The sequence below is a fragment of the Acomys minous genome (assembly GCF_964271855.1).
Source record: "Acomys minous genome assembly, chromosome: 7".
Classification (NCBI taxonomy): Eukaryota; Metazoa; Chordata; class Mammalia; order Rodentia; family Muridae; genus Acomys; species Acomys minous.
In genome coordinates, this window is record NC_140488.1 from 15,544,402 (window position 1) to 15,688,580 (window position 144,179).

At 42.8% G+C, this 144,179-nt stretch overlaps 1 protein-coding gene across 7 annotated transcripts; it reads right to left on the reverse strand.

Annotated features, from left to right (window-relative positions):
• Positions 1 to 26,806: 26,806 nt before the first annotated feature.
• LOC311602435 (uncharacterized protein) lies at positions 26,807 to 81,210 on the reverse strand. Of its 7 annotated transcripts, XR_014780753.1 has the most exons (9): positions 81,094 to 81,210; positions 79,318 to 79,354; positions 78,289 to 78,371; positions 75,602 to 77,781; positions 68,966 to 69,077; positions 67,868 to 67,938; positions 63,196 to 63,266; positions 31,410 to 31,893; positions 26,807 to 29,440 (listed from the first exon to the last, which is right to left on the reverse strand). XR_014780753.1 is itself a non-coding variant. In XM_084790497.1 (7 exons), the coding sequence occupies exons 1-4, from the start codon at positions 81,117 to 81,119 to the stop codon at positions 77,316 to 77,318; spliced, it is 324 nt and encodes a 107-aa protein (XP_084646623.1). In that variant the 5' UTR covers positions 81,120 to 81,204; the 3' UTR covers positions 26,807 to 29,440; positions 31,410 to 31,893; positions 63,196 to 63,266; positions 75,606 to 77,315. The 7 variants fall into 7 exon arrangements, 1 of the variants encoding a protein (XP_084646623.1); XR_014780752.1 differs by lacking the exon at positions 67,868 to 67,938; XR_014780750.1 differs by lacking the exons at positions 67,868 to 67,938; positions 68,966 to 69,077 and having other exon boundaries at positions 75,606 to 77,781; positions 78,289 to 78,367.
• Positions 81,211 to 144,179: the final 62,969 nt, after the last annotated feature.

A 144,179-nucleotide genomic window follows, 5' to 3' on the forward strand; every position in this document is an offset into this window, starting at 1 on the left:
GGACTCCCCTGTCACATGCTGCCTGGCCTCAAGATCTCTCTGAAACCACAAAGGAAGAACCCACAACCCCTTCATTCTTGTATTCTTTGTGGCCCTAAAGTCAGCGCCACATGGATGACACTGCAAGCTGGTGATGGACTCTTGCCTCCTTCAGGCACATTAGCAGTAGCTTTTGTTTGCAATTGTCTAGGAGGAGAAAACTCCGTAGGCCATATTTTTCACAAGTGAAGAGCTTGGCTATCACATGAGGATAGAGACCATCACCAGCAATTCAGAGGTTCTACTTGAAAATAGCCTCTTAAATCAAAGTGTACGGATTAATATTGTACAGCTGTATTAGGTGTCACGGCTTCTGTAACAAAATCCTGTTGATGATATATCTGAAGCAATAACATTTTACTTTCCCACAGTTATAGAGGGTAGCCAATGCCTCATGTCAGAAGGTTTGGTTTCTTTTAAGATTTCTGTCCTTGGCTTCCCTGACCTCTTGCTTCTTTCTCTTTTTTAATGCAGGCTTTGCTGTAGCTTGAAACTCTCATTCATTTTGCCTCCTGCTTCATCTTCTTAATTTTCGAAATTACAGGTGTGCATCACTACACTTCAGTTTGAATGCCCCTTTTTGCTGTGTTCTCAGTGGTCTACTTTTGTACATGAATGCCCTCAAAGTCCCTCTCTGCATCCTTATTGCTTCTTTTAATGATGCTGGCCACACTGAGTATAGGCCCATCTAATGGCATCATTTGAACTTGATTACATCTTCAAAGCCCTATTTATCAAATAAAGCAACAGTCGGAAGCACTATAGTTAAGGCTTCAAAATATGAATTGGTGGGACACAATTTATCCCATAACAATATTCTCCCTAAATGATGATATGATGCCTATGGATAAAAGAAAGATAATTTGGGAATACTAAAACACCTCATCTTACACAATTCTCCCTACTATGAACAATGCTAATGGCAACTCTATTCCTACAATGGACTCTAAAGCCAATAGATGAATGTGTGACCCTTCTTAGATTGGCTACTTTTAGCCTACTGAGATTCTGTTGTCTTATATAAATTAATCATAACTGTTTGAATATACATAATCATGACTTGAATATGACCTTCAAAAGTTCATTTTGCTGGAAGCTTGGTTGTTTCCCTTGGTAGTGGTATTGAAGTGGTGCAGCCTTTATGCAGGGGAGCCTAATAGAAGATAATTAAGTCATTGGGGATCTCCTTTCATGAATACATTGATGTTGGGCTCTTGTAATGAAATGAATCTTTCAGGAGTGATTTAGTTTCCATGAGAATAGGTTATTATAAAGAAAATTAAGTCAAGTCCCTGTCTGGGTCCATGCTTCTTGTCCTACCATGTGATCTCTTTGTTTGCATGAACACCCACTACAACACCATGCATGATGTTACAATATGCCCAGAAAGCACTCACCAGAGCCAAGCCATATTGTCACCATGTCTTTGGACCTCTGCAATTGTGAGTTAAATATACCTCTTTTCTGTATAGTGTCGAGTTTTTGGTTATTTTGATACGCTGACAGAAAACAGATTAATTTGTATATAATCTTACTGTGTAGGCAGATGTACATGGGTGCATTGTATGTCTTTCCACCAATCCTCATACCTGATATTCTGAGTTGATATTAGAACTGGATCTGGACTACTGGAACATGCCATGACCAGTATCAGTTCTGGGGGGAATTTAGTAAAATTAAAGTATTATTGGTGATCTGAGATAAACTGTGTAGAAAACCAATAATCCATGGCATGAGACTGTTACATAATTCTGGAATTTTCTTCGAAGGGAGAGGCTATGTAATAATGAATTTAATTAACTGTTCCATTAACTGAAATCAGTTGGTTCCAAAATAATAAAGTGTACATAAGATTTGGTATAGAGAAAAGGTGAGAGTGTAGCAAAGAAATATTTTAATTGAAATGGAAAAATCATATTTGTGTTTTTAGAAGAAATGAGAGTGTTATGTTTCAGCATGTGAAACAGTTGTTTTTGAAGCAATAATCTGAAAAAGACCTATAGGAATGGAGTATAGCCATTTGTACAAATATATCATAACTGAATATTATGTTTTGTATTTAAAGATTTCAGAATAAGATGTTTTCTATGAAATAAAGATGATTTTATATACAAAAATAGCATATTGAAACAATTCAGATAAGTCATTAAATAGCCAACTACTGTGTCTCACACATGATTTCTTTTTTAAGAATCAGGCCACTGTGGTGGTTAACAGTTGTTTCTAATAAAAAAAGAGTTGGTAAGATGCCCAGAATTTTTTTTTCAGACTTTCACTTCATAGTCAGAAGTCTTTGGGGGGGGGGGATTGTTCCCTTTACTTTTGTGTCATGTTAAAATGCTGGCCTGAAGTATCGGCATCTGTGGCAACTTAAATATGCACAAAGTAGGTAGGTGGCAGGAACATGCTGAAAAGCATTCTGCCTTTATTTAAATAAAAATGCTTTTAAAGAAACCTAAATGTTAAAAATGGTTCTCTGATTTGGAAAAATTTCCCGACAGGTATTGTGAACTGGCTTTTATACAAAGGCACTTATAGGGAAAGGCAATCAAAAATAGAAGAGAAGGTGAGTTAATAGCAGGTGAATTGCACTCGAAGCTTCCTCTCTCGTGGGTATAATGGTGCACATAGAGAACATTTGGACTTAAACAAGAAACTTTGCAGGAAATCGAGTCTTGGAAAGACAGTTGCCAAGTAAAGCCACACTGGAAGGCAGATTGAGATTGAGGCCAAAACCTGACCTGCGCCAGGGGACTGGCGGCAGTGGAAAGGAGTCATTCTAAATGGAAAGCTAAGAGCAAATTACTGACCTTGTCCATGTCCTAGCACAAAGACCACAGCCTGACAAGCCCGTCTGAATTTTCAGTCAAATCATCCACAGTACTACTTATGAGTTTTCTTGATTGCCTTGCTGGCCCCTGTTAATGTACATGCCTTGAAACGTGACTTTGCAGGTCTTCATATTAGAAAGTGACGTTTGATTCTTTAACCTTGAATAAGAACTGGCCCTGTGAATTGTTTTGGTCACTTGTATGTGGACTAGTGGCAGTGTTTCAGCTCCATCTGTAGGCATAATGAGAACTTGCCCATTTCTATATCCTTTCTAGTCTGTCTTGAGGTAAGTCTAGGCCAGTAGAGAACATGTGGGACAAAACTTAGTTGTCCCAGATGAGACCAATGAGGTCAACTTGGAGCCAGCTAACCCAATCTCCACCCCTTCTCTCCCTATATACACATATAAACATATATACATATGTGTGTAATATCGATATACAGATATAGATATACAGAATATACAGCTAGGTTCTCCTGATTCACTGGGTAGAGGCCACAGTTTAGCTAGCTAGGATCACAAACTGTTCCCCACCAATCTCCATAACTGCAGGCAGCAATAAATGGCTATTTGACAGTAAGTTCTAGGATGACTATGTACTAATTGATAACTAATACATAGATTGGTAATTTATGTGGGGTGCGGCCAAACAAAAATCTGAATTGTGTCATAATCCACTGTTGCAGAGCAGTTTATTTATTTATTTTTTAAATTTTTTATTAATTTATTCTTGTTACATCTCAGTGGTTATCCCATCCCTTGTATCCTCCCATTCTTCCCTCCCTCCCATTTTCCCCTTATTCCCCTCCCTTATGACTGTTCCTGAGGGGGATTACCTCCCCCTGTATATGCTCATAGGGTATCAAGTCTCTTCTTGGTAACCTGCTGTCCTTCCTCTGAGTGCCACCAGGTCTCCCCCCCCCAGGGGACATGGTCAAATGTGAGGCACCAGAGTACGTGAGAAAGTCATATCCCACTCTCCACTCTACTGTGGATAGTGTTCTGACCATTGGCTAGATCTGGGTAGGGGTTTAAAGTTTACAGCCTGTATTGTCCTTGGCAGGTGCCTTAGTTTGAGCGGGACCCCTGGGCCCAAATCTGCCTATCATAATGTTCTACTAGTAGGTTTCTAGGACCCTCTGGATCCTTCTACTTTGCTTTTCTCCCCTGCTTCTCTCATCTAGAGTCCCAATAGGATGTCCTCCCCTCTGTCCCAGTTTCCTGGTAAGTGAAGGCTTTCGTGGGACATGCCCCTTGGGCTAGTATGCAGATATAAGTGAATATATACCATGTGAGTCTTTCTGCTTCTGGGTTAACTCACTCATGATCATTTCTAGCTCAACCCATTTATCCACAAAATTTGGGAATTCCTTGTTTTTAATAGCTGAATAGTATTCACATAGCAGTTTAAGTGAGCCCTTTAGGTAAAAATATTGTATGGATGATGTATTTACTTGCTATAAAGTTTCCCACTGTGCTGGGCAGTGGTGGCGCACGCCTTTAATCCCAGCACTCGGGAGGCAGAGGGAGGTGGACCTCTGTGAGTTCGAAGCCAGCCTGGTCTACAAAGTGAGTCCAGGACAGCCAGGACTGTTACACAGAGAAACCTTGTCTTGAAAAAAACTTTAAAAAAAGGTTTCCCACTGCTATTGTTCTAAATTCATGTCACCTTTTATCTCCAATATTTGTTTTATAAAGTTGGATATTGTAGTACTAAGTGCATTCAGCACATTTACAATTGCCATATCTTCCACTTGAATTTACCCATTGAAAATTATGTAACAACTTTGTTTCTTTTTCGGGGTTTTATCTCCAAATCTGCCTGATATAAAAATAGTTACTTCTGCCCAGTTTTAGTTCTGCTTGCATAAATATCACTTTATGCCCATTCCTCCTTCTGTCTCTATGTGTATCTTTACTGACAAAGTGCATTTTTGCAGGCCGTGAAGAAGAACTAGCCATTTCATCCACAGAAAGAAGGACTGAACCAACAGGAGAACATGATGCTTTGTGGACTAATCCACACAAAAATGCATCTATCACTATCCTCTCTTGTAGCTGAACAAGTCTTTCTCAGTACAGAAAGTGACAAGTAGAGTTTCAATAGCTGTTGGGGGTTAAATAAAAACTAGGTTATATTGGACACACTGCATGCGTGTGTTGAAATCTCATTAACATGTACATTCAATACATACTAATCAAAAGTAAAACTTAACTGTAAAGCATTATCTCTGAGGCAAGAGAGAAGTTAGTGAGTAGAAAACTAATACCAAAGTCTAGTCTTGTGGGACAATTGTTATTATGGGTGCTGCAACCTCTAGTTCAGTGTACTGAAATGACTAGAAGAGCCACTGTTTGCGGGGGGCACTTTAGAAGATGAATAGCTTTTCTAATGAAATGCTCACTTTGCCTCAGGAGATCACCATGCAGCACTTTGTAACTTTTACCTGTTGTATAAGATAAAGTACATCAGGTTAATATGAGCTGAAGAAACAACTGGCCAGTTCACAGGCAGAATTTAGAGATGATATAAAAGCTTGAAAAATAAGAGAATGGAGAGATGGAGTTAAGAGTACTGGCTGCTCTTACAGCATACTTAGGTTTGATCCTCAGAACTCACATGGTAGCTCACAACAGTCTGTAACTCCAGCTACAGAAGATCTGGCACCCTCTTCTGACATCCTTGGGTACCAGGCATGCATGTGGTGCACAGACATATGTGCAGACAATATAAAACATTTTGTTAATAACTCAAAAGACTCAGTCCACACCCTCCCCTCCTACCTCCTACCACCCACATACCTGATCTCTGCCCTCATTACCCTCCCTTCTACCTCTCTCATACAGCTTCCTCCCTCTATCTACTTCAGATGATTATTTTATTTCTTCTTCAGCATCGTCACTTGGTCCCTCCTTGGCTTCTTTGGGTCTGTGGGTTGTAGCATATTTATCCTGTACGTTATGACCGATGTCCAGATATTTTAAAAAATTAATTATTTATTTATTATGTATAAAGTGATCTGCCTGCATGTATGCCTGCACAACAGAAGAGGGCACCAGGTCTCATTATAGATGGTTGTGAGCCACCATGTGATTGCTTGGAATTGAACTCAGGACCTTTGAAAGAGCAGGCAGTGCTCTTAACCTCTGAGCCATCTTTGCAGCTCTAATTTCCACTTATAAGTGAATACATACCATGCATGTCTTTCTGGGTCTAGGTTACTGCACTCAGGATGATCTTTTCTAATTCCACCCATTTGCCTGCAAATTTCATGATGTCTTTGTTTTTAATAGTCGAGTGCTATTCAGCTAAATAATAGACCAAGCAACCAAACAATAGGTGGAGCTCGTGAAGTTTTGTGGGAGAGTGGGAGGAAGGATAGAGTGATTCAAAGGGGTTGAGGACACCACAAGAAGACATATAGAGTCAAGTAACCTGGGCACATGGGGACCCACAGAGACTGAACCACCAGCCAATACACTTGCATGGGCCAAACTTAGACCCCCTCTTACACATATGTAGCAGATGTGCTGCTTGGTCATCGTGTGGGTCCCCTAACAATGGGAGTAGGGACTGTCTCTGACTCTGTTGTCTGCCTTTGGATCCCTCTCCCCTTGCTTGGCTGCCTTGTCTGGCCTCAGTGGGAGAAGATGCACTTAGTCCTGTTGTGACTTGAGGTGCCAAGGTAGGTTAGCACCCCTTAGCGGCCTCTTCTTCTCTGAGGAGAGGATAGAATGGGGGAAGGAAGCATGAAGATGGGTCTGAGGAGAGGATGGAGGGGGCTCAGATCAGGCTGTAAAGTGATTAAGTAAATAAAATAAATACCTCAAAAGAAATTCACGTAGTAGCAGGTAGACAAAAGAATTTCTAAGAAACTTATAGTGCTGGCCTAAAGTCAACTGAAATCACCCTGCAAAACTTTAAAATAGTTGTAATTGAAACTTTTGCTCAGCAAAGATGCAGGTTCATAAAGCCCATAAAAATTTGAGTGATTATATTGGTAAAAGTGTTATCTAGATACTAGACTTAGATTAAGGAGGAATAAGGAATTCAAAATGCAAAAATAATCTGAGTTCTCAATTTTCTATGAGCAGAATACAGGCTGAGAAAGGCTCAACATCTGTCTTAGAAATGGGCAAACGCCTTTCTATCCTTACCTCACCATGCACACACATACTTCCACAAGACTCTCTGAGCTCCACCTAATGTTTGACTGTGGGTCTCAGCATCTGTTTCCCTCTGCTTCTGTGTGGAGCCTCCCAGAGGACAGTAGGTATGCTAGGCTCCTGCCTGCAAGCATAGCAGAGTTATTGTCAGGAGTCTGCTCTCTCCTGTGGGGTGGGTCTCAGGTTGGGCCAGTGACTGGTTGGACTGTTCCATCTTTATCCCTGTACTTCTTGTGGGCAGGGTAAATTTTGGGTCGAGGGTTTTGTGGGTGGGTTGGTGAATACAAGAACTCCATGAGAAGACCAGTAGAGTCAACTATCCTAGGCCCATGGGGTCTTACAGAGACTCAAGCACCAACAAATGTGCATGCATGGACTGCACCTAGGCCCCCTACACATATGTAACCAATGGGCAGCTTGATCTTCATGTGGGTCCCCTAGCAAGTGAAGCAGAGTCTGTCTCTGACATGGATATAGTTGCCAGGTTTTGGATCACTTCCCCTTAGCCACCTTGCTTGCCTTCAGTGTAAGAGGATGAACTCAGTCCTGATGCAACTTGATGTACTGGGGTGGGTTGATATGGGAGTGGGGAGGTGGCCCCCTTTTCTGAGAAAGGGAGGTGGAGAGGAGGGAGGGATCTGTGTTTGTATGTTAAAAAAATATATATGGACAGGTGCAATGGAAAAGAAAATATCCTATCTTTGAGAAGAGCAATGAGCAGTGGTGTTGGGGATGGGCTATATGGCCAATGTTCAGCCATCTTGTCAGAACCTAGGTTCCTATTTCTCCAGAAGTCTGCCATTCACCAGAAACTAGCTGACCTTGTCGTAGGTCGGCAGTTAAACACCTGTTGTGGTTTATTGTTGGGGCTGGTCATTCTAGACCCCCGAGCTACTCCTTTTCCAGTGGACTACTGATAAGATCAGATTAAGGGCCAGCTGCCTGCGAGCAGCAGTTCTGGGAGCTTTTTCCTGACTAACCAGATCCTTCATGACTTTCCTGGAATTTCTCTCCTGCAATTATAGCAGCTGTAAAGGTAAATACCTACCTGCTGGAGCATTCCAGAGTTAGGTATCCATAGCAACCCTTGCTAACCCAAATACCCTTGCCTCTGTGCCTATATAAACTCTGTAAAAATTCTCAATAAATGGGGTTTGATTAGAATGCAGACTTGACCCCTTCTTCATGTCTAGTGTTCTGTCTCCATACAGGAAAATTCTCCTCCCGAGCGTTAGTCAAACTCCAGCACAGTGGAGCCTCTTACAGTCATTAGAACTATATAGTAATCAAGGGACCTATTTGTCCCTATCTTTATTTTGAATTATTAATGCCAGTGACTGTTATCTTTTTTCTTTCTGAATGTTAAATGCTTCTTGTGGTTGTCTTTCCCATTCCGTTCCTGTATGTCCATCATATGAAAAACAGATGAGGTTCTTGGGAAAGGAACAGGGTACTCTACATATGGAAGAGACATACAAGGTCAACTGGAAAGGGAATGAGAACTTTGCTGAACTGATTGTGTTGTTGGCCACCCTTTATGGACTCCCTATGCTTATTCCTGTTGCATTGTGACTTTTCAGGCATTCCACTTCCATCCTATCGACCTCAAGATGTCATATACATGCCTTCTCTCCCTGTTAGAATTCTGCCAACCCATGAAAACAAACCCAGGCTAGCATAAGTGAGGAATAAAAGATCTTGATTACCATTCAAGCAAGATCCCAAACATGTGAAACATGGGACTAGGCCCTATCACGAGAGCTTCCCATCTTGTTCTTAGCTAAATTCAGATGTATGATGCTAGCCAAGAGAAGAAGTGCTCAAAATGACTCACGCCCTCATGAAAAATGAAAGGTTTATTTTAGCCATTGAAATGTGAGATGTTCACTATAGTATAATAATTAGAGGGCTGGAGAGATGGCTCAGAGGTTGGGAGCACTGTCTGTTCTTCCAAAGGCCCTGAGTTCAAGTCCCAGTAACCACATGGTGGCTCACAACCATCTACAATGAGATCTGGTGCCTTCTTCTGGTGGCCAGGCACACATGCAGGCAGAACATTATATAAATAACAAATAAATAAATCTTTTAAAAAATACAACTGTTTTTATTATTTTAGAGATTCGTTGACAATGAGACGGGCTAACTCCTGGCAACACCCAGCCTACCTCAAAGAGGATGATGAGCATCAAACAACCTCCTTATGGAGATGGCCTCAAATGTGGCAAACAAGTCACTGGATAAAATGTCCTCATTTCTGCCACAGACAGAATTCTGCCTAAAAATGGGCAAGCTTGGATGCAGGCAGAGTCGATGGCCAAACTCTGCCAAGGCAGGGTAAGCAAGCCCTCAATAGTTCCTGCCTCACAAATATGTCTGTCTTATATATTGGGCCAGAAGGCTGAAGATGATGCTCAAACGATAGAGTTTTGGGTGACTGCTCAGGTAGCAAACTGTCTCTGTCATCTTCACATTTGGGAAGCTGCTAATCTGCACCCCCTGTATACTCAGGTAATTAATTTTATTATTTCCCAAGTCTCTGATGGGGTGGAAGACCAGATAGTTTAGTTTTACAATTAAGCTTAGTTGTTTAGGGATTAAAGTGTTTTTTAGGTGTGTATAGATGTTTTAGGTTGATAATGACAAGATATGATAGATACTGACTTACATTCAGAATTTTAGACTCACCAAGATAGAAAAGATGTTTTCTTCAAGGCTGCCAAATACAAATAGCCAAAACACTAAGAACATAACTTTTATATAATTCCTGATTGTTTTAATGGTTCTTCTTACTGTAGATAGTTCATTGTATATATGTGCAATAATATAAAATGTATATGTAAAAAATAAAAAAGTAATAACAGAAGAAAAAATAAAAGAAATCATGTTTAAAAAAATCCACAACCTACATAGGTGTGAGACCACAATCTACATTGATAGGGGGTGTAGAAGAAAAACAAACAGCTACAAAATGAGTGCTTTTGTTCCTCACTCATACATAGACACCTAACCATCAATGTGATGATTAGGAAGTAGGACTTTTGCCACATAATTAAGTCATAAAAGCAGATCTTACAGATCTACCTTGCCCTTTCCATGGAATGAGTACACACAGCCCACTCACAATCAGACAGCAGACCATCACCATACACACACTCTATCTTGAGTTTTAATTTCTTGGCATGACCTTAGCCACTTATAAATAAGGAAGTTTATGTTGTTACAATAGACAATAGGAACTGAAACAGTAAGGATGCTTTCAACATAAAGCTCCTATTGCAATGTGATTAGCTAAATCTGATGTTTTAGGAGTTAGTGCTTATAGCAAACAAATGACAGTGAATCATACAAGTGTATGCAAGTCTGTCCATTCATTACAGTGTATACAAGTCTCAGGCTGGCCTTAAACTTGAAATCATCCAGCCACTACCTCTCAAGTGCTCATAGGCTTAGAGGTATAAACCACCACTCCTGGCCAAGAACATTCTTAATTTTCTGGGTAAAAAAATTATGTCTGATAACTACAGTACTGATTTGGCTACATTTTCTGATATTTTAATGACCAATTGCCAAAAATGAGGTGGTATGGCAATGAGATAAAGTATCTTCATTTTTGTAAATGAAGAAATTGGTGTTAACTTTTTATGCAAATAAAATAGTAGTAGCTCCCTTTCAATGAAATAAACAACTTTCAAAAATTATTTGTTCTTTTGAGGTACCTATGTCCTGTGATTTTTTAAAAAAGAGTTATTTTATGTGTATATGTATGTCTATTTGAATATATACCACACGTGAGGGTGCCCAGAAAGGACAGAAGAGAGCATCAGGCCTCCCAGAGTTGGAATTACAGGCAATTGTGAAATCCTCAACATGGGCATGCCTGGTGGAGCTCTTCAGCTAAGCTCTGTATCAGGCCCACTAGCAATTGGACATTAAAGCAAGTTATACCTTTTCATCAAATGGGAACCTGAAAGTCAGATATTGCAGAGAGGCCTGGGCATTGCTTCATCTTTCGTGATGCTGGTGAGGCCATGGCCTGGGCTGCTTCAAAATGGAGGGATGCACACTGAGTACATTCTTTTACAATGACAGCAAGTCCACACAGATAAAGGTGGTGGTGAAACAGTGAGTTGAGATGTATCTGAACCATATTCTGTCTACACACGTGGAGCTACATACCCTCAGGATCTTAGGTGCCCGGAGAAGCTTTGCTGAGACAGGAAACCCCAACCTTTATACCATTCTTTAGGGGGGAAACATATGTCTATTATCTACTAGAGGTCTGAAGACAATCAGAGGAAGGGGGAGCAGCCTATCCGCATGAGAACTGATAGGTCATATGGTGGGGGAAGAAGTCCCCTTCTGTCACCAGTCTAAGGGAGGAGAATGGGGTAAAAGAGGGAAAGAAGGGGGAACAGGAAGATACAAGTGAAGGGATAACAGGATGTAATCTGAATAATAAAATGTAATAAATGGAACACCTATTTTAGGGAAACAATGTAGTGGTAAGAGTGCTAACTAGGAAAACACATTGTGTAAATAATTTATTATAATGTGGCCACTAAGTTAAGAAAACTATCAAACAGAAGTCCTAAAATAGACAGAAAAGGCCTACTATAAATCATTTTAATACATAGAAAAGGAGAGTTCGACTTTGTTTAGGAAAAGGGTTATAGAAAACTTGGCAGTTGCTATTTTAATATGCTTGACATTACCCTTGTGGAGATTAGTCCGGTAGTAATAAACAGAATAGCAGAATAGACAGTAGTGCAGGATTGAGAAGCTGGTGGACAGATCTAAAATTTTCATAACAAGGGATGATGGGATGGCTCAGTGGGTAAAGGCACTTGTCTCCAAGCCTGATGACCCGAGTTCAAGCCTCAAAACTCACATGGTAGAAGGACAAAACAAATCCCCGAAGTTGTCCTCTAATCTCCACATGTGTTGTAGGGCATATGCACTGCCCTGTGCAATAAATAATTGTAAAAAATAAAATTTTGTGATGAGAGCCCAGAAAAGGAATTAAAAAGAACCAACACTAGGCACATTTTAAATACATATATTTTTATTATAAAAATCTTCAGCTTGAAAATTACAATAATGTGAAAGTATATAAATATATACATATATGAATATAATCATATTAGAATAAAAGTGATACTTCACACTTTTAAGTTTTAGACGAAAGAATTCCAGTGCCAAATGTTCAGCCCTAAAAAAAAACTCACATACAAGAAACATACAGACTGAAAATGTATTTAAGAATATATATGTATATATGCATATATGTGTACATATAGGCAGATAATAATGAAGAAAGAAGCCATAAATTTGAAAGGCAGTGGGGGCAGTATATGGGAGGGTTTGGAGAAAGAAAAAGGAAGGGAGAAATTTTGTAATTATACTGTAGCTTCAAAAGGAAAAGGAAAAAAATTTAAAGGAGTCATATACTTTGGCAAATGTATAAAGGAAAAAAAACTTTAAAACAAATGAGTAAACAGTACCAAGTATAATTAATGTGAACTTTCAAACTATCAATCAAAGATAAGTATTCTCAGATGAAATAAAATCTCAAATTTTCCTCCTCCACCCCAATAGCAACACCTTAAGGATAAGATTTTAAAATGTGGACAATCTAGTGACTCAGCAGATCAAAGACATATCTACTATTCATTGTGTCAGTTATCTATTAACAAAAGCATAACTTGCTATAAGTTTAAACATCCTCTATTATGAGCTATTTCAAAAGGAGACACTTAAAGCAGCAGAGAAAGCTGAAGCTATGAAAACAGAAAAGACCATGGTACCAAAGCAAAGCAGAAGTAAAAACATCAAGTAAGACTATGACAGAGCTTAATGCACCAAAACATCAATATGACAAACAAAATGGTTAAAAATAGTAAATTTTGATAAAATAATAAAACTGAAGAGTTTACATTTATGAGAAATTTTACATTTTAAATCAAGGAAACAAAAATAGAAAACTGAACAAATAATGTATTTGATTTACTTTAGAGCAATATAAAATATTACTTCAGCAAAAATAAAATACATTAATAGTCTATGAGATGTTTACTAACTGATTAAATATAAAATACATTGAAATTATCCCTATTATATAATATTGAGATATTTTCTCCATATGTGAAATATCATGAGTAGAAATTAAAGAAATAAAAAAGGACAGAAAACAAAACCCCAATTATTTTCTAAAATAATTGAGGGGAATGAGTATGTGACTCAGGTGGCGGAGAGTATATCCAGTGTGCAGGAAGCCCTGGGCTCTATCTGTTCCAGCACTGCATAGAACAAACATGGTGATATACACCTACAACCCCAACACCAAGGAATTGGAAGCAGAAGGATCAGACAATCAAGGTCATCCTTTGCTACGCAGTAAGAGACCAGCCTGGGATGCATGAGATCCTGTTTCAAAAGTTAAATAAACTCATAGGGTATCAAAGTCTCTCCTTGGTGACCTATTGTCCTTCCTCTGAGTGCCACCAGGCATCTCTATCCAATGGACATGTTCAAATATGGGGCACCAGAGTTTGTGTGAAAGTCAGATCTCCTTCTCCACTCAACAGTGGAGAATGTCCTGTCCATCGGCTAGTCTGGGTAGGGGTTCGAGGTTTACTGCCTATATTTTCCTTGGCTGTTGCCATAGTTTGCAGAGGACCTCACCAAGGAGAGACTTGATACCCTGTGAGCATATACAGGAGGAGGAGGTCTCCCTCAGTCACAGTCATAAGGGAGGGGGAGTAGGGGGGAAGTGGGAGGATACAAGGGATGGGCTTACAAATTAGATGTAATATGAATAAATTAATAAAAAAAATTTTAAAAAGTTAAATAAACTAAAACAACTCGTGGATTAAAGTTGTAAGAAAAACTTTACAGATGGTATGGCGAAAGACAAAATAGGAAACTACTACATATAGATGGGGCTGTATATATACCATGATCTTAACTCCAAAGGCATCAATACAATGCTTGGGAGAAGAGTTCTTTCATCCCTGAGCAATCCTCTCTCTCCCCAGTGTGTTATGTTATGGTTTAAATGTAAAGAGGCACTTTCTATAAGCAGCTGTTCATATAGTGTTTTATCTCATAAATGAAATAGAGGCAGTCCAAAACACCACTACCAAGTGAGTTTTAGTCCTGGAATGCCAAAGTAGCCCAGTTAATTACAGTAATTACATTAATTAATTAAAGAGAATAACTATACTTCATCTTGATAATCATTTTCAAAGACACCAGAAAAAATTTGATATCATCCTATATATATTCCGGATAAATCAAAAGAATGGAAGGATATTTACATAACCTGAAAATCAGGGAGAAAAGCCAAATGTTTCATTATTTAAAGTGGGCATGTCTGTGTACATCAGAACTTAAAACACTCAACTGAAGAAATAAAATATTAGAATTAGAAATAGCTAAATGTGATAAATGTTAAAAATTAGTAGCTTTTCTTTCTTTCTTTCTTTTTTCTTGTTTTTTTGAGACAGGATTTCCTCTGTGTAGTCATGGCTGTCCTAGACTAGCTTTGTAGATCAGGCAGGCCTTGAAGTCACAGTGATCCACCTGCCTCTGCCTCCCGAGTGCTGGGATTAAAAGCGTGTGCCACCACGCCCAGCTAAAAATCAGTAGCTCTTCTATTTACTATTGACAATAAATTTTCAAACACAATTGCGATACTACCAAGAACAGTTAGAACATGGACACCATCCGAATGCACCAAAATAAGCATACACAGAACAGAAGCCACATGCCTAGCACAAAGGAAGAGAGAACTACTTGAGGAGATGGAGATACTAGTTACCCTGACTTGATCATTACAAATAATATGCATGTATACGATTATCATATATACAGTAATGATGTACTATTGTTCATTAAAGTAACAGCTACATATAAAAATAAAGGCCTACAATTGTTTAGTGACTACAAAAAATTAAACGAACTGAAAAAGACAATATGTATCTGGATACAAAATTCATTCCTGTAAGTGTACCAATTTCTGTCATAACTCAGAACTTTTGAGGCATTTTAAAGGGATTCTTCAATGCAAGTTGATGCTAAAATTCATCTAAAAATCACAAGTGCACAGAAAAAGATAAAATTGGGGGAAAGTTGAAGAATGTAGGAAAAGCATGGCTGCCATATTTTAAAATATCAGCTTTCATGAGTAATGCAATAGTGCTAACCTCAGTAATAGTATAATCAAATATTATCCACAGAACAGAGGGGAAAACCTCACCTATATACTTTATGATAGAATTCCAGTTCAAAGTGGAAATAATGACATTTGGGAATCTGCTTATCTTTTCTGAAAAGCTTCTATATCTCAAAAAACACAGACATGCAAAAGAAAACAAATTCTAGTGAGTCTAAAGCATTACACGAGAAAAATAAACAAATATTAGAAGGAAACATAGGAGACTAATCTTATAATCCTGTGCTACAAAAGCCCACTGAAACATGAGACGAAATCAAGAAATCAGAATAGAGTGAAATATTTGTCCATTTTATATAATCAAATTTGCCTTTCTGGAAAGTAGCACCACAAATAAATATAGCAAATGACAGCCATTTGTCATTGCAATCTGTACCAAAGAAGAGGAAATCAGCTCTACTATCGAGAGCCCTCTTAAAAATTAAATTTTACAAAGACAAATGATACAACAAAAGCATAGGATGTGAATAATTGCTAACAAAAGAAAATTTAATAGCTATAAGAAAAGGTGGTTAACATTATTAATTATGGCATAAAAATTATTTCAGGTTATTATTATTTCCATCAAAAAATGTTCAAGGAAACTAAGTAGAATGGTAGCAGCCAGCATGCCAAACAGGCAATTCAATTAAAATACTTTAATGTAGAAGTTTTATTTCTAAGTTGCTAGCTTATAAAAAAATTTCGTAAAGTAGATAAGATAGATTCAACACACTCTTCATAGTATTATTTATAAACATCAAAATGCTATACGCTTAAATGGAAAGAATGGAATAGGAATACAGTATATACCATGAAATGTACTATAGCTGTTTACAAAAATGAATTTCAGGCTGGCGGGATGGCTCAGCAGGTAAAGGTTCCTACTGCCAAGTCTGACCATCCGAGCTCAATTCCCACATGGTCTACGGAGAAAACAGACTTCTTTAAGTGTTTTCTTCTGACCTCTCATACACACATGCACACACTAATAATAACTGATGCACTACAAAATGATTTTCTATTTATATAATAATCCTATTTTGTGAAACACTCAACAATAGGACATTAATAAAGAAAACATTAAGATGAGTCAAATAATCATAGCTACCTCCGTGCAGTGGTGTTAGAAACCAAATGTTTCCAATTTTTACTCTATGTATCACTATCTTTATTAACCATTTACCATAAGCATGTATTTGTGTGTGAGGGTATATATGTTTATGTAAGTATGTGTACATGTGCTTGCAGATACACATGCATGTATACACACTTGCATTTCCAGCATCTTCTATGATTAAGTTCCATGTTACTTTTAAAGACAGGTCTCTTAGTGAACTCAGAGAACCTGCTAGACTGACTGGCTGGGGAGCCCCAATGATCTGTCTATCTCTACCACCCTCCTTCAAAATTGGGCTTCAGATAGACACTGTCATTTTTATGTGGGTGCTGGGAATCTAAACTCATGGCATCGTGCGTGTGTGGTAGGTATTTTAATGACATCATTTCTTAAATACAAATAAGTATAAGCACATCCTGGCCTCCTTTTGGAACTATTCCTGCTAACATTGTAGGATGTATATTTGGGTTCATTTTCCAAACATACATATGCGGTTCCCCATCTAAAAGCTATGAATATTATATATATTTTACATGACTGCTCCTCTTATTGCTAACACCTTGTGAATGTAGTACAATCTCAGTAAATGTTCTTCCATATATAAACTGGCACTGCTGGAAAATATCGTACTTAAATTTTTTTTCTTAACCATCTTCAATTTTTGGCATCTAGATTACTTGTAATTTTTTATGTGATAAAGCACAATGCAACTAACAATATTTGGCTCAGTAACTTCTTATTTTAATTATTTATTTTAAATATATAAGCAAGTTGTCACATAAGTATATATTGAACCACAGTGTAATATGATACAGTTTGGGTACTACACAACTCAACTGTACATATGCTTATCACAACTTATTTTAATAATACTAAAATGTTACAAGGAACTTAATGTCTACTAAAAAGATATAAAATAAATATACAATATATTAAAATCATGACATAAATGCACTGTTTACAACTGTGGAAATTTATAATATATTAAGTGAAAATAGATTACATAGTGGAATCAGTACATTTTGGAAAAAAAGATAAATACTGAATATTCTGAAAGGACATACCCTAAAATCTTGATAATTATTCTCTGTGAGAATTTAGAGAATTTGAGAATATGTCATTTTACTTTGTTTCTTTATATTTTAAAGTATTGTAATAAAACTTAGTTACATGTACATTTTAAAAGATGAGTAAATAATAAACTTTGTATACAACTTTTTAAACATTTTTCTTCAACATAAGGTATATTTGCATGGTAAAAACATTTGGGTCAAACAGTAAAACATATAAAGAAAAAGCACACATATCCTTCTTACCCTATGATAATCAGTTCACATTCTCTAATGGCCATTTGTCTTTGATCATATATCTAAATAGAGCTACAGCCATTCTTTATACTATTAAGCTGATTTTTAAACTAGAATTGTACAATGCAGAGACCATAAGTATTTTAATGATAAATATTATATATAACACATTTACTTATTCATCCCCTTAAAGCTAGAACCAGTGGTTGAGGAGGTAACTCAGCCAGTAAACTACATGCCTTATAAATATGAGTTATATTTTTACAAGTCTAGATGTAGTGGTGTGACCTTAAAATTCCAGCACTGGGGAGGCAGAGACATATGGACACCTGGGGCCAATTACCCTAGTCTATTTGGAAAACTCTAGGCTAATGAGAGACCTTGGATCAAAACAAACAAAATTAAGGCAGACAGCTTCTGAAAAACATCACTCAAAGTCATCTCTGGTTTCCACATGCATACACATGTCCAGGCGTACTCACAAACACTAATGTGCACATATATGCATGAATGCACACATACACACAATCTAGTGAGTTCTCCTCATTGTTTGAGGAAGATCATTATATATGAATTATTTACCTATTTTTTAGTCCAATGCCTTAACTAAGAACCTGACCATCATGGCGATATAAAACTTATCTGCCTTTTTATAAAATAAGATCTTGTTAAGTAAGCCAACCTGGACTTGAACTCTCAATTTGCCTGCTTTACTCCATAGAATGCTGAGATTACAGGCATATGCCACCACACCAGCTTGCATTATCCACATTTAAAACAAGTTGGATAAAATGCTTTGAATGAAAGTTAAAAAGTACAAGTTTTCTATGCTCCTGATTAAGGCAGAATGAAACAGTGAAGGAAAAAAGAAGCTCAAACAACACTTTAAAGCCATAGCCATTACTTTAATTAGGTAAAACGGATATGAAACCACCCATGTTGTCTAAATCACAAACTTACTCTAACACCCAAGTATAGATGCTTCAGTATCAGCATGAATTTTATTACTGAGGATGTGCTCTTCTTTACTTTAAAAACTCTCACAGCATCCTATATTTACTTTTTCTACATGCCCTTATCCCAACTGATAATTACTTATCTGTATTTTATATGCAACTTCCAAATAATGTGAAGCTCCATTAAAATGCCTGGCACAAATTTGGCGCTCAATAAATATTTATTGAATGAATGGATGGATGAATAAATGAAGTGATAGCATCTTGCCAAGTCTAATTCAAATAGTATTGCTACTTCCATTATTGTTGTTGTTACTTTTTACTATCGCAGAGATGACTGTAAATCTTCAGATATTATTTGTCTGACTATAACGTCATTATATGGCTTTCATGTTTTTCATACCAGCCAGAGACTTAAGTAGGAGCATTGCTAGAAGTGCCTGAGGAGAGCTGAGAATTACAGAACCAAAAAAGATAGCTCTCTAGCTCAGCATCCTGGGATTTAAGTTGTAGTTACCATTAGGTGGATACAAGGCAGTGGTCAGGAACCCAGGAAGTCAATGATATTTGCAGTAGCAGGAAGAGCCTGGAGATCAAAAACAAACTAATAGTAAGTGATCTTGATAGTATGGTTGAGACTAGAGAATGATGAGTGAGGAGATATTAAAGTGGAAGGGGAAGTTAAATTTCCAAGCATTAAAATTCAGAGCATGAAGCTGTGACTGTGATTCTAAATTAAGGTGTCTATGAACTCAGTACTTCACAGTATCCTTCCTGTCAAACTTGGTAACAGGAAATAGTCACACCTACTTTCACATACATGAGCAAGGGGATAAAATAGCTTGATGAAGGGAGAATCTGTTAATACAAATAAGGTTCTGACAATGACAGGTGTACAGGATATTTTTCCACATTGTGTGTACAGGATATCTTTTAATATTATACACACAATGTGGGAAACAACAAGCTTTAGTTCCCCTCAGTGTATATTGATTTTCATTGTCAGATACAATAAAGAACAGAGTGGTAGGATCATGGATTCTAGGAATGGGCTAGCTGGGTTCAATTCTAGCTCTTTCAAATTAACTAGCTGTGTCCTCTGGACAAGGTATTTCACCCCTATATACCAGCTCCTTCATGTATAAAACAGAGATAATAAGAACTCCTATCTCAATGGGTTGTGACAATTAAATGAGTTGATGCATGTGAGGATCTTAGAACGGTGCCTGGACACAGCAAATGCTATGCATTATTGTTATTATTATTATTATTATTATTATTATTATTATTATTGTTGTTGTTGTTGTTGCTGCTGTTGTTGTTGTTGTCATTATTATTAATTGTTATTACCACATAAGAACAAATATTAAAAACAGGCAAAATGGACAAATATATACTGTTATTTTTTCTTATATTATAAAGATATAGTCTCTAAGTACAAAATTTGCTCATTGAAAGAAAAATTTCACTTGTGCTTAAGCATAGTTGACTATCAAAACTACAATCATAACCAAAACTGTAAAATTACTGTACCAATTTTATAAGTCCTTTTTCTTAACATAATCTTTGACAGTTATAAAAATATACATTTCTCAATATCAAAAAATCTCAAACAAATACTACTGTTCACCCACAAAACTTAGTCTGTAAGAGGTAATATGCTATTAAATATTTTGAAACTAATTTTATTAAAAGCCGGAATAATTAATTTGAGAGGTTAGTCTAAAAATATCTGTACTCAGAAAAGCTTAGATGAAAACAACCTGATTTGAAAATCTCCAAACTAGGATAATATTGGGGGGAAAATAAACTATGAAACAACTTTCAATACCTGGATATGGCAGACACCGGAAAACCTGAATGTCAGAAAACCGATACACTGGAGACACAGGAAGGCGCAGATGTTGAGCCTGTTGATGGAAGACTGGGTAGTTGTAGGAAGACCTGAAGATGCTGGAAGACATAAGATACTGGAAGATGTGGAGATGCTGGAAGACAGGCAGATGCTGGAAGCCCTGGAGATGCTGGAAGACCTGGAGGTTAGGAAGACGTGTACTCCTTGGAAGACATTGATTTTGGGGAAGACTGAGATTTTTGGGAAGACGTGGATTTGCAGGAAGACGTGGATTTTTCCGAAGACATTGATTTTTGGGAAGACGGAGATTTTTGGGAAGACGTGGATTTTCAGGAAGACTTGGATTTTTGGGAAGACGTGGATTTTCAGGAAGACTTGGATTTTCGGGAAGACGTGGATTTTTGGGAAGACGTGGATTTTCGGGAAGACTTGGATTTTCGGGAAGACATGGATTTTCAGGAAGACGTGGATTTTCGGGAAGACGTGGATTTTCGGGAAGACTTGGATTTCGGGAAGACGTGGATTTTCAGGAAGGCGTGGATTTTCGGGAAGACTTGGATTTTTGGGAAGACTTGGATTTTTGGGAAGACTTGGATTTTCGGGAAGACGTGGATTTTCAGGAAGACGTGGATTTCGGGAAGACGTAGATTTTCGGGAAGACGTGGATTTTCGGGAAGACGTGGATTTTCGGGAAGACTTGGATTTTCGGGAAGACGTGGATTTTCGGGAAGACGTGGATTTTCAGGAAGACGTGGATTTTCGGGAAGACGTGGATTTTCGGGAAGACGTGGATTTTCGGGAAGACGTGGATTTTCGGGAAGACGTGGATTTTCGGGAAGACGTGGATTTTCGGGAAGACGTGGACTTTCAGGAAGACTTGGATTTTCAGGAAGACGTGGATTTTCAGGAAGACTTGGATTTCGGGAAGACGTGGATTTTCGGGAAGACTTGGATTTTCGGGAAGACTTGGATTTTTGGGAAGACGTGGATTTTCGAGAAGACTTGGATTTTTGGGAAGACATGGATTTTTGGGAAGACTTGGATTTTTGGGAAGACGTGGATTTTCGGGAAGACTTGGATTTTTGGGAAGATGTGGATTTTCGGGAAGACTTGGATTTTTGGGAAGACGTGGATTTTCAGGAAGACTTGGATTTTTGGGAAGACGTAGATTTTTAGGAAGACTTGGATTTTTGGGAAGACATGGATTATGTGGAAGACATGGATTTCCTGGAAGCTATGGATTTGATGGAAGACAAAGATTTTCTGGAAGATGTGGATAGGATGGAAGACCAGGAGATCACTGGAAGACACTGGATTTTTTTCTGGAAGACTTGAATTTTCCAGAAGACCAGGATTGTTTGGAAGACATGGATATGTGGAAGACTTGGAAAGTTCCAGGAAGACATGAATTTTCTGGAAGACATCGATCTTCTGGAAGAAACAAATCTTCAGGAAGACATACGTCTTTAGGAAGACATATCTTGGCTGGAAGACCAGGAGGTTATTGGAAGACATGAATTTCCAGGAAGACGTGGATCTGTGGGAAGACCTGGAGTTTGTGGAAGACGTAAATTTCAGGAAGACTTGAACTGGTGGAAGACACAAATTACCTGGAAGACCTGAATTTTTTGGAAGACTTGGATTGACAGGAAGACGTAGATTCACTGGAAGACACTGACTTTTCTGGAAGACATGGATTAGCTGGAAGACCTGGATATTTTTCTGGAAGACTTGGATTTTGTGGAAGACACCATTTTTTTTCTGGAAGACGTGGATTGCACTGGAAGACATGGATTTTTCAGGAAGACATGGATTCTTCTGGAAGACATGAATTTTCTCTGGAAGACGTAGATTTTCCTGGAAGACATGGACTTTCCTGGAAGACGTGGACTTTCCTGGAAGACGTGGATTTTTCTGGAAGACTTGGATTTTCCTGGAAGACGTGGATTTTTCTGGAAGACAGAGATTTCACGGGAAGATCTAGATTCTGTGGAAGACTGGATTTACTGGAAGACCTGGAGGATGTTGGAAGACATGTGTTGTCTGGAAGACATGCATTTTCTGGAAGATCAGGATTGTCTGGAAGAGCTTGAAATTGTTGGAAGACTTGCAGTTTCTGGAAGACCTGGAGATGTCGGAAGACCTTGATACTAGCGCCACTGGAAACCCTAGATATTGGAAACATCATTAAGCACAAGAGTTTTGAAGACACTGGAAGGCTTGTATTTTGAAGACATTGGTTACTCTGGACATTAAAGACTTTTGGAGTACTGAATGTTGGAGTATTTGATACTAAAAACTGTACACTAGAAGTCTTTGGTATTAGAGACATTGCAATCTTATATTTTCAAACCCCTAAACAATAGTATCTATGGAGAACAAAGGACCTGGACATTTACAAATCACATATTCAAAAACCCCACCAATTGAAACACAATTAAAAAAAACTTTAATATTGCCATAGTCCTGTCAGAAAATGGAATAATTTATAAGAATTAAATTTAAATGATACTGGCAACCCTAGATATTAAGAGATCTAGATGTTAGAAGATCTAGTTAAGGTTAAGAATAATAGAACACTTGGATATTGGAAAAGGAGAGCTCTTGACGATGTTGAATGACTTGGGTCAGGGAAAAACTGGGCAATAAAAAGACATTACAGGACTTAAAATAATGTAAGAGCCTAGGACCACCATAAGGGAACACCTGCTTCTCTGAAGATAAAGAGGGAGGAGCAGGAGGTAGGGTTGTGAAAGGGATGACTGGGAGGAAATGGGGGTCTGCAATCAGGAGTGAAAGTGAATGAATGAATGAATAAATAAATAAATGGAGTTAAAAATACCAGAATACAGAAAAAAGAAATGCAAGAGCTGGGTGATAGGAAAAGGGCAAGGAAATGTTATATTCTGGGCATGACACAGTCATTGCTATTATGAACTCACAATAGATGAAGCTACCTTTACTGAGCCTGTTCCAAGACTGGGCTTGTCAGTTATAGATGAGGACCATGTCCATGGTCACATGGATGGCTCTGGCTAAACTCAGTGAGTCACAAAACAAAAAGTTACGATGAGAGAAAGGATTTATAGTGAGGATGAAGGTTGATGTGGAAAAAGAGATTGGAAAGGATAGGGATTAGAGCAATCATAATAGATTTTATATCTATCTATCTATCTATCTATCTATCTGTCTGTCTGTCTAATAACTGATTTTTTTAAAAAAAGATAATGTGAAAGCAAGATTTAGAAGACATTAATAGATAGGATAAATGAAAAATATAGTACAAGACACTGGAAAAGCTACATTTGGATGCTATGAAATAAATGGACTCTAGAAGCCTTGGAAATTGGAAATACTGCATGATTGGGACTACAGAAGATGTGAAATTTGTAACTCTGGACTGTGAAAGATAAGGCTTAACTTTAAGTAGGGATAAAACTATTAGAAAACTTAAGACTTTTAGTAACTCTAGCATACTGGACAGTTCAGAAAATACAAGCACTAGAGATGATTCAGGCCAGAGACTAGAAAGTAAGGATACTGTAATATGAGGGAAGTCCAGTCATTGAAGGTATTGTTTGTGGAACCTAGAAGACCTGTTATATATACTGAAAAACAGAAAGGCCTGATCTTAGAAATTAGAAGGCCACATTTAGAAATATAAGTAATATTGGAAGACTTGAATATTATGGTATTGATATTACACTCAAAGATAATCGAACCATCACACAGACTTAAATGACCCCAGCATCTCTTCTACTAAAACGGGGAAAAAGCACAAGGGCATTTTAAGTGAAAAACAAAATATACTCCTATAGTCTGAGCATGCACAGAGACAGGGAAAATGATGATTATAATTTGGTAGGGCCACCTCATGAATAAAAAAATATATGTAAAGTTCTGATCTCACTAACTAAAACTTAAGTAGTAGCCATAGGAGATAGTCTGAAATTCTTTATAACTAATATAAGGCCCAGGACAACAATATTGGCACACGTGTTGAACAGAAGATAATTCAAGCAGTCAAAACTAGTAAGGTATACTGGGAAGGGCTGATGACTTAAAAATCAAATAGCTGACAAGGAGACGATGGGCAGTCATTGTGGGTCTTCTGACAAGGAAATAAGTAAATCAGAACCTAGGATGATGATAGCCATGCAGAGAGGTTTTAAGTAGCCAAGTCTACTAAGCACATACAGCCAAACATATAGTGCCCGATATGATAAATATTTCAAGATAAAACAAAGGTTTTTTGATGGAAGGCCACTATAGTAATACCAGTAGGCAGTACGGTAAAATTTAATTGAGCCAATGAAAGATATGTAGCTTGAAAAACTTAGTATTAGAGTCTTATGAATACCCTACTTATTGAATACCACTACTTAAAAATTTCTGAATGCCATGATAAATGTAAGAATTACCAAAAAGTTCAGAAGTCAGTTAGAAAGACTCTTTCCTGCCTAGTAAGAACACTTTGACGTGCATAGTTCTTTGAAAGGAAACTTAGCATAAAATTTGGTGGTCAAGAATGTATTCTTTACTGATTTATTACCACTCCCTATACCAGAGTGCCTTAATTATCTTTAAGGTGAATTTAAGTAGCTAGATTATTTTCAGGACAACAGGAATACACTCATATAAAAAAGTTACTACCTCTAATTACCAGGTAAGTAAAGATCATACAATAATAATCATGTTATAAGCACAATGTGAAAAAAATTACTGCAGAAATAAAGGACTTATTTCAGGTGTCCCTTGTAAGCAAACAAGGAAAACTATTAAAGATATTAAAATATATTTCTTATTTCTTTAAAAAACCATCATGAATATCTTATTTCGAAAGAAATTCAATATTAAAAAATTCCAATATAAAGTATCATGTTCTAATACACAAAACTTATTTATATTATAATAATAATAATAGCAATGATTTATTGAGCGCTTACTATGTGCCAGGCACTGAACTAAGCATCTCCTGTAATCTCCATTTGCCATTTAATAATACAGGCATTATTCACCCCATTTTACAGATTAGAAAATAAAGTCCACAACAGCTAACAGGCATGCCCACAGTCACACAGCCAGTAAACTGGCAAGAAAATCATTGAAAAGAGGCATAATCCTAAGGCCTAGACTCTGTGCTGACTTATCACACACCCTAAAAGATCAAAGATTAATTTGCCAGAACTAAGCACCTCTAATCCAACGAAAGCATCCCTAAGTCAGAGCAGAAAAAGGGAAATGTCCAAACTCTTACTTGAAATCACTTGAATTTCTCATCTTGACACAAACACAGCATATCACTGCCAAGTAGCCAAGTACCAACTCTGGGTACTTGTGATAGTAGGGTAACTAAGAATGCAAGACAAAATCCACTGTCTCAGATACACTAGGTTTTTACTTAATTTTGACATATATGTTACTCATGCTTAAAATATTCTTTCATAGCTTTGCTTCATTATATATTTTACCAAAATATATTTTCTATTTATAACACAATATTTTACAATACTGACATCAGTGGTCAATGTATTTCATGTCAAAGGCATTGTTCATAGATTGTTAAAGGGTTTGTTTTTGGTTTTTGATTTTTTGAGACAGGATTTCTCTATGTTAGCTTTGGCTGTCCTGGACTCGCTTTGTAGACCAAGCTGGCCTTGAACTTACAGAGATCCGTCTGCCTCTGCCTCCCAAGTGCTGAGATTAAAGGTGTGCATGCCACCATGATTTTTACTGACTTTTAGGTGGTGGCAGACACATGACCTAAATGTATAAATTAAATAGCTTTCTCCATATTTTCAACTTTAAAAGATATTAAATGAAAGAATCTCTTAAAATCAGCTGCCAGCTTTCTCATCCATTCTATTTCAGGAGCAGAACTCCACCACCCGCCCCCTTTCCTCATCTTCCTTTTTCTTTTCTTTTTTTCCTTTTTCTCACAGTGATTAAATCTGCCTATCAAGAAGGAAATCTCTATCTGTGTGCTTCTTTATAGTGAGCTCAAGAACTTTCCCAAATTGTTTGATGATGGAAACTATACAAAACCTACTAAAGTAAATGGTAAGGTTGGGGGGGATGGCTCAGTGGGGAGGAATGCTTGCTCTACGACCACAAGAAGCTGAACTTGAATCACCAGAACCCACGGTTAACAAAATAAGCCAGACTGTAACCGCAGAGTTGAGAGATGAGATAGAAACAGGAAGGTTGGTGGTGCTGTCAGCACAGCCTTAGGTTCACTGAAAGATCCTGTCTCAGGGGAATAAGCTGGAGAGTGCTAGAGCAGGACACCCAATGTCCCGCTGTGGCCTCCATGTTCACATACCAGTGTTTAAACCCATACACACCTGTATATGACACACACAGACATACACACATACACACATACACACACACACACACACACACACACACACACACACACACACACACACACACCATACTGTGACACATATTCATTCACACAACCAAAAACAGAACTTAAGTAGACAGAAACTTTTTAATTTGGGGAGAATATTCATAATTTAAAGAAGAATAGGATATCTATTTACTTGACAGTATTATCACTAAATTCTCCTTCTATCACTTAGCTTATACCAATCTACTACATCTTCCTATAAATTTGACTTTTGAACTAAACCTGACTAAAGTGTTCTAACATAAAGCACACCATAATCTGTTATTTATCATCATCACCAGTGATACTTCTGATGTTTTAACTGGATGTTGCCTTAAACAAGAACTAGATTTATCTCAACATTTTAACTCAAATGATTAGAGTCCTAATCAATTTATTCTACCATCATCCTAATTATAGTGAGCCCTACACAATTAAAAAATATATTTGTCAAATTGTTACTTTATTATATTGACTTCCCAGTTGATGTGATTCAATTTAAAAATTGGTTTCTCTAAGTCTGATTAAATTAAGAAGTACAATAGCCAGGTGGTAATATCAATGCATGGGAAAGTTATCAGACAATTTCATTCTTCAAAGGCATATGTAACCACTGATTATACTAGCAAAGATAGTGGTTTACATCCAAATATCTGTGGACATGACTAAGAAGAAACTAGTTATTCATGGAAGCTTAAAACATTGACCATATAGATGTCTGCACTTATATTTATCAAAACAATATGAATAAATTGTTAAAATGGTAGGAAAGTGTTTTATAAAGTTATTTCCCCAAGTTCTATTATATAATAGAATATTATATAATATATATTTTATATATACACACACACACACATACACACACACACATACTCATGGAAGGTGTTTTCTCATTAAGAGGTTGACCTTATGTTTGCTTTTTCTTCTACGTTATCTATACCTAACTTTCTTTTCTAGGAGGGTCTAAAATACATAAAGTTTAGAGCACAGTCACATGTTTGCAATGCTGCAGAGTGAACCCAGGGCTTCTAACTTGCCAAGAAAGGGCTCTACCACTGAGCTATAGCCACAGGCTAAACAACCACAATTTTCAAATAACATGAATATAATCTAACACTACTCTTTACCTTGGCCTCTGTGTAAAGGCTAAGACACTCGTTGGCTCTACTGTTGGGAACACATTCCAGAAGTTCCTAGTTTTCAGAGCTCCCCTCCCTCACTCCAAAATACAGTCAATGCTAAGAACACCTGTGGGTTAGAGTAAAAATGAATGCTTGCCCAGAACTGTGACATTACTAGGTCCACAGTACCTGACAGTGGGCTTTCAACCCACAGATGCTTTGGCTGAGCTTGAGAATGTGGGCCATCTCATTTACAACTGTGTGAGCAAGGCCTTTTATTAATACTGTGGCTCAAAAGCAACACCTTACTACTCAGCACACGTGTTGCAGTCCACATTGTCTTTGTTCACTTTAGACTACATTAGTTCTCTTTTTGGCAACTTCATACCGAGATTTAATCTTCTTCCTTTCTCTCTTCAGGCATTTTTTCATCATTAGTCTATGAGATCAGGGTTTTCCTGCTATAATGTTGGCACATTAGCAGTCAGAGCAAAAGCTCAAGCAATGCTAGTCAGACTTCCTGTTTGCTCCCAGAAAAATTACCCAACCAAGTTCAAACTACATAGCATGTGAGAAAGTGTGTAAGTAGCTAAAAGACCAGGTAGGTTCATCATACGCCTATGACAAAATAATGTCTGAGTGTCCTAACCTCTGGCTTTGCTATTTTACCCCATTAAATCTGCATAGGAAATATCATTCAAAAATCACTTTAACAACACTTTACTCAAATAATGAGATTACAAAAGTGACTTAAACACTCAAACTCAAACTAGAAATGAATCCTGCAGTACCTTTTGGGAAAAGGAAGTGTCAGCATTCTTTTTCTAATACTATTCAGCGTCTCAAAACACTAGGGTGAGCCAAACGTTAGAGCAGGAAGGAACTATGGAAATCAACTGTACTAACTCTTCCTCCTTGATTAGGTACCAGTGAAAACCTAGGAATTCATGATAAATGCTCTGCCTCTCAGGACCAACCAATACTTAATATATAGAGCTGCCACACAACAAATGAACTTGTGCCAAACCAATCCCTCGGGCAAGATATCAAGCTAAATATAACCAGAATTAAAGTACATTTTAGGACGAAGAGGCTAAACCACAGATAGCAGGCCCCACCCACTTTGCTAGGTTCTAGAGTGTGTGCCAGAAACCCTCACACTGTGTATGTCAGAAGAATTAAGAACAATTGGTTCGTTCACAGAAATAAAACACCAAACTGCATCTCAACGGTATTTCCCAAACTTCTTATTAGCAGTTGTGAAAGTTGGAGTTTGCTGCAGAGAAGTAATCTCAGTCTTCTCCAGTTTCTTCCTCCAGTGCATGGATCATCAAGCATATTCTCAGAAGCACCAGAGGAGGATCTGATTCTCAGGCTTCACCCACTGGTGTGGGGCACTGTTTGGAGGAGGGTAGATGGTGTACATTCCTTCTCCCCTGTCAAGAGTAGAGAGAAAATACTTATTGACCTTGGTCAATTACAATTCTGAGGGCTGTGTGTTATCATATAAGCCTCTCTGAAGGTCAGCATGTACTCTACTGAAGAGTGTCTTCCTGCCCGATGATTTCATATGCAGAATGCACACCTTAATATTCTTTGAGATTTTGGGTGCTAACCTATGTTGACTTATTTTTTATCAACATTTGAGCTAACCCTATCTTTAAAAATATTTCTCAAGTATATACTGAGATTAAGAATCAACAGATTAACTCCATCTCTTCAAACCTGCCAAGACCCCAGTTTTGTGCCCAATGGTTCATTTTCAATTTCTAACATGACTGGAAGAAGACATACAGAACCAGTAACCACCTCAGGCTAAAATGTCTGCCAGATTTCACTAGGAGTGGAGATTTTTATTTTTATCACTTATTCGCCTACTATTTATTGTTAGGATAAATGAAGAAAATTCTCTGAGCTACTTTCACAGAGCTCAGTATAGTACATCATGGACACTATGAGCATGCCAAGGTCCAATGTGGGGGATGAAGGGGAAGGGCTGTTCTCAGGGAAATGGAGATAACTTGTACACAAGGATCAGCATTCACTATCACTTTTCCAGTTGTGGTACTGTCCCATATCAGCTGTACTTTCAAGCCAGTATCATTTTCATGTAAGTGTTGATTAACCTCAGTAGAAAACCTATACTCAATATCAGTTCACAGTTTCTCAGTTACCCGCAGTGCAGTTAACGTGTGTGGGGCTTTTTGTTTGTTTGTTTGTTTGTTTGTTTTGCTTTGTTTTGTTTTGTTTTGTTTGGGACAGAGTTTCTCTGTGTTAGCCTTGGCTGTTCTGGACTCACTTTGTAGACCAAGCTGGCCTTGAACTCACAGCGATTTGCCTGCCTCTATCTCCCAAGTGCTGGGATTAAAGGCGTGCACCACCGGGCCTGGCTAAAGTTGATGGTTTTCTTTCATGTGGATATAAAATATTGTCTGGTATTTTCTTTTAAAAGAGCAAGGATGCTGCAGTTTTGAAGTGGCCAGGTTGGCACGTACTTAGAACAGGATCACTTCACCTGTATTGTTCAGGCAAACTGCCAACTCTTACATCTTGTCCCTTTCAGGGTACTTGGCAACAGTTTCATGACTTGCTTCCGCTGCCTGCTGCTTTTCTTCATGCAGCCCAGAATGTTTAAGCTTCTCTAACTACCCGTTCCTTGCAGTAAGTGATCTAATATTTTACCAAGCTGCAAAGGCGCATTTGAATTTAGGGATGCTCATTGACAGCCTATGCCAATGGACAGAGGTCTGCTCAACCCCGGTTTTAGAAGTTACAAACACAAATCTATTCCCAGTCTCTCTATTTCAGCATTTCATGTTATGTGTGATCTTTCTAGTGATTCTAGTCTGTACCTCCTTGTAGCAGCCCTTAAAGTACTCATTCTTTTTATTTCAAAAGTTGGAGATTCAGAAACAACAAACATTAGCATACAGAGTTTTTGCTTTTACCATTATCAAACATTTCAAAAACACTAATGTTTGCTCTCAACATATCAGGGCCCAGGGGGGTCTGCTCAACCTATTGCACTAACCAAGGACAATACAAGTAGTAAACATTGAACCCCTGCTCTGATCTACCCAATGGACAGAACATTCTCCACAGTTATGTGGAGAGTGGGGACTGACTTTGACATGAACTCTGGTTTCCCTTATGTGACCACCTTTCCTTGGTGGGGAGGCCTGGTGGCACTCAAAGAAAGGATAAGCAGGCTACCAAGATGAGATTTGATAGATAGCCTTTGACCATATAGTGGGGGAGGAGGTCCCCCTCAGTCATAGACCTAGGGGAGGGGAATAGGGTGAAAGCGGGAGGGAGGGGGAATGGGAGGATACAAGGGATGGTATAACAATAAAATTAATAAATTAATAAATTAATAAAATTAAAATTAAATTAAAAAACCATTACCTTTCTTGCCCTATTCAATCTTCGTGCGTTTCCATCACCCATCTTTTTGGGATTTTGCTTGGAGGTTATTGTCACTCTAACTATGACAAATTTACAATGATTGAAAGTTTCATTGTCAATGAGTAATAAAGGATACTAATTTGTAATATCTAATAACCAAATGATAAAATTAACGAGACAAGTGAGGAGGGTTAAACCATTTTTATATACAACACAAAAGCACGAGCAATGGCTGCAGAGAGAGCAGGCCGAAGCACAGAGGGCTGAAGCAAGTAACTCAGATTTAGATATTTTCTTTTGCACATGCACAATCCGCCAGCAGGCATGACTTGAACTTGCATATTGTTCTAAAGAACACAAAGGTGCAGATGACAAGGTAAAGCAAAATGTCGCATGAGAATGACTTGCAGTTGTGTAGGGACTGCAGAATTCAGGAGTCACGGTCGGGCTACCAGTTTGAGGCGAGAAGCACAAATATCACCATCTAAGAGAAAGTAGACAGAAAAAGAAAAGGCATCAGGATGGGGGCAATCTGGATGACTAGATTACTAGGTAATGAGGATGACAGATATTTGGAAGAATAATGCATGCCACACCACCTTGGCAAAGGTTGTAACAACTGCATACTTACTGGCAGTGAATTTACATGCTGCCCAAGGTGACACATTACCAACCTTTGTGATTTGTACCAAACAGATGAATAAGACAATATTTCATTTTTTCTTTAATTTTTATGTATTTAATCATCTGTCCATATGCTGAGAACCTCCTGTTATATAGAGCACAGCCTAAGAGAGGTAGCTGTATTTTTACCCTACCCTAAGTTCAGGTAAATGACCAGAAATCCCTCTTCTGGTAGGCTAGCTGAAACTGGTGGGGTCTACGATGACTGCCCAGATGAACACTAGACAACTTTAAAGTCTGTTAATCATCACAAACGATTACTTGGAATGGGAATGTCATTCAAGTGGAGAAGAGAATGAGTGCCTGTCACTCAGAAAGCCCTGGGATCAATCTCCAGCACTGCATAAAAACCAGGCATGGTGTCTGTAACCTCAACACTCAAGAGAACAAAGCAGGATTGGAAGTTCAAGGTTATCCTAGGCTATACTACAAGTTCAAGGTCATCCTATGCTTCATGAGATCCAAGTGCTTTCAAAAGAAAGAAAGAGAAAGAAAGAAAGAAAGAGAAAGAAAGAAAGAAAGAAAGAAAGGGGGCAAGGATAGAGGAAGAGATAGTGGGAGAGAGGGATAGATGAAAGGATGAGGGAGGTATGGAAGGGTGGAGAGGAAAGAAAGAGAGGGGAAGAAAGAATAAAAGAAGGAACCAGATGGCTGTGAGAGAGAGGGAGTGGGAACAAAAGGGGAGGAATCCCAAATGCATGCTAAATGATTTCTACCATCGTGTCACGACTACTAACAACAGCTATGATGACAGCTTGAAAGAATCATAAAAGGCATAAAAAGAATTTTTAAGAAATATGTCATCTTCATAACAGATACCCATATTTCTCCCCTTTATATAATCCTTATTTCTCTATTTCTGTGTCAGGATTTTTTGTGAACACACATGAAGGCTAGAGGCTGACATCTTTTTAAAAAATATATTTTATAAAATTTATTCATATTACATCTCAATGGTTATCCCCTCCCTTGTATCCTCCCGTTTCTCTCTCCCTCTCATTTTCCCCTTACTCCCCTCCCCTATGACTGTGACTGAGGGGGACTTCCTCCCCCTGTATATGCTCATAGGGTATCAAGTCTCTTCTTGGTAGCCTGCTATCCTTCCTCTGAGTGCCACCATCTTCTGTCTCCTTCTACTATGTTCTACCTTATTTTTGAGATAGGATTTCTCACCCTCAATTGCTATTCATTGACCTTGTTTTTGAGACATGACCTTACACTGGCATCATTTTCTACCTATTTTTTGAGACAGAGTTTCCCGATGAACCTGGGATTCACTGATTTGAGTAGACTTGCCAGCAAGCCCCAGCATTCCTGCCTTTATCTCCTCAGTACTGGTGCTACAGGCACACAGTACCACACTTACCTTTGAGTTGAGTGCTGTGTATCCACACTCAGGTCCTCATCCTGTGCCTCCTACTCTAGCCTCAGACATCTCACCTAGTGGATTTCCTCCTCTGGACTCGCTTAGGAGGATGCCTATAGTCTTACAGTCAAGGCAGCCAGAATGGAGAATTAAGACAACCACAAGTTCACCCTTCATTTTCTCAAGGAGCTAGCAGGACTTAAGGAAAGAAGCATTTCCAAATGAACGGTTATCACACAAGGTGGTGGCTTAACTATTACTTCTTTGCCAGTCTACACTCCCAAGTCTCAACTGGTAACAATATCACATTCTCAGATCTCTATCTTTTGATGAAAGTGTTACTAAATGTTAATAAATAATAGTAATGGTTTGGGGAAAACTGGAGGCATCTGGACAAGAGTTGGAAGTTTGACATCATTAACCACTGCTCACTCTGTTTGGTATGAGAGTGAAAGTGTGGTAACATAGGCTAATAGCTACAGAAGAATACGGAAAAATATGTACATATTATCAATAATTTAGTTTACAATAAACTCTTCATTATGAAATTCAAGTGGTTAGTAGGCTGGTCGTTATTCACTGCCCTATTCCATTTCCTTGTAGGTTTGAAAATTCTCATTAAAATGTGTGTATAAAATAACAATTTCATGTTTCTTGGCTATTTTTTGGCAATACTACGTATCAGTGGTTTATCCGGTTCAATGCAAAATGAAACATTATAACTGAAAAACTAATCATTGGAGGAAAATCACTATGAAATCTTCACTCAACAATGAGATGGCTAAAGGAGTTAGAAAGCTAAAGAGATCAATAGCCTGACCTGAATAGTCTAGCTCAATAATAGAATGCTCACTCATTTAGATTATATAAGAACCTGGGTTTATCCCCAACACTACACACACACACACACACACACACACACACACACACACACACACAATCAAAGGTAAAAGACTCAATGCACAAGCCTTAACCCAAAACCAGATTATTTGAATATGGGAAGAGTTCAGCTTTATAACATGAATAACAACTATTTCATACACCGTACAGCAGAGACTTATAAGAGAACATAAGCAGGGTATGCACAAAACATTATTTTTACATGTTAAACTGGATAAGATTCCATTCAACCAGTTTTCAAATGATAGAATATACTTTTATACATCGAAAAGACCCACTTCGCATTGGTGTTTCATCTCTGTCTTTGCAAAGAAAATGTCAGTATTGTAAGAAGCTCGAGCTGTCAGCATGAAGACTAAGTGCTTTGAAATAAAGTTCACATGTTACTGTATTTCTGTACTAAAAGCTCCACTACAAAGAGCCTCAAAGTTTGTTAGGATGCTGAGAAATAATGGCGTAATCAAGTATACTTGTTCTCAAGGCATTTGCCCCATGCACATTTAAATCTACAAGGCTGAAAGCTTAAAGCCATTCTTTGTAAGAATAGGAATCCTGGCACGCTAAGGAAGGAGAAATCTTGACTGGTTGTTTTCCTCTGCCAGGAGTTAGATCTAAGAAGAGCAAGAGAATAACAGATTGATTTTTTCCTTCTTTCTCTAGATACTTCAAGAAAGAACAAGGGCTACTTTTTAAATGCCACACCCTGTGAGGAAGATTTGCATGGACAAAGAGAACCAAGTTAATTGCGGCCTCTGTACTGAAAGGACATTGGCTATTAAGGGATTTGCTTTTTTATAACTACTCAGTTCTCACTTCCCTTTTAAAAATCTTAAAACTCTATAAACATTTAATTCATGGATTTAAACACTATAGGCCCTCACAAGGGTGCCTGCGCAAACTGATGCACCAGTCAAGGACCATGCATGCAGAGGATCAAGAGCCCCTATTCAGATGTAGCCTATGGTCTGCCAATCCTCTGAGTGGCAGGAGGGGAGGGGAATTCTGCTGAACCTCTGACATGCACTCTGATTCCCATGATTTGGTCACTGCCCCTTACCAAGACAGCCTAGTGTGCACATAGTGGAAGGGGATACAGGCTACCCTGATGAGACTTAAGAGGCTGTTCCCAGAGGTCTAGGGTAGGGGAATAGGCAGAAGAGGGAGGGAGGGTGGAAATGGGAAGATAAGAGGGAGGGGATAACAGTTGGGAGGTAATGTGAATAAATAAAATATAAATTTACAACATCTGGGCAGAGGAGGGGGTTGCTACAGAGACTGATGCATCGACCAAGGACCATGCATGGTGAGGACCTAGACAATCAGCTCAGATGTAGTAGATAGGCAGCACAGTCTCCTGGTGGGTCCCACAATATGGGGAGTAGGGACTACTTCTGACATGGACTCTGCCCCCCAATCTTAGTCACTTCCTCCTGGCTTATGGCCTTAACAGACAACAGAGGAAGAGGACACAGGTTGTACAGATGAGATTTGATGGGATGAGATCAGATATTAGGGGAGGAGGGATCCCCTTTCTGAGGACTAGAAGAGAGAGGGAGAGAGGATGATGGAGGGAGGGTGGGATCCAGAGGTGATGAGGGAGGGGGCTACAATCAGAATGTAAAGAATGTAAAGTGCAGAATAAGCAGGAAACTTTTTTTCTTTTTTTTATTAATTTATTCTTGTTACGTCTCAATGGTTATCCCATCCCTTGTATCCTCCCATTCTTCCCTCCTTCCCATTTTCCCCTTACTCCCCTCTCCTATGACTGTTCCTGAGTGGGATTTCCTCCCCCTGTATATGCTCATAGGGTATCAAGTCTCTTCTTGGTAGCCTGCTGTCCTTCCTCTGAGTGCCATCAAGTCTCCCCCTCCAGGGGACATGGTCAAAGGTGAGGCACCAGAGTATGTGAGAAAGTCATATCCCACTCTCCACTCTACTGTGGAGAGTGTTCTGTCCATTGTCTAGATCTGGGTAGGGGTTTAAGGTTTACCGCCTGTATTGTCCTTGGCTGGTGCCTTAGTTTGAGCGGGGCCCCTGGGCCCAAATCTGCCTATCATAATGTTCTACTTGTTCTAGGACCCTCTGGATCCTTCTACTTTATAAGCAGGAAACTTATATTGCTAATCTTACTACATAGGAACAGCTCTGAGACTGGCTGAGATATGAATGTCTAGGCATAGACAATGCTTCTTGTTGGCTACAGAATCCCTGTGACTTATTATTAGATGCCATTCTTCATGTGGCATGAATGAAGATTTACAGATATATTTCTTCTGCTCATACAAAGAGCAGAGAATTAGCCTTAATTGTTATGTGCAACACGCACACCTTATACATTTATAATTTTAGGACTGTATAATGCTTGTGAGAAATTACATGTTTTCAGAACAAAAGAACCAGACACTGAAGCTGTACCAGACCTGACAGGGTTCATTCCTCTCAGTATGCTGGACACTGACATCCTGCAGCCTTCATGTTCCAGCACCAAGTGCTTCAGTTGCTGTTCCTCATCAGAACAGGACAGCTCCCAGGACACCTTCAAAGAAAGATTCTGATCCCAATTGGTCCAGCATTTCAGATTGTCCCACACAGGACTCTAATTAAGCCTCCAGTTTCTCAATATTTAGAAACTGGACCACAAATGCTATTCCTAGCTTGTTTAACCATTTCTCCAATTTTATTTAGGCCCCTACAAAGGTATTATTCAGCCACAAGAAACCTTAAGAGAATGATGCCCCATTTCATTTAAGAAGGGGTTGGGTAGGTTTTTGCTTGCTTTCTTGAGAGTTGGTTATTCAGAGAGAAAACAAGGTTGGACTCAGGGCTGCCTCTCTTTTCCTTCATCTTTCTTTCTTAGGTTTGGAGATAGGAGTTAAAAATAAAGAAGCAGGGTATAAAAGTATATAGGGATGATAGGATAGAAGGTAGATTATTGAGTCTACTCTTCAACTTAATCGTTGCTCACAATGTTATTTTTTAATTCATTGGTATAGAATTTTGTATATAGATGCAAAATAAGGTTACTTTTAGATACATTGGTATAGAATTCAAATTTAAGACGATTCTTCGCACACACACACTCTCTCTCTATATATATATGAGGTATTGTACCCATAAAATTCAAGTAGAACACAAGGTTTACCGCCAATACTTTAAAAGTGCTATTGCAGGCTGTTTAGGTTAGTAAATTATACAAGTTAATTGTTAGTTGATCAAATCACGGTCATGTTAATTACTAGTCTATTTTTATCACAAGAATATACATCCTAGGTGTAACAGATAGATATGAACCTATAGATAGAGAAGATAAAATAGATAAAGTCTTCAAAAACCTCAGAGTCATACAGAACATGGCATTTAAAGATGTTTTTACTGTTTTAAGTATTCTTTGAAAATAAGACAGGTTCACTCCTGGCAACACCCAGCCTACCTCAAAGAAGATGAACATCAAAGAACTAGACATATTAGCTAAATATAATGAACATTTCAATATAACACTGTTCTGAACCCCACACACTGTTATTTTATTTACAGTATTGTATTATAAATGTTTCACAACTTCCATTCTTAAATCATGGTATACTTAATATTATCCCTTTCCAGAGATGCCTGTGTAGCATCTTCAGCTGTAAATTATAAACATGTCATGACATGGCTATTTATAATCTATTTTCATTCTTCCACATAAATAATAGAAATTCACTTTACAGTTGAAATGTCATCCTTATAGGCAAACTTCCTATTTATATTCAAAATTAGTTAGAGGTACAATGATGATATTGGTTCTTACTGGTTACCACACTGCTTGCTTGTTCTTGCTATTTTAAAATCTAATAATAAAGACAGTTAAAATTTTTCTTTCCTTCTATGATTCAATGGATCATTAACAAGGCAGACATTTTTAAGTTGTTAATAATAATTTACTTAAATTAAAATGTCATGGAAAGTCGTTCATACTTCTTACTGGATCAAACAACATTTTTGCATCTCTGAAAATTCTATGTAGTAACAGTGCCCTCTGCTGGCCATAGAGTGGAAGTGCCACACTTGGGCCTATAAAAGCAGAAGCTGTGATGTACTGTGAGCCCTAGAAATGCCCACAACAAACCCTCTCACCAACTTACTTCCTCTTTTAGCCTAAGTAGAATATTGACTTAAAAGCTCCTGCAGAGAAGGAAGACAAGATATTTCTAGCAAGCCAAAGATTGGGCAGGTGACCCCCCCAAAATACAAAATCTGTTCTCTTCTTTTCGGAGGGCTGGCCACACAGAAAGCATTCAAAGATTTTAAAAAGATAAACTGTACATTGATTTTGACATCTTTTATATTTCTTCTTCCTAGTTCCATTACTTTTTTCTAGCTACCCAAGACAAAAGGGACTGGCAACCTGTAGCCCACCTTGAACACCACCATGCCATAGCCTAGTGATGGGCTACTTACCAGTCATGGCTCCCTTCATGACAAACAACATAAGACTTGCATAAAATGGCTCCTCTGGACAACAAAAATCAAAAGCCTTTTTTCCACAGCACCTAACATAATGTCCCACCATATGCTGGGAAAGTTAAACGTAGTATGACGCGCAAGACAGTGAAAATTAATATAATATACATCAGAAGGTGCTTGGATAACTGCAAATTCAGACTGTGTTAGCATGTCACCAAATGCTTATGATAAAAGAGCTGTGCGTCCTAAATACCAATACCAGCTAGTTTCTCAAAATTTCTAAAGTTATTCTCTGCTACTTGTGGTAAATTATACTCTAAATCAGTGATTCTCAACTTTACTGATGCTGCGACCATTTAATACAGTTCCTCATGTTGTGGTGACTCCCAACCATATTACTATTTCATTGCTATTTTATAACTGTAAATTTGCTGCTGTTATCTGATATTAACTGTTATCTGATATTCAAGGTATCTGATACATGACCCAGTGAGAGGGTCATGACCCGCAGGTTGAGAAGCGCTGCTTTAAAGCTTCTCTATTCTATCCACCTGCAGAACAGTTCCCTAAGGCCTGATTACGAGAGCACAATTTCCTCCCTTACACCTTGCTTCTGTGAGATGTGGGAAGCAGCAAAGCCGGCACTGATTGCACAAGCTCCGGCAATCTTCCATATTGCTCCCTGCTTACTCCTCCCTCCCCTGGCCCCCCAAAAAGCAGAGGTGTCCTTGGGGCACAAATTGAGGACGCATTAGTCTCTCCATCTTACCTTTCAGCTGTAGAAGGGACTGCACCGTGAGCAGACGTGGCTACAGAGAAGTCCAGAATATAGCATATATGGGCTACTATCCCTTTCGGAGTTGTGTCACAAAACCCAAAACGAGGGTATGGCAAGTGACACCAGACAGAAGTGTGGGATCAGACTCTGTCCATAACACCTCATGGAATGGTTGGCATTAGCTTTGAGTTTTATAGAAATGGTGTGGAGAAATCTTTATCAGGACTCCCTAATGTGTTTCTGTCTCCTTAAATTCCGTGCCTGCATTAAGTTCCTCCTTGTATTTAGCACAGTCCGGGCTCTCCAGCGATTTAAATGAAAACATGAGGTGCAAGATTTCACAACTGGAGAACTGACAGACCGCCGCAGGAACTGAAGCCAGGTGCCTAGGCCAGTCGTGGATAGAGAGGAGGAAACTTGAAATGTGGCTCCATGGGGAGATGGCTAGAAGGACTTGGAGGTGACAGGAGCTCCACAAGAAGACCTACGGAGCCAACTAGCCAGGGCCCAGAGCGGCCTGTGGAGACTGAAGCACAACCAAGGACCATGCATGGACTGGACCTAGGTCCCCTAACACAGATGTAGCAGATGGGCAGCTCGATCTTCATGTGGGTAAGGGGAGTGTGGGCTGTCTCTGACATGGACTCTGTTGCTTCTTTTTGATCACTTCCGCCTTGGTGGGGCTCCCTTGATGCGACTTGATGTGCTGGGAGGGGTAGGTGGGGGGGGGCTCCCTTTTCTGAGGCGGGGAGGGGGTACAAGGAAGAGGGAGGGAGGGAAACGGGTCGGGAGGAGAGGAGGGAGGGGGCTACAATTGGGATGTAAAGTTAATTGATTGATTGGCTGATTGATTAAAAAAAAAAAAGAAAATGTGGCACCTTGGCTGAAAGCCCACACCCCTGGGCTAATGATCTGTACCAAGCCTCCAGGGAGACCAGTCGCTAAAAAGATCTATTTGCTTGCCTAGTCAGGCTGTGGTTACCACAGTGTCCTCTTTCAACCACTCTGAGAAAGATCTGCTCCTCTAGGGGAGGATATTGCTTATTTGTGCAGGATGCTGCTGCAATGGCCTTCAGTGCAGCCTTTATTGGCTCTCTGCTTCTTGAAAGAACTACCCTCACACTTGGCATTCCCTTTCTCCTGCCCCTGCTGCCTCACCCCTACCTGCCTGCCTGCCTGCCTGCTAGGTTCCACTCTGTTCACCTCTGCCTCTATGCTAGGCAGGATGGACCAGCTCATTGCAACGGTGAGAGGACCACCAGATGCTGTCACTTCCCACTTCCGTTTGGGGGTATGCCCAGACATTTCTTCAGTTTCACCACTCATCAACACCACCTTCATCCCCTCAGTCCCAGAAAGTCACAGGAACCATCATTCTGGATTACCTTATCAAGCCCTGTGATATGGGACAAGGCCCATTAGGGTCTTTTTTTTTTTAAGTGTCAGTAACGGGTTTTAGGTAAATGGCACAGAATTTTACAATGGAAGGAATATGTCAGATTAAAGTAGGATTAATCATTCGTTTGATGCCTTTAGTGAAATCTGCTGTGACTTAAATGGGCATTAATATTCTGTGCCAGTGATGAATCCTAATAGACGCACATATGAAGAAACCTGCTAACTCAGGCAGGGCCAATCACCACCTGTGCACACTTGTAACCTCCACCATGAGGTATAGAGTTTAAAGAAAGGCGGGGTTTCTAAGGGAAAGTGACTTGAGTATTCCGTTCTCTGCAACATTACTCAGGGCAGCTGGATGTGCTGCCCGCACCCAATCTCCCGTAAGGCCTCCAATTTCTCTTATACAAGGAAAAAGGGCAAACGTTTGCCACAGGCAATTTTGAGATTATTACGCAGTATTTAATAAGGCATGTCCAACTGAGCATAACAGCCCAAAATACTCACCCACAGAAAGTAAGCCAGAAACACCAGTGTTTGTGTCACACATGCTAGCATACACTAAGAGTGCCAGGGGATGGAGTTCAATGGAGTCTTGCTTGCAAGTTTGAGGCATTGTGTACCATCTCTAACAGGAAAAAGCAAGCAAACAAACAAACAGAAAACCAAAACAAACAAACAAACAAAAAACCCCAACTAACTGAAAAGCAATCATTGCACGAATGGTGCATATTTCCTCCATATTCTCAAAGCACATTTTGCTTCAGGAGTCTGCCTTCAGACCTGTTGATGTTTAATAAATGAGGATTACGCAAAGCCCATAAGCACAAGAACAAATGTCAGATTTAGCAAATAAAAATCCAGGTCACCCCGTTCAAACTGCATCTCAGCTAAACAGCCAATAGTTTAGAAATCATAGTAGTTCTCCCTAATCTGCAAGGCTTTAGTTACCAACAAGAACCACAGCCTGACACTATTAAATGGAAAATTCCAGAAATAAACAAATTTTGCACTCTTCTTAATAGCATGGTGAAACCCTGTGTGTTCCTGCTTCAAAACACCCAGAGCATGGAAGAGCTCTCCTCACTTTATTACTAGACTGACTGTCCCAGTGTAGCAGTGCTGGTGTGCAAAAAAAAAAATGCTTATTTTGTTTAATAATGTGTCCCCAAAACAAACACTTCAGATATTCCAAGCAAAGGGAATAAAAAATGTCTTTCAAGTGAAAGTTAAAAGTTCTAAACTAAATACAGAAATAAAAAGTGTATGCTGAGATTCCTTTTATTTCCAGCAAGAACAAATCCAGAAATGAAACAGTGAAATAAAAGCAGTTTATTGATGCTGTTTGTAGGGAAAAGGATGCAACAGGCTTCAGTGGCTCTAAGTGAAATAAGCCAGTCCCACAAAGACCGATATCATCTGTTGCCTCTCATCTGTAGAATCTAGGGGAACTGGGAAGGACATGAAGGTGAACAGAGGATGAGTAGGGCTGTGGAAAGGGAAATATGGAGGAGTAGAAGGGGTGAACATGATTAAAATGAACAAAACGCATATATGGAAATATATAATGAAACTCTGTACAACTCAAAAATTAATTATAAAAAATCTTGCATAGTTTTTCTGTCATATCATGAACTATGAAATGTACAACTACCATGCATATAATAAGTACTTGGATAAAGTAGCGGACATTAATTTTGTGTTAGTACAGGGAAAATCCTAGAACTCACAGGGGCCACTGCTATTTATGGTTTCATACATCACGTGGAGGTGAGGACAGACTAATGTATAAGACATTCTATGCAAACTCTGAGATACATTTAAATTAAATTATTTTTCCCATTTAACTGAAATTTGGATTTTCATTGGGTATCATTTCTTCTATTAATTCCATGGACTACAAAGATTATTAGAATTTTTACTATAGGCTTAGACAAGGCAATAATAGAGATAGGCAAAAATGTTAACTGGACATTTAGTAATTTATATGTGTAAAATATATCAGTGCATTGATGTGGCTATTATGAAAGCTGTAGGTATATACCTAATAATAATGGAAGGGTCTCTAAAATTTTAGAGTCATCAACATTAGTCAACAGATCTGAAAAATACTGTCCATCAATCAAACAGGCCTGGATACATTTTGTGATTTACATTTGTGATTTGCACTTTAAAGTGGCCATTTTTTAAAAAAAGAATATTTTGTGACCAGTGAAAATTATTTAAAATTTTCAATTTGGTATCTATAAATAAAAAGTGATAACTCAACCATGCCCATTTTCTTATTGCCTCCGATTGGGGGTTGGAGTGAGCAGGAGGCTACAGCAGCAAGGCTGAATTGTTTGAGTAGACTATGTGACCTGCAAAGCCACAGATACTTACTGCCTGGCCTGTAACAGCAGTAGTTTGTCAAGCTCAAATATTGATGAAGCTATTTCCTGTGATATGGTGTTACAAATAATTCTTAAACTTGTGTGTCAGCCTTAACTCTGTCTAGACTACGCGTTTCTTTATTTGAGAAAGTACTTGCTTGGACTCAGTCACAATCAGATGAAAAGGCTATGCTCTCATAGATACAGAAACTTGGCCAACTGCAAACCAGTGGTGTTTGAACGAGATTTGTTTTTAACATCACCAGCTGTCTTTGCTTCCTCCTTTCCATGACCTCACTCTTTGTCCCTTGTTTCACTGTCACACAAATCAGAATATGCCTGCGGTCTTTAGAGCCCAGAACCAGTCTGCCTTTTACTAAGTGGCTCGCCTGCCATCTAGTGGACAGAGATGACAGTATGCTATTTCATTTAGTCTGACAAACCAAAGTTGTAGCCAAGCTAGAATCTAGGACCTTCAACAATGCTGCTAATAACAGGGCCATCTTATCATTGAGCACCACGTGTTTTATTTGCTACTCCCACCGCACAGTGCTGCAATTCAAGCAGATCTTCTAATATTTGCAAAGGAAGGCAGGAAGCCTGGACCCGTCAAGGTCATAAATACCTATATTATGGAGGAGTCTGAAAGTCTCTATTTGCCACAAATACATCTGTTCTAGGAAATCCCCAAGGGCAGCCATTCTTAGGTAAACATGAACCACTGAAATGAAACATCTCCTCCTCAGGGAGAAAAACACTGAAGAGGTAAACACAGTTTTTCCTAGGTAGAGATTTAATTAATGCTCACCAAGACAATGTTAGTTTCAATCAATTTTCTGTAGAAGATGCATAAATTTGGCAAACAATATTCAAGGCTCAGACCTTGGAGGGCTTTCAGACTACAGGTAGAACACTGATACCTGTTACTTTTAAATTCTTTTTGATTACATTTGATTAAGACCTAGATTAAGATTAAGATTTCCCAAAGCAATATGATTCTGTATAAGACAGGGAGGAAAGAAATAAATTCGTTTTCATTGTTTCCTGTCTCAGAACTTTCCATGGGCTTGTCATGAATCTGCAAAGGGACCTGAGCGCATCCTGTGCTAAAGCTCACTTGACAAGGGAGGCTTGAGGTTCCTCCCTAACCTCCTATGGTGCTTCTGCATCTGAGCAGCAGTGCACATGCCTAGGGATGACCAAAAACCAGACTCAATGAACTAAAGGCTAGGGGACTTTATAGAAAGATATATATTTGCAGTGTCATCCATTTGCTGGCTCCATAGTCTGGCATACCATGTGTACCAAAGTGGAGGACAGTTGCTATCTGTAGTTGTATTTGAGCATGTCAAAATACAAACAAACAAAACAATATCAACAACAACAGTAAACAGTGGGACATATCAACAAAAGGCTTTGCAGATCGTTGTTCCCCGGTTCCTCCTATTTTTTGTAAACAAGTTCCCTAAATGAACACTGCAGAATTACTTGCAAGCAGTTTCAATTTCACATGAAAAGTTCAACTTGGGGATTGGAGAGACAACTCAGTGAGTAAAAGTGCTTCTTACATAAGCCCAACAACCTGAGTTGGAGCCTCAAACTCACACTTAAAATAATAAATTGATAAATAAAATGGATGCAGTGCCATGTGTCTGAAATCTTAGTACTCCAGTGATGAGATGGGAAATGAAAACAGAATTTCCCTGAAGCTGATAGGCCAGCTAGCCTGGAGTCTGTAGTAGAAGACACAAGAGGCCTTGCCTGTAAATCAAGGTAAAAGGACAGAGCTGATTCCCTAAAACTAGTCCATGAGCAAAGGGGGGGGGGGGGTAACTTACACACAGGAATCCACACAAATACTAATAAGTAAAAACAAAATACAAATGAACTTTTTATATGAATTTGAGAGTCAGGGTAGGCTTCATTATGTGCAGCCTTAATTTAAACACAGATGAGCCCCTACTACTCATAAAGGGTGTTGATAGCACAATTTATAACATAGGTGGAAAATGTTCCTGGAACTCTCCAGCTTGGACTTGATCCTGGGCCCATTTTATTGATTGTCCCTCATGTCTTGGCTGCAAACATGCTAGATGTGCCATACTTTTATGTGGCTGTTGCATGTTCAGCTCTAGTATACCTCAACAATTGTGCAGCGTATAGTATGGTTCATTTTTTTCTTTTTTTTATTAATTTATTCTTGTTACATCTCACTGGTTATCCCATTCCTTGTATCCTCCCATTCTTCCCTCCCTCCCATTTTCCCCTTACCCCCCTCCCCTATGACTGTGACTGAGGGGGACCTCCTCTCCCTGTATATGCTCATAGGGTATCAAGTCTCTTCTTGGTAACCTGCTGTCCTTCCTCTGGGTGCCACCAGGTCTCCATAAACTTTAAACCTCTACCTAGTATGGCTCATTTTTATAAGCTCATTCTTTGTTGTCTCAGACACGTCAGGCTGACCCAAGTACATGCCTACAGGTTCACAACATGGGACTTTCTTTAAACCTCAGGCATAATATAAACAGGACAGACTGGTCCTGTTATTAACAACTACCACCTGCACTTACAGAATGTCCTCTTGTTAGGCGTTATAAGGCATTTATATATGTGGGCTAAGGTAGTCCTTACAGGTCATATATATAGGCCACACTGTTATTGTAACCCCATGTGTCACAGAGCCCAAGACGTTCTCAAGGTCTCAGAGTTAGTATATGGTGGAACAGCATCCTAACCTGCGCAATCTCGTACTGGAACAATGGTTTTTAATTACTTTTGCCTGAAGCACAAAGCACCAGCAGAAAAAGAAAAGATACATCATTCTACTCAGACTAGCTTATTCAGTAATGTCAGGGATCCACCTTGGCATTTGTACTTTCTATATCACGTATTTCCTGGCCTGTGTCATTGCCAAATCAGTTCCATTCTAGCTTCTCCAATGTATTCGTCAGGAACATGAAAAGTTTTCATTATGTGTTCCTTCTGTTTTACTCTTCCTGCTGAATTTCTACTCAAACTCTTAAGGCCTATCTCCAGCTTGACCTATTGTTTAAGAAGTCTGTACCTGAGAGCCCAGCTGGAAGTAGATACACAGAACCCTCTGTGTGAATTTCTTTCAGGGCACTTAGCATTATTTTATCTGTTATGATAATTCTTTATGTACATGTATGCATAGTCTCTAAACTCTGCTTCAACCATGACTCCTTTCTAGGCTACCCCAAAATAGTAATGCCAAGGCCCCTCAACACTTATCTCAGTTACATGCAATACTTAAAGTTAATAATGAGGGCCTGTGCCTTCCCTTATGAAGTGAATACCCTTAAGGTGTTTTGTCTCTAAACCTCCAGCCTGGAATAGGCTTTTGCTCATATGCTTAGTAAATAATGAATGAATGAGTGAATGAATGAATGAACGACCGAACAAGTAAAGACTTTCCTGAATGTTTCTAACTAGAAGTAACCCTTCTTTCTCTGAAAGCCAACAGCAATGCACTCTTCCTTATGATCTGTGTTTTTCTTTCATTCTTTCTTTTCTTTTCTTTCTTTTTTAACTATTTTTCATTTTTACATATACATTTATATTATTACACATATTTACAATAAACTATCTATAGCAAGAAGAATCAAGACACAATAAAGAATTATATAAATGTTACATTCTTAGTGTTTTGTCTATTTGTATTTCGCAGCCTTGAAGAAAACATCTTTCCTATCTTGGTGCGTCTAAAATTCTGAATGTAAATCAATATCTATCATATCTCATCATTATCAACTTAAAACATCTATCTCGACCTAAAAACATCTTAACCTCTAAACAACTAAGCTTAATTGTAAAACTGAACTATCTGGTTTTTAACCCCCTTAGAGACTTGAGAATGACTATTCAGGTAGCAAATTATCTCCGCCATCTTCTCATTTGGAGTATGCCTGCACTCCCAGTATACTCAGGTAATCAATTTTATTCCCTCTCCAAGTCTCTCTGTCTCTCTGTCTCTCTGTCTCTGTCTCTATCTCTGTCTCTCTCTCTCTCTCTGTGTGTCTCTGTGTCTCTGTGTCTGTGTCTGTCTGTCTGTCTGTCTGTCTGTCTCTCTCTTTCTCTTTGAGAACGGTTTCTCTGTGTAGCCTTGGCTATACTGGACTCACTTTGTTGACCAGGATGGTCTCAAACTCACAGAGATCCATCCACCTTCCTCTGTCTCCCCAAGTGCTGAGATTACAGGCATGTGCCACTGTACCCTGCTGATCTGTGTTTTCCAACATGTGTTAATGATTTATAGACAAGTCTTAGATTCCTAGTCAAAGTATTAGCTCCATAGTCCTGTCACCTGCCAGGGATGATTTCTATAAATATTTTCTAAATAAGAGATTCATCTCAATGAATGTGTCCCCTTAATGGTAGGCTAAGGGGAGTGCTGTGATAGAAGGGATGTGGGCTCCAAGGACTGCTACTCTCTCCTAAACTGATAAGTAGACATCACTTATCACTGTCACTTGTGACATGACAAGTAATTCACTATTTTTGTTTGTTTGTTTGTTTGTTTTACCATGGTGGAAATTAGGAGAGCAAACATCAACTTATAACACATTAGGAACAGTGATAAGAATCAGCAAAAATTATGTTCATGCAAAATGTTAGTCTCATACAATAGGTGCACATGTTCTAGAAAAGCGAACTATATCAATTTGCTAGGACAGCTGCCTGTATCTTAACCATAGCATTCCTTTCACAGGTGTGAATGTTAAAGATCATTAATTATCTTACTACCTGGTTTAATAACAAAAAGGAATAATTAAAAGGTTTGTGTCACAATAGAATGACAGAAAGGTTAAAAAAACATAAAAATTATATGTGCCTACGAAATAATTTTGGATTCTTCCTATATCATCAACTGATAAATAAGACACAATTTCTCAGTAAGAAGTAATTTTCAATACTGAGTACACTATTCTAGATGCCTTCTGGGCCAGTTCTTTGGATTGCAAATTCAGCTAGTGTGCCCCTGCTACTCAGCTTTTACTGTTAAGAATCATTGTGCATTTCACTTCACTTTTCAATTCAAACTTGTTAAGCTATACAAATTAGCCTTTGGATGTTTTTCATCTCCCCGCAAATGCAGCCTGGTGGCCAAAATGCAGTAGCAACAATCCAAATTGTAGTAGATTCCACTGGATCAATAACTCACTTGGTGGCCCACTGCCAAGTCCCAAATCACCATCAGAAAATATGGAGCTCAATTCTTGTCTTGTTCTCAGTGATTAATTGGCCTTGTCATCACATTGTCATCACAGAATTCCTCAGCAATGATGATCATCCCTTTGAAAGAACCAGCTATGACAGTGAGTGTGCAACCAGCATCCATGTACGCAAGAAGTCATTGCAAACATCTCAAGACACTGGCAGATTCGGGAGAACTTGTTAGACCATATGAAAGACTTAAGGAAAAGTGTATTCGCTATCAGTTTAAAAAAACACGAAGCACTTGTCAAATGGCACAGTTAAAATCTTTTAGATTAAATGAAAAGGAAGGAACAATAATTAGGCATGCAATTATCCTTTTAAAATGTTTTAAAAATTTGTAATTAGAGTTAATTGCTATAAAATACCATGTTGATTCATAAAGCTGTTAACTAAAATGGAAAATAAAGCAATGTCATTACAAATGTGTGTTTCCTGTGCTAGCCAGGCATATGGGGTAGGGGAAAGCACCACTTGATTTAGTGACCCAGCTCACAGTAGCACCTGCTGGGCCAGCTGTGCACACAGCCTCCCTAAGTCTTGATGCACCTGTTTTTCTTTTGCACATTGTCCCTACACATGTGAGAAGTCCTATTATTCTCAGTGCCCTCCATTTCATTGAGAGCCTATGATAGAGATGTCTAGAGAAAACTATTCATGGGATTAAAAATCAATGAAATGAAGCTGTGGAGGTGATCCGGCTCTCTAATTGGAATTCCATTGACACATGCTGGGGTGAATCACTCTACACTTGACCTAACTTCAAAGCATGTCACTTTTATTCACCATAGGAATAACTATGTCTAAAGACATGAACCTTACAATTTTATTGTCTCAAGAAATTCACTGAAATGTGGTGTAGGTTATGACTATTATATGTTAATGACTTTCAGAATATCAGTGCTGAGTATAAAGGGATAATATTATCTTTTTGAAAACTCATATTACAGGAGAAATAAAAATAAACCTCGGAAATGGCTCCTGTAACGTTTCTTGTGTTGATATCATTAGTTTCCTGCAGCTGTACTTTAAAGGAAAAATTAGCTTCTCGTTAACATTTATTTAGCAGGAGAGGTTATATAAGCTGTTCAGAGGACATTTTTCGTCAAGTATTCAAATGTATATGCATCATTAATATATGATAAAATGCCAACTAGCATATATTTGTCCATTTAATGATCATTTCAATTATATTTAACATAATTATATACATTGATCACTTTTCAGGTTTGAATACAATCTGATCCTCTAAAATCTCTCTGTGGCATAAAATGTGTACTGTGAGCAGTAGAAGAGCCAATTGTGTTGGTATAAGATCATTTCTCTAGCTCTATTTCTCTCATATATGTGTAAGTGCCAAGGAATTAGATAGATGAAGCATCTAAGTATTTGATGAGGAAAATTAGGCATTAACAATAACCTCTCCAGCTAAAAGCTGATACTTTTGGACAGATCTAAAATGAGGATGCCTCTGTAACCTGGTACTTTCCTTGATAGAATTAACGTTTTTACTTTTATTCATTCCACCGACCTTTCTTCAGCTGCAATTCTCAGTACTTCACTACAAGGTGTGGGAAATACATAACTCATCACATCCTCACCATCATAATATGCAGTAGATACTATTATGATTCCTCTTTTACCAGGGGACCTAAGGAAGTTATTTGCTCAATATTACATAGAAAAAAAAGCAGAATGCTTTCCAAAATAATTTAGACAACATATACCCTTTGGTTAATTTTTAGCTCAAGGAGAAGAATTCGATGACAATTCTTAGGCATAGGTAAGTCTCAGGGCACTGAAGATACACAAGCATATTTCCTAAAACTTGAACTGGACAAACCATTACTAGTGCTGTAGGTCACACTGCCTTTAGACATTCATAATCATTGTTATTGGGGACCTTTTCTTCAAGAATTTATAGAGACAGAAAATTGTAGAATGACCAGAATTCCTAAGAAATATTTTTAAGTCTGATATTTTTTAGACATTCTAGAGATTTTAGTTACATTTCATATTAATTCTAAATTCATTACCTGGACTCCAACCTTAGTTATCCACATAGGTTGGTTAGACACCACAGGTCAGAGAACTATCAGGAGAGAGCAGCAGCACCTGCCTTTGCCTGAGGCCTAGGGTACAAGAACCTGAGATCTAGTAATACAAAGGGATGGCAGATCTCAGAGAGGGTGGCCTTCAGGAGGTAAGGGTGAGCCTGGAAAATAAGAAAGGGAACTCATGGCTGCTTGTGTTCTTATAACAGCCCAATTCCAAATGAACTGTACTTTCCTTCTCCAACTCCTTAATTCTCTTATGGGTCCAAACAGCACTCTACTAACAAAAAAATCAATAAAGCCCTATGAAAACCGTCCTCTTAACTATGAAAGTGGTAATAATCCTTGAGTCCCATTTGTCCTTGCTGAAAACATTATAAAATGCCATCTATCTCCCTGGCAACCCAGATGAAATAGTGTAAGCTGATCATTGGACACTCGAACAAGAAACAGCACTTGAAAAGGAATTAATTCAAGTTCCTGTCTACGATCTGCTTGACTTAAAAAAAAAAAAACCAAGAGCTAAGCAGAAGGCTCTTTTGTTCCTGAGATATGTCTAAGGCCAAGGTTAGTTCAATATTATGTTTCCCATTTATTCAGGAGCTATACAACTTGGGCTTAGAAGTACCTCTAGCCTTCATGTAACAGTGTCATTTTTTTAATATGATGCCATCAGGGCCTTATGAAGAAATTTAGAGCCTTTAAAAATTCAATGGGAGGATGAATAAAGCAAATATGGTATGTGTGCACAATAGAGTTTCATTTAGTCATAAAGAAAAGTAACATTGGGTAATTTTCAGGAAAATGGATGAATTCCAAATCATTGTCAGCCAGAATAAGAAAGACATATGTGTAATCTAGATCTAAATTTATAATGCATACATACGGGACATATATATGTGTGTGTGTGTGTGTGTGTGTGTGTGTGTGTGTGTGTATGCACATCTGCTGTACTTGAGGACATGTCCTTGTTGACTACCCCTCTAAAATGACACTGCCTATACTGATAAAGATAAGAACTTTTCAAAGAGTTGCATATCCCCAACAGCATTAAACCCAACTCCCTTATCTCCTTACAAGATGGCTGAGGCCCTAGAGTGGAAGACTTGTCCCATATCAAATTGATTAATAGTGACAGCACAAAGACTCAGGAATCTCAGGCTGCTCTCACCATCCTGAAAGGGACTGGCAGTTGAAAAGGTGCCATCTCTACTTTTTCTTTTCTTGATTAGCAAAAATTATGTTCGAAATAATGAGTAAAGCAAAGAAGTTGACTTTTTGTATAATAAAAAATCAGTAAAAATTCACATTTATATTATTCAGTCAAATTCATCAGAGCAGCTTTCATTTTATGTTGAAAGAATTAATTTTCACCTTGTTTGTGCCTGTGTGTGTGTGTGTGTGTGTGTGTGTGTGCATGCGTACGTGCGTGTAGTGGGCTTTCGACAGATTATTTGGTGCCTCTTCAACCATTAATTTCAGCACACAAAGAATGAGATAGCTACAGGGCCAAATTAACTCAGGGGTTTCTAGTTGAATGGAGTGAATGATTTCTGGAACAATCCACACATCTGCTAGGAACAATCAGATGCCTCATTAACAGCCTTATATTAAACAAAAGAGTATCTGGGGTGTTACAGACCACTGGTTGGTTATACAACCTCTTTAGTCTATCATCTGTTTTCAGAGAAAAGAGTCAGTAAAGGTCACTTAAATACAAATAGCCACCTGCCTGATACTCAGGAATGCATGGTAACTAAAAAGTCTTTATTCAACTGACTCTTAGTAACTATCAACATGTGCTTCCCTAACATGTAGTTATATGCATTAGAGAGAGCTTTGGGTCAATGTGGTTGAATCCTTTGTTTTTTGTTTGTTTGTTTGTTTGTTTCTTCAATTACCCTCCTCAGTAATTTGCTGGTGTCGACCTGGAGATAATTCTGTTCTACTCAGTATTAGTTTATCTATTGCTTGTCATTGTCAAATCACATAACTGAGCAAACAGCCAACACATGGATACCTATCAACACACACACACACACACACACACACACACACACACACACACACACACACACAATTTCATGCATTCATCAACTGACAAGCCACTCCCACACAAGTCACTGTGCTAAGACTCTCTTAGAAGGTACAGCTTCTATTCTCAAAATACTTAAATGCTTATGGAAGAGAACATACACATCAGTGAAAGAAAAATCAAACTTTTAGTGTTCAAAGGAACATTTTATCTAATAGTATATGAAACCATATATCTTGTTATAATTTCTATATGTATAATTAACTTCTAGAACACTATAGTTCAAATTTGCCAGAAAATGACATATAGGCTACAGAGGAAACCAAACAATTCTGATGCACTTCAACATTAAGAATTAGGATTTAAATGTCTGGTCTATACTGATCTGGTCTGCCCTGCCCTGCTCTGCTCTGCTCTACTTTGAAAAAAGACCTCATTTTGTGCCCTAGCCTCACTTGGAACTCAGTATGAACCCCCAACCTATCTTCAAATTCAAAGCAATCTTTCTGACTCAGTCTTCTGAATTCTGAGAGTATAGGAATGAGCTACCACATCTCCTAAGGATTCTAACTTCCACAAAAAACTTTTTTTATTCTCCTTTAATTTCACACGAATTTTAAAAAAATCCCCAACTACCCAGAATAGTGAGTGATACATCCGGCTTACTAAACTACACACCACCCAGTATGAGTTGGTAAATTACTACCAAAGAAAAACTGAAAAGCATCCTTCTAAATCTATGGTATACTTAGAAATATTTAAATATTTGACACATCAGTAGAAGGGTCTTTATCAAAGAGATTACCCAGAGCCCAGAAAATCTTGAACTATCCATATACCATATAATAAAGGTAACAAGTAGTTGGGCATGTTTAATCCCAGCACTCTGGAGGCAGAGGCAAGATTTCTGTGAGTTTGAGGCATGCCTGGTCTACAAAGAGAGTTTCAGGATAGCCAGGGCTATTACACAGAGAAATCCTGTCTTGAAAAACAAACCAAAACTAAACTAAACTAAACTAAACTAAACTAAACTAAAATAAACTAAAATAAACTAAAATAAACTAAAATAAAGCTAACAAGCAAATGTCTGTATGCAGCAGTTAGGCAAATAGGCACAGCCAAAGATTATTGGTGTTAGTGACAGGAACTTCATTTCCTATTATAAAGGCTCTAAGGCCTCCCTCTCTTCCTCTTGACCTGGGGAGCTGACAGCTTTTTGAGGCATTGCTATTAATCATGATGAGCTGAAAACAGAAGAGATTACTAAAGACTTGGCTTCTTGTTTAAGGTGGATGTGATGACAGAAAGGTAGTATTTGAGGAGAGGCTTGAGGGATGGGCCACATTTTGAACAGCAGAAGCAGTAGAAAAGAGCACAGTGGGCAAAGACAGCAGCACAAGAAGTGAGGGTAGGAGGAAAACCTACAGAGCCTAGAGGAGCCTGAGCAACAGAAGCCCACAGTTCCAAATCAGCATCCCTGAGAGGCCTAGAAGTGGAGCTGACTGAGATTTCTCCCTTGAGGTTTTCTTTAGTGCCCCCTTTCTAAAGTAATAGTCACCAAGTGATTCAGGAAGGGAGATAAGATAAGGTGATGTGCAGAGGTGAAGGAGCATCTTCAGACATCTCTCTTCCTGTTGGTCAATGCTGTTTCATCTCCCTTTTGCCTTATTAGCAGCCTATGCCCAGCCTAGGCTCCCAATGTGAGCACATATGTAGGCAGCTTTCTGAGTTCCCAGAGGGAAGCAGATCACGGGGTTTTGCAAGCAAAGCACTTTAAAAACTCTTAGACCCTATATGTTTTTAAGAGTCACAAGCGCAGGTTTCAATGAAAAACCAAAAGCAAAATGCCAAAAATGTCAGACATTAATTGAAAGCATTAGCAGACTGTAATAAGTTTGGGCTTAATCTCCTTTAAGGAAGCTCTTAATACTGCGCATTAGATACACAGCTAATATGGTTTACTCTGAAATTCTACTTCGTCAGATAGCTCATCCAGCCCTAGAAAGACACTGAAGCACTTTCACATGCATTCTTGCTAGCAAACCAGGAAGTTGTCTGGTCTCAGACAACAGAATAAATATTACTTAATCAAGCCACTTTAAGATTATTTTTAATTAATGAAAATATTAAAGATATTTATTGTCTACAACAACCACCTGGTATTTTGAAAATGTATGCAGCTTAGAATGATGATCATGTCAATTTAACTGACATGCTTGTCACTTTTATAACAACACTTAAAATGTAGTCTCTTGGCAATATACAATAAATTATTAACTATAGTTGTATAAGAAATGTTCATGGCTTATACTTTTTAGCCAAAATATTTTACTCCTTGACCTTCTGCTTCCAACTCCAGCCTTTGCTAAACACCATTCTACTCCATATGGCTATAGTTCAGTATTTTTAGATTCTATGTGTGAGATAATGTAATTTTTCTGTTACTTAATGCTAGTGCCTCCATGCTATTACAAATGTTTACTTCCTTTTTAAAGAGAGATAGTGGAATCGCTGGGGGCCGGCTGGAGAGGGAGAGGGAGAATTTTCTTAATTTAGTCAATCATTGGTGGGCATTTAGGATATGATTTTTTACTTTTCTTATATCATTTAGTTGTTGTTGTGTGTGTACGCGTGTGTTGAGGTCAAGGGACAACTTGAAGAAAGCAGTTCTCTCCTACAACCATGTAGTTTCCAGGGATTGAATTCAGTTCATTCCCGCTAAGCCATCTTGCCTGCCCTAGCGTACGGCTTTAAAGCAGCATAACTCTAAATACCTTCCAAGTAGTTACATATATCATCTCCTGTTTGCTTTCTTTCACTCCTGTTCTTCTTGCCTTATTCTATCTATAATTTGTGGAATTTCACTCTTCCCTGCTAGCACTAGCCTCAAGCTGGACATCTTGTTCGTCCCTCATCTTTGGTGACTGGGCCATTCACTGAGCCTCAAATTGCTCCTCTCTTCTGGCTGCTCCTTGAGGGAATCAATATCAAACTCATTACATCAACACCTGTGTGCTTTCAAATCACTCTATTTGGCACTGCAGGCAAGGCTGTGCTGCCTCTTCCTCCACTCTTCATTGCTTCACTGACTGGGCCAATTTGATTCACTGAAAGCTGAGGGGGGTGCTGGAAAGACAACTTATTACAAAAACCTTCCCAGCTCTATGTTATGCAGGATGATTAAAGAATGATTTTGTAAAAGTTTCACTGCTAAAAAGTTTTTTGTTCTTTTAACAGACACTAATTGAAAAATAGTATCTCAACAACTGAAATGTAGCATTGTCATCTAAATGCTATTTCATAATTGAAAAAGCACGTCTTAAAAGAAAAAGAAAAAGTATCTCTTTATACTCATGAAAAGTAATAACTCCCACTGTGAATTAGGCTGGACTCTACCTCAAAGGAATTACCAGTATCTTATAAAATAAATTAAAATAAGTAAACTTCATCCTATATTATAAGCCTATCATTTCAAAACTTAGAGTGTTGGCTTATCTGGGTTTTCTAGATCACTGACTCTAGAGAATAGACTTCCTGTCCAGTTCTCATCCATCCTGCTGACCTTCTCTAATAACAGAGAATGACACAAGGAGAGCAGCTCGGTGTCCATTCTTTCCTTCTTTCCTCACTTAGGTCCTCTAGTCAAGAAAGGGTTCACTGATGCTGAAACTTAGCCATAAGGAAGAACGCTATCAGCCTACTTATGAAAAATGAAGCAGGCCACTGAAGGCACCAACTCACACAAGACTGTGCTAAATGGTTCTTACCACTGACATTCTAAGTGTTTTCACTCTGATGAGAAGCACCCTGTCTCCAACCATGGCTTTACCCATCCCTACTGTTGCTGAGGCCCTTCTCTTCTAAACTAGGGAATCAATAACAGAATACTAGGAAAACTGTCAAATAGTAAGTGTATAATATGTTACTTAAGAAATCTAGGGTGACACTTAAACAAGTGTTGGATTTTTCTGACTACCACATACAGAAAAGGCATTCTCACTGGTATCCAGACACCACTGTCAATAGTCTTTACTTCCAAGTTTAGCTTTCTGTCCTCCATGATCTTTTTGCAAAATGAATTGGTATATTTATCCAAGTCTAATATGCTATTTTTAATATTTTTATGCCTATGAAATCAGAATATAAGTATATACCTGTTAACCAATGGCATTCTGCAGTGACACTGGTCCAAGATACAGATAGTTGGGAGTTAGCTCTGTGTGTTAGTGTGTGTGTGTGTGTGTGTGTGTGTGTGTGTGTATAAAATTAAATTTTCTAGATAAATCTTTTCAGTTTTGTATAAGTGGATTAACTCTTAGCATTACTATCTTTATTATACTGGAAAAATTTCTGGACTGGAAAAAGTCTCAAAGCTTCAATTCAACAGTCCATTCTGGGTGTTCTAAAGTTTGAGATATTTCACGTGCAATCACTGAGAAGTCTTCTCAATTTTATACCAGTAAAAAATTTTAGGTGCTAATAAAAGATTATTCTTCAAATACTCTTCATGAAATATTATCTTGTTGGATTGTTTTGTTTGTTTGTTTGGGGCTTTTTGTTTGTTTGTTTTAGCCTTTGCCTACTTACAACTAAAAATTTCCCAAGAAGAAAATACAAATACCATAAAAGGTACTGGTTACATCATAATAGCAATATACTACATGTGACTAGGCTGTGAACCTTTTTCCATACTTACAGTTTGAGAGGAAGTTAGATGCTGTAGATTAATATGTATGCCATCATATAATACATATAATGTGAGTCACACATTTAAGTTAAAATATTCATGTAACATATGAAAAAGTTTAAAATCAAACAAAATTAACTTCTATTGTGTTTATTTAGCTCAACATAGGAGAATATCATCATGCTCAGTTTGTGGTTTTTCATGCTTGCTAGCCATGCTTCAAATGTCAATGCCCACATATTTCTATCTCCTATACTGGCTGAGGTTGGCCTAGTCAACCACATACAATTATTCCATTCCAGAACATTTGATTTAACATGATCAATCATAGAAGAATTTTCATAAATTGAAACATGGAAGCTAGTTCCAGCACTGTAAACCAATTATTTTTTTAAATGACAATAACATATTACTCTAGACTAAGCCTGGTAGGAGACTGGCTATGATACTTTAGAGCCCTTCTCAAGAACAACATGAGAAAGGATGATATCAGAGCATGCACTTCCATATGTTCAACGTTCATATGTATTCTCTCCCAAAAATGACCCACATGGGAACAATTTCACCCAAAATGCTAAAATTAAACATTACTTTTCCAGCTATCATCAATACTAATCACTATGTGTTTTCATTAAAAAGCAATAAACCTTATAAACAGTAGTACCTACCCCTAATGGATTCTTTTAACCATAACTGGATGTTCTCCAGCACAAAAAATTGTTTATACTGGCAAAATGTGTGCATAGAAAATGAATTATTTTTTCAGTTAAATTAATTAAAAACTTTTCTGATAGTATTGTGTAATATCTTTTCCAATTAAAATCAACTCTCATTTCATCTTTAAATTACCTCATTATTTACACTGCATTATAAAATAAGAAACTAGTTAGTTTTAAAAACATATACCCCTATATATAATAAAATATAGTTGAAAAGTTTAACTCTGTAGTCAACAAAGTTCATGAGGTAAATAAATACTATATATAATCTACAATTACCATAAACTCATCATCCATGTTCTAAAAGCAAATGCATGTATACTTAACAAAGGAAACTATACATGAGATCATATTCGCTGATTGATCTGTCATAATCTCGATATAAATTAATTGTTTAATTTAAAATAGCATACTAGAACTAAAATAATATATAACTGGATAAAATATATCACTATTATCTTAATCTAATATTTTTGTCATCTATCAGTAAGTATTTGTTCATTTCTCTGTGGTTTTGATACTATTCTAAAATATATATTAATGTTTTTTATTAAAAATTTAAGTCTGGTATTCTCAAAAGTAAATCTGGAAACTGAAAAGCTTCTGTAAGGCAAAGGACACTGTCAACAGAACAAAATGACAGTCTACAGACTGGGAAAAGATCTTCACCAATCTTACATGTGACCGAGAGCTAATATGCAAAATATATAAAGAACTCCAGACATTAAACACCACCATACTAAACAATCCACTTTAAAAATTGGGTACTGTACTAAACAGAATTTTCAACAGAGGAATATTGAATGGCTGAGAAACACCTAAAGGAATGCTCAATGAAGACTTTCAGGGTACAGCTTTGTTGGGCTACTGTCCAATTATATGTGAGTATTTTTCTGGGTCTGGGTTAACTTACTCAGGATGATCATTTCTGGTTCCATCCATTTGCCTGTATATTTCAGGATTTCCTTGTTTTTAATAGCTGAGTAGTATTCCATAGTGTAAATGTACCACATTTTCTTTATCCATTCTTCAACTAAGGGACATTTAGGCTGCTTCCAGGTTCTGGCTATTATGAATAAGGCTGCTATGAACATGGTTAAGCATACTTTCTTGTTGTGTGGTGGAGCACCTTTTGGGTATATGCCCAGAAGTGGAATAGCTGAGTCTTGAGATAGCCCTATTCCTAGTATTCTGAGAAAGCACCAGATTGATTTTCAAAGTGGTTGTACAAGTTTGTACTCCAACCAGCAACGAAAGAGTGTTCCTCTTTCTCCACATCCTCGCCAGCATGTGATGTCACTTAAATTTTTGATCTTAGCTATTCTGATGTGTGTAAGATGGAATCTCAGAGTCGTTTTGATTTGCATTTCTCTGATGACGAAGGACGTTGAGCATTTAAGTGTTTCTCAGCCATTCAATATTCCTCTGTTGAGAATTCTCTGTTTAGTTCTGAGCCCCATTTCTTAATTGTGTGATTTGGTTTGGTGGTGTTTAACTTAGCAGGAGATTGGGACAGATACTGGGACTTCCTATTGGGACTCCACGTGAGAGAGGTAAGGAAGAATGGAGAAATAGAAGGATCCAGAGGGTCCTAGAAACCTACAAGAAGACCATTAAGGCTGGCAGATCTGGACCTAGGCGGGTCAGCTAAAACTACTGTACCCACAAAGGACAATGCATGCAGTAAACCTAGAACCCCTATCCAGATCTAGCCAATGGACACCACATCACCACAACTGTGTAGAGAGCAGAGACTGACTCTGACATGAACTCTGGTGCCCCCTATTTGACCACTTCCCCTTGGTGGTCTCCACCTGGTGACACTCAGAGGAAAAATAAGCAGGCTACCATGAAGAGACTTGATAGGCTGTGATCTTATGGTGGGGGACAAGGCCCCCTTTCTGTCACAGACTTAGGGGAGGGGAACAGGATGAAAGAGGGAGGGAGGGAGGAATGGGAAGATATAAGTGCAGGGATAATGAAACATAGTCTGAATAAATTACTTAAATAATAAAAAAAGAGGTGCTCAATGTCCCTAGTCATCAGGTAAATGCAAATAAAAATCATTCTGAAATTCCATCTTACACCTCTCAGAATGGCTAACAACAACAAAAAAAAGTGACAGCACATGTTGGCAAGGATGTGGAGAGAGGGCAACACTCCTCCATTACTGGTGGGAATGCAAACTCATACAACCACTTTGGAAATCAATCTGGCACTTTCTCAGAAAATTGGGAATAGGGCTACCTCAAGATCCAGCTATTCTACTCCTTGGAATATACCCAGAAGATGCTCCAGCACACAACAGGGACATATGCTCAACCATGTTCATAGCAGCCTTATTTGTAACAGCCAGAATCTGGAAATAGCCTAGATGTCCCTCACTCAAAGAATGGATAAAGAAACTGTGGTACATTTACACTACGAAATACTATTCAGTTATTAAAAACAAGAAAAATTTGAAATTTGCAGGCAAATGGATGAAACTAGAAAAAACTTATCCCGAGCCAGGTAACCCAAACCCAGAAAGACACATATTGTGTACTCACTTGTAAGTGGATATTAGCCAGATTACACAGGATAGCCACATTATAATGCACAGACCCAAAGAAACTAAATAACAAGGAGGACCCTAAGGAAAATGCTTAATTCTCATTCAGAAGGACAAGTAGAATAGACACCGGAAGCAGTTGAAGATAAGGAACAGGAAGGGAGCCTACCATAGAGATCCTCTGAAAGACTCCACCCAGCAGAGCATTGAAGCAGATGCTGAGATACACAGCCAAACTTCAGGGTAGAGCACAGGGAATTTTATGGAAGAGTTGGGGAATAGAAGGACCTGGACGGTCAGGAGCTCCACAAGGTGACCATTGGAGCCAACAAATCCAGGCATAGGAGTGGGGTGCTCCAGAGACTGATGCACCAACCAAGGACCATGCCTGGTGAGGACCTAGACGCTCTGCTAAGGTGTAGTCTATAGGCAATGCAGTCTCTTTGTGGATCCCATAAATAAGGGCGAGTAGGGGCTGCTTCTGAAATTGACTCTGGCCCCCCAATGTTGATCACTTCCCCCAGGTAGGGCATTATTGCAGGCCACAGAGGAAGAGGATACAGGCAGTCCAGATGAGACTTGATAGGCTGAGGTCAGATGTTAGGGGTGGAGGGCTTCCCTTTCTGAGGACTAGTCCAGAGAGGGTGGGGTATGAGGGAAGGAGGGTGCGACCAGGAGGTGACAAGGGATGAGGTAAAGTGAACAAATTAAAAACAAAAATAAACACTTAAAGAAGTCAAAAAAGCCACTGACAGTAAAATGAGTGAATAAATTATTCTGTATTTTAAAAAGTAAATGTGATTTTCCTAATTAACTTGACATGAACTATGCCTTTTCCAATTGAATTATAATTGAATATTTTCTATGAAATCGATTCAAATATGTAGTTTCAATTTTTATTTAAAATATATGATATCAGAGAAGTTTAAAATTTTCAATTTGGCAAGACATATTGATCTATGTATTTTGAGTCTCCTAATCTTTGGTATGGATAGTAGGCTAAAATGAATGCCCCCAAATCAAAGTATAATAAATCTAATAGTCATTTGGCAAATATTGGTAAAGCCATTCTGATAAGCTTCCTAGAAACAGAAAAATCAATTGCTCCAATGCATCCTTTCATAACTCATGGGATCCTTTGTTTTCATGAAATATACTACTGTCTATTTAAAATATATTCCTATCTATTTAAAATATATTTTTTAAATCATTGGAAAAGATTTTTAGTTCAAGAATTGTTTTGGTTCTGTCTTCTATTTTTCATTAGTATGTACACAATGGGTTTTATGGAATCATGCATGTATATATGTGTTTTGATCATATTTATCCCTTATCCTCTCACCCCATCACTTCTGTTGATCCTCTTCCTCTTCACATATAGTCCTCTTTCTACGTTCATGTCTTAAAAGTGGGGTTTTTTTTTTTATAGAGCCTTACTACATAGCTGATGTTGGCCTGAAACTTAAAATACTCCTGCTTCTGTTTTCCAAGTACTAGAACTCCAGACAAGCACACCACTTCTGACTAGGAAACGGTTTTTGATAATAGCTCACTGTGTGCCTTTTGACTTGCTACTTAGGTACTCAACCCATTCCTTTAAAAATCATTTACAGGAACAAAATTACCTGAGTTCTCACACCTGTAAAAAAAAAAAGGCTAGAGATGTAAGCTCAGTGGCAGGGCACCTTCCTAGCATGTGCCAGGCCTCACATTCAATCCCCAGTGGAATGAAGAAAGGAGTGGCATTAGAAATAATAGTCATCTTCAGAGCTACGAGCTAATCAGGAGGAAATATAATGATGCTCACTTAAGAGATGCACTCACAGACAATTCTACTTTTAACTTCTCCTCGTTATGTATCAACCTGTAATAGTTTACATTCTTCAGACCAAATGTCCACTATAAATAATTTAATGTTAAAATCTTAATATTTGGAGGCATAGACACAAGAAAATTTATTTTCATTCCCATATATTTTCTGTAAAGACTTATGGCAGGGTGATCTAGTAAAGGCATTTAAACATGAAGATGAATTATATGAAGGAAGTAGAGTGAAATGGTTATTTAAAGGAGACATAAAATCGGGTGCCAAAAATCTGTCTGCCAAAGATCTTGTTTGTTTGTTTTTATTTCCAATCAACAATTTAGGATGGTATTTTACTTTGTTGCATAATACTAAAAGAGTGATTAAATTGCTTTACAGTATAAATATTGATGTATTCACTATATTATAATAATGACCAGCTTTATGCATATGTAAACTTATGCTAAATTTCAGATGCTAACTTGAAGTGTGCAATAATGTCTAACATTTTTCAAAGTGCTGTTAGATGGCAAATTATTATCAGAGTGAAGAAAATTGGTTGAAAATGGTCTCATGAAAATCCAGAAAGAAAATGGGGTTCATTTTTGTGAAGAGGTGCAATTTTATTTGATTACTATTTGCATTTCAGGATATAGCAGAAACCACTATAATGCAATGTATGTTAACTTATGCACACAGCTTTTCAGGGTGTTATGTAGTTGGGACAATTGTGGTGATGAACAAATCCTGTACTTACTCTGTATGGTCACTAGGTGGCAAATGTACATCGTGCATGAAGCCCTTTTCTCCGTCTTGTACTGTGGCTATCTGAATCCCAGGTCCCATAGAAAGAAAAAGAATAGGAAAAGATTATCCTGAGTGAGGTAACCAAGACCCTAAAAGAGAAACACAGTATGTACTCACTTATAAGTGAATATCTGCTTTTAAGTAAAGGATAACCATGTCCGCAAGCCAGGAGAGGCTAAGTAACAAGGAGGGTTCAAGAGGAAGGACACATGAATCTATCTGTGAGGGGAAAATAGATTTCCCAGGTAGGGATTGGAACAAGAGAGACCAGGAAATAGTGGGAAGAGTATTGGGAGAGACAACTGGAATTGTTGGAAGTTTGGGGGTGAAGTGGAAAACTCCTGGAAACTCTCAGGAATCTGGAAGGGTGACCCCAGCTAAGAATCCTAGTAATGGGGGGATAAGGAGCCTTAACCAGTCAACTTTGAACAGGCAAGGCATCCGGTGGAGGGGTTGGGACACCAACCCAGCCAAAAAATCTTGGACCTATAATTTGTCCTGCCTGAAAAATGTGTTGGGGTAAAGGTGGCACAGAAATTGTGGTATTGGACACAATCCTTGACTGGTCCAAATTGAGACCTAGGCCATGAGAGGGAATCTATGGCCAGGAACGAGAGCCTGGATAGCCTAGGATATCCTAAGTTAGATACCTAGGATAGATTCAAACATGATCAGGAAAAAAAAAAAAGGTCAATGAAATGATTCCTAATGATATTCTCCTATACTTGTGGACAGGAACCTAACATAATTATCATCAGAGAGCCTTCATCCAGCGGAAACTGATGCAGAGACCCATAGCCAAACATTAGGCAGAGCGTGGGGGAATTGTGCAGAAGAGAGGTGGAGGGGGGTACATTATATGAGCCAGTGGGGTCAATGACACCACAAGAAAACCCATAGAATTAACTCACCAGGGCTCATAAAGACTGAAGCGACAATTAGGGAGCCTGTATGGGTCTGACCTAGGTCCTCTGTAAATACATTATGGTTGTATAGCTTGGCGTCTTTGTGGGACCCCCTAACAGTGGGGCTGGAGGCTGTCTCTGACTCGTTTGCTTGCTTTTGGAACCCGTTTCTTCCTTGCCCGACCTTGATATGAGGGGGTCTGCCTAGTCTTGGTACAACATGATATGCAATGTCTGATTGATATCCCTTTTAGGGCTGCTCTTTTCTAAAGAGAAATGGTGGAGGGGGGGATTTGGGAAGAAGGGAGGTGAGGGAGGGACCACAAATATTAGCAAACTAGGAAACATAAATCTGGAGTCTTTCTTTCTGCCAAGGGCAGTAGCAAATTCTTACAATCTCTGATAATTTAACAAATGACCTTGTTTGTGATCATAGTTTATTTTTGTTAATTAATCTTTATTGCTACAATTACAAATACAAAATAATATATCTAGGATACCGTGCAAATTAGCGATAAAACCAAATAATAGGCAGCTAAACAGTTTGTATCAAACACAACAAAAAACAGAAGTGATATTCCAAGCACAAGGCTAAGCATTCCATTACATAAACTCTCCAAGAATACTGACAGGTGTTATGCTTACTCCTATGTCACAGGTGAGAAGACAGAAAAAAAAGGATTCCACATCACTGAGCCAGTAAAATGCCAGAACTTAGATGAAGATGTAGAAGTCAGTTTGTATTAAACACCAAAGGCTAAGTTTTAAGTACTAAAGTACATTTCAATGGGGGGGGGGTAGGTATACTTGTGTATCTATGTATTTTTCTTTATTTGGATATATACATTTATATATTTCTCTGCTTCCAAATGAATTATATCTATGAATCTGTATATATGAAAGTGTGTGTGCACACTCATGTGTCTTTAAGATGTCTTAAGAGATGTTTCTGGTAATTTCCGTGCCTACATTCATATGGTATAATTATCTAAGTGGAATTAATAATTGTTGCTCTAAAAAGCTAAAAACAAAGGCATATTAAAACTCATAAGTTTATTTTACAAGTTTATATGTCCATTTATAAGTGATTGAAAGTCTATCTTTTCACATATAAATTCACATGTTTCTCTATATATACAGGTACGCTTCTATTTGTAGCATGAAGTCCTGTATGCATCTATAAACCCACTTTGGCATATGTCTATCTATGTGTGCATTCATCTATTTGATGTATGCTTAGAACTTGTATACCATTAAAAGCTATTAAAAGCTTAAGAGATCATATGTAAAGCACTGTGATAGAATGAGTATGTGCAGCAACATGTGCAAGTGTTAATGTGAGGAAGTAGCTGTACATATGTGCAATTACAAATCTGGACATTTGCAAATGTATTTTATGTGTTTTGTTACTTTTAAATATATATGTATACCTCTTCTTTATGTTTAAGATATGGTCTGCCTAGGTACTTCTGTATGAGAATGTATGATGTCTAAGTGCATATCCACATTTACAACTCTGTCTATATAAACAAGTGCATTTGTAAAGCACTGTGTGCACATGTTTATAAGATTCTTAGTTTGTCTGTATCCAAGCTGGCACAAAAGCCTGTAGAACTGTATTTGCATTCTCAATATCTCTGTATATATCTATGCATATAATGTAGGCTTTGTGTCTGTGTGGACATGCTTTGCTGACTACCCATGTTCATTTATGTGAGCCTCCTGGTGTCTGTGCATCTGTGTATACACAGGGTATGTATGTATAAGTATACTTTCCAGTAATTCTCTTTACTTATATCTAATAACTTGTTATATGTATGCTCCAGTGTTTATACATGTACTTTGTATATATGTTGTCCATGTGAATATCTACATGACTATATAGGCACGTGTATTAATATTTATGTGTCTTCATGAAAATTAATGAACTTTATAACACAGACAATCTGTGCATGTACATATCAACGTTTATGTCTCTAGGTATTCATGTGAGATTGATAACGGAGTATTTATGGGAACTGTGGATGCCTATAGAATGATTATCTTGGATTTCTTTTGTGTCTGCCTTTATGGTGCAAATGTCCATCAATATTTCCACTATGTATATGTCTATGTACAAAAGTACTCATGTGTACCTTTGAGGTCATGCTATATATTTTCTATGTGGTTGCACTTATTTTATGTCTGTGAACACAGCCTTAATAAACACATATGCTTCTGAGGGGATTTGTATATCTCTGTGCTTGCATAGGTATATATTTATGGATCATCGTGTTTGTAAATTTGCATTGTGTTCTGCAAGTTTAGAAGTGTTGACATACTTTGACACTGTACATATTTCTGTGCCAGCTCTCTGTATAGATATGAGTGTATACAACTTTGACTCTCTGTACATGCATGAGCTTCTGTGAATCTGTTTCTGGACATTCATGTCCCTTAGATGATTCCGAATTAATTGCTTTGAAAATATAAATGTTTGTCTACATCAATTTTTTGTGAGCATACTTGTATCTGTGTCTGTATGTCTATTTGTGTAGTTTTATTTTGTAGAGGTCTATATCCATATGTACATATCTTTGAGCAATGTAACTGTATATACAACTCTATAAAAATTTGTATTACTATACATATATGCATGTAGCAACCACTTCATGAATCCATTTTCCTTATTGGTGTATGCACATATGTATGCTTATGTATCTCTGTATGTATAACCACATATTATGTTTTGTGTGCATTTATATGTTTTAATGATGAAGAGTATTTTTGCATATGTAGGCATGAGCATGTTTATGCATATTTTGATCATAAATATGCCGCTATGTGTGTGTTTGTGTGTATATGACTTAAAGAATATGAATGCCAATATATAAAGAGTTAGACATTGTTAGAGTTTCAGTGTAGTATGATGAGTTTTGTCTAATGAAGTGAATCCAAGTTTTTCAAATGTGGGGCATTTTGCTGTATGATGTCACATGGTGTTGTGGATTACATTTATCCATAGCCTCTTTTTATTCATGGTGGTATGTTCTTAAGTATGTGCCATGAGTCTAAGGGGACCATGGAGCTAGCCTGTACCTAGAGGGGCTAATATCTAGGCTGATCAGTACATCTCTGTGTGCTAATGTAAGGCTAGAAATGATCTGGCCAGTCTGATAAGGTGAAGTGAGGCAGTAAAGTGGGGGCAGTAAAGAAAATCTGCTGGAAAAGTAGTCCCTGTGTACTTTAGAGTTTAGAATAACCAATATTCATGTTGTGGGGTCGGTTTCTGATTTTAAAAAATGGTGGTTCTAAGTGTTACAAATAATATTGGGGTCATTCATTTGAAGAATTAGTTACGTTGTAGAACCTCTGAGGGAATTTCTTGTGGTGCTGGGCTATGCCTAAGCAGGTGTGCCTGTGAAGTTATATTCTGTATTGAAGGAGGCAAGTGCAGCCAGAGGAGGTAAAGCCATAGCCTGCAGGATGTCTATGGATTTTACAACATTATATGAGGATGGTGAATTTGGTGTGAGATCAATGTGTTTTCTATGGTGCCATAGCTTCATGACTATAACTTTCTAGAAATGCACATGCTCATTGACTCTAGAACATGTCCTCTTGGCTCAGGGCAGATACAGATAGTGGAGTCTGCACATCATCTCCACGGATTCTATGTTAGAGAAAGCTAAGATTTGCACTTGTGGCTGTCTGTTTTATATAAAACAGACTAAATACCTCAAGTGTGGGGTTCTTCCTGCATATAGTTATGTCATTTCCATTTCAGTTCTGTGCATCATGGGGCAAGTCTGGAAAATATAGTAGGTTAATTCTATATGTGATATAAAGTTTGCTAGGATTCTAAAGTGTTTGGTTCAATAAGTATAAGCTTGGAGTGTGGTAGAGCCTTGCTGTGTATTGTAAATTCAGTCTAAATTAAGACACAGTTCTTTGTGTTGTGAGGCATGTCATTACGTAATTGAATGTATCATGAAGTGTGGGCCTTTTCATTAGGCGTGTGCTGATTGAGTTTGTATGGTATGGTGTTTTTTCCCATTATAGTGTATATATCTTATCACTTGTTTATTAGGATCCTTATGTACTGTTTTCATGCATATGTTGTGCATTTCATATTACATATTGATGTGACGCTGTGAGGAAATTCTGCATTTTCAAGTCTGAGTGTTGTGGAATTCTGCACTGTTCAGACAACCTAATATAGGATTACTCTATATGCTGTGATTTCATCATAGGTGTTTCAGAGTGAGTCTAGATACAAGGGAAGGACCGAAATATGGCAATGGTGGGACTGCGGCGAGTATCCACACACTCTGAAAAGTATTTTGTACATTATGAAATGTATCTTTTTTGGAAAAGTTGCCAGGGTAGTGTTGGGAGTGAGCATGTACCTTACACAGTCTTCCCAGAGGATGAAGCAAGAGTGGTTCTAGGGTAAAACTGTGCTGCAAAAGGCATGACTGGCGAGTTACTTGTAAAACGTAGTATGGGTACTGAGTCTGTGGGCCAAGTTCGAGTCAGATAGCTATTCTGTATAGATAAACATACAGTTTCTTTATAAAGCATTGACACTGAATACTGATTACAGGTATTTTGAGGCTACTCTGTACATGTAAATTCAAGTTTATTTATCAGAAAGTTTTTCTGACTAGTTATTATATCCTACATCTATATGTTATGGACCTTGTCTATACATTGTGAGATATGTCCATCGTGTGTGCTAAGACCAATTGTAGATGGTGCTGTATGTTTAGGGCTATTCTTCCCATAGTAGGATAATTGTGTGTCTGTTAGAGATGTTTGTATTGTATAACTTACCTGTGGCTTATAGGTATTAAGGGATGAGTTTAGAGAGACATCATAGGTTCACTGCACGTCTTATAACATGTTTTTGTAGTTCTCTGAATCAAGATAGTATTTTAAGGCAAATCTACCTGTTAAGATAATATTGGGTGTATTCTAATTCAAATATCTACATTTGATCACCTTTAGCATTGTGAGGTAGGGCTTCTATTTTTAATTTTATTTTTGAGAACTTTACACATGCATACAATGAAATATGATTATATTGCCCCCTATTTCCTCTCTCCAACTCCCCTAAAGTTGCTCCCAGCATGCTCCCCTCCCAACTTCATGTCTTATTCATTGAGATAAGGTTTTATGTTTTAAAGGACCTATATGCTGGTAGTCTCATGCAGTGAAGGATGTGTGGAATATGAAGTTGGATTTGGTACTGGGTGGTTAGTGTAGTAGTTGTGAAAGAGCTCACACATTCTAGCATTCACAGACTCAGGCAACACAGGATGTTGAACAGTGTTTCTTGGTGCTATGGTGAGTCTCTATGTGTCTGAAGTTCTAATGGTTAGGGAACATGAGAAAGTAGGTGCTGGCTTTGTGGAAAGTTTCTTCATTGTAGGAAGACATTGCATAGAGGGGTAGAAAAGCATACTTTGCAGAATGAATTTGGAAGTTTGGGTAAACTCTATGCACTATGAGGCAAGACTGTGTTGTTTTATTTTGCTTTGTTCTGGGGGTTGTTTTGTTTTTTACTTCTTTTGGTGCTGTTTGGAGTTTGCTGTTGTTATGGCTTGGTTATAGTACTGGAGAAGAAACTTGGAGCCTTGTACATGCAAGGCCCTAAAAGTGCTGTACCACTGAGCTTTAGTCCCATCCGGCAAGCGTCTTGTGTGCAATGTCTTAGAACTGCTGGATAAAAAGCAGGTGGGGAGAGGCAAATCTGTATCTCTGAAGACAGGAATGCGTGCAATGTATCTGCATGTTACAGGGTATGCTCTGAGATGCATTTCTAAGTTGATTATAAGGAACCTGTATTTCTGAGACTGTTTATTCATTATAATACATACACAGATGTGTTAGGTGTATACTACAGATTGTGTGCTTTGATGCTAGTTGGAGTGCTGTGTCACAGTTTTGCATGTTGTAGGAGAGCTCTGTACCACTGCAAGTTTCTCAATTATTTGAAGATTGCCTAAACTATTATACTATAAGGTATGCCTGGACACTGTAGAATAAATATGGGTTGTGAATTAGCACTAAAGGGAGGAGAAAATTCTTACGTTATGCTGTGGTTTTATTGAGTTATATTTGTGTTTACTAACTGAGTTCAGGTGTTCAGTAAAAATTTGTGAATCATTTTGTAAGAGCATGTAGTAGGTGACTATTCTGTGCCCTAGACCAATGGCTTGCCGTTTATCAATGCACTTTACAGTGGAAGTCTGTGGAGCTAGTCCATGCTATGTAGAGCAGATATATATTTTAAGTATGTTCATGTGTTGTGATATATTGGTATAGCTATATGTTCTGGGGCCATGGTGCGTGTTTTCAAAGAAATGTGTGTGATCAAAGGCAAGTATGGATATTCAACAGAAAGCCTGGGTGTTGTCAGGCTTATGTGAGTTTTATATTCCACCTTCTGGTGGTGTCAGAATCTCTCCACTTCATAGGACAAGTGTTACTGTCACATAAAGGCTGAGTTGTGGAGCAGGACCCATGTTGTAGCAAGTATGTAGAGAAGATTCTACATTTGGACTCATTTTTGTATACAGTGAGGTGATCAGTACTGCTGGATGAGTCAAAGTGTCACTTTATAGGTCTGGGTGCTGTGAGGCAATTCTAGGTTTCATGAATAATACTTATGCTGTGTGGCTTGTATATATATTTTATTACTTGTGTCCTAAAATGTAAGGCCTGGTGTAGTGAAGCTAAGGGCTTGTTTGGAGGGCATAGCATCATGTGAGATTCATGGCTGAATGCTACTGGTTTAGTCTTTTCTCAAACCACTTATCTTGGTGGGAGGGGGCACATATATGCTTCAGTGTGTATGTGGAGGTCAGAGGGAAACTTGTGGGGGTCAGTTCTCCCCTTGCACCATGCAGGTTTCAAAAAGGAACCTCAGGCCATCAGACTCAGCAGTACGTGACTTTGCCAACCGATCTCTCTCACCAGCTATGCTCATTTTGTTTTTATGACTCAGAGTAAAGACATGTTAATGCTAAACTTCTGGATGACATGAGAGTCTGTACAATTTGCAACAAACCTAGCAATGAGCCTTCCAATAGTGAAGCATATCTAGGCAGCCTGTGTATAGGATTTGTTTGTATGTTTCAGTGTTTCTGCATTGTGGCAGCCATCTGGGTACTATATTGGTCAAAATGTATTTTTATAGTCACTACATATGATATGAGGAGATTCTGTGTCTTTGAGGCATATAAATGTGTGGGTGCTGTGTCCATATCTTGTGGAGCCAGCACAGATCTTGCTGTGTGGGGTTTTATAATGTGAAGTACTGGTGTCTAGCTTCACATGGCATTCTTGTTTGGTTTCAATCCTTTCTGCTTATTATGAGGCTACCTTTTTGTTAAAGTGTTGAGATCTTGCTTATATGATAAGTGTCTGCATTTGGAATAGATTTTGCTAGAGGAAGACATTGTCTATCTTAGGGGGCATAGTTTGCATGCCTAGTTGTAAGCCTAGAATGAACAATGAAAGTCTGGCTTATAGAGGCCGTATGAGTTTCACTGGGTTAGATTCAGGGTGCAAGATACCTTACTTGGTAATAGGTAATCCAGATGTCCTGAGAAAATTTGATGTCACTGGGTAAATTATTAACATTTCTGTATGTGTTTAAGTCTTACAGAGGGAATGATAATATTGCACAGAATATGTTTATGAAGTTTATCAAGTGCTTTTTTGATGTGTTCTCCAAGATTTCTGTGCAATAAAGGGAAAATGCAAGATTCATACAGGGCTTAGATGGAGATGGAGATAGTATATTACAGAACATGCAATTGTATAACTGTTGTGTGACCTACCTGAGCTGGCTAGGCCTTGACAGTTGGGGGAGCCCAGGTGTTGTGTGGTAAGCCAAGGTATGGAATGAATTAGGATGGTTCTTAAGTGTGTTAAGAGCTTTGTCTCAATGTTTTACAGCATTTCAGACTTCTGTTAAACAAGCTTGGATAAGGTAGGAGGGAAAGGGTACTTTACAGAGCTTGTCTGGTGCTGTGGAGTTGATCTATATCTTGTTGTTGCTGCTGTGATGATGACAACAATGATGGTGGTGATGATGTAACATCTTCATGATGAATCCTTTGTATGTGTGATCTTACTTAATAGCTGTCAGTGTGCCTGTGTTCTTCGAAGCTAATGTTATTAGGCAATCTGTATATTGTGGGATAAACTTCACAATTTGGGAGTGCACCTGCTTATTTTGGGTATTGTGAAGCAAGTCAAGGTTTTATGGGCATTATATACAGGTGCACTGAACACATTTCTATGCTTTCCCCACATTCTGCATTCTCAGAGCAAGTCTTGATAAGTTTTTTTTTCAAGACAGGGTTTCTCTGTGTAGCCTTGCCTGTCCTGGACTTGCTTTGTAGACCAGCCTGGCCTCAAACTCAGAGATCTCTTTGCCTCTGCCTCCCTGAGTGCTGGGATTACAGGTCTGCACCACTGTGCCTGGTAAATCTTGATATTTTTCAAGCAAAATATTGGGTTTTGTGGTCCATGTGAAAGCTGTGAGCAGTGTTTCAGCTGTGATAAATACCATATATTGTGAAAATAAGTCTTGGTTGCTAGGCAAATCTAGCTGGATGGAAGCGTTTGAATAGTAGCTAATGTTTCTCGCTCTGCAGGACAAGCAGATTGCTATAGAGAAAACCTGAATCTCATGTACTGCTCTGAAGGTCTCAGGGTGAGACTTGGTCAGTCCACTACAATGAGACTGAGTCTTAAGAAGGCCATGGCTATGCATCATAGCACTTTCTGTATATTTTCCCCTGTATTTCTTTGCGATTACTATAGTTGGGGTTTACTGTTTAATTGCTTTGGATTGGTTTCAGATGGGCTCTCATGCATTGCAGGTTGTTTTGCACTTGCTATGTAGTTCAAGATGACTTTGAACTTCTGAATCCACCTCCAGAGTGCTGGGGTTATAGGTACATCACACACAGTTTTATGCAGTGTTGGGAATGAACGACAGAGCCTCTTGCATTCTACCGATTTATGTCCTCACCCACTGCTCAGCTGCATCTCAGTACTTTTGCACCACAAGCCTGTTTTAGGACTACTGAATGTTGTTTGGAGACTATGTATATGATGGGGCAAACCCAGGCAATTTGAGGAAAAGTCTAGGTTTCATGAGGTGAGATGCATTCTCAAGGGATGATTTATTAGCATGTATTAAGTGTGTTATAGCAACTCAATATTATGAAGCATGTGAGTAATTGTAGAACGTGTCTGTGAATTATCCATACTGTCTCTGTGCTTGGAAGTAAGTGTTGACATTACAAAGAAGGTATTTCTAGAAACTAAACACTATTCTTAGAAATAATTAAAGGCTATGCCTGTAGACTCCTGCTTGAGTTTTCTGGAGTGGGCCTAGAGAATCTGGGTGATAGTGGGCCATGTTGGGTATGACAGACTCAGTCTCTCTCTGTGTCATGTGAGTCTGGATGTTATGGATTGAGGTGTTATGTGCTTTGTCCAGCTTCTGTGTGTTGGTAGGCTATTTTCTGGCTGAATTAGAGTAGTCTGTGCCTTGTTGGTTCTTTGCATATTCTTTGGTGTTTCTTCTGATGCAAGCATAGATTTTGTAAAGATGAGGGAGCATTTTGTGAAAGCAACCAGTGCATTGATAGTAAAAAATCTCTATATGTGCATATATTGCCAACCATGTCTTTGTGTTATGGATTTTATTCACCAATTGACAGGCTAATCTGGTATTTGGGGGTGTGACTTTATAAAATGTGAATATTTGGTCATTCCAGGGTATCATCTTCATTATATCTCAATAGTGCAGAGCGTATCTGTGTGTTGTATCTCTTGTAGAGTGTTCTTCTACGGTAAAAGTTAGAGTAAAAAGAAGTTATTCTATGTTGCCAATCTGTATGCTGCAGTGAGATACCATTAATTACAGGGGACTGCTTCATGTTGCATGGAACATCTGTCAGCTGAGAGTCAATTTACATGATATAAGTAATGTGTAGGTGAGGTGAAATAGTTCTATGTATAGGATGTGTGCATGTGCATTTTGAGATATTTACTATATGTTGGCCAATATATTGGTGTTCAGGTGCATCTTACTGTATAGCTGAGCCACTACTTCACTAGATTTTGGTATTTCCATAGTAAGAAATGTCTCTGTGTTGTAGGGAAGGCCCTAATTCTGTGACTTATGAAGCTAATCTGCTCATAAAACTTATGAAGTTGTATGTTGTGTGGTGACTTGCATTTTGGAGAAATCTATATGCTGTGGATTATTTCAAGGATTTTCAGCTGGATGTTGTCATGTGATGCAGATGCAGTGTATTTAAGAACATCTGTGTTTAGGAGGACAACTCTGCATGATAGGACGTAAGCAGGCCTTAAGATGCTAACCTAGAGGCTGGAGAAAAGGCTCCATGGTTAAGAGCACTTACTGCTTTTGCAGAGGACCTATATTTGAATCCAAGCACCCAAAGGGCAGCTCACAAATGTCTGTGACTCAGGATTCGGGGAAGCTTAAAGTTTTCATCTGACCTCTGTGGGTACAGGCACATACATGGTGCACAGACATACACACAGGCAGAACACACACACACACATACACAAACACACACACTTTGTAAAGTTCTTTTAAAAAGTTAATCTGTGTTGTATGGGGTATGTGATCATGTGTGTAGAAATGTTTTAAGGTAATTCATATTTATGTACAAGTAATGAGATATGAAGCATATAGCTATTTTTGAATCATGCATAAAATAAGAGTAAGTAAATGTGTCATAAGAAGGGACTTTGCATTAAAATGTGATGCTCTAATTTTAGGAGTGTGCATTTAGAAACACATTTGTGAACAGGAGGGAAATCCACATGCTTTGGAACAAATATCTGTGTATAATGTGATATTTGTCAGACAGTACATAACTATAAGTTCATGGTATATGTATATGTATGTTGCATTGTAGATCTTTGCTATATGGTGTAAAGCTGGGTACTGTGCATACAGTCTGTGTTGAGGTGAATGTGTCCATAGGAAGTAAGCATATGCATTTTTGGGTATGTTTCTTAGTTCTACTCTAAATTTTTATGTTGTAAGTGGTATGTAGTTTAGTGTCCTCTCTGTGTTCCCTAGGGTATAAGGTATTGTATGGAGTGTTGTCCATATGCAGTGGAGTGGTTCTGTTGTTCTGGGGTTAATCTCTGTACTATGTGGCAAATCTGTATTGTTAAATGATTGTAGATGTTTAAAATAAGTACTTTTGCTTCAGTAACAATGGTGGGGTGGTGGGTGATGGCAATGCAAATTAACAAATCTTACAGTTTCTAGGCAGCAGGCACTGTACCATACAAAGCATAGCTAAACTGGTCTTATTTTATTCATGATAATCCTTCAAAGTGGCTACTATTGACATCATTGTTTTACAGATAAGTAAACTAAAGAACAAAGAAATATACCTACCTGTGGTGACACACTTAGTAAAGGATGGGTTCTGGAGGCCAGCTCAGGAAGCCTGGCTCTAGAGGCCTTGCACTTAATGAATACCAGGCTGTATCTCTGCTGTAGTCCAGAATTGTAGCTCAATGATATGGTAAGGCATGTCTGTCCTCTATGATGGTGATCTTTGCAAAGTGGAGTTAACACATGTGTTATATGTCTTCACAACATGAGGTGGCTATTTGGGTTATAAAGTAAGTGTTATAATGCAATTCTGCACAATGTAGAACAAATATATGCATTCACAGGTATATATATAAATTTCAAAGCACTGTTATGATTGAGTACATTATAGGGCAAGTTTGTGACCTGAGAGGCTTGCCTGTACATTTAGGGTGAGTGTCACTGTTAGAGAGCATTTATGTGAGTTATGAGGCTAGTATTCACACGAATAGGAGATTCTGTGCATTCTGATAGAGGTATATCTTTCTTTTTAAATAACAGTTAAACTGCCAGCATGCTTTGTGGTCACTTAATAACTCACTCCATGTGTTTGCGAGCATGTGCCTAGACTGTAGAAGCACTGCAGGAAGTGTTGATTTTTTAAAGATGATGAAGTACAGGAAATGCATGGCTATTACAGCCTTCTGAGCACTGAGGCAGTGGAGTGCTTGGTACCGAGATGTGCTCATATTGTGGTTTACATTTGAATTGTGGGATGCGTGTGGATACTGTGGATCACTTTGCGATGGGGCATAGAGAGGAGGTTCGAGTAACTTCAAGAGTAATTGTACAGATCTGGAAGGAGATTTGGATGATGTGGGGCAAATAAGTGCCATGTGGCAAGTGTCTGCACTGTAGCTTTGTGTTGTATGTTTCTCATGAGATAAGCTGGCATGTTGTAAAGTAAGTAAATCTTGTTAACAAGGCATAATCTATGTTCTTGAGGTTGTATTTCTGTATTGCTGTTTGGTGGTATGAGCATGGCTCAGAGGTATTGGGACTGTCTGTGTACCATAAGCTTAATCTGTGTATCATGGGGTAAATGTGCACAGTAGAAGGAGTATGTGTAGTGTGAAATAAGCTTCTGTCATATTGTTATGTGGGGTCTATCTGTTTGTCAGAGAGAGAGAGTTTATTATTTGGGGGAGTTCTTATGTCATGGCAAGAGATCTGGGCTGTGTTCTGTGTCTGTGTTCAAGGAGGAAGTCTGCATTCCACGAGTGATGTACTGTGCTGTGGGCAGTCTATGTTCTGCGGGGAAGCTTTCTATGCTGTAACAAGAGTCTGTGTTTTATGATCGAGGCTGCGTTTTCCTGCAAGGGTTAGTGATGTGAGGGAAGTCGGTTTCACATGTCCTCCATGCATGCATGGAGCATACATGGGGAGTATTATGCATCTGAATGGGATGCTGTGGCATGAGGAGTGCTCTGAGGAGTCCTTACGCACTCTGAGGAGAAGCTGTATGCTTTTGGAAGAATCTATGTTGTATAAGGTGAGCCTTTATGCTTTGTGTGCTCTGCATAGTGTCTGTGTAGTGTGGAGAGGAGCTATAGCATTGAGATTTTCTGTGTGTTACGGGCACTATCTTCATGGTGAGGTAAGACTCATCTCTGGGGCTGATAAATGCCGTTTAGCTGGGCCTGTATGAAAAGCTGTGGGCAGCTTAAAAGAGCCCAGTGACATGGAAGGTGTCCATGAGATAAGGGGCAAATCTTTTTGCTGTGGTATATATTAATGAGCCTCAGGAGAATCCACCATTCTGCTGTAGGTCACCTGTGTGCTATGTGAGAGGGGTCTGCATTCTGTGGGGGTAAATGCCTGTGTCTGTAACTTGGTCAGTATGGGCATTGGGATGAGTTTGTTGTACAGTGCAGGCACGAGTCTGGTTCCAGGTAATTTCCTTTGACATCTACAAGTTAATAATAAAGAATACTTTGTAATGGTTCATATGTACCACCTTTCTAAATGTGCTATTATTAATAATGCTATTTTACAGCTGAAGAAGCTGAGGCAGAGGAAACTAAAGAATTGTGCTATGTTCATACAATTGGCAAGAAAGAGATGGAGGTTTGAAACCAGGCCATCTGTTTCCTATAGCCACATGATAAGGATTCCTTTGAGCCCTGAGGATATTTGGGCCTATAATAATTGGGAAAATGTCATCATGGTCACTGGTACAACTATTCACTGCGGTTTTCTGGAAGAGAAAATAAGAAAGGAATATCAAAATCTTCTGAGGATTAAAAAGATGCAATGGTCTGTGTGCAGTAACAGTCGCAGTTTAGGGAGAGAAAATCTGACGTCATGTCTGTAGAATACCTCTTCCACCCACTGCTGGGCCCCAAGATCCCTCCCAAGGCCCCATAGCCGCATTCTGCCACTGCAGATGAGATAATGCGCATGCCCCGGTGAGCTCCTGTTGCCAGGGAAACCATCCTCCAGTCATAAACAAGTCTCAGCCTAGTGTGGCAAGTCAGGAAATGACTGGGGCTGTGTCTATGAGCCAAAAGAGTCCCTTGCAATAACAGCAGGCAAAGAAAGCACCCTGCTTCTCACCCTCCTTTCACTCCCCAAATCAGAAAAGGCCAGTGGCTGTGGTTAGAAGTCAACAGGATGTGGGGAAAGCTATGCTGGAGTAAAGGGTACGACAGAGAATAGCAGGCAATTTTTAATTGTCAAATACTTCTGTTACTGTTTAACTTACCTCTTACTAATAGCCTCCCATGTTTTATGTCTTGACACTTCCACTTGCAGTAAAAAGAGATGACCACAGCAATGCTTTCCTGTCTTGAAAAGATAATGACAGTAGTAATGTGTATTGAGACTCGCTCTCCATCCTTTAAGTTCTGAGATAATATTACTGCCAGCAATCTAATTGAAAACATTTCTGCATCTCATACATCTCTTACATTTCCTTCTAGAAAATTCCAGGCACCAAATCCACATAGCTTTAACTCTCTAAATTCCTAAGGACAGGAAAACCAGCATTAACCCCTGCAGTGCTTCCTTCTAAACACACAACAGAATGTCAGCAGCATCCAAAAAGAGCAACACAGGGAATAGTGTCTTGTTATTAGGCTTAGAAACTTCTAATTTGTAAAAATAAGATCTTAAACTATATATATATTACACACACATATCCTGTTTGAAAATCATTATTTTAAACTGTATACAGCTAGGCTTCTGGAAAGGCAAAACATATAAACACAATGATTTAGCAGGCTGCTGGATGGGGCAAGAAGATAAAAGTCCTATTGTGGAATGTAACCATCTTGAATAGAAAGAAAATGGCCGACCTATGGAAAGCTAAACCCTATCTAGTGGGAGAACAGCTGTTGGCATTTCACATCAGTGGAAGAAGTCTGGATTATTCAATATGTGATGCCGAAACAATTGGTGACCTATTTGAAAAAAACACAAAATTAGATCCCATTTTTATGTCATTTAAAGTGAATTCTATACAGATTCCAGTTAGATGTAAACAATTAATTAAATTTCTAGAGAAAATACAGGTAAATGTATAGGTAGAAAAATACCTTAAAAAGAAAAAAAGCACAAAAGTCAACTGACAGATGTAGGTATCTTAAAATATAAAGCAGTAAAATGCCCCCAAATTTACTATAAGTGACAAAACTAAATAGGCAGATAACAGTTTGAAAATAAATTTTTTATCACATATGATAAACAAATTAAGCAAGATGTCTTGATAAAGGAAGAAACTTGAAACTCATACCATTTGATCCACAAATTCCATGTTTGAATTTTTTTTCCTAGGAGGAAAAGAACAGAAGTGTACACAAAGATTTATATGGAAATAGATTTCTTAAATCATTTATAATAGCAAAAAAGCACATTTATGCCTTCAGTAGTTGGTATTTAGTAATACTCCCATGTGATAAAATTATGCATTCCCTAAACACATTGCTATGGGATGTTTTAAAATATGAGAAATTGTTTCCAATATGTACTTAATGAATAAAGTAGAAGAATCATCTGATCTTTATTTTGTATATATATATTTCTGTGCATATATTTGCATATATGCAGAGAAAAGATACTGAGCAATTATGCTAAGGTTAGGCATTGTACAAAATCCTTATAGTTGCCTTTTAACTTTTCAAATTCTGTATAATACCGTATTTTTGTAATAAAGGGAAAACTAAAATTTTAATGAGATATTTTAATAAACATATGAAAGCTCTGAGAGTGCAGAGAACTCTAGGAGCAAAGAAAATAAAAAGCAAAGATTAAACAGCAATGGAAGATTATGCAACATTAACTCATTAGCCACCGCAGCATGATCCCAGCATTATTTGCATGACAGGATGTATAGAATTTCTTATACAAGATGGAGTCCTGGAAATTTTTCTTCACTACACCAGAGAATGGTCACATGTCCCTGGATGCGTCAGTCACTCTTTGCCGCAGTGCTCTGCTGATGTCCCCCCTCCCTCTACCTTCAACATGCTGGCTCCCTTCCCCTGCAAAACATGCCCCCAGCAGACATGTTCAACTTGGGAAATGGCTTATCTTTGAAGACTTTCTAATAAGCTTTTTCGTTCTTACGTTCCTCTCTGATCTCGGTTTTGTCATCTAACTCAAATGCCTATCTGTCTATCCTTTTTCCTTTCAAGTCAGGTGTCAAAACCAATCTGAATTCCAAGGAAAATTTAAAATATAAGACTTCACCTCTTTTTCTGTTTTCTTGCAGTAACCAGCATAAAAAGAGCACACACAATTTCAGGGATATTGAGACGCAAACAGAAATGCTGCATCCATAGGAATCTCTACTACAGTCTCACATTCCTTTTCAAAAAAAAAAAAAAAAAGCACCGAGAAATTCTATCTTAACTATACAACATGACGTGCAAAAAGCAAATGAGTTTTACAAATGAAGTCACAGTCACAATATTTATTTCTTTTTATGATTTCCACCAAATTTTACAACCAAATTTTAATCTTCCTCATTGAATACATGTTCATCTCTCCTTCAAAGCAACCAGTCTTAATATTATTACAGTCCGCCCTCTTCATTTTCTTCCCTATGCAGACCTGTCACGACACCATCTTCTTAATTAAAAGCAAGTGGAATACAGTATTCTATCGTCCACTGCACAATATTTTCCCCATGTTTTCCACACGCCAAGAAAAGAAACCAGATCGGAGAACACCTTGAATATTGAATCGTAACTATCATTTCATTATGTCTAATTCAAACATCATAAAGCCGAGATATTTTAAATATCTTCACTAAATCTTATTTCGGGGGTATCTTTTCAGATTCTCAATTTATGTGGATTCTGTATTTCTTTCTACCAAGACATTCACCGTTTAGGAAGCAAGCCTTAAACTAGGAAAGTGAGCACAAAATCTTTAGAATACAAGCCATTTTCTTGGTGCTATGGACTCGACAGATTCCTGCACAGTACTTTGCTATTCTGTTCCTTCAAAATGCGTCACTTGCTTTGGAAAGCAGAGCCTTAGCAACTATTTCATGAGAGCTACTTACCAGTTGCGTGCTCTCTGTCTCTCCATCAGCTCTGAGGCTGTCTCACTGAAGGAGTGGGAGGGGAAAGCTGCAGCGCAACAGCCTCTTGAAAATAAACTGCGCTGTGAAGAAGGGATTAGCCCAAAGGGAAGAAATGAAATGCCTCAAAGATTCTTCTCCGAAATCCTCACAAACATCACGTCACACTAAACACTGCACACTAAAAATCACGTGCTTATCAAAGGATAGAGTTTAATGGTTTAACTTTGGGTACGGAACATACTTAAATTACCTTAATTCCAGTGGAACCCCCACAACATCATGGGCTTTTGGCTCTCCCGTCTCCTAGCAACATTCTCGCATTAATACACTTTTCCCGCAGTAGTCTTATTAGACATCAGAGAACACTGACAAGGTCTAGTTTCTGCTGAGGACCACTACTCTTGTTCAGTTCTCCGCTGGGTATGTAATAAGGAAGGAGAGTGGAGAATTCAGTAAGAAGCCACCCAAAGGGGAAACATGACACAAATGACATTCCACAGAAAAATGCAGATGCAGAATGATTCACCCTGGCTCAAGACAGTTTGGGAACAGAAACTTTTAAAAAATGAATAGAATATAGTCCACTTTCCTTCTAAAACCTTCTAACAATCCTATTTTAGATTGTAAAATTGGTATTTTGTTTTAACTTTCCTAAAATTAACTTTGGGGAACCTTTATAAGGAAATTTGTGTTAAGATTTTGGCCCAAACAATGAATTACCAATAGGTGGGGGAAATAAGGAAAGATATACATAACTTTTAAACATAAAAATAAAAAATTGTACCTTTCAGTAACACACCCTTACTTTTGTAATATAGCTTTTGTTTCTTTCTTTTGTTTTCAAAAATCTGTACATTTAAGCATGACTATTTAAAATATTACACAAATGATTTAATTTATTTTTACCAGGTAGGAAATGCCTGACAATCCAGTTTAATATTTTATACTAAAAGAAAATCAATTCCATTTCCCATTAACATACACCAGGGAGTTTTCCAAGTACCACATAATGAAGTATATGGTATATTACCACGTAATGAAGTATATGGTATATTACCATGGTATGAAGTATGTAGCTATCATTGCACAAATGAAGCATTAGTAAGAGAACAAGGACACTGACCTTCTTTACTGAAATGCTATGCTGTTAATTACAGCATTATTGTGTATCAAATAGGAGCATTCTATGGAATCATCTGGTATACTATTTTTCAGATTAGGGACCTACTCCAAAGTACTCTCTCTCAGTGCAGGATTAGAGCAAAACCAGATGCCTCTATTTAAAACAAATACCACCAAGTAGTTATGTCCCAAACACAATTATAGTATTTCTTATGGGTAATGTTATTGGACAAGTACATTATAAAACTGGACTATAGGACACACATGTATATGTCATAAGCACTTTATGGGTGCAGTTTTGGAGAAAGGATGCACAAGTATGGAACCTGGAAAAGTGAAGGGAATTCTGAAGACATCTGTGGACATAAATTTGGATTGACATGTCTAGGTATGATCTCCTGCAATTCTAAAATAGCTCAGCCCATTTCCCGCAGAAAGTTATGGCATTCTAATAGCTCTGAGTTTGACACACATGTAAAGAATAAGTGCATCTACTTTTTCAGATATCGATTTCTAAATAACATTCCTCACCAAAACAAACCAGTTTATTGGAGAAATAGCTGACTCTATATCTGGTACAGGAAAAGCACAAAGTATATCTATATTTTTAAAAAGTAAGGAAGCATTCAAACAGTGATGGACACACAGAAATAAGGTATAAGACACAGAGCTAAAGCACTTCACTGGCTACATTCAGTTCCAGTGGGGCAAGAAGTATGACGAAGTCTCTTTATGTAAACCATACTAGGATCAAGCCCACCATCCTCTTGTCTCCACTTCCTGAGTGCTAGAATAATACTACATGCAGCCACACTGGGCATTTTAATTCAGTGTTATCATAAAACAGAGTCACTGGGCAATTTATTTCAGTTTTATCATAAAGCATAATAATGATGGTAGTAAATTGGAAAACATTGAATAAAAGAGTTCTTAAGTTCATAGTGATTTATTAAACCTGCAGAAGGACAGGTAAATTACTTCTTTCTAGAAGAAGAATAAGTAGTGACAGAATTAGTATATAACTCCACTCAGAAAACACCAATGTGATGACTGGGTTAGTCAACCAGCACCAGCACAAAACACAGTGCTGGGTGAAATGTTAGAGAAAAGAAAACTCACTCACCTTCGAAGTACCATAGATGACCTAATACAAAACAGGGAAGCATATTATCCATGAAGAGATATGGTATACATCAACTTTGTTAATTAAATTTCATGACACCAATAATCATGTATATTGAAGTATGGCCTACCTACCAAAGGAGGTAGAATTGGAAGCTACATCCCCTAGATGTGTCCTGGTCAATACATATAATCTACATGTAAGTAAACATGAAGGTGGAATCCAAAAAAAAAATGCACATTGTGTAACAGTCTAGAATACAACTAATGTGAACCTTTCAAACTATCATTGTTCTAGATTAAAGATTAAAGACATATGATGTGTGAGTTTAGATTGTAGATAGAAATCTAAACAGCTCTAACAGATAGATAGTCTGGAGACAGTGGAAGATGTAGATTGTACACAGATGATATTGGATTTATATAAAAATTCATTGGTAGGATAATATATGATGATAGACTTGTTCTTATAAGACACATGATGAAGTACTTGGAGATAAGAAGCTCTAATATATAGACTACTCCAGGATGTTTCAGAAAAAATCATGAAGATAACAAAAAGCTGTTAAGTCTGTCAAGTATGTGAGGATTCATGTGTTACTTTCAAGCTTTCTGTGACACTTAAGTATTACAAAAGAAGAAAATATAACAGTAAATCTTAGAAACACAGGAGAAATGATTTCATAAAACAACTGCGAAATAATTATAAATTTAGACTTTATACACTTAATGGAATTAATGAGTTAGTGATCCATAAAAGAAAACTTTTCATACTGACCATCAGATGACTATTTATCATGCGCCATCTAGTGGTAAAATCCTGTTTTCAACGACTGAAAGATTTGAAAGAAATGCTAAATTTGACAAATGACCCATTAAATATTAATATCATTCTTTTATAGTGTAGAAACAGGCAATTTATTTATTTTGATATTCTATTAACATATTAATCATGCAAATACATTTACATAATGCATATATAGTGCATTAGTTATATCTACTTCTTTCCTATGCTCAAAATGCTTCTTCTCTCTCCTTTTGGGGCCACATTTTAAAAATATATTTTATTAACTTATTCATATTACATCTCAATGGTTATCCCATCCCTTGTATCCTCCCATTCTTCCCTCCCTCCCATTTTCCCCTTATTCCCCTCCCCTATGACTGTGACTGAGGGGGACCTCCTCCCCCATAGGGTATCAAGTCTCTTCTTGGTAGCCTGCTATCCTTCCTCTAAGTGCAACCAGGCCTCCCCATTCAGGGGACGTGGTCAAATATGGGGCACCAGAGTTCGCGTGAAAGTCAGATCCCACTCTCCACTCAACTGTGGAGAATGTCCTAGATCTGGGTAGGGGTTCGAAGTTTCCTGCACCTATTGTCCTTGGCTGGTGCCATAGTTTGAGCAGGACCTCTGGGCCCAGATCTGTTCATCATAATGTTCTTTCTGTAGGTTTCTAGGACCCTCTGGATCCTTCTATTTCCCGATTCTCCCTTCCTTCTCTCATCTAGAGTCCCAATAGGATGTGGGGCCACATTTTTAACCTCTTCTAATTTCAGGAAAGAAAAAATGGCATTGTCTTTCTACATCTTGCATATTTTATGTAACATGATGTCCTCTAAACACTTTTATTCCCATGGAAAAGATAATATTTCACTCCTCTGTATGGCTCTTATATATATTCTCTATATATTACTCTTTCATTTTTCTCCTAATTGGCAGGTGGTTTATTCCATATGTCAACTACCGAGAGTAGTGCCACAGAAATCATATCTAGGCTGGCATGCCTTTTGTGTTTTGGTGGTAGAGAATGCTTGTATATAACAGGTCACCTGTAAGTAACACAGTTACTTTAAAGCTGTTCTCTGTTTGAGCCTGGTCTCTGAACATCACTGTGAAGTCTGTTCCATCTCAAAAGAGAACCATTAAGTTCAGAAAATAGAGCTTTGCTACAGATGCACTTTGTATAAAGTAATTCAGTCTCATAAAGGAAAAGTACTATAATCCAGAGCTGGGGAGGCAGAACCAGAAGTACCAGTATAACTCCAAGGCCAGTGTGGTCTACATAATAACTTCCGAGTCAGCCTGAACTACACAGAAATACCCTATCTCCAGAGAATAAACCACTTACAATATAACATCTCATTTCTTTTACTTTTGGTTTCCCCCTTGGCCCTGGATTTCTGACTATCTAATGAAAATTTGGGCTTCATTTATACTAATAATGAAAAATATTTACTGTGATCCAGTGACAGAGTTCAGCAGCCTAAAGCACTTGCTGTGTGAAGCTGACAATCTGAGTTTGTTTCCTGAAACTCAGAGTATAGAGACATCCAAATCAAAAAGGTTATCCTCTGACCCAAGGGGAAAGCACACACACATGCATATGTACTTGCACACACATCACACAATAAAATAGCATTTCAATGGAAAAATATATCATTAATATAACTAGTACAATAATGCAGAAATTTCATGTGAATAGTCCAAATGTTTTCTAAGTACAACACAATTATTCTTCTTATGACTGGAATATAAGACCTTAATTTTACTTACATTTACCATTTATGCATATTTAAGACTTTTTGTATGACTAAGCTATGTTCTTACTTCTCTAAATGTATTCTTAGCATATCTACACTCCTCCACTCTGTGATCTGGCATAGATTTTAACTAGGATCATCACCTCTAACTATATGAAAAAGTTCTTGGAACATTACAGGAAGTTAAAGACCTTAACACCCACTGCCCACACCCACTGCCACATGACTCCAGCAGGCGTCAATACAGTCACCACCATCCTACTCAGAACCTTTGTACAAGTTAGTGAAAAGGATACTTTCTGGCCACATTGGAGAAAAGTATCACTTTGGTTTAACAAAATATTCCATATTAGAAAACAGAATTGTGTGTGGACTTAAATGGACCTATGGGCTCATGGCACACAAAAAGAGGATGCAGGTTGAATTTCACCAGGTTTTTATCATTTCATATGTGCTGGTATTTTGCCTTCCTGTGTCTCTGCGCATCATGTACATACAGAGGTCAGAAGAGAGGGTAAGATTCCCTAGGACTGGAGTTACAGATGGCTGTGAGCACCATGTGGATGTTAAGAATTGAATCCATTTCCTTTTGAAGAACAGCCAGTGCTCTTAACCGCCGAGCCATCTCTCTAGCCACACGTTGTGGGGTTTTTTTTGTAATATTATAAATGAAATTGTTCAAATATGCTGAAAAGTGAGAGGATTGTAATATTGAACCCACTTATCACCTCAATAATAGAATAACAATTTTCTGTCCTCGCTTTATAAGCCCATGTTATTTTTGCCATGCCCTTCTCTCTTTATCAAGAGCATAAGCCTCAGAGCTTTTATTATTTCTAATTGTTAAAGCCATCCCCACTGGTATTGGTGAAGAGGCATAAAGAAAGGAAGACAAAGAAAGGTGAACCTAAACTGTTAGGTGGAAGGAATGAAAGAGAAATATAGTTAAATAGCCTCCTGCTCTTCTATTGAATTAAAAAAATAAAACACCATTGTAGCTGGCACAACAAGTGAAGAATATTAGCTCAGAGACTAAAACCCAGAGAGTCGGTAATAGATCACATGCTATAATCTAAACAATAGATTAAATGTGAGTTATTTAGAAAAAAGACAATGCAAGTTGGGAAGGAGTAGGGGAGTTAAAGGTGTATCTGGGGGAGTGAGAGGAGTTGGGGTAAATATAATCAAAATACATTGCATGGATATATGAAATTCTCAAATAATTAATTAAATACTATGGTTTATTTTTAAAATGTGGATTTAGCCCAGTGGTGGTAGCACATGCCTTTAATTCCAGCACTCAGGAGGCAGAGGCAAGTGGATCTCTGAGTTCGAGAGTAAGTACCAGACAGTCAGAGCTACACAAGGAAACACTGTCTAGAGAAAAAAACACTCATGTGCATTTATAAAATTCAGTCCACAATTGTCCCAGGATTCCTCTTTTTAGTATTAGCACCACAGAAACTGAGTCAGTAAGTTCATCTTCATTCATGAATCACAATTCTGTTTGCTAACCAGATTGATAGCATGTTCATGCTGAGTTGAGAATTTAAATTCCCTGCACTGTAGGGGAGAGGAGGTGCTTTGACTCAGAACAGATGACAGAGGACATAAAAAAAAGTGTCCTATGGGAATTTAATTTGTATTTGCTTATATAATTCTGCAAAATCTAATATCAGTTCTCTAATTACTTAATCTTCTTTTTTCTAATTTCATTAGCTATGTCTGATTTCTTTGCTATTGCCTTATTAGAACAGAAAGGTAATAAATATGTTATAGACAGACAGTTTTAAAATTAAAATAACTTTAATTTCATTTAAGCAGTAATTCTACATAGATGAGCTCTTTCTTAACACACGTGTATACAGTTAACCACCTCATTTTCTGACAGACGAAAGACATTTGGCAGTACACACATATATATTAAACACCATAAACTATCAAGGAAGCATCTTGTATTCATTAATCATGTATATATTAATTAAGATGTTATTTGTTGCCATGAACAATCATGATGATGATGACAGCTACCAAATTTTGTAGTCAAATATTTCTACTCAGTATTATTTAAAAATATGGAATTGACTATTAGTATAGTTCTTGATATCTATTTTGATATTTATCAGAAGTTGGGGAAATATAACTCAGGAAGTAGCATACATTTTATGTTAACATGAGAACCTCAGTATGATTCCCAGGGCCTAATAAAAGCCTAGGCCTAGAATTGCACTTGTAATCCCCCTGATGTGGAGAGAGGAAGATCCTTAGGAAGATAGGAAAATAGGAAGGTCAGCCATCCCCCTTCAATCACTGAGCCCCAGAACAATGAGAATTTCTTGTCTCAAAGACCAAGACAGACCACTCCTGAAGAATATTGGAGGTTGCCTTCTTGCCTCCACATGCATGTGAACACATGTGCATACATGTACACACACACACACAATCCAAATAAAATATACTTTATTACAACAGAAAACATAGTTCACCACATGTAATTAATGTTTTATTACACATTTTTATCACAAACACATAATATGAACATGAATAAACAAATACAAATACACTGACTTGACTAATATATTATAAGTTATTTGGTTAAAAAATAGTAAAAGCCACTATTACCACATATTGACATTTTTCCTTCCTCTCTTCCTGAAAAGTGGAATCATGAATCAAATATTCTCTGCTAGTTGAAAATTTGGTAGTTGAGAGAACAAAGCATTGTAGTTCTCTATCAGAAGAAACTGCGGAAGTATTACTTTTAGAGCATTTGGTTATACCTTTGATTTATTCAGCTTGTGGTCAGGCATGTTTCATTCAAAGATATATTATCAAGGTGAACAGTATTAGACAAAGTGAGCCTTGATAAGCGGGAATAATGGATTGATGAGAAGATATATATCATATCTATGATACATGCATACACACACACACACACACACACACACACACACACACACACACACACATATATGAGCAGTGCACTCCAGCATTCAAAAGTTTCTTGAAGAAGTACATTTTTCCTTTTTCTTCCTTTTTCTTCTTATTCTTTTTTGGTTGTTTAAGCACAGAATATATTTTGGTTTTACTCACCTCTTTTCTGCTCCCCTGACACTGATCCCATTCCAATTAAAAAACAGCTCCTTCTCTACAATCATGTCTTTATTTTGAGTAGTTTTAACATGTTAGACTCTAATATATAGATATACTAAATGTCCAAATTTCTGATTAATGTCATAACAACTCTAGACTTTTTTCCAGAGTGGGTAACTGGGTGGTTAGGAATGTTGGTTCACGAGGAAGCAAGAGAGACAAACAAGAGTCCAAACAGCCCTGGGCACATTTAACCTGCAAGAGGATGCCCATTTCTAGGCAGTGTTAGAGGATGCCCCTTTCTGTGAAGTGTAAGAGGATGCCCATTTCTGTGCAGTGTCAGAGGATGCCCCTTTCTGTGCAGTGTCAGAGGAGGATGACTCTTTCTCTGCAGTGTCAGAGGATGCCCCGTTCTGTGCAGTGTCAGAGGACGGCGTTTTCTGTGCAGTGTCAGAGGATGTCACTTTCTGGGCAGTGGCAGAAGATGCCCCTTTCTATGCAGTGTCACAGGATGCGCCTTTCTGTGCAGTGTCAGAGGAGGATGCCCCTTTCTGTGCAGTGTCCGAGGATGCCCCTTTCTGTGCAGGGTCAGAGGATGCGCCTTTCTGTACAGTGTTAGAGGATGGCCCTTTCTGTGCAGTGTCAGAGGATGCCGCTTTCTATGCATGTCAGAGGCTGCCCCTTTCTGTGCAGTGTCAGAGGATGCCCCTTTCTGTGCAGTGTTAGAGTAGAATGTCCATTTCTGTGCGGTGTCCAAGGATGCCCATTTAGGTGCAGTGTCAGAGAATGCCCCTTCCTGTGCAGTGTCACAGGATGCTCCTTTCTGTGCAGTGTCAGAGGATGTTCTTTCTGTGCAGTATAGGAGGCTGCCCTTTTCTGTGCAGTGTCAGAGGATGCTCTTTCTGTGCAGTGTCAGAGGATGTCCCTTTCTGTGCAGTGTCAGAGGATGGCCATTTCTGTGCAGTGTTAGAGGAGGATGCCCCTTTCTGTGCAGTGTCAGAGGATGCCCCATTCTGTGCAGTGTGAGAGGATGAACCTTTCAGTGCAGTGTCAAAGGATGCTTCTTTCTTTGCTGTGTCAGAGGATGGCCGTTTCTGTGCAGTATTAGAGGAAGAAGCCCCTTTCTGTGCAGTGTCAGAAGATGCCACGTTCTGTGCAGTGCCAGAGGATGCCCCATTCTGTGCAGTGTCAGAAGATGCCCTTTTCTGTGCAGTGCCAGATGATGCCACTTTCTGTACAGTGTCAGAGGATAGCTCTTTCTGGGCAGTGTCATAGGATGCCCCTTTCTGAGCAATTTCAGATGATGCCGCTTTCTGTGCAGTGTCTGGATGCCCCTTACTGTGCAGTGTCAGAGGATGCACCTTTCTGTGCAGTCTTAGAGGGGGATGCCCTGCTCTGTGCAGTGTTAGAGGATGCCCCATTCTGTGCAGTGTTAGAAGGTGATGCCTAGTTCTGTGCAGTGTCAGAGGATGCGTTTTTAAGTGCAGTGTTAGATGATGCCCCATTCTGTGCAGTGTCAGAGGATGTCTCTTTCTGTGCAGGGGCAGAGGATGCCCCTTTCTGTGTAGTGTCAGAGGATGCCCCTTTCCATGCAGTGTCAGAGTATGGCACTTTCTGTGCAGTGTCAGAGGATGTCTCTTTCTGTGCAGGGGCAGAGGGTGCCCCTTTCTGTGCAGTGTCAAGGGATGCCCCTTTCTATGCACTATAACAGGTTGCCCCTTTCTGTGCAGTGTCAGAGGATTCCCCTTTTAGTGCAGTGTCAGAGGCTGGCCTTTTCTGTGTAGTGTCAGAGGATGCCACTTTCTGTGCACTGTCAGAGGATGACCCTTTCTGTGCAGTGTTAGAGGAGAATAACCCTTTCTGTGCCGTGTACAAGGATGCCCCTTTCATTCAGTGTCAGAGAATACCCCTTTCTGTGCAGTGTCACAGTCTGCCCCTTTCTGTGCAGTGTCAGAGGATACTACTTTCTGTGCAGTGTCAGAGTATGGTCCTTTCTTTACAGTGTTAGAGGAGAATGCCCATTTCTGTGCCTTGTCCAAGGAAGCTCCTTTAAGTGCAGTGTCAGAGAATGCCACTTTCTGCGCAGTATCACAGGAAGAACCTTTCTGTGCAATGTCAGAGGATGGCCCTTTCTGTGCAGTGTCAGAGGATGGCCCTTTCTGTGCAGTGTCAGAGGAGGGTCCTTTCTGTGCAGTGTTAGAGGAGAATGCCCATTTCTGTGCAGTGTCCAAGGATGTCCCTTTCAGTGCAGTGTCAGAGAATGCCCATTTCTGTTCAGTGTCACAGTATGCCCCTTTCTGTGCAGTGTCAGAGGATGCCACTTTCTGTGCAGTGTCAGAGGATGCCCTTTTTGTGCAGTGTCAGAGGATGGCTCTTTCTGTGCAGTGTCAGAGGATGCCCTTTTCTGTGCAGTGTCAGAGGGGGTGACTTTCTGTGCAGTGTTAGTGGAGGATGCCCCTCCGTGGGCAGTGTCAGAGGATGGAACTTGCTCTGCAGTGAAAGAGGATGCCCCTTTCTGTGCAGTGTCACAGGATGCCCCTTTCTGTGCAGTGTAAGAGGATGCCCCTTTCTGTGCAATGTCAGAGGATGCCCCTTTCTGTGCAGTGTCAGAGGATGCCCCTTTCTGTGCAGTGTCAGAGGATGCCCCTTTCTGTGCAGTGTCAGAGCACAACACTTTCTGTGCAGTGTAAGAGTATGCCCATTTCTGTGCAGTGTTAGAGGATGCCTCTTTCTGTACAGTTTCAGAGGATGGCACTTTCTGTGCAGTGTCACAGGATGTCCATTTCTGTACAGTGTCAGAGGATGCCCATTTCTCTGCAGTGTTAGAGGGGGATGCCCCTTTTTGTGCAGTGTCAGTGGATGCCCCATTCTGTGCAGTGTTAGAGGATGGCACTTTCTGTGCAGTGTCAGAGGATACCCCATTCTGTGCAGTGTCAGAGGATGCCCCTTTCTGTACAGTGTCAGAGGATGGCTCTTTCTGTGCAGTGTTAGAGGAGAATGCCCCTTTCTGTGCAGTGTCAGAGAATGCCCCTTTCTGTACAGTGTCAGAGGATGGCTCTTTCTGTGCAGTGTCAGAGGATGCCCCTTTCTGTGCAGTGTCAGAGGATGGCCCTTTCTTTTTTTTTTGCATTTTTTCCTTTTTTTATTAATTTATTCTTGTTACATCTCAATGGTTATCCCATCCCTTGTATCCTGCCATTGTTCCCTCCCTCCCATTTTCCCCTTATTCCCCTCCCCTAAAACTGTTCCTGAGGAGGATTACCTCTCCCTGTATATGCTCATAGGGTATCAAGTCTCTTCTTGGTAACCTGCTATCCTTCCTCTGAGTGCCACCAGGTCTCCCCCTCCAGTGGTCATGGTCAAAGGTGAGGCACCAGAGTATGTGAGAAAGTCATATCCCACTCTCCACTCTACTGTGGAGAATGTTCTGACCATTGGCTAGATCTGGGTAGGGGTTTAAAGTTTTATGGCCTGTATTGTCCTTGGATGGTGCCTTAATTTGAGCGGGACCCCTGGGGTATGGCCCTTTCTTTGCAGTGTTAGAGGAGAATGCCCATTTCTGTGCAGTGTCCAAGGATGCCCCTTTTAGTGCAGTGTCAGAGAATGCTTCTTTCTGTGTAGTGTCACAGGATGCACCTTTCTTTGCAGTGTCAGAGGATGCCCCCTTCTGTGCAGTGTCAGAGGATGCCCTTTTCTGTGCAGTGTCAGAGGATGGCACTTTCTGTGCAGTGTTAGAGGAGTATGCCCCTTTCTGTGCAGTGTCAGAAGATGCCCCTTTCTTTGCAGTGTCAGAAGATGCCCCTTTCTGTGTGGTGTCACAGGATGCTCTTTCTGTGCAATGTCCAAGGATGCCCCTTTCTGTGCAGTGTCAGAGGATGCCCCTTTCTTTGCAGTGTCAGAGGATGCCCCTTTCTTTGCAGTGTCAGAGGATGCCCCTTTCTGTGAAGTGTAGGAGGATGCCCCTTTCTGTGCAGTGACAGAGGATGGCCCTTTCTGTGCAGTGTCAGAGGATGCCCCATTCGGTGCAGTGTCAGAGGATGCCCCTTTCCGCTCAGTGTTAGAGGGTGCTCCATTCTGTGCAGTGTTAGACGATGTCCCTTTCTGTGCAGTGTCAGTGGGTGCCCTTCTCTGTGAAGTCTCAGAGGATGCTCCTTTCTGTGCAGTGTCAGATGATGGCCCTTTCTGTGCAGTGTCAGACGATGTCCCTTTCTGTGCAGTGTCAGAAGATGCCCCTTTCTGTGCGGTGTCAGAGGACGACCCTTTCTGTGCAGTGTCAGAGGATGGCCCATTCTGTGCAGTGTCAGAGGATGCCCCATTCGGTGCAGTGCTAGAGGATGCCCCTTTCCGTGCAGTATCAAAGGAGGCCCCGTTCTGTGCAGTATCAGAGGACTCCCCTTTCTGTGTAGTGTGAGAGGATCCTTCTTTCTGAGCAGTGTCATAGGATGCCACTTTCTCTGCTGTGTTAGAGGGTGCCCATTTCTGCTCAGTGTTAGAGGGTGCTCCGTTCTGTGCAGTGTTAGACGATGTCCCTTTCTGTGCAGTGTCAGTGGGTGCCCCTCTCTGTGAAGTCTCAGAGGATGCTCCTTTCTGTGCAGTGTCAGAGGATGCCCCATTCGGTGCAGTGTCAGAGGATGCCCCTTTCCGTGCAGTGTCAAAGGATGCCCTGTTCTGTGCAGTATCAGAGGACTCGCCTTTCTGTGCAGTGTCAGAGGATGCCCATTTCTGTGCAATGTCAGAGGATGCCCCTTTATGTGCAGTGTCATAGAATGCCCCTTTCTGTGCAGTGTCAGAGCATGACACTTTCTGTGCAGTGTTAGAGAACGCCGCTTTCTGTGCAGTGTAAGAGTATGCCCGTATCTGTGCAGTGTTAGAGGATGCCCATTTCTGTGCAGTGTCAGAGAATGCCCCTTTCTGTGCAAAGTCAAAGGATGTTCCTTTCTCTGAAGTGCCAGAGGAGGATGCCCCTTTCTCTGCAGTGTCAGTGGATGGCCCTTTTTGAGCAGTGTCAAAGGATGCCCCTTTAGTGCAGTGTCGGAGGATGCACCTTTCTGTGCAATATCAGAGGAAGATGCCCCTTTCTGTGCAGTGTCATTCGATGCACCTTTATTTGAAGTGTTAGAGGATGCTCATTTCTGTTCAGTGCTACAGTATGCCCCTTTCTGTGCAGTGTCAGAGGATGCCCCTTTCTGTGCAGTGGTATAGTACGATGCCCATTTCTGTGCAGTGTCAGAGGATGGCACTTTCTGTGCAGTGGAAGACGATGCCTCTTTCTTTGCAGTGTCAAAGGATGCCCGTTTCTGTGCAGTGTTAGAGGAGGATGCCCCTTTCTGTGCAGTGTCATAGAATGCCTCTTTCTGTGCAGTGTCAGAGGATGGCATTTTCTGCGCAGTGGTAGAGGATGCCCATTTCTGTGCAGTGTCAGAAGATACCCCTTTCTGTGCAGTGTCAGAGGATGGCACTTTCTATGCATGTTCGAGGCTGCCCTTTGTGCAGAGTGTTAGAGGATGCCCCTTTCCGTGCAGTGTTAGAGTATGCCTCTTTCTTTGCAGTGTCAGAGTATACTCCTTTCTATGCAGTGGCAGGGGATGCCCCTTTCTGTGCAGTATCAGTGTCTGCCCCTTTTGGTGTGGTGTCAGAGGATTCCCCTTTTTGTGCAGTGTCAGTGGATGCCCCTCTCTGTGCAGTGTCAGAGGATGCCCCTTTCTGTGCAGTGTCAGACGATGGCCCTTTTTGTGCAGTGTCAGAAGATGCCCCGTTCTGTGCAGTGTCAGAGGATTCCCCTTTCAGTGCAGTGTGAGAGGATAGCCTTTTCCATGCAGTGTTAGAGTATGCCCCTTTCTATTTAGTGTCAGAGTATTCCCCTTTCAGTGCAGTGTGAGAGGATACCCCTTTCCATGCAGTGTTTGAGTATGCTCCTTTCTATGCAGTGGCAGGGGATGCCCTTTTCTGTGCACTATCAGCGGCTGCCTCTTTTTGTGCAGTGTCAGAGGATTCCCCTTTTTGTGCAGTGTCAGAGGCTGGCTCTTTCTTTGCAGTGTCAGAGTATGCCTCTTTCTGTTCAGTGTCAGAGGATGCCCCTTTCTGTGCAGTGTCAGAGCATGGCCCTTTCTGTGCAGTGTTAGAGGAGAATGCACCTTTCTGTGAAGTGTCAGAGCATGCCCCTTTTGTACAGTGTCAGAGGATGCCCCTTTCTGTGCAGTGTCAGAGGATGCCCCTTTCTGTGCAGTGACAGGGGATGCCCCTTTCTATGCATGTCAGAGGTTGACCCTTTCTGTGCAGTGTCAGAGAATGGCCATTTCCATGCAGTGTCAGAAGATGCCCCTTTCTGTGCAGTGTCACAGGATGCCCCTTTCTGTTCAGTGTTACAGGAGAATGCCCATTTTTGTGTAGTGTCCAAGGATGCCCCTTTAAGTACAGTGTCAGAGAATGCTCTTATCTGTGCAGTGTCACAGTATGCCCCTTTCTGTGCAGTGTCAGTGGATGTGCTTTTCAGTGCAGTGGTCAGAGGATGCCCCTTCTGTGCAGTGTCAGAGGATGCCCCTTTCTATGCAGTGGTAGAGGATGCCCCTTTTTGTGCAGTGTCAGAGGGAGCCCCTTTTGTGCAGTGTCAGAGGATGCCCCTTTTGGAGCCATGTCAAAGGATGCCCCTTTCTGTGCAGTGTCAGAGGATGCCCCTTTCTGTGCAGTGTCAGAGGATTCCCCTTTCTGTGCAGTGTTAGAGGATGCCCCTTTCTGTGAAGTGTCAGAGGATGCCCCTTACTGTGCAGTGTGAGATGATGCCCCTTTCTGTGCAGTGTAGGAGGATGCCCCTTTCTGTGCAATGTTAGAAGAGGATGCCTCTTTTTGTGCAGTGTCAGATGATGCCCCTTTCTGTGCAGTGTGAGGTGATGCCCCTTTCTGTGCAGTGTAGGAAGATGCCCCTTTATGTGCAGTGTTAGAGGAGGATGCCTCATTTTGTGCAGTGTCAGAGGATGGCCGATTCTGTGCAGTGTCAGAGGAGGATGCCCCTTTTTGTGTAGTCTCAGAGGATGGCAGTTTCTGGGCAGTGTCAGAGGACGACCCTTTCTGTGCAGTGTCATTCGATGCACCATTATTTGAAGTATTAGAGGATGCTCATTTCTGTTAAGTGTTAGAGGATGCCCCTTTCCATGCAGTGTTAGATGATGCACAATTCTGTGCAGTGTCAGAAGATGCCCCTTTGTGTGCTGTGTCAGTGGATGCCCCTTTCTGTGCACTGGTAGAGGATGCCCCTTTCCGTGCAGTGTCAGAGGATGCCCCTTTTTGTGCAGTGTCAAAGGAAGCCCCTTTCTCTGCATTGGCAAAGGATGCCTCTTTCTGTCCAGTATCAGATAATGCCCCTTTCTGTGCAGTTTTAGAGGTTGCCCCTTTCTGTGCAAAGTCAGGTGAGGATGCCCCTTTCTGTTTAGTGTCAGAGGATGACACATTCTGTGGACTATCAGAGGATGTCTCTTTCTGTGCAGTGTAAGATAATGACCCTTTCTGTGCAGTGTCAGAGGATTCCCCTTTCTGTGCAGTGTCAGATGATGGCACTTTCTGTGCAGTGTCAGCGGATGCCTCTTTTTTTGCAGTGTCATAGGATGCCACATTCTGTCTTGTGTTAGAAGGTGCCCATTTCTGCTCAGTGTTAGAGGGTGCTCCTTTCTGTGCAGTGTTAGACGATGTCCATTTCTGTGCAGTGTCAGTGGATGGCCCTTTCTGTGCAGTGTCAGTGGATGCCCCTTTCTGTGCAGTGTCAGAGGATGGCCCTTTCTGTGCAGTGTCAAAGGATGCCCCTTTTTGTGCAGTGCCCAAGGATGCCCCTTTCTTTGCATTGTCAGAGGAGGATGCCCCTTTTTGTGTAGTCTCAGAGGATGGCAGTTTCTGTGCAGTGTCAGAGGACGACCCTTTCTGTGCAGTGTCATTCGATGCACCATTATTTGAAGTATTAGAGAATGCTCATTTCTGTTAAGTGTTAGAGGATGCCCCATTCCATGTAGTGTTAGATGATGCACAATTCTGTGCAGTGTCAGAGGATGCCCCTTTGTGTGCTGTGTCAGTGGATGCCCCTTTCTGTGCACTGGTAGAGGATGCCCCTTTCCGTGCAGTGTCAGAGGATGCCCCTTTTTGTGCAGTGTCAAAGGAAGCCCCTTTCTCTGCATTGGCAAAGGATGCCTCTTTCTGTCCAGTATCAGATAATGCCCCTTTCTGTGCAGTTTTAGAGGTTGCCCCTTTCTGTGCAAAGTCAGGTGAGGATGCCCCTTTCTGTTTAGTGTCAGAGGATGACACATTCTGTGGACTATCAGAGGATGTCTCTTTCTGTGCAGTGTAAGATAATGACCCTTTCTGTGCAGTGTCAGAGGATTCCCCTTTCTGTGCAGTGTCAGATGATGGCACTTTCTGTGCAGTGTCAGCGGATGCCTCTTTTTTTGCAGTGTCATAGGATGCCACATTCTGTCTTGTGTTAGAAGGTGCCCATTTCTGCTCAGTGTTAGAGGGTGCTCCTTTCTGTGCAGTGTTAGACGATGTCCATTTCTGTGCAGTGTCAGTGGATGCCCCTCTCTATGCAGTGTCAGAGGATGCCCCTTTCTGTGCAGTGTCAGAGGATGGCCCTTTCTGTGCAGTGTCAGTGGATGCCCCTTTCTGTGCAGTGTCAGAGGATGCCCCTTCTGTGCAGTGTCAGAGAATGCCCCTGCTGTGCAGCAGTAGAGGATGCCCTTCTCTGTGCAGTGTCAGAGGATGCCCCTTTCTGTGCAGTATCAGAGGATCCCGCTTTCTGTGCAGTGTCAGAGGATGCAGCTTTCTGTGCAGTGTCAGAGAATACTCCTACTGTGCAGCAGTAGAGGATGTCCCTCTCTGTGCAGTGTCAGAGGATGCCCCTTTTTGTGCAGTGTCAGATGATGGCCCTTTCTATGCAGTGTCAGAAGATGCCCATTTCTGTGCAGTGTCAGAGGATGCCCCTTTCTGTGCATTATCAGAGGATGCCCCTCTCTGTGCAGTGTCAGAGGATGCCCCTTTCTGTGCAGTGTCTGACGATGGCCCTTTCTGTTCATTGTCAGAGGATGCCCCTTTCTGTGCAGTGTCAGAGGATGGCCCTTTCTTTTTTTGCATTTTTTCCTTTTTTTATTAATTTATTCTTGTTACATCTCAATGGTTATCCTATCCCTTGTATCCTGCCATTGTTCCCTCCCTCCCATTTTCCCCTTATTCCCCTCCCCTAAAACTGTTCCTGAGGAGGATTACCTCTCCCTGTGTATGCTCATAGGGTATCAAGTCTCTTCTTGGTAACCTGCTATCCTTCCTCTGAGTGCCACCAGGTCTCCCCCTCCAGGGGACATGGTCAAAGATGAGGCACCAGAGTATGTGAGAAAGTCATATCCCACTCTCCACTCTACTGTGGAGAATGTTCTGACCATTGGCTCGATCTGGGTAGGGGTTTAAAGTTTTATGGCCCGTATTGTCCTTGGATGGTGCCTTAATTTGAGCGGGACCCCTGGGGTATGGCCCTTTCTTTGCAGTGTTAGAGGAGAATGCCCATTTCTGTGCAGTGTCCAAGGATGCCCCTTTTAGTGCAGTGTCAGAGGATGCTTCTTTCTGTGCAGTGTCACAGGATGCGCCTTTCTGTGCAGTGTCAGAGGATGCCCCCTTCTGTGCAGTGTCAGAGGATGCCCCTTTCTGTGCAGTGTCACAGCACGACACTTTCTGTGCAGTGCTGGAGAATGCCACTTTCTGTGCAGTGTAAGATTATGCCTGCTTCTGTGCAGTGTCAGGTGATGCCCTTTTCTGTGCAGTGTCAGAGGATGGCAGTTTCTGTGCAGTGTTAGAGGAGTATGGCCCTTTCTGTGCAGTGTCAGAAGATGCCCCTTTCTGTGCAGTGTCAGAGGATGCCCCTTTCTGTGAAGTGTCAGAAGATGCCCCTTTCTGTGCAGTGTCAGAGGATGGCCCATTCTGTGCAGTGTCAGAGGATGCCCCATTCGGTGCAGTGTTAGAGGATGCCCCTTTCCGTGCAGTATCAAAGGAGGCCCCGTTCTGTGCAGTATCAGAGGACTCCCCTTTCTGTGCAGTGTGAGAGGATCCCTCTTTCTGTGCAGTGTCATAGGATGCCACTTTCTCTGCTGTGTTAGAGGGTGTCCATTTCTGCTCAGTGTTAGAGGGTGCTCCGTTCTGTGCAGTGTTAGACGATGTCCCTTTCTGTGCAGTGTCAGTGGGTGCCCCTCTCTGTGAAGTCTCAGAGGATGCTCCTTTCTGTGCAGTATCAGACGATGGCCCCTTCTGTGCAGTGTCAGAAGATGCCCCTTTATGTGTGGTGTCACGGGATGCTCTTTCTGTGCAATGACCAAGGATGCCCCTTTCTGTGCAGTGTCAGAGGATGCCCCTTTCTTTGCAGTGTCAGAGGATGCCCCTTTCTGTGAAGTGTAGGAGGATGCCCCTTTCTGTGCAGTGACAGAGGATGGCCCTTTCTGTGCAGTGTCAGAGGATGCCCCATTCTGTGCACTGTCAGAGGATGCCCCTTTCCGTGCAGTGTCAAAAGATGCCGTGTTCTGTGCAGTATCAGAAGACTCCCCGTTCTGTGCAGTGTCAGAGGATGCCCCTTTCTGTGCAGTGTCAGACGATGGCCCTTTCTGTGCACTGTCAGAGTATTCCCCTTTCAGTGCAGTGTGACAGGATACCCCTTTCCATGCAGTGTTAGACTATGCTCCTTTCTATGCAGTGGCAGGGGATGCCCTTTTCTGTGCACTATCAGCGGCTGCCTCTTTCTGTGCAGTGTCAGAGGATTCCCCTTTTTGTGCAGTGTCAGAGGCTTGCTCTTTCTTTGCAGTGTCAGAGTATGCCTCTTTCTGTGCAGTGTTAGAGGAGAATGCACCTTTCTGTGAAGTGTCAGAGGAAGCCCCTTCTGTGCAGTGTCAGAGGATGCCCCTTTTGGAGCCATGTCAAATGATGCCCATTTTGAAATGCTCAACCTCCTTAATCATCAGGGAAATGCAAATCAAAACAACTCTGAGATTCCATCCTACACCCATCAGAATGGCTAAGATAAAAAATTCAAGCAACACCACATGCTGGCGAGGATGTGGGGAGAGAGGAACACTCCTTCATTGCTGGTGGGAATGCAAACTAGTACTGCCACTTTGGAAATATATCTGGTGCTATCTCAGAAAAATGAGAATAGTGCTTCCTCATGACCCAGCTATTCCACTCCTTGGAATATACCCAGAAAATGCTCCAGCTCACAACAAGAAAATTTGCTCAACCATGTTCATAGCAGCCTTATTCGTAATAGCCAGAACATGGAAACAGCCTAAGTGTCCCTCAATAGAAGAATGGATAAAGAAACTGTGGTACATATACACTATGGAATACTATTCAGCTATTAAAAACAAGGAATTCCCGAAATTTGTGGATAAATGGATTGAGCTAGAAATGATCATAATGAGTGAGTTAACCCAGAAGCAGAAATACTCAAATGGTATATACTCACTTATATCTGCATATTAGCCCAAAGGGCATGTCCCACGAAAGCCTTCACTTACCAGGAAACTGAGACAGAGGGGAGGACATTCTAGTGGGACTCTAGATGAGAGAAGCATGGGAGAATGGCAAAGTAGAAGGATCCAGAGGGTCCTAGAAGCCTACAAGTAGAACATTATGATAGGCAAATTTGGGCACAGGGGTCCCGCTCAAACTAAGGCACCAGCCAAGAACAATACAGGCGGTAAACCTTAAACCCCTACCCAGATCTAGACAATGGACAGAACACTCTCCACAGTAGAGTGGAGAGTGGGATATTACTTTCTCACATACTCTGGTGCCTCACCTTTGACCATGTCCCCTGGAGGGGGACGCCTGGTGGCACTCAGAGGAAGGACAGCAGGTTACCAAGAAGAAACTTGATACCCTATGAACATATACAGGGGGAGGTAACCCCCTCAGGAACAGTCATAAGGGAGGGGAATAAGGGGAAAATGGGAGGGAGAGAAGAATGGGAGGATACAAGGGATGGGATAACCATTGAGATGTAACAAGAATAAATTAATAAAGGAGAAAAATGCAAAAAAAAGGATGCCCATTTCTGTGCATTGTCAGAGGATGCCCCTTTCTGTGCAGTGTCAGAGGATTCAGCTTTCTGTGCAGTGTTAGAGGATGCCCCTTTCTGTGCAGTGTCAGAGGATGCCCATTTCTGTGCAGTGTCAAAGGATGCCCCTTTATGTGCAGTGTTAGAGGAGGATGCCTCTTTTTGTTCAGTGTCAGAGGATAGCCCTTTCTGTGCAGTGTCAGTGGATGCCCCTTTCTGTGCAGTGTCATTCGATGCACCATTATTTGAAGTATTAGAGGATGCTCATTTCTGTTAAGTGTTAGAGGATGCCCCTTTCCATGCAGTGTTAGATAATGCACAATTCTGTGCAGTGTCAGAGGATGCCCCTTTTTGTGCTGTGTCAGTGGATGCCTTGTGCAATGGTAGAGGATGCCCCTTTATGTGCAGTGTCAGAGAATGCCCCTTTTTGTGCAGTGTCAAAGGAAGCCCCTTTCTCTGCATTGGCAAAGGATGCCTCTTTCTGTGCAGTACCAGATAATGCCCCTTTCTGTGCAGTTTTAGAGGTTGCCCCTTTTTGTGCAGTGTCAGAGGATGGCCCTTTCTGTGCAGTGTCAGAGGATTCCCCTTTCTGTGCATTGTTAGAGGTTGCCCCTTTCTGTGAAGTGTCAGAGGATGCCCCTTTCTGTGCAGTGTGAGAGGATTCCCCTTTCTGTGCAGTGTAGGAGGATGGCCCTTTCTGTGCTGTGTCAGAGGATGCCCCTTTCTGTGCAGGGTTAGGGGTGGATTCTTTTTTCTGTGTAGTGTCAGAGGATACCCCTTTCTGTGCAGTGTCAGAGGATGCCCTTTTCTGTGCAGTGTCAGAGGATGCCACTTTCTGCGCAGTGTCAGATGATTCCCCTCTCTGTGCAGTGTCAGAGGATGTCCCTTTTTGTATAGTGTAGGATGATGCCCCTTTCCATGCAGTGTCAGAGGATGCCCATTTCTGTGCAGTGTCAGAGGACACCCTTCTCTGTGCAGTGTCAGAGGATGCCCCTTCTGAGCAGTCTCAGAGAATGCCCCTACTGTGCAGCAGTAGAGGATGCCCCTCTCTGTGCAGTGTCAGAGGATGTCCCTTTTCGTGCAGTGTCAGAGGATGCCCCTTTCTGTGCAGTGTCAGAGGATGCCCCTTTCTGTGCAGTATCAGAGGACTGTCCTTTCTGTGCAGTATCAGAGGATCCCGCTTTCTGGGCAGTGTCAGAGGATGTCCCTTTCCGTGCAGTGTCAGAGGATGCCCCTTTCCGTGCAGTGTCAGGGGATGCCCCTTTCTGTGCAGTGTTAGAGGATGCCCGTTTCTTTGCAGTGACAGAGGATGCCCCTTTCTGTGTAGTGTCAGAGTTTGCCCGTTTCTGTTCAGTGTTAGATGATGCCCTTTTCTGTGCAGTGTTAGACGATGCCCCATTCCATGCAGTGTCAGAGGATGACCCTTTCCGTGCATTGTCAGAGGATACCCCTTTTTATGCAGTGTCACAGGAGGATGCCCCTTTCTGTGCAGTGTCAGAGGATGGCAGTTTCTGTGCAGTGTAATAGGATGACTCTTTCTGTACAGTGTCATTCGATGCACCTTTATTTGAAGTGTTAGAGGATGCTCATTTCTGTTCAGTGTTACAGGATGCCCCTTTCTGTGCAGTGTTAGATGATGCACATTTCTTTGCAGTGTCTGAGGATGCCCTTCTCTGTACTGTGTCAGTGGATGCCCCTTTCTGTGCAGTGGTAGAGGATGCCCCTTTCTGTGCAGTTTTAGAGAAGGACGCCCATTTCTGTGCAGTGTCAGAGGATGCTGATTTTTGTGCAGTGTCACAGGATGCCCCCTTCCGTGCAGTGTCAGAGGATGCTCCTTTGTGTGCAGTGTCAGAGAATGCCCCTTTCTGGGCACTGTAGGATGCCCATTTTTGTGCAGTGTCAGAGGATGCCCCTTTCTGTGCAGTGTCAGAGGATGCCCCTTTCTGTGCAGTATCAGAGGACTGTCCTTTCTGTGCAGTATCAGAGGATCCCGCTTTCTGGGCAGTGTCAGAGGATGTCCCTTTCCGTGCAGTGTCAGAGGATGCCCCTTTCCGTGCAGTGTCAGGGGATGCCCCTTTCTGTGCAGTGTTAGAGGATGCCCGTTTCTTTGCAGTGACAGAGGATGCCCCTTTCTGTGTAGTGTCAGAGTTTGCCCGTTTCTGTTCAGTGTTAGATGATGCCCTTTTCTGTGCAGTGTTAGACGATGCCCCATTCCATGCAGTGTCAGAGGATGACCCTTTCCGTGCATTGTCAGAGGATACCCCTTTTTATGCAGTGTCACAGGAGGATGCCCCTTTCTGTGCAGTGTCAGAGGATGGCAGTTTCTGTGCAGTGTAATAGGATGACTCTTTCTGTACAGTGTCATTCGATGCACCTTTATTTGAAGTGTTAGAGGATGCTCATTTCTGTTCAGTGTTACAGGATGCCCCTTTCTGTGCAGTGTTAGATGATGCACATTTCTTTGCAGTGTCTGAGGATGCCCTTCTCTGTACTGTGTCAGTGGATGCCCCTTTCTGTGCAGTGGTAGAGGATGCCCCTTTCTGTGCAGTTTTAGAGAAGGACGCCCATTTCTGTGCAGTGTCAGAGGATGCTGATTTTTGTGCAGTGTCACAGGATGCCCCCTTCCGTGCAGTGTCAGAGGATGCTCCTTTGTGTGCAGTGTCAGAGAATGCCCCTTTCTGGGCACTGTAGGATGCCCATTTTTGTGCAGTGTCAGAGGATGCCCCTTTCCATGTAGTGTCAGTGGATGCCCCTTTGTTTGCAGTGTCAATGGATGCCCCTTTCTGTGCAGTATCAGATAACGCCTCTTTCTGTGCAGTTTTAGAGGATGCCTTTTTTTGTGCAAAGTCAGATGAGTATGCCCCTTTCTGTTTGGTGTCAGAGGATGGCACATTCTGTGCAGAGTCAGAGGATGCCTCTTTATGTGCAGTGTCATAGGATGCCACTTTCTATGCTGTGTTAGAGGGTGCCCATTTCTGTTCAGTGTTAAAGGATGCTCCTTACTGTGCAATGTAAGATGATGTCCCTTTCTGTGCAGTGACAATGGATGCTCCTCTCCGTGCAGTGTCAGATGATGCCGCTTTCTGTGCAGTGTCAGAGGATGCCCCATTCCGTGCAGTGTCAGAAGATGCCCTTTCTGTGCAGGGTCAGAGGATGCCCCTTTTTCAGCAGAGTCAGAAGTGGATGCCCCTTTCTGTGGAGTGTCAGAGCATGTCACTTTCTGTGCATTTTCAGAGGATGCTTTTTTCTGTGCTGTGTCAGAGGATGCCCCTTTCTGTGCAATGTAAGAGGATGCCCCTTTCTGTGCAGTGTTAGAGGATGCCACTTTCCGTGCAGTGTTAGATGATGCCCCATTCTGTGCAGTATCAGAGGATACACCTCTCTGTGCAGTGTCAGAGGATGCCCCTTTCTGTGCAGTGTCACAGGATGCCCCTTACTGTGCTGTGTCAGAGGATGCCCCTTTCTGAGCAGTGTTAGAGGAGGATGCCCATTTATTTGCAGTGACAGAGGATGCACATTTCTATGCAATGTCAGAGAAAGCCCCTTTCTGTGCAGTGTCAGAGGATGGCTCATTCAGTGCAGTGTCAAAGGATGCCACTTACTGTGGTGTGTCAGAGGATGCTGCTTTCTCTACAGTGTCAGAGAATGCCCCTTACTGTGCAGTGTCAGAAGATTCGCCTTTCTGTGCAGTGTTAGAGGAGGATGCCCCTTCCTAGGCAGTGTCAGAGGATGGCCCTTTCTGTGCAGTGAAATAGGATGTCCCTTTCTGGGCAGTGTCAGAGGATGCCACATTCTGTGCAGTGTCAGAGGATGCCTCTTTCTCTGCAGTGTCACAGGATGCTCCTTTCTGTGCAGTTTCAGAGGATGGCCCTTTCAGAGCAGTGGCAGTGGATGCCCCCTTCTGTGCAATGTCAGAGGATGGCACTTTCTGTGCAGTGTCAGAGCATGCCCCTTCCTGGGCAGTGTCAGAGAATGCCCCTTTCTGTGCAGTGTTGGATGACAACGCCCCTTTCTGTGCAGTGTCAGATGACAATGGCCCTTTCTGTGCAGTGTCAGTGGATGCCTCTTTCTGTGCAGTGTTAGAGTAGGATGCCCTTTCTGTGCAGTGTTAGAGGAGAATGCACCTTTCTGTGCAGTGTCAGAGGATGCCCCTTTCTGTGCAGTGTCAGAGGATGCCCCTTTCAGTGCAGTGTCAGAGGATGCCCCATTCTGTGCAGTGTCAGGGGAAGCCCCTTTCTGTGGAGTGTAAGAAGATGCAACTTTTTCAGCAGTGTTAGAGGAGGATGCCCCATTTCTGTGCAGTGTCAAAGAGTGCCCCTTTCTGTGCAGTGTCAGAGGATGCCCCTTTCTGTGCAGTGTCAGAGGATGCCCCTTTCTGTGCAGTGTCAGAGGATGCCCCTTTCTGCACAGTGTCAGAGGATGCCCCTTTCTGTGCAGTGTCAGAGGATGCCCTTTCTATGCAGTATCAGAGGAGGATGCCCCTTTCTGCGCAGTTTCAGGGGATGCCTCTTTCTGTGCAGTGTCAGAGGATGGCCCTTCCTGTGCAGTGTTAGAGGAGAATGCCCATTTCTGTGCAGTGTTAAAGGATGCCCTTTTCGGGGCAGTGTCAGAGAATGCCTCTTACTGTGCATTGTTACAGTATGCCTCTTTCTGTGCCGTGTCAGAGAATGCCCTTTTCTGTGCAGTGTCAGAAAATGGCCCTTTCTGTGCAATGTCAGAGGATGCCCCTTTTTGAGCAGTGTCAGAGGATGCGCCTTTCTGTGCAGTTTTAGAGGAGGATGTCTGTTCCTGTGCAGCATCAGAGGATGGCACTTTCTCTGCAGTGAAATAGGATGCCTCTTTCTGTGCAGTGTTAGAAGAGGATGCCCCTTTCTGTGCCGTGTCAGAGGATGCCACTTTCTGTGTAGTGTTAGAGGATGCCCCTTTCTGTGCAGGGTCAGAGGATGCCCCCTTCTGTGCAGTGTCAGAGGATGCCCCTTTCTGTGCAGTGTCAGAGGAAGCCCCTTCTGTGCAGTGTCAGAGAATGCCCCTTTCAGAGCCGTGTCAGGGGATACCCGTTTTTGTGCAGTGTCAGAGGATTCCCCTTTCTGTACAGTGTTAGAGGATGCCCCTTTCTGTGAAGTGTCAGAGGATGCCCCTTTCTGTGCAGTGTCAGAGGATGCCCCTTTCTGTGCTGTGTATGAGGAAGCACCTTTCTGTGCAGTGTAAGAAGAGGATATCTCTTTCTGTGCAGTGTTGGAGGATGTCTCTTTCTGTGCAGTGTCAGTGGATGCCCCTTTCTTTGAAGCGTCAGAGGATGTCCCTTTTTGTGCAGTGTCATAGGATGCCCCTTTCTGTGCAGTGTCAGAGGCAGATGCCCCTTTCTGCGCAGTTTCAGAGGATGGCAATTCTGTGCAGTGTCAGAGGACGACTCTTCTGTGCAGTTTCATTGAAGTGTTAGAGGATGCTCAGTTCTGTTCTGTTTTACAGGATACCCCTTTCCGTGGAGTGTTAGATGATGCACAATTCTCTGCTATGTCAGAGAATGGCCCGTTCGATGCAGTGTTAGAGGAAGCCCCTTTCTGTGCAGTGTTAGCGGAGGACGCCACTTTCTGTGCAGCGTCAGAGGATGGCCCTTTCTGTGCAGTTTCAGAGGATGTTCATTTTTGTGCAGTGTCAGAGGATGCCCCTTTCCATGCAGTGTCAGAGGATAACGCCTTCTGTGCAGTGTCAAAGGATGCCCTTTTCTGTGCAGTATCAGATAATGCCTTTTTCTGTGCAGTTTTAGAGGATGCCACTTTCTGTGCAATGTCAGATGAGGGTGCATCTTTCTGTGCTGTGTCAGATGATGGCACATTCTGTACAGGGTCAGAGGATGCCTCTTTCTGTCCATGTCAGAGGATGCCCCTTTCTGTGCAGTGTCAGGGGAAGTCCCTTTCTGGACAGTGTCAGAGGATGCCCCTTTCTGTGCAGTGGCAGAGGAGGATGCCCCTTTCTGTGCAGTTTCAGTGGATTGCACTTTCTGTGCTGTTTTACAGGATGCCCCCTTGTATGCAGTGTCAAACGATGGCAGTTTTTGTACAGTGTCAGGGGATGCCCCTTTCTGTGCAGTTTCTGAGGATGCCCCTTTCTGTGCAGTGTCAGTGGAAGCCCCTTTAAGTGCAGTGTCAGAGGATACCCCTTTCTGTGCAGTGTCAGAGGATGTCCCTTTCTGTGCGGTGTCAGAGCATGCCCCATTCTGTGCAGTATTAGATGAGGATGCCCCTTTCTGTGCACTGTCAGAGGATGCCCCTTTCTGTGCAGTGTCACAGTATGCCCCTTTCTATGCAGGGTCAGAGGATGCCCCTTTCTGTGAAGTGTCAGGGGAAGCCCCTTTCTGTGCAGTGTAAGAAGATGCCCCTTTCTCAGCAGTGTTACAGGAGGATGCCCCTTTCTGTGCAGTGTCATAGAATGCCCCTTTCTGTGCAGTGTCAGAGGATGCCCCTCTCTGTGCAGTGTGAGAGGATGCCCCTCTCTGTGCAGTGTAAGAGGATGGCCCTTTTTGTGAATATTCAGAGGATGCCCTTTTCTGTGAAGTGTTAGAGGAGGATGCCCCTTTCTGTGCAGTGTCAGAGGATGCCCCTTTCTGTGCAGTGTCAGAGGATGCTCCTTTCTATGCAGTGTCAGAGTCTGTCCCTTTCTGTGCAGTGTCAGTGGATGCCCCTTTCTGTGCAGTGCAAGAGGATGCCCAATTCTGTGCAGTGTTAAAGGAGGATGCCCCTTTTTTTGCACTGTCAGAGGATTCCTTTTCTGTGTGGTGTCAGAGGTTGCCCCTTTCTATGCAATGTCAGAGTATGTCCATTTCTGTGCAGTGTTAGTGGAAGCCCCTTTCTGTGCAGTGTAAGAGGATGCCCCTTTCTGGGCAGTGTTGGATGATGATGCACCTTTCTGTGCAGTGTCAGAGGATGCGCCTTTCTGTGCAGTGTGAAAGTAGGATGCCCTTCCTGTGCAGTGTCAGAGGATGGCAAGTTCTGTGCAGTGAAAGACAATGCCCCTTTCTGTGCAGTGTCAGAGGATGCCCCTTTCTGTGCTGTGTTAGAGGAGGATGCCCCTTTCAATGTAGTGTCATAAATTGTCCCTTTCTGTGCAGTGTTAGAGCAGGATGACCCTTTCTGTGCAGTGTCCAAGGATGCCCCTTTCTGTACAGTGTCAGAGGATGGCACATTCTATGCATGCTAGAGGCTGCCCCTTTCTGTGCAGTGTCAGAGGATGCCCCTTTCTGTGCAGTGTTAGAGTAGGATGCTCTTTCTGTGCAGTGTCAGAAGATGGGAATTTCTGTGCAGTGAAAGACGATGCCTCTTTTTATGCTGTGTTAGAGGAGGATGCCCCTTTCAATGCAGTGTCATAGGATGTCCCTTTCTGTGCAGTGTTAGAGCAGGATGCCCCTTTCTGTGCAGTGTCAGAGGATGCCCCTTTCTGTGCTGTGTTAGAGGAGGATGCTCCTTTCTGTGCAGTGTCAGAGGATGCCCCTTTCTGAGCAGTGTTAGAGTAGGATGCCCTTTCTGTGCAGTGTCAGAGGATGGAAATTTCTGTGCAGTGAAAGATGATGCCCCTTTCTGTGCAGTGTCAGAGGATGCCCCTTTCTGTGCTGTGTTAGAGGAGGATGCCCCTTCCAATGCAGTGTCATAGGAAGTCCCTTTCTGTGCAGTGTTAGAGTGGGATGCCCCTTTCTGTGCAGTGTCCAAGGATGGCCCTTTCTGTGCAGTGTCAGAGGATGGCACGTTCTATGCATGTTAGAGGCTGCCCCTTTCTGTGCAGTGTTAGAGGATGCCCCTTCTGTGCAGTGTCAGAGGATGCCCCTTTCTGAGCAGTGTCAGGGGATGCTCATTTCTGTGCAGTGTAAGAAATTGCCCCTTTCTGCTCAGTGTCAGAGGATGCCCCTTTCTGTGCAGTGTCAGAGGATGCCCCTTTCTGAGCAGTGTCAGAGGATGCACCTTTCTGTGCAGTTTTAGAGGAGGATGCCCATTCCTGTGCAGCATTCAGAGGATGGAACTTTCTCTGCAGTGACATAGGATGCCTCTTTCTGTGCAGTGTCAGAGGATGCCCCTTTCTGTGCTGTGTCAGAGGATGCCCCTTTCTGAGCAGTGTTAGAGTAGGATGCCCATTCCTGTGCAGCATTCAGAGGATGGAACTTTCTCTGCAGTGAAATAGGATGCCTCTTTCTGTGCAGTGTCAGAGGATGCCCCTTTCTGTGCAGTGTCAGAGGATGCCCCTTTCTGAGCAGTGTTAGAGTAGGATGCCCTTTCTGTGCAGTGTCAGAGGATGGAAATTTCTGTGCAGTGAAAGATGATGCCCCTTTCTGTGCAGTGTCAGAGGATGCCCCTTTCTGTGCTGTGTTAGAGGAGGATGCCCCTTCCAATGCAGTGTCATAGGAAGTCCCTTTCTGTGCAGTGTTAGAGTGGGATGCCCCTTTCTGTGCAGTGTCCAAGGATGGCCCTTTCTGTGCAGTGTCAGAGGATGGCACGTTCTATGCATGTTAGAGGCTGCCCCTTTCTGTGCAGTGTTAGAGGATGCCCCTTCTGTGCAGTGTCAGAGGATGCCCCTTTCTGAGCAGTGTCAGGGGATGCTCATTTCTGTGCAGTGTAAGAAATTGCCCCTTTCTGCTCAGTGTCAGAGGATGCCCCTTTCTGTGCAGTGTCAGAGGATGCCCCTTTCTGAGCAGTGTCAGAGGATGCACCTTTCTGTGCAGTTTTAGAGGAGGATGCCCATTCCTGTGCAGCATTCAGAGGATGGAACTTTCTCTGCAGTGAAATAGGATGCCTCTTTCTGTGCAGTGTCAGAGGATGCCCCTTTCTGTGCTGTGTCAGAGGAAGCTCCTTCTGTGCAGTGTCAGAGAATGCCCCTTTCGGAGCCGTGTCAGGAGATGCACGTCTTTGTGCAGTGTCAGAGAATATCCCTTTCTGTGCAGTGTCAGAGGATTCCCCTTTCTGTGCAGTGTTAGAGGATGTCCCTTTCTGTGAAGTGTCAGAGGATGCCCCTTTCTGAGCAGTGTTAGAGTAGGATGCCCTTTCTGTGCAGTGTCAGAGGATGGAAATTTCTGTGCAGTGAAAGATGATGCCCCTTTCTGTGCAGTGTCAGAGGATGCCCCTTTCTGTGCTGTGTTAGAGGAGGATGCCCCTTCCAATGCAGTGTCATAGGAAGTCCCTTTCTGTGCAGTGTTAGAGTGGGATGCCCCTTTCTGTGCAGTGTCCAAGGATGGCCCTTTCTGTGCAGTGTCAGAGGATGGCACGTTCTATGCATGTTAGAGGCTGCCCCTTTCTGTGCAGTGTTAGAGGATGCCCCTTCTGTGCAGTGTCAGAGGATGCCCCTTTCTGAGCAGTGTCAGGGGATGCTCATTTCTGTGCAGTGTAAGAAATTGCCCCTTTCTGCTCAGTGTCAGAGGATGCCCCTTTCTGTGCAGTGTCAGAGGATGCCCCTTTCTGAGCAGTGTCAGAGGATGCACCTTTCTGTGCAGTTTTAGAGGAGGATGCCCATTCCTGTGCAGCATTCAGAGGATGGAACTTTCTCTGCAGTGAAATAGGATGCCTCTTTCTGTGCAGTGTCAGAGGATGCCCCTTTCTGTGCTGTGTCAGAGGAAGCTCCTTCTGTGCAGTGTCAGAGAATGCCCCTTTCGGAGCCGTGTCAGGAGATGCACGTCTTTGTGCAGTGTCAGAGAATATCCCTTTCTGTGCAGTGTCAGAGGATTCCCCTTTCTGTGCAGTGTTAGAGGATGTCCCTTTCTGTGAAGTGTCAGAGGATGCCCCTTTCTGTGCAGTGTTAGAGGAGGATGTCTCTTTCTGTGCAGTGTCAGTGGATGCCCCTTTCTGTGCAGGGTCAAAGGATTTCCCTTTTTGTGCATTGTCAGAGGATGCCCCTTTACGTGCAGTGTCAGAGGATGCCCTTATCTGTGCAGTGTAGGAGGATGCCCCTTTCTGTGCAGTGTCAAAGCATGGCCCTTTCTGTGCAGTGATAGAGGAGGATGCCCCTTTCTGCGCAGTGTCAGAGGATGCCCCTTTTTGTGCAGTGTTAGACAATGCCCCTTTCTGTGCAGTGTCAGAGGATGCTCCTCTCTGTGCAGTGTGAGAGGATGCCCCTCTCTGTGCAGTGTCAGAAGATAGCCGTTTCTGTGAATTTTCAGAGGATGCCCTTTTCTGTGAAGTGTTAGAGGAGGATGCCCCTTTTTGTGCAGTGTCAGGAGATGCCCCTTTCTGTGCAGTGTAGGCAGATGCCCCTTTCTGTGCAGAGTCAAAGCATGGCCCTTCCTGTGCAGTGTTAGAGGAGAATGCCCCTTTCTGTTAAGTGGCAGAGGATGCCCCTTTCTGTGCAGTGTCAGAGGATGGCACTTTCTGTGCAGTGTCCAAGGTCGCCTTTTGCGGGCCAGTGTCAGAGAATGCCCCTTACTGTGCAGTGTCAGAGGAGGATGCCCCTTTCTGCACAGTGTCAGAGGAGGCCCTTTTCTGTGCAGTGTTAGAGGATGCCCTTTTCTGTGCAGTGGCAGAGGAGGATGCCCCTTTCTGTGCAGTGTCAGAGGAGGATGCCCCTTTCTGCACAGTGTCAGAGGAGGCCCTTTTCTGTGCAGTGTTAGAGGATGCCCTTTTCTGTGCAGTGGCAGAGGAGGATGCCCCTTTCTGAGCAGTGTCAGAGGATGCACCTTTCTGTGCAGTTTTAGAGGAGGATGCCCATTCCTGTGCAGCATTCAGAGGATGGAACTTTCTCTGCAGTGAAATAGGATGCCTCTTTCTGTGCAGTGTCAGAGGATGCCCCTTTCTGTGCTGTGTCAGAGGAAGCTCCTTCTGTGCAGTGTCAGAGAATGCCCCTTTCGGAGCCGTGTCAGGAGATGCACGTCTTTGTGCAGTGTCAGAGAATATCCCTTTCTGTGCAGTGTCAGAGGATTCCCCTTTCTGTGCAGTGTTAGAGGATGTCCCTTTCTGTGAAGTGTCAGAGGATGCCCCTTTCTGTGCAGTGTTAGAGGAGGATGTCTCTTTCTGTGCAGTGTCAGTGGATGCCCCTTTCTGTGCAGGGTCAAAGGATTTCCCTTTTTGTGCATTGTCAGAGGATGCCCCTTTACGTGCAGTGTCAGAGGATGCCCTTATCTGTGCAGTGTAGGAGGATGCCCCTTTCTGTGCAGTGTCAAAGCATGGCCCTTTCTGTGCAGTGATAGAGGAGGATGCCCCTTTCTGCGCAGTGTCAGAGGATGCCCCTTTTTGTGCAGTGTTAGACAATGCCCCTTTCTGTGCAGTGTCAGAGGATGCTCCTCTCTGTGCAGTGTGAGAGGATGCCCCTCTCTGTGCAGTGTCAGAAGATAGCCGTTTCTGTGAATTTTCAGAGGATGCCCTTTTCTGTGAAGTGTTAGAGGAGGATGCCCCTTTTTGTGCAGTGTCAGGAGATGCCCCTTTCTGTGCAGTGTAGGCAGATGCCCCTTTCTGTGCAGAGTCAAAGCATGGCCCTTCCTGTGCAGTGTTAGAGGAGAATGCCCCTTTCTGTTAAGTGGCAGAGGATGCCCCTTTCTGTGCAGTGTCAGAGGATGGCACTTTCTGTGCAGTGTCCAAGGTCGCCTTTTGCGGGCCAGTGTCAGAGAATGCCCCTTACTGTGCAGTGTCAGAGGAGGATGCCCCTTTCTGCACAGTGTCAGAGGAGGCCCTTTTCTGTGAAGTGGCAGAGGATGCCCTTTTCTGTGCACAGTCAGAGATTGCCCCTTTCTGTGTAATGTCAGAGTAGGTTGCCCCTTTCTGCGCAGTGTCAGAGGAGGCCCCTTTCTGTGAAGTGGCAGAGGATGCCCCTTTCTGTGCAGTGTCAGAGGATTCCCCTTTCTGTGCAGTATTAGAGGAGGATGCCTCTTTCTGTGTAGTGTAGGAGGATGGCTCTTTCTGTGCAGTGTCAGTGGATGACCGTTTCTGTGCAGCGTCAAAAGATGTCCTTTTTTGTGCAGTGTCAGAGGATGCCCCTTTCTGTGCAGTGTCAGAGGATTCCTCTTTCTTTGCAGGGTCAGAGGATGCCCCTTTCTGTGCAGTGTCACAGGATGTCCTTTTCTATGTAGTGTTGGAAGAGGATGCCCCTTTCTGTGCAGTTTCAGAGGATGCCACTTTCTCTGCAGTGTCAGAGGGTGGCCCTTTCCGTGTTGTGTTACAGGATTCCCCTTTCTATGCAGTGTCAGAGTCTACCCCTTTCTGTGCATCGTCAGGGGAGGCCCCTCTCTGTGCAGTGTCAGAGGATGGCCCTTTCTGTGCAGTTTCAGAGGATGCCCCTTTCTGTGCAGTGTTAGAGGAGCATGCCCCTTTCTGTGCAGTGTCTGAGGATACCCCTTTCTGTGCAGTGTCAGAGGATGCCACTTTCTATGCAGTGTCAGAGGATGCCCCTTTCTGTGCAGTGTAAGAGGAAGCCACTTTCTGTGCAGTGTCAGAGGATGCCCCTTTCTGTGCAGTGTTAGAGGATGCCCTTTTCTGTGCAGTGGCAGAGGAGGATGCCCCTTTCTGTGCAGTGTCAGTGGATTGGCCTTTCTGTGCTGTGTTACAGGATGCTCCTTTGTGTGCAGTGTCAGAGAATGGCAGTTTCTGTACAGTGTCAGAGGATGCCTCTTTCTGTGCAGTGTCAGAGGATGCCCCTTTCTGTGCAGTGTCAGAGGATGGCCCTTTCTGTGCAGCATTAAAGGAGGATGAGCCTTTCTGTGCTGTGTCAGTGGATGCCCCTTTCTTTGCAGTGTCAGAGGATGCCCCATTCTGTGTCATGTCCGAGGATGTCCCTTTCTGTGCAGTGTCAGAGGATGCCCCATGCTGTGGCATATCAGAGGATGCCTATTTCTGTGCAGTGTCAGGGAGAGCCCCATTCTGTGCAGTTTCAGAGGATGCCCTTTTCTATGCAGTGTCAGAGGATGCACCATTCTGTGCAGTGTCAGAGGATGCCCCTTTCTGTGCAGTGTCAGTGGTAGCTCCTTTCTGCGCAGTGTCAGAGAATGCCCCTTTCTGTTCGGTGTCAGAGGATGCCTCTTTCAGTGCATTGTGAGAGGATGCCCCATTCTGTGCAGTATTAGACGAGGATGCCCCTTTCTGTGCAGTGTCAGAGGATGCCCCTTTCTGTGCACTGTCACAGTATGGCCTTTTCTGTGCAGTGTCAGAGGATGCCCCTTTCTGTGCAGTGTCAGGGGAAGCCCCTTTCTGTGCAGTGTAAGAAGATGCCTCTTTCTCAGCAGTGTTAGAGGAGGATGCCACTTTCTGTGCAGTGTCATAGAATGCCCCTTTCTGTGCTGTGTCAGAGGATGCCCCTTTCTGTGCAGTGTTAGAGTAGGATGCCCTTTCTGTGCAGTGTCAGAGGATGGAAATTTCTGTGCAGTGAAAGACGATGCCACTTTCTGTGCAGTGTCAGAGGATGCCCCTTTCTGTGCTGTGTTAGAGGAGGATGCCCCTTCCAATGCAGTGTCATAGGAAGTCCCTTTCTGTGCAGTGTTAGAGTGGGATGCCCCTTTCTGTGCAGTGTCCAAGGATGGCCCTTTCTGTGCAGTGTCAGAGGATGGCACGTTCTATGCATGTTAGAGGCTGCCCCTTTCTGTGCAGTGTTAGAGGATGCCCCTTCTGTGCAGTGTCAGAGGATGCCCCTTTCTGAGCAGTGTCAGGGGATGCTCATTTCTGTGCAGTGTAAGAAATTGCCCCTTTCTGCTCAGTGTCAGAGGATGCCCCTTTCTGTGCAGTGTCAGAGGATGCCCCTTTCTGTGCAGTGTCAGAGGATGGCCCTTTCTGTGCAGTGTTAGAGGAGAATGTCCCTTTCTTTGCAGTGTTAAAGGATGCCCTTTTCAGGGCAGTGTCAGAGAATGCCCCTTACTGTGCATTGTCACAGTATGCCCCTTTCTGTGCCGTGTCAGAGAATGCCTTTTCTGTGCAATGTCAGAGGATGCCCCTTTCAGTGCAGTGTCAGAGAATGGCCCTTTCTGTACAGTGTCAGAGGATGCCCCTTTCTGAGCAGTGTCAGAGTATGCGCCTTTCTGTGCAATTTTAAGAGGAGGATGCCCGTTCCTGTGCAACACCAGAGGATGGCACTTTCTGTGCAGTGAAATAGGATGCCTCTTTCTGTGCAGTCTTAGAAGAGGATGCCCCTTTCTGTTCAGTGTCAGAGGATGGTCCTTTCTGTGCAGTGTCAAACTATTCCCATTTTTGTGCAATGTCAGAGGATGCCCCTTTCTGTGCAGTGTCAGAGGATGCCCGATGCTGTGCAGTGTCAGAGGATACCCCTTTGTGTGCAGTGTCAGGGGAGGATGCCCTTTTCTGTGGAGTGGCAGAGGATGGCAGTTTCTGTGCAGTGTCTGAAAAGGCCTCATTCTGTGCAGTGTCAGAGGATGCCACTTTCTGTGCTGTGTTAGAGGGTGCCCATTAATGTTCAGTGTTAGAGTATGCCCCTCTCTGTGTAGTGTCAGAGGATGGCAGTTTCTGTACAGTGTCAGAGGATGCCTCTTTCTGGGCATTGTTAGAGGATGCCCCTTTCTGTGCAGTGTCAGAAGATGGCCCTTTCTGTGCAGCGGCAGAGGATGCCCCTCTCTGTGCATTGTCAGATGATGGCCCTTTCTGTGCTGTTTCAGAGGATGCCCCACACTGTGCAGTGTTAGATGAAGCTGCCCCTTTCTGTGCAGTGTCAGATGATGCCGCTTTCTGTGCAGTGTCAGAAGGATGCCCCTTTCTATGCCATGTCAGAGGATGCCCTTTTCAGTGCAGTGTCAAGGGAGGCCCATTTCTGTGCAATGTCAGAGGATGCCCCTTTTTTTTGTAGTGTTGGAGGAGGATGCCCCTTTCTGTGCAGTGTTAGAGGATCGCCCATTCAGTGCATTGTCACAGGATACCCCATTCTTTGCAGTGTCATAGAATGCCCCTTTCTGTGCAGTGTCAGAGGATTCCCTCCTCTGTGCAGTGTTAGAGGATGCCCTTTTCTGTGCAGTGTTAGAGGAGGATGACCCTTTCTGTGCAGTGTCAGAGGGTGCCCCTTTATATGCAGTGTCACAGTATGCCCATTTTTGTGCAGTGTCAGAGGATGCCCCTTTCCATGCAGTGTCAGAGGATGCCCGATTCCGTGCAGTGTCAGTGGATGCCCCTTTCTGTGCAGTGTCAGAGGATGCCCCCATTGTGTGCAGTGTCAGAGGAGGATGCCCCTTTCTGTTGAGTGGAAGAAGATGGCAGTTTCTGCGCAGAGTCAGTAGATACCTCATTCTGTGCAGTGTCAGAGGATGCCACTTTCTGTGCTGTGTTAGAGGGTGCACATTAATATATAGTTTTAGAGGATGCCCCTTTCTGTGTAGTGTCAGAGAATGGCCGTTTCTGTACAGTGTCAGAGCATGCCTCTTTCCCATTTCTGTGTAGTGTCAGAGGATAGCCCTTTCTGTGCAGTTTTAGAGGAGGATGCCCCTTTCTGTGCAGTGTCAGTGAGTGCCCCTTTCTGTGCAGAGTCAGAGGATGCCCCCTTTCTATGCAGTGTCAAAGGATGTCCCTTTCCGTACAGTGTCAGGGGAAGCCCCTTTCTGTTCAGTGTCAGAAGATGCCCCTTTCTGTGCAGTGTCAGAGGATGCCCCATTCTGTGCAATGTCAGAGAATGCCCCTTTCAGTGCAGTGTCAGTGGATGCCCCTTTCTGTGCAGTGTCAGAGGAGGATGCCACTTTCTGTGCACTGTCAGAGGATGTCCCCTTCTGTTCAGTGTCACAGGATGCCCCTTTCTATGCAGTGTCAGAGCATGCCACTTTCTGTGCAGTGTCAGGGGAAGCCCCTTTCTGTGCAGTATAAGAGGATGCCCCTTTCTCTGCAGTGTTAAAGGAGGATGCCCCTTTCTGTTCAGTATCATAGAATGCCCCTTTCTGTGCAGTGTCAGAGGATGGCCCTTTCTGTGCAGTGTCATAGCATGCCTATGTTTGTGCACTGTCAGAGGATGCCACTTTCCGTGCAGTGTCAGAGGATTCCCGTTTATGTGCAGTGTCAGAGGTTTCCCCTTCTATGGCAGTGTCAGAAGATGCTCTTTTCTGTGCAGTGTCAGGGGAAGCCGCTTTTTGTGAAGTGTCAGAGATTGACCCTTTCTGTGCAGTGTTTGAGGATGCCCCTTTCTGTGCAGTGGCAGAGGAGGATGCCCATTTATGTGCAGTGTCAGAGGATGGCATTTTCTGTGCAGTGTCAGAGTCTGCTCCTTTCTGTGCAGTGTCAGTGGATGCCTCTTTCTGTGCAGTGTGAAAGTATGCCACTTTCTGTGCAGTGTCAGAGAGTTACCCTTTCTGTGCTGTATCAGAGGATGCCCCTTTCTGTTCAGTGTTAGAAGAGGATGCCCCTTTCTGTGCACTGTCAGAGGATGCCCCTCTCTGTGCAGTGTCAGAGGATGCCCCTTTCTATGCAGTGTAAGAGGATGCCCCTTTCTGTGCAGTGTAAGAGGATGCCCATTTCTGTGCAGTGTCACAGGATGCCCCTTTCTGTGCAGTGTCATAGAATGTCATTTCTGTTCAGTGTCAGAGGATTCCCCTTTCTGTGCAGTGTCAGATTCTGCCCCTTTCTGTGCAGTGTCAGAGGATGCCCCTCTCTGTGCAGTGTCAGAGTATGCCCTTTTCTGTGCTCTGTTAGTGGATGCCACTTTCTGTACAGTGTCAGAAGATACCTTTTTCTGTGCAGTGTCAGAGTCTGATCATTTCTGTTCAGTGTCAGAGGATTCCCCTTTCTGTACAGTGTCCGATAATGCCACTTTCTGTGCAGTGTCAGAGGATGCCCCTTTCTGTTCAGTGTTAGAGGAAGATGCCCCTTTCTGTGCACTGTCAGAGGATGCCCCGTTCTGTGCCCTGCCAGAGCATGCCCCTTTCTATGCAGTGTCAGAGGATGCCACTTTCTGTGCAGTGGCAGTGAAAGCCCCTTTCTGTGCAGTGTAAGAGGATGCAGTGTCACAGTATTCACCTTTCTGTGCAGTGTCAGAGTATGCCCCTTTCTGTGGAGTGTCAGAGTATGCCCCTTTCTGTGGAGTGTCAGAGTATGCCCCTTTCTGTGCAGTGTCAAAGGATGCCCCTTTTTGGAGTGTCTGAGGATGCCCCTTTCTGTGCCGTGTCAGAAGAGGATGCCCCTTTCCTGTGGAGTGTCAGAGGATGGCAGTTTTTCTGCAGTGTCAGAGGATGCCTCATTTTGTGCAGTGTCAGAGGATGCCCCTTTCTGTGCAGTGTTAGAGGTGGATGCCCCTTTCTGTGCAGTGTCAGAGGATGCCCGATTCTGTGCAGTGTCAGAGGATGCCCCTTTCTGTGCAATGTCAATGAATGCCCCTTTCCGTGCAGTGTCAGAGGAGGATGCCCCTTTCTGTGTAGTGTCAGAGGATGGCAGTTTTTGTACAGTGTCAGAGGATGCCCGATTCTGTGCAGTGTCAGAGGATGCCCCTTTCTGTGCAATGTCAATGAATGCCCCTTTCCGTGCAGTGTCAGAGGAGGATGCCCCTTTCTGTGTAGTGTCAGAGGATGGCAGTTTTTGTACAGTGTCAGAGGATGCCCGATTCTGTGCAGTGTCAGAGGATGCCCCTTTCTGTGCAATGTCAATGAATGCCCCTTTCCGTGCAGTGTCAGAGGAGGATGCCCCTTTCTGTGTAGTGTCAGAGGATGGCAGTTTTTGTACAGTGTCAGAGGATGCCTCTTTCTGGGCAATGTCAGAGGATTCCCCTTTCTGTGCAGTGTCAGAGGATGCCCCTTTCTGTGTTGTTATAGAGGAAGATGCCCCGTTCTGTGCAGTGTCATTGGATGCCCCTTTATGTGCAGTGTCATGGGAAGCCTTTTTCTGTGCAGTGTCATGGGAAGCCTTTTTCTGTGCAGTGTCATGGGAAGCCTTTTTCTGTACAGTGTCAGAGGATGCCTCTTTCTGGGCAATGTCAGAGGATTCCCCTTTCTGTGCAGTGTCAGAGGATTCCCCTTTCTGTGCAGTGTTAGAGGATGCCCCTTTCTGTGCAGTGTCAGAAGATATCCTTTTCTTTGCAGTGTCAAAGTCTGCCCCTTTCTGTTCAGTGTCAGAGGATTCCCCTTTCTGTGCCATGTCAGAGTCTACTGCTTTCTGGGCAGTGTCTGAGGATGCCCCTTTCTGTGCAGTGTCTGAGGATGCCCCATTCTGTGCCCTACCAGAGCATGCCCCTTTCTATGTAGTGTCAGAGGATGCCACTTTCTGTGCAGTGTCAGTCGAAGCCCCTTTCTGTGCAGTGTCAGAGGATGCCCCTCTCTGTGCAGTGTTAGAGGAGGATGCCCCTTTCTGTGCAGTGTCAGAGGATGCCCCATTCTGTGCCCTACCAGAGCATGCCCCTTTCTATGTAGTGTCAGTCGAAGCTCCTTTCTGTGCAGTGTCAGTCGAAGCCCCTTTCTGTGCAGTGTAAGAGGATCCCCTTTCTGTGCAGTGTCACAGTATTCCCCTTTGTGTGCAGTGTCATAGAATGCCCCTTTCTGTGCAGTGTCAAAGGATTCCCCTTTCTGTGCAGTGTCAATGGATGCCCCTTCCTTTGGAGTGTCTGAGGATGCCACTTTCTGTGCAGTGTCAGAAGAGGATGACCCTTTCTGTGGAGTGTCAGAGGATGGCAGTTTCTGTGCAGTGCCAGAGGATGCCTCATTTTGTGCAGTGACAGAGGTTGCTCCTTTCTGTGCTGTGTTAGATGGTGCTCATTGATGGTCAGTGTTAGAGGATGCCGCTTTCTGTGCAGTGTCAGAGGTGGATGCTCTTTTCTATGTAGTTTCAGAGGATGGCAGTTTCTGTGCAGTGTCAGAGGATGCCTCTTTCTGTTCTGTGTCTGAGGATGCCCTTTTCTGTGCAGTGTCAGAGGATGCCCCTCTCTGTGCAGTGTTAGAGGAGGATGCCCCTTTCTGTGCAGTGTCAGAGGATGCCCCATTCTGTGCCCTACCAGAGCATGCCCCTTTCTATGTAGTGTCTGAGGATGCCACTTTCTGTGCAGTGTCAGTCGAAGCCACTTTCTGTGCAGTGTCAGTCGAAGCCCCTTTCTGTGCAGTGTAAGAGGATGCCCCTTTCTGTGCAGTGTCAAAGGATTCCCCTTTCTGTGCAGTGTCAAAGTATGCCCTTTTCTATGCAGTGTCAGAGTATGCCCCTTTCTGTGGAGTGTCAGAGAATGCCCCATTCTGTGCAGTGTCAGAGGATGCCCCTTTCTGTGCAGTGTCAGAGGATGCCCCTTTCTGTGCAATGTCAGGGGATTTCCCTTTCTTTGCACTGTCAGAGGATGCCCCCTTCTGTGCAGTGTCAGAGGATTCCCCTTTCTGTTCAGTGTTAGAGGATGCCCCTTTCTGTGCAGTGTCAATGGATTCCCCTTCCTTTGGAGTGTCTGAGGATGCCACTTTCTGTGCAGTGTCAGAAGAGAATGCCCCTTTCTGTGGAGTGTCAGAGGATGGCAGTTTCTGTGCAGTATCAGAGGATGCCTCATTTTGTGCAGTGACAGAGGTTGCCCCTTTCTGTGCAGTGTCTGAGGATGCCCCATTCTGTGCCCTACCAGAGCATGCCCCTTTCTATGTAGTGTCAGAGGATGCCACTTTCTGTGCAGTGTCAGTCGAAGCCCCTTTCTGTGCAGTGTCAGAGGATGCCCCTCTCTGTGCAGTGTTAGAGGAGGATGCCCCTTTCTGTGCAGTGTCAGAGGATGCCCCATTCTGTGCCCTACCAGAGCATGCCCCTTTCTATGTAGTGTCAGTCGAAGCCCCTTTCTGTGCAGTGTCAGTCGAAGCCCCTTTCTGTGCAGTGTAAGAGGATCCCCTTTCTGTGCAGTGTCACAGTATTCCCCTTTGTGTGCAGTGTCATAGAATGCCCCTTTCTGTGCAGTGTCAAAGGATTCCCCTTTCTGTGCAGTGTCAATGGATGCCCCTTCCTTTGGAGTGTCTGAGGATGCCACTTTCTGTGCAGTGTCAGAAGAGGATGACCCTTTCTGTGGAGTGTCAGAGGATGGCAGTTTCTGTGCAGTGCCAGAGGATGCCTCATTTTGTGCAGTGACAGAGGTTGCCCCTTTCTGTGCTGTGTTAGATGGTGCCCATTGATGGTCAGTGTTAGAGGATGCCTCTTTCTGTGCAGTGTCAGAGGTGGATGCTCTTTTCTATGTAGTTTCAGAGGATGGCAGTTTCTGTGCAGTGTCAGAGGATGCCTCTTTCTGTTCTGTGTTAGAAGGTGCCCCTTTCTCTGCAGTGTAAGAGGATGCCCCTTTCTGTGCAGTGTCAGAGGATGCCCCTTTCTGTGCAGTGTCAGTGTATGCCCCTTTCTGTGCAATGTCAGGGGATTCCCCTTTCTTTGCACTGTCAGAGGATGCCCCCTTCTGTGCAGTGTCAGAGGATTCCCCTTTCTGTGCAGTGTTAGAGGATGCCCCTTTCTGTGCAGTGTCAGAGGATGCCCCATTCTGTGCCCTACCAGAGCATGCCCCTTTCTATGTAGTGTCAGAGGATGCCACTTTCTGTGCAGTGTCAGTCGAAGCCACTTTCTGTGCAGTGTCAGTCGAAGCCCCTTTCTGTGCAGTGTAAGAGGATGCCCCTTTCTGTGCAGTGTCAAAGGATTCCCCTTTCTGTGCAGTGTCAAAGTATGCCCTTTTCTATGCAGTGTCAGAGTATGCCCCTTTCTGTGGAGTGTCAGAGAATGCCCCTTTCTGTGCAGTGTCAATGGATTCCCCTTCTTTTGGAGTGTCTGAGGATGCCACTTTCTGTGCAGTGTCAGAAGAGAATGCCCCTTTCTGTGGAGTGTCAGAGGATGGCAGTTTCTGTGCAGTATCAGAGGATGCCTCATTTTGTGCAGTGACAGAGGTTGCCCCTTTCTGTGCAGTGTCAGAGGATGCCCCATTCTGTGCAGTGTCAGAGGATGCCCCTTTCTGTGCAGTGTCAGTGTATGCCCCTTTCTGTGCAATGTCAGGGGATTTCCCTTTCTTTGCACTGTCAGAGGATGCCCCCTTCTGTGCAGTGTCAGAGGATTCCCCTTTCTGTGCAGTGTTAGAGGATGCCCCTTTCTGTGCAGTGTCAGAGTCTGCCCATTTCTGTTCAGTGTCAGAGGATTCCCCTTTCTGTGCAGTGTTAGAGGATGCCCCTTTCTGTGCAGTGTCAGAAGATATCCTTTTCTTTGCAGTGTCAAAGTCTGCCCCTTTCTGTTCAGTGTCAGAGGATTCCCCTTTCTGTGCCATGTCAGAGTCTGCTGCTTTCTGGGCAGTGTCTGAGGATGCCCCTTTCTGTGCAGTGTCTGAGGATGCCCCATTCTGTGCCCTACCAGAGCATGCCCCTTTCTATGTAGTGTCAGAGGATGCCACTTTCTGTGCAGTGTCAGTCGAAGCCCCTTTCTGTGCAGTGTCAGAGGATGCCCCTCTCTGTGCAGTGTTAGAGGAGGATGCCCCTTTCTGTGCAGTGTCAGAGGATGCCCCATTCTGTGCCCTACCAGAGCATGCCCCTTTCTATGTAGTGTCAGTCGAAGCCCCTTTCTGTGCAGTGTCAGTCGAAGCCCCTTTCTGTGCAGTGTAAGAGGATCCCCTTTCTGTGCAGTGTCACAGTATTCCCCTTTGTGTGCAGTGTCATAGAATGCCCCTTTCTGTGCAGTGTCAAAGGATTCCCCTTTCTGTGCAGTGTCAGTCGAAGCCCCTTTCTGTGCAGTGTAAGAGGATGCCCCTTTCTGTGCAGTGTCAAAGGATTCCCCTTTCTGTGCAGTGTCAAAGTATGCCCTTTTCTATGCAGTGTCAGAGTATGCCCCTTTCTGTGGAGTGTCAGAGAATGCCCCATTCTGTGCAGTGTCAGAGGATGCCCCTTTCTGTGCAGTGTCAGTGTATGCCCCTTTCTGTGCAATGTCAGGGGATTTCCCTTTCTTTGCACTGTCAGAGGATGCCCCCTTCTGTGCAGTGTCAGAGGATTCCCCTTTCTGTTCAGTGTTAGAGGATGCCCCTTTCTGTGCAGTGTCAATGGATTCCCCTTCCTTTGGAGTGTCTGAGGATGCCACTTTCTGTGCAGTGTCAGAAGAGAATGCCCCTTTCTGTGGAGTGTCAGAGGATGGCAGTTTCTGTGCAGTATCAGAGGATGCCTCATTTTGTGCAGTGACAGAGGTTGCCCCTTTCTGTGCAGTGTCTGAGGATGCCCCATTCTGTGCCCTACCAGAGCATGCCCCTTTCTATGTAGTGTCAGAGGATGCCACTTTCTGTGCAGTGTCAGTCGAAGCCACTTTCTGTGCAGTGTCAAAGAGTGCCCCTTTCTGTGCAGTGTCAGAGGATGCCCCTTTCTGTGCAGTGTCAGAGGATGCCCCTTTCTGTGCAGTGTCAGAGGATGCCCCTTTCTGTGCAGTGTCAGTGTATGCCCCTTTCTGTGCAATGTCAGGGGATTTCCCTTTCTTTGCACTCTCAGAGGATGCCCCCTTCTGTGCAGTGTCAGAGGATTCCCCTTTCTGTGCAGTGTTAGAGGATGCCCCTTTCTGTGCAGTGTCAATGGATTCCCCTTCCTTTGGAGTGTCTGAGGATGCCACTTTCTGTGCAGTGTCAGAAGAGAATGCCCCTTTCTGTGGAGTGTCAGAGGATGGCAGTTTCTGTGCAGTATCAGAGGATGCCTCATTTTGTGCAGTGACAGAGGTTGCCCCTTTCTGTGCAGTGTCTGAGGATGCTCCATTCTGTGCCCTACCAGAGCATGCCCCTTTCTATGTAGTGTCAGAGGATGCCACTTTCTGTGCAGTGTCAGTCGAAGCCCCTTTCTGTGCAGTGTCAGAGGATGCCCCTCTCTGTGCAGTGTTAGAGGAGGATGCCCCTTTCTGTGCAGTGTCAGAGGATGCCCCATTCTGTGCCCTACCAGAGCATGCCCCTTTCTATGTAGTGTCAGTCGAAGCCCCTTTCTGTGCAGTGTCAGTCGAAGCCCCTTTCTGTGCAGTGTAAGAGGATCCCCTTTCTGTGCAGTGTCACAGTATTCCCCTTTGTGTGCAGTGTCATAGAATGCCCCTTTCTGTGCAGTGTCAAAGGATTCCCCTTTCTGTGCAGTGTCAATGGATGCCCCTTCCTTTGGAGTGTCTGAGGATGCCACTTTCTGTGCAGTGTCAGAAGAGGATGACCCTTTCTGTGGAGTGTCAGAGGATGGCAGTTTCTGTGCAGTGCCAGAGGATGCCTCATTTTGTGCAGTGACAGAGGTTGCCCCTTTCTGTGCTGTGTTAGATGGTGCCCATTGATGGTCAGTGTTAGAGGATGCCTCTTTCTGTGCAGTGTCAGAGGTGGATGCTCTTTTCTATGTAGTTTCAGAGGATGGCAGTTTCTGTGCAGTGTCAGAGGATGCCTCTTTCTGTTCTGTGTTAGAAGGTGCCCCTTTCTCTGCAGTGTAAGAGGATGCCCCTTTCTGTGCAGTGTCAGAGGATGCCCCTTTCTGTGCAGTGTCAGTGTATGCCCCTTTCTGTGCAATGTCAGGGGATTCCCCTTTCTTTGCACTGTCAGAGGATGCCCCCTTCTGTGCAGTGTCAGAGGATTCCCCTTTCTGTGCAGTGTTAGAGGATGCCCCTTTCTGTGCAGTGTCAGAGTCTGCCCATTTCTGTTCAGTGTCAGAGGATTCCCCTTTCTGTGCAGTGTTAGAGGATGCCTCTTTCTGTGCAGCGTCAGAAGATAGCCTTTTCTTTGCAGTGTCAAAGTCTGCCCCTTACTGTTCAGTGTCAGAGGATTCCCCTTTCTGTGCCATGTCAGAGTCTGCCACTTTCTGTGCAGTGTCTGAGGATGCCCTTTTCTGTGCAGTGTCAGAGGATGCCCCTCTCTGTGCAGTGTTAGAGGAGGATGCCCCTTTCTGTGCAGTGTCAGAGGATGCCCCATTCTGTGCCCTACCAGAGCATGCCCCTTTCTATGTAGTGTCAGAGGATGCCACTTTCTGTGCAGTGTCAATCGAAGCCACTTTCTGTGCAGTGTCAGTCGAAGCCCCTTTCTGTGCAGTGTAAGAGGATGCCCCTTTCTGTGCAGTGTCAAAGGATTCCCCTTTCTGTGCAGTGTCAAAGTATGCCCTTTTCTATGCAGTGTCAGAGTATGCCCCTTTCTGTGGAGTGTCAGAGAATGCCCCTTTCTGTGCAGTGTCAATGGATTCCCCTTCTTTTGGAGTGTCTGAGGATGCCACTTTCTGTGCAGTGTCAGAAGAGAATGCCCCTTTCTGTGGAGTGTCAGAGGATGGCAGTTTCTGTGCAGTATCAGAGGATGCCTCATTTTGTGCAGTGACAGAGGTTGCCCCTTTCTGTGCAGTGTCTGAGGATGCCCCATTCTGTGCCCTACCAGAGCATGCCCCTTTCTATGTAGTGTCAGAGGATGCCACTTTCTGTGCAGTGTCAGTCGAAGCCCCTTTCTGTGCAGTGTCAAAGAGTGCCCCTTTCTGTGCAGTGTCAGAGGATGCCCCATTCTGTGCAGTGTCAGAGGATGCCCCTTTCTGTGCAGTGTCAGTGTATGCCCCTTTCTGTGCAATGTCAGGGGATTTCCCTTTCTTTGCACTGTCAGAGGATGCCCCCTTCTGTGCAGTGTCAGAGGATTCCCCTTTCTGTGCAGTGTTAGAGGATGCCCCTTTCTGTGCAGTGTCAGAGTCTGCCCATTTCTGTTCAGTGTCAGAGGATTCCCCTTTCTGTGCAGTGTTAGAGGATGCCCCTTTCTGTGCAGTGTCAGAAGATATCCTTTTCTTTGCAGTGTCAAAGTCTGCCCCTTTCTGTTCAGTGTCAGAGGATTCCCCTTTCTGTGCCATGTCAGAGTCTGCTGCTTTCTGGGCAGTGTCTGAGGATGCCCCTTTCTGTGCAGTGTCTGAGGATGCCCCATTCTGTGCCCTACCAGAGCATGCCCCTTTCTATGTAGTGTCAGAGGATGCCACTTTCTGTGCAGTGTCAGTCGAAGCCCCTTTCTGTGCAGTGTCAGAGGATGCCCCTCTCTGTGCAGTGTTAGAGGAGGATGCCCCTTTCTGTGCAGTGTCAGAGGATGCCCCATTCTGTGCCCTACCAGAGCATGCCCCTTTCTATGTAGTGTCAGAGGATGCCACTTTCTGTGCAGTGTCAGTCGAAGCCCCTTTCTGTGCAGTGTCAGAGGATGCCCCTCTCTGTGCAGTGTTAGAGGAGGATGCCCCTTTCTGTGCAGTGTCAGAGGATGCCCCATTCTGTGCCCTACCAGAGCATGCCCCTTTCTATGTAGTGTCAGTCGAAGCCCCTTTCTGTGCAGTGTCAGTCGAAGCCCCTTTCTGTGCAGTGTAAGAGGATCCCCTTTCTGTGCAGTGTCACAGTATTCCCCTTTGTGTGCAGTGTCATAGAATGCCCCTTTCTGTGCAGTGTCAAAGGATTCCCCTTTCTGTGCAGTGTCAGTCGAAGCCCCTTTCTGTGCAGTGTAAGAGGATGCCCCTTTCTGTGCAGTGTCAAAGGATTCCCCTTTCTGTGCAGTGTCAAAGTATGCCCTTTTCTATGCAGTGTCAGAGTATGCCCCTTTCTGTGGAGTGTCAGAGAATGCCCCATTCTGTGCAGTGTCAGAGGATGCCCCTTTCTGTGCAGTGTCAGTGTATGCCCCTTTCTGTGCAATGTCAGGGGATTTCCCTTTCTTTGCACTGTCAGAGGATGCCCCCTTCTGTGCAGTGTCAGAGGATTCCCCTTTCTGTTCAGTGTTAGAGGATGCCCCTTTCTGTGCAGTGTCAATGGATTCCCCTTCCTTTGGAGTGTCTGAGGATGCCACTTTCTGTGCAGTGTCAGAAGAGAATGCCCCTTTCTGTGGAGTGTCAGAGGATGGCAGTTTCTGTGCAGTATCAGAGGATGCCTCATTTTGTGCAGTGACAGAGGTTGCCCCTTTCTGTGCAGTGTCTGAGGATGCCCCATTCTGTGCCCTACCAGAGCATGCCCCTTTCTATGTAGTGTCAGAGGATGCCACTTTCTGTGCAGTGTCAGTCGAAGCCCCTTTCTGTGCAGTGTCAAAGAGTGCCCCTTTCTGTGCAGTGTCAGAGGATGCCCCTTTCTGTGCAGTGTCAGAGGATGCCTCTTTCTGTGCAGCGTCAGAAGATAGCCTTTTCTTTGCAGTGTCAAAGTCTGCCCCTTACTGTTCAGTGTCAGAGGATTCCCCTTTCTGTGCCATGTCAGAGTCTGCCACTTTCTGTGCAGTGTCTGAGGATGCCCTTTTCTGTGCAGTGTCAGAGGATGCCCCTCTCTGTGCAGTGTTAGAGGAGGATGCCCCTTTCTGTGCAGTGTCAGAGGATGCCCCATTCTGTGCCCTACCAGAGCATGCCCCTTTCTATGTAGTGTCAGAGGATGCCACTTTCTGTGCAGTGTCAGTCGAAGCCACTTTCTGTGCAGTGTCAGTCGAAGCCCCTTTCTGTGCAGTGTAAGAGGATGCCCCTTTCTGTGCAGTGTCAAAGGATTCCCCTTTCTGTGCAGTGTCAAAGTATGCCCTTTTCTATGCAGTGTCAGAGTATGCCCCTTTCTGTGGAGTGTCAGAGAATGCCCCTTTCTGTGCAGTGTCAATGGATTCCCCTTCTTTTGGAGTGTCTGAGGATGCCACTTTCTGTGCAGTGTCAGAAGAGAATGCCCCTTTCTGTGGAGTGTCAGAGGATGGCAGTTTCTGTGCAGTATCAGAGGATGCCTCATTTTGTGCAGTGACAGAGGTTGCCCCTTTCTGTGCAGTGTCTGAGGATGCCCCATTCTGTGCCCTACCAGAGCATGCCCCTTTCTATGTAGTGTCAGAGGATGCCACTTTCTGTGCAGTGTCAGTCGAAGCCCCTTTCTGTGCAGTGTCAAAGAGTGCCCCTTTCTGTGCAGTGTCAGAGGATGCCCCATTCTGTGCAGTGTCAGAGGATGCCCCTTTCTGTGCAGTGTGAGTGTATGCCCCTTTCTGTGCAATGTCAGGGGATTTCCCTTTCTTTGCACTGTCAGAGGATGCCCCCTTCTGTGCAGTGTCAGAGGATTCCCCTTTCTGTGCAGTGTTAGAGGATGCCCCTTTCTGTGCAGTGTCAGAGTCTGCCCATTTCTGTTCAGTGTCAGAGGATTCCCCTTTCTGTGCAGTGTTAGAGGATGCCCCTTTCTGTGCAGTGTCAGAAGATATCCTTTTCTTTGCAGTGTCAAAGTCTGCCCCTTTCTGTTCAGTGTCAGAGGATTCCCCTTTCTGTGCCATGTCAGAGTCTGCTGCTTTCTGGGCAGTGTCTGAGGATGCCCCTTTCTGTACAGTGTCTGAGGATGCCCCATTCTGTGCCCTACCAGAGCATGCCCCTTTCTATGTAGTGTCAGAGGATGCCACTTTCTGTGCAGTGTCAGTCGAAGCCCCTTTCTGTGCAGTGTCAGAGGATGCCCCTCTCTGTGCAGTGTTAGAGGAGGATGCCCCTTTCTGTGCAGTGTCAGAGGATGCCCCATTCTGTGCCCTACCAGAGCATGCCCCTTTCTATGTAGTGTCAGTCGAAGCCCCTTTCTGTGCAGTGTCAGAGGATTCCCCTTTCTGTGCAGTGTAAGAGGATCCCCTTTCTGTGCAGTGTCACAGTATTCCCCTTTGTGTGCAGTGTCATAGAATGCCCCTTTCTGTGCAGTGTCAAAGGATTCCCCTTTCTGTGCAGTGTCAATGGATGCCCCTTCCTTTGGAGTGTCTGAGGATGCCACTTTCTGTGCAGTGTCAGAAGAGGATGACCCTTTCTGTGGAGTGTCAGAGGATGGCAGTTTCTGTGCAGTGCCAGAGGATGCCTCATTTTGTGCAGTGACAGAGGTTGCCCCTTTCTGTGCTGTGTTAGATGGTGCCCATTGATGGTCAGTGTTAGAGGATGCCTCTTTCTGTGCAGTGTCAGAGGTGGATGCTCCTTTCTGTGTAGTTTCAGAGGATGGCAGTTTCTGTGCAGTGTCAGAGGATGCCTCTTTCTGTTCTGTGTTAGGGGGTGCCCCTTTCTGTGCAGTGTTAGAGGGTTCCCCTTTCTGTGCAGTGTCAGTGTATGGCCCTATCTCTGCAGTGACAGTGGATGCCCCTTTCTGTGCAGTGTCAGAGGATGCCCCTTTCTGTGCAGAGTTAGAGGAGGATGCCCCTTTCTGTGCACTGTTAGAGGATGCCCTGTTCTGTGCCCTTCCAGAGCATGTCCCTTTCTATGCATTGTCAGAGGATGCCACTTTCTGTGCAGTGTCAGTGGAAGCCCCTTTCTGTGCAGTGTAAGAGGATGCCCCTTTCTGTGCAGTGTCACAGTATTCCCCTTTCTGTGCAGGGTCATAGAATGCCCCTTTCTGTGCAGTGTCAAAGGATTCGCCTTTCTGTGCAGTGTCAGAGTATGCCCCTTTCTGTGCAGGTTCAACGAATGGCCCTTGCTTTGGAGTGTCTGATGATGCCCCTTTCTGTGCAGTGTCAGAAGAGGATGACCCTTTCCATGGAGTGTCAGAGGATGGCAGTTTTTGTGCAGTATCAGAGGATGCCTCATTTTGTGCAGTGACAGAGGTTGCCCCTTTCTGTGCAGAGTTAGAGGAGCATGCCCCTTTCTGTGCACTGTCAGAGGATGCCCTGTTCTGTGCCCTTCCAGAGCATGTCCCTTTCTATGTAGTGTCAGAGGATGCCACTTTCTGTGCAGTGTCAGTCGAAGACCCTTTCTGTGCAGTGTAAGAGGATGCCCCTTTCTGTGCAGTGTCACAGTATTCCCCTTTCTGTGCAGGGTCATAGAATGCCCCTTTCTGTGCAGTGTCAAAGGATTCGCCTTTCTGTGCAGTGTCAGAGTATGCCCCTTTCTGTGCAGGTTCAACGAATGGCCCTTGCTTTGGAGTGTCTGATGATGCCCCTTTCTGTGCAGTGTCAGAAGAGGATGACCCTTTCCATGGAGTGTCAGAGGATGGCAGTTTTTGTGCAGTATCAGAGGATGCCTCATTTTGTGCAGTGACAGAGGTTGCCCCTTTCTGTGCAGAGTTAGAGGAGCATGCCCCTTTCTGTGCACTGTCAGAGGATGCCCTGTTCTGTGCCCTTCCAGAGCATGTCCCTTTCTATGTAGTGTCAGAGGATGCCACTTTCTGTGCAGTGTCAGTCGAAGCCCCTTTCTGTGCAGTGTAAGAGGATGCCCCTTTCTGTGCAGTGTCACAGTATTTTCCTTTCTGTGTATTGTCATAGAATGCCCCTTTCTGTGCAGTGTCAAAAGATTCCCCTTTCTGTGCAGTGTCAGAGTATGCCCCTTTCTGTGCAGGGTCAACGAATGCCCCTTGCTTTGGAGTGTCTGAGGATGCCTCTTTCTGTACAGTGTCAGAAAAGGATGACCCTTTCCATGGAGTGTCAGAGGATGGCAGTTTTTGTGCAGTATCAGATGATGCCTCATTTTGTGCAATGACAGAGGTTGCCCCTTTCGGTGCTGTGTTAGATTGTGCCCATTAATGGTCAGTGTTAGAGGATGCCGCTTTCTGTGCAGAGTCAGAGGAGGATGCTCCTTTCTGTGTAGTTTCAGAGGATGGCAGTATCTGTGCAGTGTCAGAGGATGCCTCTTTCTGTTCTGTGTTAGGGGCTGCCCCTTTCTGTGCAGTGTCAGAGGATTCCCCTTTCTGTGCAGTGGTAGAGGGTGCCCCTTTCTGTGCAGTGTCAATGTATGGCCCTATCTGTGCAGTGTTAGAGTATGCCCTTTCTATGCAGTGTCAGAAGATGCCGCTTTCTGTGCAGTGTCAGTGGATGCCCCTTTCTGTGTGGTGTCAGAGTATTCCCCCTTTCTGTGCAGTGGTAGAGGGTGCCCCTTTCTGTGCAGTGTCAATGTATGGCCCTATCTGTGCAGTGTTAGAGTATGCCCTTTCTATGCAGTGTCAGAAGATGCCGCTTTCTGTGCAGTGTCAGGGGATGCCCCTTTCTGTGCAGTGTCAGGGGATGCCCCTTTCTTTGCAGTGTCAGAGGATGCCCCCTTCTGTGCAGTGTATGGGGAAGCCTCTTTCTGTGCAGTGTAAGAGGATGCCCCTTTCTCTGGCGTGTTAGAGGAAGATGCCCCTTTCTATGCAGTGTCATAGAATGCCCCTTTCTCTGTAGTGTCAGAGGATTTCCCTTTCTGTGCAGTGTCCGAAGATGCCCTTTTCTGTGCAGTGTCAGAGTCAGCCTCTTTCTGTTCAGTGTCAGACAATGGCCCATTCAGTGCAGTGTCAGAGGATGCCCCTTTCTGTGCAGTGTTAGAGGAGGATGCCCCTTTGTGTGCACTGTCAGAGGATGCCCCATTCTGTGCCGTACCAGAGCATGCCACTTTCTATGCATTGTCAGAGGATTCCACTTTCTGTGCAGTGTCAGTGGAAGCCCCTTTCTGTGCAGTGTAAGAGGATGCCCCTTTCGGTGCAGTGATAGAGGACGCCCTTTATGTGCAGTGTCAGGGGAAGCCCCTCTCTGTGCAGTGGCTGAGGATGCCCCTTTCTGTGCAGTAGCAGAGGATGCCCCATTCTGTGCAGTGGCAGAGTATGCCCTTTTCTGTGCCATGTAAGTGGGTGCCCCTTTCTGTGCAGTGTCAGAGGATGCTGCTTTCTTTGCACTGTCAGTGGATGGCCCCTCCTCTGCAGTTTCAGAGGATGCCCGTTTCTATGCAGTGTCAGAAGTTGCCCCTTTCTGTTCAATGTCAGGAGAAGCCCCTTTCTGTGCAGTGTAAGAGGATGCCTCTTTCTCTGCAGTGTTAGAGGAGAATGTCCTTTTCTGTGCAGTATCATAGAATGCCCCTTTCTGTGCAGTGTTAGAGGATTCCCCTTTCTGTTCAGTGTTAGAGGATGCCCCTTTCTATGCAGTGGCAGAGGGTGCCCCTTTCTGTTCAGTGTCCGAGTTTGCCCCTTTCTGTGCAGTGTCAGTGGATGCCCCATTCTGTGCAGTGTTAGAGGAGGATGCCCCTTTCTGTGCAGTGTTAGAGGAGGATGCCCCTTTCTGTGCACTGTCAGAGGATGCCCTTTTCTGTGCAGTGTCAGTGTATGGCCCTTTCTGTGCAGTGTCAGTGGATGCCCTTTTCTGTGCAGTGTCAGTGTATGGCCCTTTCTGTGCAGTGTCAGTGAATTCCACTTTCTGTGCAGTGTGAGAGGATGCCACTTTCTCTGCAGTATCAGAGTATGCCCCTTTCTGTGCTGTGTCAGAGGATACCTCTTTCTGTACAGTGTTAGGGGTGGATTTCCCTTTCGGTGCAGTGTCAGAGGATGCCCCTTTCTGTGCAGTGTCAGAGGATGCCTCTTTCTGTTCTGTGTTAGGGGGTGCCCCTTTCTGTGCAGTGTTAGAGGGTTCCCCTTTCTGTGCAGTGTCAGTGTATGGCCCTATCTCTGCAGTGACAGTGGATGCCCCTTTCTGTGCAGTGTCAGAGGATGCCCCTTTCTGTGCAGAGTTAGAGGAGGATGCCCCTTTCTGTGCACTGTTAGAGGATGCCCTGTTCTGTGCCCTTCCAGAGCATGTCCCTTTCTATGCATTGTCAGAGGATGCCACTTTCTGTGCAGTGTCAGTGGAAGCCCCTTTCTGTGCAGTGTAAGAGGATGCCCCTTTCTGTGCAGTGTCACAGTATTCCCCTTTCTGTGCAGGGTCATAGAATGCCCCTTTCTGTGCAGTGTCAAAGGATTCGCCTTTCTGTGCAGTGTCAGAGTATGCCCCTTTCTGTGCAGGTTCAACGAATGGCCCTTGCTTTGGAGTGTCTGATGATGCCCCTTTCTGTGCAGTGTCAGAAGAGGATGACCCTTTCCATGGAGTGTCAGAGGATGGCAGTTTTTGTGCAGTATCAGAGGATGCCTCATTTTGTGCAGTGACAGAGGTTGCCCCTTTCTGTGCAGAGTTAGAGGAGCATGCCCCTTTCTGTGCACTGTCAGAGGATGCCCTGTTCTGTGCCCTTCCAGAGCATGTCCCTTTCTATGTAGTGTCAGAGGATGCCACTTTCTGTGCAGTGTCAGTCGAAGCCCCTTTCTGTGCAGTGTAAGAGGATGCCCCTTTCTGTGCAGTGTCACAGTATTTTCCTTTCTGTGTATTGTCATAGAATGCCCCTTTCTGTGCAGTGTCAAAAGATTCCCCTTTCTGTGCAGTGTCAGAGTATGCCCCTTTCTGTGCAGGGTCAACGAATGCCCCTTGCTTTGGAGTGTCTGAGGATGCCTCTTTCTGTACAGTGTCAGAAAAGGATGACCCTTTCCATGGAGTGTCAGAGGATGGCAGTTTTTGTGCAGTATCAGATGATGCCTCATTTTGTGCAATGACAGAGGTTGCCCCTTTCGGTGCTGTGTTAGATTGTGCCCATTAATGGTCAGTGTTAGAGGATGCCGCTTTCTGTGCAGAGTCAGAGGAGGATGCTCCTTTCTGTGTAGTTTCAGAGGATGGCAGTATCTGTGCAGTGTCAGAGGATGCCTCTTTCTGTTCTGTGTTAGGGGCTGCCCCTTTCTGTGCAGTGTCAGAGGATTCCCCTTTCTGTGCAGTGGTAGAGGGTGCCCCTTTCTGTGCAGTGTCAATGTATGGCCCTATCTGTGCAGTGTTAGAGTATGCCCTTTCTATGCAGTGTCAGAAGATGCCGCTTTCTGTGCAGTGTCAGTGGATGCCCCTTTCTGTGTGGTGTCAGAGTATTCCCCCTTTCTGTGCAGTGGTAGAGGGTGCCCCTTTCTGTGCAGTGTCAATGTATGGCCCTATCTGTGCAGTGTTAGAGTATGCCCTTTCTATGCAGTGTCAGAAGATGCCGCTTTCTGTGCAGTGTCAGGGGATGCCCCTTTCTGTGCAGTGTCAGGGGATGCCCCTTTCTTTGCAGTGTCAGAGGATGCCCCCTTCTGTGCAGTGTATGGGGAAGCCTCTTTCTGTGCAGTGTAAGAGGATGCCCCTTTCTCTGGCGTGTTAGAGGAAGATGCCCCTTTCTATGCAGTGTCATAGAATGCCCCTTTCTCTGTAGTGTCAGAGGATTTCCCTTTCTGTGCAGTGTCCGAAGATGCCCTTTTCTGTGCAGTGTCAGAGTCAGCCTCTTTCTGTTCAGTGTCAGACAATGGCCCATTCAGTGCAGTGTCAGAGGATGCCCCTTTCTGTGCAGTGTTAGAGGAGGATGCCCCTTTGTGTGCACTGTCAGAGGATGCCCCATTCTGTGCCGTACCAGAGCATGCCACTTTCTATGCATTGTCAGAGGATTCCACTTTCTGTGCAGTGTCAGTGGAAGCCCCTTTCTGTGCAGTGTAAGAGGATGCCCCTTTCGGTGCAGTGATAGAGGACGCCCTTTATGTGCAGTGTCAGGGGAAGCCCCTCTCTGTGCAGTGGCTGAGGATGCCCCTTTCTGTGCAGTAGCAGAGGATGCCCCATTCTGTGCAGTGGCAGAGTATGCCCTTTTCTGTGCCATGTAAGTGGGTGCCCCTTTCTGTGCAGTGTCAGAGGATGCTGCTTTCTTTGCACTGTCAGTGGATGGCCCCTCCTCTGCAGTTTCAGAGGATGCCCGTTTCTATGCAGTGTCAGAAGTTGCCCCTTTCTGTTCAATGTCAGGAGAAGCCCCTTTCTGTGCAGTGTAAGAGGATGCCTCTTTCTCTGCAGTGTTAGAGGAGAATGTCCTTTTCTGTGCAGTATCATAGAATGCCCCTTTCTGTGCAGTGTTAGAGGATTCCCCTTTCTGTTCAGTGTTAGAGGATGCCCCTTTCTATGCAGTGGCAGAGGGTGCCCCTTTCTGTTCAGTGTCCGAGTTTGCCCCTTTCTGTGCAGTGTCAGTGGATGCCCCATTCTGTGCAGTGTTAGAGGAGGATGCCCCTTTCTGTGCAGTGTTAGAGGAGGATGCCCCTTTCTGTGCACTGTCAGAGGATGCCCTTTTCTGTGCAGTGTCAGTGTATGGCCCTTTCTGTGCAGTGTCAGTGGATGCCCTTTTCTGTGCAGTGTCAGTGTATGGCCCTTTCTGTGCAGTGTCAGTGAATTCCACTTTCTGTGCAGTGTGAGAGGATGCCACTTTCTCTGCAGTATCAGAGTATGCCCCTTTCTGTGCTGTGTCAGAGGATACCTCTTTCTGTACAGTGTTAGGGGTGGATTTCCCTTTCGGTGCAGTGTCAGAGGATGCCCCTTTCTGTGCAGTGTCAGAGGACGCCTCTCTATGCAGTGTCAGAGCATGCCCCTTTCTCTGCAGTGTCAGGGGAAGCCCCTTTCTGTGCAGTGTAAGAGGATGCCCCTTTCTGTGCAGTGTCACAGGATGCCCCTTTCTGTGCAGTGTCAGAGGATGCCCCTTTCTCTGCAGTGTCAGGGGAAGCCCTTTTCTGTGCAATGTAAGAGAATGCCCCTTTCTGTGCAGTGTCACAGGATGACCATTTCTGTGGAGTGTCATAGAATGCCCCTCTCTTTTCAGTGGCAGAGGATGGCTGATTCTGTGCAGTTTCACAGTATACCCATTTCTGTGCAGTGTCAGAGGATGGCCCTTTCTGTGCAGTGTCAGAGAATGCCCGTTTATGTTTAGTGTCAGAGGATGCCCCTTTCTGTGCAGTGTCAGAGGAAGATGCCCTTTCTTTGGATTGGCAGAGGATGGCAGTTTCTGTGCAGTGTCAGAGGTTGCCTCATTCTTTGCAGTGTCAGAGGATGCCCCTTTCTGTGCAGTGTCAGGGGAAGCCCCTCTCAGTGCAGTGTCAGAGGATGCACCCTTCTGTGCAGTGTCAGAAGATGCTCCTTTCCAAGCAGGGTTAGAGAAGTATGCCCCTTTCTATGCAGTGTCAGAGGATGACCCTTTCTGTGCAGTGTCAGAGCATGCCCATTTTGTGCAGTGTCAGAGGATGCCCCATTCTGTGCAGTGTTAGAGGATGGCCCTTTCTGTGCAGTGTCAGAGGATGCCCCTTTTTGTGCAGTGTCAGAGGAGGATGCACCTTTCTGTCCAGTGTTAGAGCATGGCCCTTTCTGTGCAGTGTCAGAGGATGCCCTTTTCTGTGCAGTGTCAGAGGATGTCCCTTTCTGTGCAGTGTCAGAGGATGCCCCTTTCTGTGCAGTGTCAGAAGATGCCCTTTTCTGTGCAGTGTTAGATGACCCTTTCTGTGCAGTGTCAGAGGAGGATGCCCCTCTCTTTTCAGTGTCAGAGGATGGCTCTTTCTGTGCACGTTCACAGTATACCCATTTTGGTGCAGTGTCAGAGGATGCCTCATTCTTTGCAGTGTCAGAGGATGCCCCTTTCTGTGCAGTGTCAGGGGAAGCCCCTTTTAGTGCAGTGTCAGAGGATGGACTTTTTGTGCAGTGTCAGAGGATTCCCCTTTCTGTGCAGTGTTAGAGGATGCCCATTTTGGTGCAGTGTCAGAGGAAGCCCCTTTCTGTGCAGTGTCAGAGGATGACCCTTTCTGTGCAGTTTCAGAGGATACCCCTTTCTGTGCAGTGTCAGAGGATACTCCTTTCTGTGCAGTGTTAGAGGAGGATGCCCCTTTCTGTGCAGTGTCATAAGATGGCCCTTTCTGTGCTCTGTCAGAGCATGCCCATTTTGTGCAGTGTCAGAGGATGCACCATTCTGTGCAGTGTCAGAGGATGACCCTTTCGATGCAGTGTCAGAGGATGCCACTTTCTGTGCAGTGTCAGACGATTCCCCTCTCAGTGCAGTGTCAGAGGATGCCCCTTTCTGTGCAGTGTAAGAGGATGTCCCTTTCTGTGTAGTGTCAGATGATGCCCCTTTCCATGCAGTGTCAGAGGACGCCCATTTCTGTGCAGTGTCAGAGAACGCCCTTCTCTGTGCAGTGTCAGAGGATGCCCCTTTTGTTCAGTGTCAGAGGACACCCCTTTCCCGGCAGTGTCAGTGGATGCTCTTTTTTGTGCTGTGTCAGAGGATGTCCGATTCTGCCCAGCGTCAGAGGATGCCCCTTTCTGTGCAGTGGCATAGGAGGATGCCCCTTTCTGTGCATTGTCAGAGGATGCTCCTTTCTGTGCAGTGTCAGTGTATGACCCTTTCTGTGCAGTGTTAGAGGACGCCCTTTTCTATGCAGTGTCTGATAATGCCCCTTTCTGTGCAGTGTCAGGGGAAGCCCCTTTCTGTGCAATGTAAGAGAATGCCCCTTTCTGTGCAGTGTCACAGGATTTCCTTTTCTGTGGAGTGTCATAGAATGCCCCTTTCTGTTCAGTGTCAGAGGATGCCCGTTTCTGTGCAGTGTTAGAGGAGGATTCGCCTTTCTGTGCAGTGTTAGAGGATGCCCCTTTCTGTGCAGTGGCATAGGATGATGCCCCTTTCTGTGCACTGTCAGAGGATGCCCCTTTCTGTGCAGTGTCAGTGTATGACCCTTTCTGTGCAGTGTTAGAGGACACTCTTTTCTATGCAGTGTCTGAAAATGCCCCCTTTCTGTGCAGTGTCAGGGGAAGCCCCTTTCTGTGCAGTGTAAGAGAATGCCCCTTTCTGTGCAGTGTCACAGGATGACCTCTTCTGTGGAGTGTCATAGAATGCTCCTTTCTGTTCAGTGTCAGAGGATTCCACTTTCTGTGCAATGTCAGACTCTGCCCCTTTCTGTGCAGTGTCCGAGGATGCCCGTTTCTGTGCAGTGTTAGAGGAGGATTCGCCTTTCTGTGCAGTGTTAGAGGATGCCCCTTTCTGTGCAGTGGCATAGGATGATGCCCCTTTCTGTGCACTGTCAGAGGATGCCCCTTTCTGTGCAGTGTCAGTGTATGGCCCTTTCCGTGCAGTGTTAGAAGATGCCCCTTTCTATGCAATGTCTGAGGATGCCCCTTTCTGTGCAGTTTCAGGGAAAGCCCCTTTCTGTGCAATGTAAGAGAATGCGCCTTTCTGTGAAGTGTCACAGGATTTCCTTTTCTGTGGAGTGTCATAGAATGCCCCTTTCTGTGCAGTGTCAGTGGATTCCCCTCTCTGTGCAGTGTCAGACTCTGCCCCTTTCTGTGCAGTGTCAGAGGATGCCCCTCTCTGTGCAGTGTCAGAGTATGCCCCTTTCTGTGCACTGTCAGTGGATGCCCCTTTCTGTGCAGTGTTAGAGGATGCCCCTATCTGTGCAGTGTCACAGTATGCCCATTTTTGTGCAGGGTCAGAGGGTGCCCAGTTCCATGCAGTGTCAGTGGATGCCCCTTTGTGTGCAGTGTCAGAGGATGGACGTTTCTGTGCAGTGTCAGAGGATGCCTCATTCTGTGCAGTGTCACAGGATGCCCCTTTCTGTGCTGGGTTAGAGGGTGCCTATTAATGGTCAGTGTTAGAGTATGCCCCTTTTTGTACAGTGTCAGATTAGCATGCCCCTTTCTGTGTAGTGTCAGAGGATTGAGGTTTCTTTGCAATGTCAGGGGATGCCTCTTTCTGTGCAGTGTTAGAGTATGTCCCTTCTGTGCTGTGTTAGAGAGTGCCCATTTCTGTGCTGTGTCAGTGGATGACCTTTTCTGTGCAGTGTCATTGAATGCCCCTTTCTGTGCAGTGTCAGAGGATTCCCCTTTCTGTGCAGTGTTAGAAGATGCCCCTTTCTGTGCAGTGTCAGAGGATGCCCCTTTCTGTGCAGTGTCAGAGGATGCCCCTTTCTGTGCAGTGTCAGAGGATGTCCCTTTCTGTGTAGTGTCAGATGATACCCCTTTCCATGCAGTGTCAGAGGATGCCCATTTCTGTGAAGTGTCAGAAGACGCCCTTCTCTGTGCAGTGACAGAGGATGCCCTTTTCTGTGCAGTGTCAGGGGATGTCCCTTTCTGTGTAGTGTCAGATGATGCCCCTTTCCATGCAGTGTCAGATGATGCCCATTTCTGTGCAGTGTCAGAGGACGCCATTCGCTCTGCAGTGTCAGAGGATGCCCGATTCTGCCCAGCGTCAGAGGATGCCCCTTTCTGTGCAGTGTTAGAGGATGCCCCTTTCTATGCAGTGTCTGAGGATGTCCCTTTCTGTGCAGTGTCAGGGGAAGCCCCTTTCTGTGCAATGTAAAAGAATGCCCCTTTCTGTGCAGTGTCGCAGGATGACCTCTTCTGTGGAGTGTCATAGAATGCTCCTTTCTGTTCAGTGTCAGAGGATTCCGCTTTCTGTGCAATGTCAGACTCTGCCCCTTTCTGTGCAGTGTCCAAGGATGCTCATTTCTGTGCAGTGTTAGAGGAGGATTCGCCTTTCTGTGCAGTGTTAGAGGATGCCCCTTTCTATGCAATGTCTGAGGATGCCCCTTTCTGTGCAGTTTCAGGGGAAGCCCCTTTCTGTGCAATGTAAGAGAATGTGCCTTTCTGTGCAGTGTCACAGGATGACATTTTCTGTGGAGTGTCATAGAATGCCCCTTACTGTGCAGTGTCAGACTCTGCCCCTTTCTGTGCAGTGTCAGAGGATGCCCCTCTCTGTGCAGTGTCAGAGTATGCTCCTTTCTGTGCACTGTCAGTGGATGCCTTTTTCTGTGCAGTGTTAGAGGAGGATGCCCCTATCTGTGCAGTGTCAGAGGATGGCTTTTTCTGTGCAGTGTCACAGTATGCCCATTTTTGTGCAGGGTCAGAGGGTGCCCGATTCCATGCAGTGTCAGAGGATGTCCCTTTGTGTGCAGTGTCAGCAGATGCCCCTTTCTTTGGAGTCTGAGGATGCCCCTTTCTGTGCAGTGTCAGAGGATGGACGTTTCTGTGCAGTGTCAGAGGATGCCTCATTCTGTGCAGTGTCACAGGATGCCCCTTTCTGTGCTGGGTTAGAGGGTGCCTATTAATGGTCAGTGTTAGAGTATGCCCCTTTTTGTACAGTGTCAGATTAGCATGCCCCTTTCTGTGTAGTGTCAGAGGATGAAGGTTTCTTTGCAGTGTCAGAGGATTCCCCTTTCTGTGCAGTGTCAGAGGCTGCCCCTTTCTGTGCAGTGTCAGAGGCCACCCCTTTCCATGCAGTGTCAATGGATGCCCTTTTCTGTGCTGTGTCAGAGGATGCCCGATTCTGCCCAGCGTCAGAGGATGCCCCTTTCTGTGCAGTGTCAGAGGATGCCCATTTCTGTGCAATGTTATAGGATTCGCCTTTCTATGCAGTGTTAGAGGATGCCCCTTTCTGTGAAGTGGCATAGGAGGATGCCCCTTTCTGTGCACTGTCAGAGGATGCCCCTTTCTGTGCAGTGTTAGAGGATGCCACTCTCTGTGCAGAGTCAGAGGATGCCCTTTTCTGTGCAGTGTCAGAGTCTGCCCCTTTCTGTGCAGTGTCAGTGGATGCCCCTTTCTGTGCAGTGTTAGGGGTGGATTCTCCTTTCTGTGCAGTGTCAGAGAATGCCCCTTTCTGTGCAGTGTCAGAGGATTCCCCTTTCTGTGCAGTGTAAGAGGATGGCCCTCTCTGTGCAGTGTCAGAGGATGCCCCTTTCTGTGCAGTGTAACAGGATGCCCCTTTCTGTACAGTGTCAGAGCATACCCCATTCTGTGCAGTGTTAGATGAGGATGCCCCTTTTTGTGCAGTGCCATAGAATAGCCCTTTCTGTGCAGTGTCAGAGTATGCCCATTTTGTGCAGTGTCCGAGGATGCCCCTTTCTGTGCAGTGTCAAAGGATGCCCCTTTCTGTGCAGTGTCACAGTAAGCCCCTTTCTGTGCTCTGTTAGAGGGTGCCCATTTCTCTTCAGTGTTAGAGGATGCCCCTTTCTGTGCAGTGTCACAGAATGCCCCTTTCTGTGCAGTGTCAGAGGATGCCCCTTTCTGTGCAGTGTCAGAGGATGCCCCTTTCTGTGCAGTGTCAGAGGATTTCCCTCTCCATGTAGTGTCAGAGGATGCCCCTTTCCATGAAGTGTCAGAGGATGCTCATTTCTGTGCAGTGACAGAGGACGCCCTTTTCTGTGCAGTGTCAGAGGATATCCCTTGCTGTGCAGTGTCAGAGGATGCCCCTTTCTGTGCAGTGTAAGAGGAGTCCCCTTTCTGTGCAGTGTTAGAGGATGGCCCTCTCTGTGCAGTGTCAGAGGATTCCCATGTAGTGTCAGTGGATGTCCTTTGCTGTGTAGTGTCACAGGATGCCCCTGTCTGTGCAGTGTCAGAAGATACCCCTTTCTGTGCAGTGTTAGTGGAGGATGCCCCTTTCTGTGCAGCATCATAGTATGGCCCTTTCTGTGCAGTGTCAGAGTATGTCCATTTTGTGCAGTGTCCGAGGATGCCCCTTTTTGTGCAGTGTCAGATGATGTCTGTTTCTGGGCAGTGTCAGTGGATGCCCCTTTCTGTGCAGTGTCAGAGGATGCCCCTTTCTGTGCATTGTCAGAAGATGCCCCTTTCTGTGCAGTGTCAGAGTAGGATGCCCTGTTCTGTGGAGTGTCAGAGGATGCCCCTTTCTGTGCTGTGTTAGAGGGTGCCCATTAATGGTCAGTGTTAGAGTATGCCACTTTCTGTGCAGTGTCAGAGGAGGATGCCTCTTTCTGTGTAGTGTCAGAGGATGGCAGTTACTTTGCAGTGTCAGAGGATGCCTTTTTCTGTGCAATGTCAGAGTAAGCCCCTTTCTGTGCTGTGTTAGAGGGTGCCCATTTCTATTCAGTGTTAGAGGATGCCCCTTTCTGTGCAGTGTCAGAGGAAGCCCCTTTCTGTGCAGTGTAAGAGGATGCCCATTTCTGTGCTGTGTCACAGGATGCCCCTTTCTGTGCAGTGTTACAGGATGCTCCTTTCTGTGCAGTGTCAGTGGATACCCCTTTCTGTGCAGTGTTAGAGGAGGATGTCCCTTTCTTTGCAGTGTCATAGGATGGCCCTTTCTGTGCAGTGTCAGTGTATGCCCATTTTGTGCAGTGTCCGAAGATGCCCCTTTCCTTGCGGTGTCAGATGATGCCCGTTTCTGTGCAGTGTCAGAGGAGGATACCCCTTTCTGTGTAGTGTCAGAGGATGGCAGTTACTTTGCAGTGTCAGAGGATGCCTCTTTCTGTGCAATGTCAGAGTAAGCACCTTTCTGGGCTGTGTTAGAGGGTGCCCATTTCTCTTCAGTGTTAGAGGATGCCCCTTTCTGTGCAGTGTCAGAGGAAGCCCCTTTCTGTGCAGTGTAAGAGGATGCCTCATTCTGTGAAGTGTAACAGGTTGCCCCTTTCTGTGCAGTGTCAGAGTATCCCCCTCTCCGTGCAGTGTCAGTGGATTTCCCTTTCTGTGTAGTGTCAGAGCATGCCCCTATCCATGCAGTGTCAGAGGATGCTCATTTCTGTGCAATGACAGAGGATGCCCTTTTCTGTGCAGTGTCAGAGGATGCCCCTTTCTGTGCATTGTCAGAGAATGCCCCTCTGTGCAGTGTTAGAGGATGCTCCTTTCTGTGCAGTGTTAGAGTAAGCCCCTTTCTGTGCTGTGTTAGAGGGTGCCCATTTCTCTTCAGTGTTAGAGGATGCCCCTTTCTGTGCAGTGTCAGGGAATGCCCCTTTCTGAGCAGTGTTAGAGAATGCCCCTTTCCTTGCAGTGTTAGATGATGCCCCATTCTGTGCAGTGTCAGAGGATGCCCCTTTCTATGCAGTGTCATAGGATGTCCCTTTTTGTGCAGTTTCAGAGGATACCCCTTTCTGTGTAGTGTCAGAGGATGCCCCTTTCTGTGCATTGTCAGAGGATGCCCCTTTCTGTGCAGTGCTGATCAGGAGATGAGGAACACTTGCCAGAATTAAGTCACTGAAGCACAGAAACTAATAACAGGGAGCCTTCTGATGCTGGGGATTGACGTCAGGCACGCTGTACCTTACACTGACATTCAGCTTAGCTCCACTCACCTGGACGTGGTCATAAATACTATTGTTATTGAAAAATTTATAGAGAGTTTTGGGTGACTGTTCAGGCAGAAAACTGTCTCTGTCATTTTTTTCATTTTGGAAGCTGCTGACCTGCACTCCCGGCATACTCAGGTAATTAATTTTATCCCTTTCAAGTCTCTGATGGGGTTGAAGACTGGATAGTTCAGTTTACAATTAAGCTTAGTTGTTTAGGGGTTAAAATGATTTTAGATCTAGATAGATGTTTTAAGTTGATAATGATGAGATATGACAGATATTGATTTACACTCAGAATTTTAGATGCATCAATTTCGGAAAGATGTTTTCTTCAAGGTTGTCAAATACCAATATGCAAAATTTCATGAATGTAACATTTATATAATTCTTGATTGTTTCATGGCTCTTGCTACAGGTTGTTTGTAGTTTTTCTGAGACAGGGTTTCTCTGTGTAGCCTTGGCTGTCCTGGACTCAGTCTGTAAAGCAAGCTGGCCTCAAACTCACAGAGATCCACCTGCTTCAGTCTCCTTGAGTGTTGGGATTACAGGTGGGTGCCACCGTGCATGGCACACATTTATTTCTTATTCTAGAACCTTATAGAACAAAAAGAAGATATTGCCGAGTATGTTAATTAGTCAGTGTAGCAAACTGACATTAAAACCAACCAAAATACCATGTAAGAATATTGCTTGTGTAGACAGTCCAGGACCAACATCAAGTAAACAATTGTAGGCAAATTCAGATGAAAAAGAAAACAAAAGAAACCTTGTTACTGAGAAAACATTGTTAAAATGTTTATTTCTAGATTATACATGTGGATTACCTAGATTTGCACTTATTAACTTTCCTCAAAGATGCATTTTTATGTACTTAGTACTGTAAACATCAAACTAAATTTTAAACAGATTGGGGGCTGGAGAGATGGCTCAGTGGTTAAGAGTATTTGGTCTAGCAGAGAGCCTAGGTTCATTTTCCAGCACCCACATGGTTCATAACCATCTGTAAGTCTAATTCCAGGAAATCTGACATTCCCTTCTGACCTAAACAGGCACTAGGTACACACATGGTGCACATACATACATGCAGGCAAAAAAATTAACACATAAAATGAAATGAATAAATACAAAACGTATATGTCCTCTTGCTCATTTCTGGCTCTTAGAACACAAGTATGCTATGTCATAAATTTACTTTTTTTTTTGGGCTTTTCAAGATAGGATTTCTCTGGGTAGATGTTTTCTTGCCTCTGCTTCACTGAATGCTGGGTATGTGCACTTGACTATACAACATCAACTAGAATGAAGGAAATGAGCATGTTAGGAAGACCTACAATGATGTTCTATTATCACATCTAGCAGAACTGGTTATTGGATCATCCCCTTTATAGGGTTACTTACTGACACAAAAATTTGAGAACTGATATTAATTTTTGCCTCAGCCTCCCAGGGTTCTTCACTCATAAGAGACTCACACAGTCTTTCCTATCTGTCCAGTAAAATAGTCACATAATTAACACACAATGGTCCACAGTTAAGATTTATTCCTATATCTATCTGTATCTAGATACATTGATTGTAGATCTGATAGAATAGTCTTAGTAAAGTCCTCAAGTCTATCAAAATGTTAAATTCCTATTATTAACAGTAGAAGAAAATAGGAGGACAAGAATGTGTCGACAGAAACTAAGGGTACAGAAATAGTTTTTCAAATAAACAATCCACCAGATAAGAGTATCAGATATAAGGTTACATTAGGTCTAAATGTAAAC

Coding starts and splice junctions, on each gene's coding strand:
- LOC311602435 (XM_084790497.1), bottom strand. CDS start 81,119: ATGGAGAGACAGAGAGCACGCAACTG. Junction 79,355..81,093: donor AGACAGAGAGCACGCAACTG/GTAAGTAGCTCT, acceptor TTTTCCTCCTAG/GAAAAAAAATTCAAACATGG. Junction 77,494..78,288: donor TGGGAGGCTATTAGTAAGAG/GTAAGTTAAACA, acceptor ATTAACTTGTAG/ATGTCAAAGGAAATTACCTG.